Below are 144179 nucleotides of genomic sequence, written 5' to 3'. Positions count from 1 at the left end.
TTCTCAGGGAAGTTAGGAACATATATATATATGCAGTTAGGAAAGCAAAGGCTAGCTTTTTCAAACAGAAATTTGCATCCTGTAGCACAAATTCCCAAAAGTTTTGGAACACTGTAAAGTCCATGGAGAATAAGAGCACCTCCTCCTAGCTGCCCACTGCTCTGAGGCTAGGAAACACGGTCACCACCGGTAAATCTACGATAATCAAGAATAAGCATTTTTCTACGGCTGACCAAGCTTTCCACCTGGCTACCCCGGTCAACAGCTCTGCACCCCACACAGCAACTTGCCAAAGCTTCCCCCACTTCTCCTTTACTGAAATCCAGATGTTCTGACAGCTGCAAAATCTGGACCCCTACAAATCAGCTGGGCTAGACAATCTGGACCCTCTCTTTCTAAAATGATCCGCCGCAATTGTTGCAACCCCTATTACTTGCCTGTTCAACCTCTCTTTCGTATCATCCGAGATCCCCAAAGATTGGAAAGCTGCAGCGGTCATCCCCCTCTTCAAAGGGGGAGACACTCTAGACCCAAACTGTTACAGATCTATATCTATCCTACCCTGCCTCTCTGAAGTCTTCGAAAGTCAAGTTAACAAAACAGCTCACCGACCATTTAGAATCTCCGATATGCAATCTGGTTTCTGAGCTGGTCATGGGTGCACCTCAGTCACGCTCAAGGTCCTAAACGATATAACTGCCATCGATAAAAGACAGTACTGTGCAGCCTTATTCATCGACCTGGCAAAGGCTTTCGACTCTGTCAATCACCACATTCTTATCGGCAGACTCAACAGCCTTGGTTTCTCAAATGACTGCATTGCCTAGCTTCCAACTGCTTTTAAAATGCTAGTAAAATGAAATGCATGCTCTTCAACCGATCGCAGCCCGCTCCCGCCCGCCCGACTAGCATCAATACTCTGTACGGTTCCGACATACGTATTTGGAGTTGTCCACATATTCTAGGTGTCTGGTTAGACTAAAATCTTTTTCCAGACTCACATTAAGTATCTCCAATCCGAAATTAAATCTAGAATCGGATTCCTATTTCACAACAAAGCATCCTTCACTCATGCTGCTAAACATACCCTCGTAAAACTGACTATCCTACCGATCGTTGACGATGTCATTTACAAAATAGCCTCCAACACTCCACTAAGCAAATTGGATGCAGTCTATCATAGTGCCATCCGTTTTGTCACCAAAACCCCATATACTACCCACCACTGCAACCTGTATGCTCTCGTTGGCTGGCCCTCGCTACATATTCGTTGCCAAACCCACTGGCTCCAGGTCATCTATAAGTCTTTGCTAGGTAAAGCCTCACCTTATCTCAGCTCACAGGTCACCATAGCAACACCCACCAGTAGCACCCGCTCCAGCAGGTATATTTCACTGGTCATCCCCAAAGCAAACTCCTCCTTTCCTTCCAGTTCTCTGCTGCCAATGACTGGAACGAATTACAACACAAAAAAAAAAAAAAAAAAAAAAAAAAAAAAAATCACTGAAGTTGGTGTCTTATAGCTCACTCACTAACTTTAAGCATCAGCTGTCAGAGCAGCTTACCGATCATTGCACCTGTACACAGCCCATCTGTAAATAGCCCACCCAAGTGCCTCATCCCCATATTGTTATTTATTTTTGCTCTTTTGCACCCCAGTATCTCTACTTGCACATTATCATCTACACATCTATCACTCCAGTGTTAATGCTAAATTGTAATTATTTTGCCACTATGGCCTATTTATTTACTTACCTCCCTAATCTTACAACATTTGCACACACTGTATATTGCTTTTTCTATTGTGTTATTGACTGTACGTTTGTTTATTCCATGTTTAACTCGTGTTGTTGTTTGTGTCGCACTGCTTTGCTTCATCTTGGCCAGGTCGCATTTGTGTAAGAGTATTGATAGCTAGCATAGCATTAAGCAGGCAACATTTTCACAAAAATCAAGAAAAGCATTCAAATAAAATCATCTACCTTTGAAGAACTTTGGATGTTTTCAATGAGGAGACTCAGATAGCAAATGTTCAGTTTTTCCAAAAATATTATTTGTGTAGGAGAAATCGCTCCGTTTTGTTCATCACCGAAAATTCAGTCATTACAACGGCAAACTTTTTTTCCAAATTTACTCCATAATATCGACAGAAACATGGCAAACGTTGTTTAGAATCAATCCTCAAGGTGTTTTTCACATATCTGTTCGATGATAAATCACTCATGGCAGTTGGGTTTCTCCTCGGAAGCAAATTGAAAAATACATGCAGCTGGAGATTGCGCAATAATTGCGACGGAGGACACAGAGCGGACACCTGGTAAATGTAGTCTCTTATGGTCAATTTTCCAATGATATGCCTACAAATACGTCACAATGCTGCAGACACCTTGGGGAAACGACAGAAAGTGTAGGCTCATTCCTTGCGCATTCACACCCATATAAGGAGACATTGGAACACAGCGCATTCAAAATCTGGCTCACTTCCTGTATGAAATTTCATCTTGGTTTCGCCTGTAGCATTAGTTCTGTGGCACTCACAGACAATATCTTTGCAGTTTTGAAAACGTCAGAGTGTTTTCTTTCCAATTATATGCATAGTCGAGCATCTTTTTGTGACAAAATGTATTTTTTAAAACGGGAATGTTTTTCATCCAAAAATGAAATACTGCCCCCAGAGGTTCAAGAGGTTAACAAGTCACATAATATGAAAAAATGAAAATGACACCCCACAAATACAACAAGATATTGAAGCTGTCCTAACATAACTCCCTATTATTTTTCCTTCATCATAATTTCCTAAACCATGACTTTTTTTTATTCCATTTGGAAAGCCCTATTATATCCCCTGCGTTCATGCTCTTACTTCCCAACTATGTTCCATGTCCACATTCCTAGACAATATCCCCATCACCGGAACCCATTTACAACGTCAGCAAGGAATGCTGTTTTCCATCCATGCTTTTTCCATCAGCGGTAGTAGGCCAAGTGAAGGCAGGGGGAGTATGACGTCTGAAATGAGGTGACCAACAGCAGATGATTATAGGCTACAACATGCAGTGAACCAAACAATTGGGAAAGGTGGTAACCGATAAGCCTGGTGCCAGGTCTGTTTGCGCCATCCCTTAGTTGGGATCACAATGACCACAGGAGTTGGCAAAACAGCACATACAGAACCAGGCAAAAAAAAAAAAAAAAGATCAGACATGACCACTTCCTGAAGAGTCCTTCTATAGGTACAGTGTGGTCCTCACAAAGGCTGCTCTGACAGCCAGGTCCTCCTAATGTTACAGCTCCCTGGAGGTGACGATGCCATCATGTCTTTGCCACACTGAATTATCCTTGCCTCCACCACTTCTCAATGAGCAAGCGGCACTACCAACACTTGACCAATCCAGCTAGATGTCCCCTGCGGTACTACATTGGAGAATGTGTGCGATGGCACTGCAGACAGCCCTCCATTCTGTCCATAAAAGATGCTCTTAGATAGAACTGGACAAGAGTGCCATTGCTTCTTAGTCCGGACCAACAAAGCACCTGTTCAGTTTGAAGTGGATATTCCTGGACATATAGATATAGATAGTAGCCAAAATATTAATAGGCTGAACATGACAGTGGAGGATAATAGGACGTGTAGGTGTTGCCTGATCTATTTTTCCAAGAGAAAACTAGATTTGCTGTGCTTAAGACATATGGAGATGACGAAAAAGGGAGAGATTATGAGTATGAGAGAGGGAGAGGGAAGAGGGTTAGTAGAAATAGAAAGGAATAGAGAAACACACACATGCCTGAGCGGTGAGTGCCACAGAATAGCTGCCTGTATGTTAGCCACCCGCCCTTCCTGCCTCCCCTTTACCAGTCAGTCCACAGTGAAAAACGCTCCAATGAAGTCAGTCATTGATAACAGTAGCCCCCCTGTCCCCGCCCAACCCCACCCCCCTACCCTGTCCTGCTCTGCAGTCCGCCTCTGGGACAGAGGTGGGAGGGGGAAGAGAGGGGTAAACACTAGAGGTCTTTACGGGTCCAAAAAGTTGGACCTATCCGGAATGGACCTGGGGCTTTCCCACCCGGACCCAATATGCATAAATATTTTTGTTAAATATAGGAGACCACTTCCGAACAGACCCGACGACAACTAGACTAGTTCAGTATAGACCTGGTTGGATCCAGACCCGGTCTGAGTCGATTCTAGCGAGGGAAGCAGCAGATAAGTCATTTTTTAAGCTACTTTATTAACCAGAGCTGATAAAGCGCTAGAGGGAGAGAGAGGTGCCGCTCTAGCAGGCGGGAGAGGGGCCGTACTGTGAGCGAGTGACACAAGAAGGGTGTAATTGCAGACCACAATTTGGGGCGTTTTCTGATATAGGTGTTTCTTGATATCAAGTTATACTCATTGGTCTGTAGCAGTTTCTTGTGTGTCAGGGACAACAGTTAACAACAGTGGCATTGTAGCTAACCCTAACACTTTTCCCAACCTTAACCTCAGTCTCCTAACCTGCCTCGCCAATTCACATTACCTGCCTCGCCAATTCACATTACCTGCCACGCTAGTTATCCTAACCTGCTATGTCAACAATTCATCTGTGTCGAGAAATCTTCAGCCTCATAACTTCGGATCTGACCAATGGCAGCTATTAATGGCCATTTTCTGATATCAGGGAACATCCATATCAAGAAATTGCCCCAAATTGTCATCTGCAATTACACCACATTTGAGTGACACAGGAAGCAGGCAGGGAGAGACAGCAACCAACCAATCAGACTCGCGCTACAGTAGACTAATAGCTGCCATAGCTAGGTCATTTATCATATGACTACATAGTACCCGTCTTGACTGCATCAAACCGGGAGAAGCTAGTTATGCTAGCTCGGCTAATTGAGGATGTAGTGCATGCACTTTCTCATCCTACAGCTACAAATAAAGTAACAACTCCATTCAGAATATTAAGTAGCAGCCTACCTGTTGACTCTTGGTCGTTGTATATCCTTCTCCTTTAAACATATAATTCTATAACTTTAATTCCATCTTCCATTGATTAGATAGATCTTAAATTTTGCCACACAAGGAGGCTCTACGACTGTAGCAGGTGGATCTGTGTGAAGACCTCTAGTAAACACCCCTCTTTTTCTCACCAATTTTAAGATATCCAGTTGGTAGATAAGGTCTTGTCCCGTTGCTGCAACACCTGTACGGACTCGGGAGAGGCGACGGAGAGCAGAGGTCGACCGATTAATCCGCATGGCCGATTTCAAGTTGTCATAACAAATCGGTAATCGGCATTTTTGGATGCCGATTACATTGCATTCCACAAGAAAACTGCGTGGCAGGCTGACCACCTGTTACACGAGTGCAGCATGGAGCCAAGTTAAGTTGTTGGCTAGCATTAAACGTTAAAATATCTTCAAATAAATCACTAGTTAACTACACATGGTTGATGATATTACCAGGTTAACTAGCTTGTCCTGCGCTGCATATTATCAATGCGGTGCCTGTTAATTTATCATCAAATCAAAGAGAGAAATAGTCGACGCGTCATAATTCCTATAATAACTACAACCTAAAACTTCTTAAATGGGAATATTGAACCACCAGCTATCATATGTTCTGAGCAAGGAACTTAAACGTTAGCTTTTTTACATGGCACATATTGCACTTTTACTTCAACACTGTGCAGTTTGCATTATTTAAACCAAATTGAGCAATCTTCATGATTTGAGACTAAATAGATTTTATGTATTAAGTTAAAATACAAAAAGTGTTAATTGTTCATTCAGTATTGTTGTAATTGTCAAGATTACAAATATATACAGTGCCTTGCGAAAGTATTCGGCCCCCTTGAACTTTGCGACCTTTTGCCACATTTCAGGCTTCAAACATAAAGATATAAAACTGTATTTTTTTGTGAAGAATCAACAACAAGTGGGACACAATCATGAAGTGGAACGACATTTATTGGATATTTCAAACTTTTTTAACAAATCAAAAACTGAAAAATTGGGCGTGCAAAATTATTCAGCCCCTTTACTTTCAGTGTTCAGTGAGGATCTCTGAATGATCCAATGTTGACCTAAATGACTAATGATGATAAATGCAATCCACCTGTGTGTAATCAAGTCTCCGTATAAATATATAAAAAGTGACAAAATAAATTGGCTGATTAATCGGTATCGGCTTTTTTTTGGGTCCTCCAATAAATCGGTATCGGCATTGAAAAATCATAAATCGGTCGACCTTCGTCTTCAGAAACACGACCTGCCAAGCCGCACTGCTTCTTGACACAATGCCATCTTAACCCGGAAGCTAGGCGCACCAATGTGTTGGAGGAAACACCGTACAACTGGTGACCGTGTCAGCATGCATGCGCCCAGCCCGTCACAGAAGTCGCTAGAGTGCGATGGGACAAGGCCTTCCAGGCCGGCCAAACCCTCCCATAACCCGGATGACGCTGGGCCAAATTGTACTTCACCTCATTGGTCTCCCGGTCACGGCCGGCTGCAACACAGCCCGGGATCAAACCCGGATCTGTAGTGAAACCTCAAGCACTGCAGTGCCTTAGACCGCTGCCCCACTCGGACAGCCTAAACACCCCTGTTTAGACAGGACAATGCTCAGCCACTTCAAACTTGAACTTTGTCGCCCCCAGGTGGTGAGGGTAGGCAACAACATCTCCACCCCGCTGATCCTCAACACTGGGGCCCCACAAGGGTGCGTTCTGAGCCCTCTCCTGTACTCCCTGTTCACCCACGACTGCGTGGCCACGCACGCCTCCAACTCAATCATCAAGTTTGCGGACGACACAACAGTGGTAGGCTTGATTACCAACAACGACGAGACGGCCTACAGGGAGGAGGTGAGGGCCCTCGGAGTGTGGTGTCAGGAAAATAACCTCACACTCAACGTCAACTAAACTAAGGAGATGATTGTGGACTTCAGGAAACAGCAGAGGGAACACCCCCCTATCCACATCGATGTAACAGTAGTGGAGAGGGTAGTAAGTTTTAAGTTCCTCGGCATACACATCACAGACAAACTGAATTGGTCCACTCACACAGACAGCATCGTGAAGAAGGCGCAGCAGCGCCTCTTCAACCTCAGGAGGCTGAAGAAATTAGGCTTGACACCAAAAGCACTCACAAACTTCTACAGATGCACAATCGAGAGCATCCTGGCGGGCTGTATCACCGCCTGGGTATGGCAACTGCTCCGCCCACAACCGTAAGGCTCTCCAGAGGGTAGTGAGGTCTGCACAACGCATCACCGGGGGCAAACTACCTGCCCTCCAGGACACCTACACCACCCGATGTCACAGGAAGGCCATAAAGATCATCAAGTACAACAACCACCCGAGCCACTGCCTGTTCACCCCGCTATCATCCAGAAGGCGAGGTCAGTACAGGTGCATCAAAGCTGGGACCGAGAGACTGAAAAACAGCTTCTATCTCAAGGCCATCAGACTGTTAAACAGCCACCACTAACATTGAGTGGCTGCTGCCAACACACTGACTCAACTCCAGCCACTTTAATAATGGGAATTGATGGGAAATGTAAAATATATCACTAGCCACTTTAAACAATGCTACCTAATAGAATGTTACATACCCTACATTATTAATCTCATATGCATACGTATATACTGTACTCTATATCATCGACTGCATCTTTATGTAATGCATGTATGACTAGCCACTTTAACTATGCCACTTTGTTTACATACTCATCTCATATGTATATACTGTACTCGATACCATCTACTGTATCTTGCCTATGCTGCTCTGTACCATCACTCATTCATATATCTTTATGTACATATTCTTTATCCCCTTACACTGTGTATAAGACAGTAGTTTTGGAATTGTTAGTTAGATTACTTGTTGGTTATTACTACATTGTCGGAACTAGAAGCACAAGCATTTCGCTACACTCGCATTAACATCTGCTAACCATGTGTATGTGACAAATTTGATTTGATTTGATTGCCCCTCCCAGGTTTGGCCTAAAGATTTATTTTATATCGGGGAGATGTTCCATACCCCAAACAGCCATGTTTGAAAGAAAGAAATACTAGATTTAGGTTAAATGACTTGCACTGACCTTCAACTTTCAGATTCGACCAGCACAGCAGTAGGTCTGATAATGCTCTTATGTAGAAACCCAATGAGATACATATATACACATACATACACTAACGTTTAAAAAAGTTTGTAGTCTCTTCGAAATGTCCATGTTTTAAAAAAAATAAAAGTACATTTAAAATAACATAAAATTGATTAGAAATACAGAGTAGACATTATTAATGTTGTAAATGACTATTGTAGCTGAAAACTGCAGACTTATTATGGAATATCTTCATAGATCTACAGAGGCCCATTATCAGCAACCATCACTCCTGTGTTCCAATGGCATGTTGTGTTAGTTCATCTACGTTTATAATTTTAAAAGGCTAATTGATCAATAGAAAACTTTTTGGTAATTATGTTAGCACAGCTGAAAACTGTTGTCCTGATTAAAGAAGCAATAAAACTGTCCTTCTTTAGACCAGTTGAGTATCTGGTGCATCAGCATTTGTGGGTTCGATTACAGGCTCAAAATGGCCAGAAACAAAGACCTTTCTTCTGAAACTTGCAAGTCTATTCTTGTTCTGAGAAATTAAGGCTATTCCATGAGAGAAATTGAAGATCTCGTACAACGCTGTGTTCTACTCCCTTCACAGAATATCGCAAACCGGCTCTAACCAGAATAGAAAGAGGAGTGGGAGGCCCCGGTCCACAACTGAGCAAGAGGAAAGGTACATTACAGTGTCTAGTTTGAGAAACAGACGCCTCACAAGTCCTCAACTGCCAGCTTCATTAAATAGTACCTTCAAAAACACCAGTCTCAACGTCAACAGTGAAGAGGCGACTCCGGGATGCTGGCCTTCTAGACAGAGTTCCTCTGTCCAGTGTCTGTTCTTTTACCCATCTTAATCTTTTATTTTTATTGGCCAGTCTAAGATAGAGTTGCAAAGAAAAATCCATATCTCAGAATAATAGATTAATATGGACAAAAGAACAGTCACTGGACAGGGGAACTCTGTTTAGAAGGCCAGCATCCCGGAGTCGCCTCTTCACTGTTGACGTTGAGACTGGTGTTTTGAAGTTACTATTTAATGAGCTGCCAGTTGAGGACTTGTGAGGCGTCTGTTTCTCAAACGAGACACTAATGTAATTGTCCTCTTGCTCAGTTGTGCACCGGGGCCTCCCACTCTTTCCATTGTGATTAGAGCCAGTTTGCGCTGTTCTGTGAAGGGAGTAGTACACAGCATTGTATGAGATATTCAGTTTATTTGCAATTTCTCGCATGGAATAGCCTTCATTTCACAGAACAAGATTATACTGACAAGTTTCAGAAGAAAGGGCTTTGTTTCTAGCCATTTTGAGCCTGTAATCAAACCCACAAATGCTGATGCTCCAGATACTCAACGAGTCTGAAGGCCAGTTTTATTGCTTCTTTAATCAGGACAACAGTTTTCAGCTGTGCTAACATAATTGCAAAAGGGTTTTCTAATGATGAATTAGCCTTTTAAAATGATGAACTTGGATTAGCTAACAACATGCCATTGGAACACAGGAGTGATGGTTGCTGATAATGGGCCTCTCTCTGTATGTAGATATTCCATTTTTAAAAATCTGCCGTTTTCAGCTAGTCATTTACAACATTAACAATGTCTACACAGTATTTCTGATCAATTTGATGTTATTTAATGGACAAAAGTGTTTTTTCTTCAAAAACAAGGACATTTCTAAGAGACCCCAAACTTTTAAACAGTAGTGTATGTGCTTATAGATATCTTTCTCTATTTTAGGTGCTCAAAATAGCAAATCAAATTACTTCAACCTAGTCAAAATCACAAATCTCTCTGCCAAATCTGAAAATGTAATATCATCGAGTGACTAAAATAAATCCCCCTCTCCCCAGTCTCTTTCTCACACATATAGTCTTGACTTGATGCGGTGACAGGCAGAAAATAAGTTGCATCACTCTGTTCAGGGGAACAAGGCAGCCTCTTCATGCAGTGAAATAAGTAGGTCACTGTGGATTCCTTTCATTAGTACAGTACTTTCCAAATAGTTGCGCCTTTCCACTCAACTTGGAGCTTCCAGCTGCAAATTAACCCTGTGAGGGACACAGGCTTCCATTTCTACCACAAAGATGGATATTTTTCCAACTTTCTCACAACAATAAAACATTGACAACAACCACAACAAGTGTTGAACTTACACATCTAAAATCTGTCTGAGCCAATAAGCTTATTAGGTTGAGATGATTTTAAAAATTGTTCCTTGCCATCCAGACTTCTGTGTCTGAAGAGATGACAATAAACATGACAATAGATACGATTCAAACAACTGGCATACACTTGATATCAGTGTAGACAGAGAGCAAAGACAGTTAGTAGACATTACATTCCAGAAAGACTATGTATAGCCACATAATTGATCCATAGACAACATTGCAGCAGCACTGAAACAATGGTCCATTGCTGGGGGCATTGCTGACTGTCACTCTCAGCTTGTTGAGCAAACGGAAGCAGGGTCGACCGCAGGCTGACACAGGTGAGACTGACAGGCGTGGCAATACCCAGACAAATGGCTAAGTAGCTATAAACGGTGTTCCTATAGTCTTAGGTTGCATTTTTATTTGCTCATACATTCTCCTACAGGACTGCTAATCTGAATGGTTTTAATACAGTGGGTGAAAACGGCAATGAGAAAATATACCCAGTCCATTTACACATCAATTTTCATGACGTAAGAGAAACAAGGAAGGCAGATGTTTGGAGGTACTGGGATGTACCCATTGAGCTGCCGATTTGCTACACTTCGTAGCATCAAGATCCATACAGTCACATTCATGTCCAGTTCACCACCACTGTACAAGTACTAGCCTGGTCCCAGATCTGTTCAGCATGACAATGACCATAAGAGTTGGCCAAACAGATATGGGACCAACCTACTATTAAAACAAGCTCGTTAAAGCAGTATGATCCCAAATGGAGCTAAACTATTCCTATAAACCCACGAGTTGATGATTTGAACCCATCCTCGCTGAGTCTTCTCTGCCTCCTCTGATCTCTGACAGTGAACACCCGACTAGGGCTTGGGAGTGGGATTTTGCCAAAGAAGCCCTTTACCCATTTCCCCAGTATCAGATGTATCTAGTGGATACCATTTTTATGTCTCTATGTGCAGTTTGAAGAAACTACTAATTACTTACTCGCGTTAGCGCAATGCTGGAAGTCTATGGCAACACAAGGTGTTGGTGAGGCTAAGAGAGGCAGCCACTGCCCACTATGAACTCCGATGGGAATCCCATGTTGCTGTGTGTGTGTGTGTGTGTGTGTGTGTGCATGCTGTGCATTTATGTGTGTGTGTGTGTGTAGGGGGAAATGATAACGTATCCATCTTAACAGACGGTTTCTCATCGATGTGTATTAAGGCAGTGCAGACAGACGGTGGTGGTACCAGCTATACAGCTGTAGACATCAGATCAGTACACACACACACAGACAGTGTTTTTTCTCATCATCACAGCACACCAGCCAGAGCTCACTCTATTTTTCATGAGTCAGTTTGGTTACCAGGGTGTTTCCATAGCCACGTACCAGCCTGATGCAACAAACCAGCCCCCCCAACTGATTTATCCCCACAGCAGAGCACTGGAGTAGTGTATGATCTGGTGTCCAATTCAAAGATGGTGCGAGGCCAGCTAGTGCAATGACCTCATCGTTGCCATGCCACAATACACTGACTGGGCAATGGGCACGGTTAACCCTTCTCTGTCTGTGGAAGTGCGTAAGGCTGTTATAGGGAATGACATGCCTTCAAATTTGTGTGTGTGTGTTTGTGAAGTGGCATCGGTACCAGAAGCACCAACCCTTCCCAAACGTCAACAGAGCAGAGCCGTTGATAATCATCAACTTCAATGGACAGTCAAGATGGAGATAATGTGTGTCGGTGTGCCTACCTGGGTTATTGGCCTCCCCCTCCAACACGTGGAGCTCGGTGCATTCTGCCAGGCTGTGCTCCAGACACAGCTGCAGGAAACGGGCCTGGGTCCGCGACACCCGCTTCAGCAGCGACAGCAGAGCCACCGTCTGCTCACACTCATTCCATCCCTTAAACCAGCTTCCCAGGACACCCACCTGGTCGCGAAACATCATGGTCTGGGGGACAGGCACTAAGCAGAATGGGGAAACCAGTTAGAGTGACCCCCCCTGGTGTCACAAGAGAATTAGGTTAACGGAGGTCTTGGTGCCGTGTTGGTTCAACTTTGGTCAAAGCTTGTGTTGTGTTCCTCTCGCTTTCTCGGGTTGGTTGTGCTCTTCCCTTTGCCTGTTTCTGTTGTTGATGTTGAGTAGACAGCAGTAGGTGTGCTCAGTTCAAGTGGCATATCATCATCCGGGCTTTTAGCATTGCAAGTGTAGCTTCAGCTTGAGGGGAGCAAGGTGGTCTCCTAGGTGCATCTGCCAAAGGGCGGGGGTTAACAGACGGGAGTCAGCTTTCTTCCTGCACTGTCACACCAGTGTTACCCTTGTTGCCATTTTCCACAGGGATCCCCCTTAGATCTGAAATTATGGAAATAAATGGTTGAGAGACATGGTCACACACGCTCACACACACAGCGTCCCAAAACCCATCCAGCAGTCTTTACTGACCGTGAATACCAAACACTGAGGAAATGTGACAGTGCCCGTTGCTTCAGCAAACATTGCTCTCCGCAGACTTGAAATAGACGATTATTTAAAGAAACTGTTCTCAATTGAAAACCACAATATTAGTGACACTGATTCCTTACTGCAACAAAGCCTGTATGTATCATACTTTTCATCTAAAAGTAGTTGCGCTCTACCTTACAGCATTCACCACCGGGACAAAAAAAATATGATTCTCAGTAATTGGAGCAACATCCCGAATGGTATTTCTAAAGAGACGGGCGCTGGTCCCTGATGTTTTAATGTTACAGACTGCTATGTTCAAAGTAGCTATCGAAAACCCTTCTCCATAGGCTTTTCAGTGGTTCGCGTCGCCCATGGTTGGCTGAATGTGAACTACAATTCCGACACTGTGTTTAAATGTTTAGAAATAACCATTGTTTGCGAAACATATGAAAGATAAAGGGCATATCAGCAAAAAATAATCTTTCCAATAAAAAAAAGCATCTGTAGCAGTTTTGCACAGAGACATACACTGTGTGTGCCCCCAAGTTGACGAACTACACTTCCTCCCCAGTTACGCTAAAGCCTGTCACATGCTTCCCAGTCAAAGCAGTTAGTGCATATATTAGGACACATTTTTGTGACGTTTTTGTTAGTTTCGGTGTTCGGAAGGTTTTTCCTTCGGGCTGTTCGAGCACATATTTTTCTTGAGGCAAGTCAAAGTTCATTAGCCGAAGTCTACTCCCCTTCATCAGTGATTGATCAACAGTACTTCTTCTAGTAGGTGTGGGAACATTAAGTGTTTATCATCACATAGCTAGATGTAAAATTGCACAATTAAGGGTGTTTTCACCCTTGGTCCCATTCAGACAATTGTTATGAACTCTGTGCGGTTCGCTTAATTTTTGGTGAATGGTTAACATTCCAAAAGGAACTCAGACCCCACAAAAGAGCTCCCGAAGCAAACAGAACTGAGAATCTCGAGAGGTGGTCTGAGTTCCATTCGCTTGAATTCCATGGACCAGTTCTTTTTTTTAGGGCAATAAGAACACAAAGCTCCCCAGGATTCGCTTGTAATTACACACACCTTTGCCCCTGCCATAACCTCTCACATTGGTGCCACAAGAGAGAACATTTTGATGTGCAGTTTTGCGGGAAAAACGCGTGCCATTTTTGGATATTGACTAGCGATTGTCAAAGACGCACAGAAATGACAAAATATGTGTCCAGTTTTTAGTTCCAATTATTTGTTTGCAATATCTGATCTATAAGAGAGCTTCGTAAGCTGTTTATTCGATTGTGGGGTTTGAATGTTGTGAGAAGACAACATATTTGGTAAGAATCACAAAATACTGTAGCATACAAAATCAATTCTAGCTTTTAAGAGAGGTAGTAGCCTACATTGGCTGTACAATTTTCAATTACAGCATTATTTATTCTGCTATTTATTCTGTTACCAATAATATTTACATGTGTTCTGTATCTGCTGATTACAATTATTACATCTCATCATTCAACAAATTGCAATCTGTCAGCTTCCAAAATGTAAGGAGGCATATCTAGCTGTCCAAAACACACATTTTAATTAAATGGCTTGTCCCAGAGTACATTGAGAGAATGTTGGAAAACGATCTTGGTTCATTTCAAACATAGCAGTATGAATGCAAAGAGGACTCGGACCACAACGGGTGCGGCAGGTAGCCTAGTGGTTAGAGCGTTGGGCCAGTAAAGGTTACTAGATCGAATCCCAGAGCTGACAAGGTAAAAATATGTTGCTCTGCCCCTGAACATGGCAGTCAATGCTGTCAATGTAAATAAGAATTTGTTCTTAACGGACTTGCCTAAAAAAACAAAATGTGTTACGTGAACTGGTAGAAGAGTTGAGTCCTCATCCAAAGCCAGTAATATTTCGCTTTTTATTTTTTTTTACCCCAGAGGACTAAGATCGGTTCCTTTAAAACGGACTGTGTGAAAATACCCCAAGACCTCATTGGCAAAAACCTCAAAAGTAATGACAGATTTCTTGATTTATCTTAGCTCATTCAAACTATTTTGAGGAAGTGTTTCTGGCTCAAGGGGGACAAACGGTTTTCTAATTTGTCAAGCGAAAGTATTTTGGGAGTAGCCTAGGACCAAACTGAACCCATGTATGTGGACACCGTCACACACAGGTGTCAGGAGCAAGCTTTAGGTAGCGGTCTTCCAGAAACAAGCGCTGTCACATGGAGATATGGCCGTGTGGGAACACTAACCCTATAAAAAAAAGGTGTGTAGTCATGTCACCATTTGAATTGAGAATTATTTCTCACCGATATGAAATGTATGTCCCTTTTTCCCAAAAAACTTTACCGCAAGTAATGTGTTTTAACGTTCAGAACAGTAGATCGAAGCCTATCAGCAAAAAGGCGCTAAAGGTAGTTAGCGTCTATGGATGAGTTATGTTCAAAGCATCGGTGTGCTGTACTATATGATGAAGCATAAATGACTCAATTCCACCACACATGGTTTCGAAAATAGCCTGTGGACTGTATAATCTGTGGACTGCCAACGTCGACGCAAATAACCTCGAATGAAAAGACCGCATTCGTATTCAATGTCGTACCTTAAAATAAAGTCCCAGTGTCAGCACTAACGGGTCTCAAAAACTGCCACTTTGCATCATCAGCATTGGGGCAATCATAGCCCTACATAAGCACCGAGGATTAGGCTAGATCATGTGTAAAATGTGGAGGTGATGCGATTCGGAGCGAGGAAAATGAATACTTGGCTCTACATTAAATAGTTGAGTTCAAATGCGGAGTCTAGAACATTCCCAAAATATGGCCGATGCATAGCTATACTACATTGTATTTCTACATATATTCATACTAGTTTCCATAAACTCCTGAGATCAACAACTGCGCGTTAACCATTCCGACGCTTATTTAAACGCGTAAATATCAACCGTCAATGTCTACAAAATACATGTCCAGCTGGATACATTTGTATTCTCCGAGAGAAATGTTTTTATTGTATCACGTTTTTTTTAAAAGGTTGGTGCTTAGTAGCACATTTTCTATATTGCAGGTGTCCTACTGGACAGCCAGCAAGAGAGCAGCTCAAACAAGAGTCTCCGAAAATTCTCCAGAAGCTTGTTAAAAAGTTGCAAAGAAAATAGTTAAAACGTTAGGCTACTCACTTCTAGGCACAGTTGTATAGGTTGTGTTGGTCGCGGGACGGGGAGCGGTGCCCCTTCACTCCGGATCTGTGTGTTTTGCCATCTTGACTAACTATTCTCCCTACAGTTAGGCTCCTCTTATTTTACCAGAGGCGAGTCTCGGCATTGCTTTCCACATGCGAATAATTAACACGAAGCATTACGTCAGGGGCTTGGCAGCACAAGGAAGCACACAAATAGAGAATGGAGTTAGGGACAGATCACGTAGCTTAACAGCAACCGAGACAACTGACAGGGACTAGCACATTTTTAGAAAAAACAAGGTTTCCATAGCAAAGTGGACAACATCTAAACAAAAGTGACGATGTGTACGAATGTAAAACAGGGCGGGAGTTGCCTCAATTTGGCCCTTTCACTTATCTGTACAATACCTTCAACTACATTTGTACACATTAAATAATATCGGGTCCAAAAAAAGCCCAATACACGGTGATATTTTTTGTCGGGGTTGATCATTAAGCAGTAGTTACTACACATACAGTATGAAGAGAGGTGATATCAATTAAAGAGGAGTGCCTCCCTATTCATGAAGTTCTTCATTGTAAATGTTTAGCTCTGATGTGTGCATTCCATCCAGCAGAGGGCCTCACCCTCCACCCTACCGTTTGGTTTAATTGAAAGCCCAAAAATATATTTCATACATTGTTTCAATGATAGTATCGAGTTACAGCAATGCAACAGCTGATACAATGTGTCGAGTTACAGTAGCAGTGAGCAAAATAAAGACATTAAATGCTCTGGTCATACATTATATTTATCGGTCTCCTGAAATATCATTTATTTTTGTGTGTGTGTAAAACCTTGATGTTTTTAACCAGTTCCAGTTCCATACTGCCAGTTCTTTGATGGTTTGACTACATCCATTTATTCCTCATTCATTCATTTATTGATTTTACATGAACACATGTTACATTTGAACAAAGGTACAGGAGTACTATTGCCTTATGGTGAGGATAGCTGTGCTGCAAGCCCAGCTTCAGATGCAATCGTTATGCAAGGGCAATTTTAAGTGTAGAAAAGGATGAAACCGTGTCTGTGCCACCAGTAAGTACAGATAGTAGTATAAATCCCCCGCACCCGGACAATTTTCTCAAGGCTTCTGGAAAGAAATTATGTCGGCATGCTCAACCAGTATCGCTCATTCAGCCGACAGAAACTTTCAACCGGATCTCCCCATTAAGCAACGAGTCAGAGGCCGAGCCTTATCAGGTTACGGGGTCTGAGCCACCGAAGACTCCCACCATTAGCTCTGACAAATTGAAAACCCTAGTCAACAGCGACTCCATTACCTGCAATAGACTTAAAATAATCATCCAACGATCATACACTGTTTACCAGGGGGCAGGGCCACCGACGTAAAGGTTCATCTGAAGATGATACTGTCTAAGGCTAAAACTGGCGAGTTTAGAGAGTATAGGGATATTGTTATTCACGTCGGCACCAACAATGTTAGGATGAAACAGTCAGAGGTCACCAAGTGCAACATAGCTTCAGCGTGTAAATCAGCTAGAAAGATGTCGGCATTGAGTATTTGTCTCTGGCCCCCTGCCAGTAAGGGGGAGTGATGAGCTCTACAGCAGTCTCACAACTCAATCACTGGTTCTGCCACCCACCACCCGCCAACCCCTCTTTTACGCTACTGCTACTCTCTGTTCATCATATATGCATAGTCACTTTAACCATATCTACATGTACGTACTACCTCAATCAGCCTGACATGTAGCCTCGCTACTGCATATAGCCTGTCTTTTTACAGTTGTTATATTTCTTTACTTATCTATTGTTCACCTAACACCTGTTTTGGTTAGAGCCTGTAAGTAAGCATTTTACTGTAAGGTCTACACCTGTTGTATTCGGCACACATGACAAATAAACTGGGCCTACATAAAGCTGTCCCAACAGCAGAGCTTTCTATTCAGCACCATGGAGTGAATCCTTACATTTACATTTACATTTAAGTCATTTAGCAGACGCTCTTATCCAGAGCGACTTACACTACACTTGGCTATCTGCATTTTGGAGCTGCCTTACTCAACTAAAGAGACCATGTTTGTATGTGGCTTTATTAACTCAATGATATATATATTTTTAGTTGTTTACAAACTGATGTGACTGTTTTTTTGGCAAAAAATGTTGGGCTCAAAACAGGTTGCCTGAATTTCGGGTCACCACTGACTGATCATAATCTTGATGTGATTGGCCTGACTGAAACATGGCCCAAGCCTGATGAATGTTAAATTAGGCCTATCCTCCTGGTTACACTATTGACCGTATCCCGCAAAGGCGGAGGTGTTGCTAACATTTACGACAGCAAATTTCGATAAAAAAATTAAAATGTGTCTTCAATTTCTCTTCCAGAAAATTGGAACGGAAATGGCACTCCACCAAACTGGAAGTCTTCCGACTAGCTTGGAAAGACGGTACAGTGCAATATCGAAGAGCCCTCACTACTGCTTGATCATCCTATTTTTCTCCAACCTAATTTGAGGAGAATAGGAACAATCCAAAATGTATTTGATACTGTCGCAAAGCTAACTAAAAAGCAGCATTCAACGAGAGGATAGCTTTCACTTCAGCAGTGATAAATTAATGAACTTCTTCGATGAAAAGATCATGATCATTAGAAAGCGAATTAGACTCCTCTTTGAATCTGCACATTTCTCCAAAGTTCAGTTGTCCTGAGTCTGCACAGAATTGCCAGGACCTAGGATCAATTGAGACACTCAAGTTTTTTAATCCTGTATCTCCTGACAAATTCATGAAAATAATTTAAACCGTCAAGCTGCATATTGGACCCAATTCCAACTAAACTACTGAAAGAGCTACTTCCTGTGCTTGGCCCTCCTATGTTGAACATAATAAATGGCTCCCTATCCACCGGATGTGTACCAAACTCACTAAAAGTGGCAGTAATAAAGCCTCTCTTGAAAAAGCCAAACCTTGACCCAGAAAATGTTTTTTTTTAAACAATTGGCTGTATCAAATCTCCCATTCCTCTCAATTTTTTTGAAAAAGCTGTTGCGCAGCAACTCACTGCCTCCTCAAAGACATAATGTATATAAAATGCTTCAGTCTGGTTTTAGACCTCATAGCACTTGAGACTGCACTCGAAGGTTAGAAATGACCTTTTAATGGTGTCAGACCAAGGCTCTGCATCTGTCCTCGTGCTCCTAGACCTAAGTGCTGCTTTTGACGCCATCGATCACCACATTCTTTAAGAGATTAGAAACCCTAATTGGTCTACACGGACAAAGTCTTGCCTGGTTTAGATCTTATTTTTCTGAAAGATATCAGTTTGTCTCTGTGGATGGTTTGTCCTCTGACAGATCAATTGTAAGTTAATGTTTCTCAAGGTTCCGTTTTAGGATCATTATTGTTTTCACTATATATTCTACCTCTTGGTGATGTCATTCAGAAACACATTGTCAACTTTCACTGCTATGCGGACAACACACAGGTGTACATTTCGATGAAACATGGCGAAGCCCCAAAATTGCCTACCCTGGAAGCCTGTGTTTCAGACATAAGGAAGTGGATGGCGGCAAATGTTTTACTTTTAAACTCGGATAAAACAGATGCTAGTTTTAGGTCCCAAGAAACAAAGATCTTCTGTTGAATATGACAATTAATCTTGATGGTTGTACAGTCGTCTCAAATAAAACTGAAGGACCTCAGCGTTACTCTGGACCCTGATCTCTTGACGAGCATAAAGAAAATTAAGGACAGATTTTTTTCATTTTATGAACATTGAAAAAATCTAAAAAGTTTTGTCCAAAAAGCTGCAGAAAAGCTAATCCATGCTTTTGTCACTTCTAGATTAGACTACTGCAATGCTCTACTCTCCGGCTACCTGGATAAAGCACTAAATAAACTTCAGTTAGTGATAAACACTAGAATCCTGACTAGAACCAACAAATGTGATCATATTACTCCTGTCTACACTGGCTTCCTGTTAAGGCTAGGGCTGATGTCAAGGTTTTACTGCTAACCTACAAAGCATTACATGGACTTGCTCCTACCTATATCTCCGATTTGGTCCTGCCGTACATACCTACGAGGACCAAACGGTCACAAAATGCAGGCCTCCTTATTGTCCCTAGAATTTCCAAGCAAACAGCTGGAGGCAGGGCTTTCTCCTATAGAGCTCAATTTTTATGGAATGATCTGCCAATCCATGTGAGAGACGCAGACTCTCGCAGTCTCGAGCTTTAAGACTTTATTGAAGACTCATCTCTTCAGTAGGTCCTATGATTTATTGTAGTCTGGCCCAGGGGGTGCGAATGTGAATGGAAATGCTCTGGAGCAACGAACCGCCCTTGCTGTCTCTGCCTGGCCGGCTCCCCTCCACTGGGATTCTCTGCCTCTGCCTCTATTACGGGGGCTGAGTCACTAGCTTACTAGTGGTCTTCCATGCCGTCTCTAGAAGGGGTGTATCATTTCAGTGGGTTGAGTCATAGACGTGATCTTCCTGTCTGATTTTGCGCCCCCTCGGGCTCCTGCGGTGGAGATCTTCCGGAGCAATACTCAGCCTTGTCTCAGGGTAGTAAATTGGTGGTCTGTATCTCTCTAAGAGTCGTGGGGGCTGTGCTTTGGCAAAGTGGGTGGGGTTATATCCTGCCAGGTTGGCCCTGTCTGGAGGTATCGTCGGCCAGTTTCCCCCGATCCACCCGTCTCCAATATCTATCCTGCAATAGTCTGTGCCGGGGGGGCTAGGGTCAGTCTTATCTCTGGTGTAATTTTCCTGTCTTATCTGGTGTCCTGTGTGAATGTATGTATGCTCCCTCTCTCTCTCCCCCCCAGAGGACCTGAGCCCTAGGATCATGACTCAGGACTTTCTGGCTTTGACTCCTAGCTATCCCAGTCCACCTGGTCGTGCTGCTGCTCCAGTTTCTACTGTTCTGCCTACAGCTAGGGAACCCTGACCTGTTCACTGGACCTGCTGTTTTTTGACCTTCTCCTCCTCTCTACCACACTTGCTGTCTCGACATCTGAATGCTTGGCTATGAAAAGCCAACAGACATTTACTCCTGAGGTACTGACCTGTTGCACCCTCTACAATGGCTGTGATTATTATTTGAACCTGCTGGTCATCTATGAATGTTTGAACATCTTGAATAACAATCTGGCCTTAATGGCCATGTTCTGTTATATATCTCCACCCGGTACAGCCAGACGAGGATTGGCCACCCCTCAGAGCCTGGTTGCTCTCTTGGTTTCTTCCTTAGGTTCCTTCCTCTCTAGGGAGTTTTTCTTAGCCACCGTGCTTCTAAATCTGCATTGCTTGCTGTTTGGGGTTTTAGACTGGGTTTCTGTACAGCACTTTGTGACATCAGCTGATGTAAAAATGGCTTTATAAATACATTTGATTGATTGAGATTCATTTGAATTGAATACATCTAGGATCATGGAATGCATTTGTTCAGATTTATAATAAAAAGGTATTTGTTGCAGGTTGCAGAATTTATATATTTTTCATTTAATGCAACGATATTGGTTGCTGAAAAGTATGTTTTGAATGATTAAAACGACTATTTACTCAAGTAAGCCTATGCAATCCTCAGGCCTGGACCTACGCCTGTTCTGTTTTTCTTTTCCCCAGTGCAGTTCATTTTGGAAGATATTTTTGGTGCCCAGTCCTTCAAAAAAGCATGCGAATAATATCCAGTAAAATTGTACTTCTTACTTGAAATAATGATAGTAGTATTGCAATAGTATGTGGTGGAAACAGGCTGTTTTCCTCAATGGATGAACTCCAGCAGGCCTGAGGTTTGGACGCCACCTTGTGGGTATTAAGGCGTCCGCATGCTTCCCATCCAAAACAGTTTATGGCGTGCATAGATTGATTACATTTTGTCACTGTTTTGGTGTTATGCAAGCATTTTTTCGGGTGCTCGTGCACACAAGATTTTTTCCTGAGGCAAGCCAAACCTCGGTAGCCAAAGTCTTACACCCCTTTGTCAGTGTTTGGTCAGCAGTAGGGATTCTTCAATGAAGTGTTGGTTGTCATTGAACTAGAGACAATGACACATTGCAACATTGTTGCAAAGGAGGTGCGATGACGCAAAAGCGTAAGAATGGCGTTAAGTTCAGACCGTCGACTCCAGAGTGTATACTGTACCTTCGTCTCCTAAATACACACCAAGTAATTTTACTTTAGGTCTTCTTGCTCTCTTGAGAATCTGGAAATGGAGTCGGTTGGCAGTGGTGAGCTCTCTGAGTTTGAGCCAAACCAGGATGAAGTGGGCCTACCTGCAGCGACCGGTGTGGTAAAGACTTCCAATGTTTGCCCTGTGAATCCTACCGGAGAAGATTTTGGAATGGTGGGAGTGAGATTTTTGGAAAGAGTGGATTGCTACTTTCTGGCCGACCCATACGTTGTGTCAAGCTGGGTAAAGGGAAAACTGGGAATGGATACATACGTGAAAGTTTCGAGAAGTGGATTTGTTTATTTTTTGTGCATCCTCCACCCAGAGGAAACCTGTGGCGTACTTTGCTCTCCAGAATGAACAGAGCGCCGCTCAAAGGGGTGCTCAGTGGGGTAGCGTTGAGTGTAGAGGTGGATCAAATGAAAAAATAATGTTCCTGGTGTTTGTGACACAGGCCGTTTAGTGAGACGTGGACCCGGTGGCAATGGCAAGTCTGAGAATACCCTGTCTGTCTTATTGAGCTTTGACACAGAGTGTCTACCTGATTACTTTATATTTTCTATTCTGTCAGGGCATATGTTCCAAACCCGCTACTGTGCTTTACGTGGCAAGGATTCAGACCTGTTGCAGCAGTGTGTAGAAATGTGCAGGAGGGCATAGAGAATGCACTGTGTGTCAACTGTGGGGGTGCCCATGTAGCTGGGGCCGAAGTGCCCTGTGAGAGAAAGACAGGCTGAGATTGCCAGAGTTTGAGTGGGAATGAAAGTTTACTATGCTGAGGTAGTGAAGAGAGTAGAGGATAGCCCAAGGGTGGGTGATTCAACTGGAAGCCCCCCAGTGAGAAGGCCTGAGAGAGATCTAGAGAGGGTGAGTTTTAGTAAGGTTGGATTTCTTTTGTTTATAGCCATGGTGATCAACTGCACTGCGGAGCAGAAATCACAGAGGATACTGTATGTGGTAGTTGCAGCAACAGATAAATATTTTTGGGTGAGATTTTAGTGCAGAAAATCTTCAAGAAGTTTTGAGAGAATGGGGTTACATCCTCCCATGCCGTCGGCCTGGTGTAGGATCGTGGGTTTTTTTTTTGGGGGGGGGGGGGGGGGGGGTAGTGTATTAGTGCAGGGTTAGATGGTGCAATTTAAGATTTTTTGTATGTGACCCAAATGTGACCTCAAAATGTAAATTAGATTTGAGTTAGATGAATTCAGACTATTTTGATTAAGTACACACTTGCTACGGCAACTCGAGGGACAAACTGTATTATTGCCGCTTTTTTTCACTCACCGCTTTCCTAACCTTAACCTCAGTCTCCTAACCTGCTATGAAAGTCACTTCTAGTAGCTGTATCGAAGTGGCATGAAGTGTGTTTCTCACTTCTCTTCGTCCTGGCAATTGAAACAGAAGTTTACTCTGTATTTTTTTAATGTAACCTTTATTTAACTAGGCAAGTCGGTTAAGAACAAATTGTTATTTACAATGGCTAAGTGGTATTTTGCATTGGTTACCCATTGAAGATGTAATATTTAATGCATGCAATGGAAAGGGCTGTACATATCGTCAACAACCTCAGGATATCTGACATTGTTTAAACTCTTGTAGACCAAATTTATGAGACGTTATACGTGCCGTATCGTCAATTGGACTAGGAAACCGAATGTCAATTGGACATTCGGTTTCCTAGTTTCCCAGGCCCAGAACAGAAGTTATTTCGACGACAAACAGCCACCTCAATCTGCAAAATGTAAACCTATCAATGGCATGAAGGCTACTCTAGAGATAAATTATAACCGGATGACCCACATTGAAAAGTAAAATGAGGATCATGGCGAAACACTAATACAACAAGACCAGGCTATTAACTACTTAATTGGCCAGGTAGAGGTATTGCAAAAGAAGGGAGAATTGTTGGAAAACCTTTTGCGTCATAATAATATATTCACATTTTGGGAGTCTCAACCAATGCAGAAAGAGGGCAGAAAATGTCTACATTTGTGGACCAGATGTTGAGGGAGTTCTTGGAAATCGATGCTGCTACACCTTTGGTCATGGAGACAGCCCACAGAACGGCAAAAAAAATATGCCAACTAACACCGTATCCAAACCGGCTGCGCGCCTATGTGCGCAAATTGATTTTGTTCCCCACACCAAACGCGATCACGACACGCTGGTTGAAATATCAAAACAAACTCTGAACCAATTATATTAATTTGGGGACAGGTCGAAAAGCATTAAACACTTATGGCAATTTAGCTAGCTAGCTAATTTGTCCTATATAGCTAGCTTGCTGTTGCTAGCTAATTTGTCCTGGGATATAACATTGAGTTGTTATTTTACATGAAATGCACAAGGTCCTTTACTCCGACAATTAATCCACACAAATGGTCAACCGAATAATTTCTAGTCATCTCCCCTCCTTCCAGGCTTTTTCTTCTTTGGACTATATGGTATCTAACTTTCATTGTTACCACGATGACGGATCAAACTCAGTTCATCTTTCAATCACCCATGTGGGTATAACCAATGAGGAGATGGGAGAGGCAGGACTTGCACAACGTTCAGCGTCACAAATAGAACTGACTTCTATTTTAGGGCTTGGCAACGCAGACACTCGTTGGTGCAATAATTAAATAACATGTTTCAATTTATCTTACAGCTCACTCGACGCAAGCAGTATGGTAAACATGTAAGTGGCAAATTGTTGGGCCCAGGAGTGAGAGCGAAGGAATCAAGGCCCAAGAAGTAACAGTAGCCTAAATCTACTGCGAAACATTGTCCAATCCACATTGACTACTGAAGCAACCCCTTCTTAAGAACTTGAAACTACCTGGATATATGGTCATTATTGGGGCCCATTTGCACGTGAGCTAGCTAATTGCTCACAATGAGTGAATCTTATTTGGACAAATTTACCTACTTGAGCAGTAAGCCTAGGTTTACATGTACAGTTATGTACACAGCCTACACATAGTATATACAATAATGAAATCACCTGGTCCAAACATCCATGGCAAGTCAAGAAAAGCCATTGTAACTTGTCCACACTGCAAACGGTAATTTAAAAACTTCCAAACACATTTATGAAGAAAGCATACACATTGTTTTGAAACCGTGTCGAAGGAAAGATTTTTGGTATGCGAGTGCATTGATGTGAGAAATGGTGTGTTTGCAGTCAAATACATTTTCTGGTCGAGCAACACCCATACATGTTGTGAAAGAAACTTTGGCTAATTCAGTTCCAACTGTGTTCAAAACTGTTATGCATGCTGAGGTATAAAAAGCTGTTAATGTACTTTTTCTTTACTTTCACATACACTGTGTTCAGAAACATTGCTCAGATCTTGTCCCCTGGAACTTGGAGGACTTTGTGTGGATGATCAGGTTAGATATTCCTTCAAATTATTCCACTGAACTGTACCATTTGTCATTCCTTTATTGAAAATGGTACCTTGTTCACACCACAGGGCCTACCAAAGCCAGGTTTCTCAAACAACTGTGGGGTGTTTCTTTTAATGGTAAGATGCTGGCTATTCACTATATTATAAGTCCTATTTTCTGTTATAACATCTGAAAAGTTATTTTCTGTGCTTGCAGCATGCAAAGCACACTTATTGCTCATACTTTCTTGTTTATTATTCTTGACATTTTTTGGGACCTATTTCCTAGTTTTTACACTACATACACAATTCATACATCAAACTCCTGCAGAGCTGGATGCTGTGACATGCTGTGTCTTCTACATCCTGAAATATATTCCTGGAGGGGAGTTATTATTATTAGTTATAATAACTAACATAACTATCAAACTTAATTTACATTATGCCCTGTACATTTCTATGGAAGCACAGTGTGATTTCACTGAGGTATGTATAAATTATGAAATTCTCATCACTAGTGGATATGTTTTTTTGGATAGTCATCCGATTGTGTGATTTTCTTTTAAAAGGAAAACATGCAGCAAATTAGGCGACGGTGGTGCCTAGTTTTCCTGCAGAACTTTCCCATGCCGTCAGTCTTGAACATTAAACTTAATTTGCATTCTTAATCATTTTCACTGTGTCCAAGCTGACCTGAGTATATGTTCATAGTGAATGTGTGCCATTCACTCACTAAGGTCTGAAGAAGAGCGGTTGAATGATCGAAAAAGGCGGTGAAATCAAAACGCACTACAGGTAGGTGTCATGATGAGTGGTATAGTCTTAAACCAATGTTTAGACTTAACCCCCCTTCTTCAATATATTTCAGGATGATGTAGATGTCCCCCCAAGAAGTCACATCAGCATCCAGCTCTGCAGGACCAGGTACTGTATAGGCTATTAGCTAAAGTAAGGTGCATTCCTGTACACACATCCCTAGAGGTTCCCTTACATTACTTAATGACCACAATCTGTTTTCTTTCGAGACGATACTGAAAATAAAATGCACTGTGAACTGGGTAAGTAGTCTGTGTGTAATACTGAAGGCTTGTAGCATGGTGAACTGTGAGCTGTGAACTGGGTAAGAAGTCTGTGTAATACTGAATAATTGATGCATGGCAAGATATAATAGTTGCGATGACTTGTTGAATAGTTATAGATATCACTGAAAACCCCTTTAGTAATAGTGGCTTTGTTTACATGGTGGTATTGTGAAAGTGGGGTGTAATATGTCTTGATCACCCAATGAGGCACTACTCTTAATATTTATTCTTCCTTTTTCTTCAAGGAAGCAGATGTTCTTCTAAGGGACACTTTAGAGGCAGCAAGGTGGTGCGAACGACAAACATTTAAAGGCAGTTTCCCTCAGTGTAATTGGGATGGACGTGGAAGACCTCATTATAACCCTTAAAGAACTACGGTTGTATGATGGCCTGGATGAAGAGGAACATATTCTCCAAGGAACCATTAATGTTACAGAAAGATTGAGATGTTCTATGTGGAGGCAGTTGACAAGAAAATGACTCTTTTCCTCTTCTGAGAAGCAGGAGTAAAGACATTTTTGAGTAGTGGCCAAACCTTGTTTTTGTCTGCTGTGTAAATTGTGTTATGTTGTTTAGTAAAGATGTAGAAGTCACCCGAGTCTCTGATCTCTTTACTAGAGCTGGTATAACTTAGTGTACAAAGCACATTCAGCTTGTCGGTATAGTCTGTCTCCATTCTCATGAGGAAAGTAAATAGCATTATAAATCAGGATAGGTAGTAACTGTATATGAACAATGGAATATAATATAAATTGTTGATAAATGTTAACAGTACATGACATACTTAAGTCTGTTCACAACAACATCAGTAGCTTGTCTCATAGCATGAAGCAAAACGTGTTAACACATCTGCTGGTACCACTTTATAATATTTCTTACGCTCTTCAAATATTAAATAAGCTTGAATTCAACGTGTGCAACTGTCATATCAGATGGACAAAAAGGTGGGCGGGGTCAAACATTTGACTCAGTCCACATTGCAGCCAGGGATACTTGCATATTTTGGTGTGAAGTTCTCCATGTGTTATTCAACCAGACCCATGCCATCTCCTTCTAGGTATTGTTCCTGTAGATACACTCCATTTAAATTGATAGATTCTTTAAGCAGCAGCAATGAAATGTGGAACAAAATGCTGGAAAAATTAACATGCACCCTCAAAAGACGTGGTTAGGTCTATGCAGGGAACTTGCTGACATGGAGAGAATTACATCAATCTTGCAACAATCACACACCATCCAGAAGGCAAGGTCAGTACAGGTGCATCAAAGCTGGGACAGAGAGATTGAAAAAGAGCTATCTCAAGACAATCACTGTTAAACAGCCATCACTAACACAGGGGCTGCTGCCTACATACATGACATAATTGGCCACTTATGTTCACATATCTCAACTGTATTTTATACAATTTATTGCATCTTACCTACACCGCTCAGTCATTGCTCATCCATATATTCCATTACTTAGATGTGTGTATTAGGTAGTTGTGGAATTGTTAGATATTACTGCACTGTCAGAACTAGAAGCATTTCGCTACACTCGCAATAACATCTGCTAACAATGTGTATGTGACCAATAACATTTGATTTGAAGGTGTCTGGTCAGAGTTCTTGATATATCGTACTGGTCTTATTCTGTAATTTGTTGTTTTTCTGTGGCTCTATCCAAATTGTATTCTTATTAAGACTCTTGAAATATTTGCTCTATACAGCAAAAATGTACCCTTAACATGTGAATGTAATTACACAGCAAAGATGTGTATATGGTATATGCTCTTGAATAAAAATGTGGTAGAAAATAATTTACAGCTGTTTAAGTGGCTGATGTATTGTTCCATGAACAGACACTTATATGGGTTGTATATTTAACACATCTGCACCAAAACAAATTACAAATGGTAACTGGTCTTACATATAAACAAGTAATGACTTTATTGAAATAAGTTTAGGGGAATACACTGTCATTCAAACCTGAAAACAAAGTGCAAGTTACATTGCCGTAAGGAAAATGTAACATTATACAACATTCATCTCAGGGATATTGTAATCAAAATGGATTTGGAAAGACATGATAAGAGTAAGGCATTTAATAATAATTGACATTTACATGGCTGTTCATCCATTCCATTAGGCCTCAGAACAGAAAGAATTTAAAAGCCAAACATTATTTTAGTATTTACATTTCCAAGGCCATGAATCAACATGCAGGAATGTATGGAATAAAGGGAACACCCCTTATATACATAGAATCACTTGTCACTTGAATAATGTTTACATACTGCTTTACTCATCTCATGTATATACTGTATTCTATTCTAATGAATTTTAGTCGATGCCACGCCGACATTTCTCGATCTAATATTTATATATTTCTTAATGCCATTCTTCTATTTTTAGATTGTGCATCGTTGTGAATCATTTTTAGATCCTAGCTCCAACAGTGCAGTAGTAACACAAGCATTTTGCAACAAAATCTGCTAGATATGTGTATGTGACCGATACAATTTCATTACATTAATATACACTGTGCAGTTAGAAATGATTCAGACCCCTTACCCACATTGTTATGGTACAGCCTTGTTCTAAAATGGATTAAATTGAGAGAAAATAATCCACACAAACACTACCCCATAATGACAAAGCAAAAACAGGATCAGAATTTTTTTCAAATGTATAAAAAAATTAAACAGATTAAGTATTTATATAAGTATTCAGACCCTTTTTTATGATCCTCAATTTAGCTATTCCATTGATCATCCACGAGATGTTTCTACAACCTGATGGGAGTCCACCTGTGGTAAATGTAATTGACTGGACATTATTTGGAAAGGCACACACCTGTCTATATAAGGTCCCACAGTTGACAGTGCATGTCAGAGCAAAAACCAAGCAATCAGGTCGAAGGAGTTGTCTGTAGAGCTCAGAGACGGGATTGTGTCGAGGAACAGATCTGGGGAAGGGTACCAAAAAAATGTCTGCAGCATTGAAGATCCCCAAGAACACAGTGGCCTCCAGCATTCTTAAATGGAAGATGTTTTAAACCACCAATACTATTACTAGAGCTGTCCACCCGGGCCAAACTGCGGAATCGGGGGGAGGGGCCTTGGTCAGGGAGGTGACCAAGAACCCGATGGTCACTGGCAGAGCTTCAGAGTCCCTCTGCGGAGATGGGAGAGCATTACTGAAGGACAAACATCTCTGCAGCACTCCACTAATCAGGCCTTTATGGTAGAGTGGCCAGGCGAAAGTCACTCCTCAGTAAGAACCACATGACAGCCCACTTGGGGTTTGCCAAAAGGCATCTAAAGGACTCAGACAATGAGAAACAAGCTTGTTGATGAAAACCTGCTCCAGAGCACTCATGACCTCCCAACTGGGGCGAAGGTTCACCTTCCAACAGAACAACGACCTATGCACACAGCCAAGACAACGCAGGAGTGGCTTCGGGACAAGTCTCAATGTCCTTGAGTGGACCAGCCAGAGCCTGGACTTGAACCTAATCAAACATCTCCGAGAGACCTGAAAATAGATGTGCAGCAACACTTCCCATCCAACCAGACAGCTTGTGAGGATCTGCAGAGAAGGATGCAAGAAACTGCCCAAATACAGGTGTGCCAAGCTTGTAGCGTTATACACAAGAAAGATCGAGGCTGTAATCGCTGACAAAGGTGATTCAACAAAATACTGAGTAAAGGGTCTGTATACTTATGTAAACACAATTTTTTGCACAAATTTATAAAAAATAGTTTTTGCTTTGTCATTGTGTAGATTGATGAGGGAAAAAACTATTTAATCAATATTCGAACAAGGCTGTAACAACGAAATGTGGAAAAAGTCAAGGGGTGTGAATACGAATCTCCTGTATTTGTGCCAGATAGCCAATTACCATGGTAACAAGGCATGACAATTATACAGTAGTACTTGGCAAAACAGCATAATAGCAAAATGAGCCATTTTAATCTGAAGCACACTTTCTGGAAGAAAGGGTTCTTTGAAAGGCAAAAAGGGTTCTACATAGAACCATATCACCAGCATGCTCTATTGCAAGGTGACTTTCAGAATGGTTTGTTTTAATCTATTCTTACATGTACACTGATTAGTTGATACATCTTATGCTACACAAAGAACACACTTTTCTAAACTAATCCAATCTGTTAGTAGTTGGATTTATTGCACTTGTTACATGTAAATATTGTCAAAGAAATAAAATGTTAAAGGATAATAAGGCTGGTGGAAACGTTCAGAGATGGTTCTAGGAAGAACACTCCAAAGATCAAATGGTTCTCAGTAAAACCCTTCATAGAACCATATACAGAGGCTTATATGAAGAACCCTACATACAGGGTTCTAGGTAGAACCATTTTCAAAGCCTAGCACCAAAAAGGGTTCCGCCCACTTTTTCCCCCTCCCTTAAGATATTCACCTTCCTGTCCTGTTACCCTGGCCTATTGTAGTGCTCACCTTGGCTGTGAGTGTTTGTCCTGTGAGGTCTGGTTGTCCCTCAGACCTGTCTGCAGCCTCAGCAGGATGTTCTCCAGCCCGTGTCACCACAGGGACAGCTGCTATTGACTATCTGGTGCACAGGTGACATGTCTACAGTGTCATCACAACGAGAGAGAGATAGGAAAGTATTTCAAGAAGTATAGTGTATATACAGTGCCTTTGGAAAGTATTCAGACTAGAGGTCGACAGATTAATCGGAATGGGCGATTAATTAGGGCCGATTTCAAGTTTTCATAACAATGGGACATAGGTATTTTTGGGCGCCGATTTGCAGATGTATATATATTTTTTTCATACCATTATTTAACTAGGCAAGTCAGTTAAGAACACATTCTTATTTTCATTGACGGCCTAGAAACGGTGGGTTAACTGCCTTGTTCAAGGGCAGATTTTCACCTTGTCAGCTCGGGGGATTCAATCTTGCAACCTTAGTTGCAAACTAGTCCAATGCAATAACGACCTGCCTCTCTCTCATTGCACTCCACAAGGAGACTGCCTGTTACGCAAATGCAGTAAGCCAAGGTAAGTTGCTAGCTAGCATTAAACTTATCTTATAAAAAACAATCAATCATAATCACTAGTTAACTATACATGGTTGATGATTACTAGATATTATCTAGCGTGTCCTGCGTTGCATATAATCTGACTGAGCAAACAAGCATCTAAGTATCTGACTGAGCAGTGGTAGGCAGAAGCAGGCACATAAATTCATTCAAACAGCACTTTTGTGCGTTTTGCCAGCAGCTCTTCGTTGCGTGTCAAGCATTGCGCTGTTTATGACTTCAAGCCTATCAACTCCCGAGATGAGGCTGGTGTAACCGAAGTGAAATGGCTAGCTAGTTAGCGCGCGCTAACTAGAGGGACGGAAGCTATACTGTTACACTGGCAATTCTAAAGTGCCTATAAGAAAATCAATAGTCAAAGGTTAATTAAATACAAATGGTATAGATGGAAATAGTCCTATAATAACAACAACCTAAAACATCTTACCTGGGAATATTGAAGACTCATGTTAAACGGAAACACCAGCTTTCAAGCTAACGTTTCAGTCCCTTACTCAGAACATGTTCTCATGTTCTGAGCAAAGAACTGAAACGTTAGCTTTCTTACATAGCACATATTGCACTTGTACGTTCTTCTCCAACACTGTTTTTGCATTATTTAAACCAAATTGAACATGTTTCATTATTTACTTGAGGCTAAATTGATTTTATTGATGTATTATATTAAGTTAAAATAAGTGTTCATTCAGTATGGTTGTAATTGTCATTATTATAAATAAATCTGCCGATTAAATCGGTATCGGCTTTTTTGGTCCTCCAATAATCGGTATTGGCGTTATAAAATCATAATCAAACCCATGGACTTTTTACACATTTTGTGACGTTAGGCTTTCTCTAAAATGGATTACATTTGATTTTTTCCTCAATCTAAAACAATACCCCATAATCTCAAAGCAAAAAACAGGTTTAGAATTGTTTGCTCATTTATAAAAATAAAAAAAATAAACATTTAAAATCACATTTACACATGTATACAGACCCTTTACTCTGTAGTTTGTTTTAGCACCTTTGGCAGCGTTGACAGCCTTGAGCCATCTTAGGTATGACGCGACAAGCTTGGTACGCCTGTATCTGGGGATTTTATCCCATTCTTCTCTGTCTTGGCTGTGACTTAGGGTCGTTGTCCTGTTAGAAGGAGCACCTTCACCCCAGTCTGAGGTCCTGAGCAGGTTTTCCTCAATTATGTCTGTACTTCGTACCATTAAATCTTTCCCTCGACCCCGACTAGTCTCCCAGTCCCTGCCGCTGAAAAACATCCCCACAGCAAGATGTTGCCTCCACCATGCTTTACCGTAGGGATGGTGCCAGGTTTCCTCCAGACATGACACTTGGCATTCAGGCAAAAATAGTTCAATATTGGTTTCTTCAGACCAGAGAATCTTGTCTCTCGTGGTCTGAGTCTTTAGTTGCCTTTTGGCAGCCTTCAAGCCAGCGGTCATGTGCCTTTTAATGAGGAGTGGCTTCCCGTCTGGCCACTCTACCATTAAGACCTGATTGGTGAGACCTGATTGGTGGAGTGCTTTACAGATGGTTGTCCTTCAGTAAGGCTCTCCCATCTCCACAGAGGAACTCTGTAGTTCTGTCAGAGTGACCATCGGGTTCTTGGTCACCTCCCTGACCAAGGCCCTTCTCCCACGATTACTCAGTTTGGACGGGCAGCTAGCTCTAGGAAGAGTCTTGGTGGTTCCAAACTTCTTAAATTTAAGAATGACGGAGGCCACTGTTCTTGGGGACCTTCAATGCTGAAGACATGTTTTGGTACCCTTCCCCTGACCTGTGCCTCAACACAATCCTGTCTCTGAGCTCTACAGACAATTCCTTTGACCTCATGGCTTGGTTTTTGCTCTGACATGCACTGTCAACTTGTGGGACCTTATATAGACAGACAGGTGTGCGCCTTTCAAATTCATCTCTAATCAATTGAATTTACCACAGGTGGACTCCATGTTGTAGAAACATATCGTGGATGATCAATGGAAACAGGACGCATCTGGGCTCAATGGAAACAAGACGCACCTGGGCTCGAGTCTCAAAGCACCTGGGCTCGAGTCTCAAAGCAAATGGTCTGAATATTTTTAGCAAAAATGTCAACTATTTTCGCTTTGTAATTATGCGGTAATGTGTGTAGATTGTTTAGGATTTTTGTTTTTTAATCCATTTTAGAATAAGGCTGTAACGTAACAATGTAGGAAAAGTTGTTATTGAGCCCCTTGTTTGCGATAACTGGTTAGCTACCTAGTTTAGCTACAAACACGAAGTGGCCTGGTCAGTATTTAAAACAGCTAACTAGCCAAGCTAACTAAACATGATTTACGATAGACTTGAGTTGAGATTGCCTAGCTAGATGGTGAGAGCGAGCTAGCCACAATACAGTCGAATTTAATGTAGATAGCTAGTTTACTTCGCTGCTATTGGCATACAGTTAGCTTGCTACCTAGCAATACCAACGAATTAAAATGCTGAGCCAACCAAAACAATTAAGCAATTTTAGCATGTTATCACAACATCCGACCTTTTCCATTCTGTCCCCGAGACTACACTAGCTAGACATTCGACCACATACGTACCCACTCAACCTTCCATAGCAGTTAGCCTGTAACTCACATTATGTTTTTCAAAGACGCTTGCGCATATATTTCTACGTACAGTCGCCCACTCTCCTCCCCTGGCTTTCGGTTCTCGCTACATGAGCGGTTTGATTATTCTAATAATCACACTATTGCTGTCAGTTGAATAGTACGTCACAATTGACAATACGGAACATATAACGCCTATACAAATGGTCACGTAATTCACGTAGTCGAGTGAGGCAAGCACGCTTCCGGTTGCCTCACTCGACTACGTGAATTACGTGACCATTTCGTCCACGATAGTTTAAACAATGTCAGATAAACTGAAGTTGCTGAATATATGTTAAGGTGAGCCTTTTCCATTGCATGGAGTGAATATTCAAACTTCCACGGATAACCAATGCTAAAAGCGTCTACCAAACACAGTCAATTGCTCATAACAGAGCGGAAGAGGCGAAGTGTGAGATTTAATTCTAGCCAACATCTGTCCAAAATCAACCCAATGCGTTTCTAATGGGTTTATTTTGGAACTTAACTTGTAGTGTGCCTTTCAGCCTTTGGGACAATGACTCCCATTGTTAGGGCGGAGACATGAGCGTCTCGTCATTATATAAAACATATCTGATTATGAGCGTGGGATAAATCTCTTGATGAATCATACATACCCTTACCTCGGTGTGACTGGAGCATTTTCCTCCGAATTAACGGCAACGTTTGGCTTCAATCTCTTAACTTTTAAAAGTGTTGAATTACAACTATTTGCAACGAAATGAAGCGGTATGTTTTTCTGGGTGTTCTTTCGATGTATTACCTCCAGGTGTCAAGCTCGAGCTCTGCCGCGCACGGGTGTTTCTGCCAGGTAATCAATGCTCTTCGGCTACTAATATTTTGCTGCTGTCTACTAGACATTTCTATTGGTTTGATATTTGTTGCACTATGACGAATGCCTCGGAAACTTTTAGAACACATTCTGGGATATTTTCCAAATCTAGCCTACCCATTGATTTTTGAGGAATATAACTTATCAATGAGCTGGTACAACTACTGTCTTACTATATAATAACCTAAAATAGGTTCTATGCCTCCATTAGGTTTTGTTGCTCAGAGTCGCTGTAAACAATGTTTAACTTAAAAATATGTGACTCACCTGGATTCGGTCTTATGTAGCAACATTTGAAATTGGTTTGTTTACATTGGATAAAAGTAGAGACTCAGAGCTACAAAATGTGTCATACAAAGCATTTTTTTTTAGAAACAATGGGAACGTAATTGTGCTTTGTACGTTGATACACCTATAAACTCACTTTTGAGAAAATGGCCTTAGAATTTTTGGTACCTACTGGAGAGCTCTCCTTTGTCTACACCCATTCAGCATTGTTCACACCCTCTTAAGCCAGCCCCACCCATCTCTTTAAGGATTCACATGAGGTCATGTGCTACACATTGTGTAGTGTAGGTAAGACTAAAAGTGGTAGTAGCCTACAATAAGAAAATATTCCAGGTAAACAGTGTCCAGATAAAAATATTTTATAAATATTAGATGACACTTACCCAGACACTCTTGTCTAAATTGATGGGTCATGTGAAAGAAATGCTATAAACCCCAGCCACATCCAGTGGTAGACAAAGTACTAAATTGTCATACTTGAGTAAATGTATAAATCATTTGAAATTCCTTATTGAATCAGACTGCACAATCTTCTTTTTTTATAAATTATTGACGGATATTCAGGGGCACACTCCAGCACTCAGACATAATTTACAAACGAAGCGTTTGTGTATGAGATTGCCAGATCAGATGCAGTAGGGATGTTCTCTTGATAAGTGTGTGAATTAGACAATTTTCCTGTCAAAAGAGTACTTTTGGGTGTCAGGGAAAATGTATGGTGTAAATAGTACATTATTATTATTATTTATTTTATTTATTTAACCATTATGTAACTAGGCAAGTCAGTTAAGAACAAATTCTTATTTACAATGACGGCCTACCAAAAAGCCTCCTGCGGGGACCTTAGCGTGAGATTAAAATAAATAAATGCAATATAAATATAGGACAAAACACACATCCCAACAAGAGACAACACAACATAAAGAGAGACCTATAAGACAACAACATAGCAAGGCAGCAACATAACAACAACATGGTAATAACACATGGTAGCAGCACAAAACATGGTACAAACATTGGGCACAGTCAACAGCACAAAGATCGAGAGACAACAATACATCAAACAAAGCAGCCACAACTGTCAGTAAGAGTGTCCATGACTGAGTCTTTGAATTTTTTTATTTTATTTTTTATTTCACCTTTATTTAACCAGGTAGGCTAGTTGAGAACAAGTTCTCATTTGCAACTGCGACCTGGCCAAGATAAAGCATAGCAATTCGACACATACAACACAGAGTTACACATGGATTAAACAAAACATAGTCAATAATACAGTAGAACAAAAGAAAACAAAAAGTATATTTACAGTGAGTGCAAATGAGGTAAGATAAGGGAGTTAAGGCAATAAATAGGCCATGGTGGCGAAGTAATTACAATATAGCAATTAAACACTAGAATGGTAGATGTGCAGAAGATGAATGTGCAGTATGGGGATGAGGTAGGTAGATAGATGGGCTGTTTACAGATGGGCTATGTACAGGTGCAGTGATCTGTGAGCTGCTCTGACAGCTAGCGCTTAAAGCTAGTGAGGGAGATATGAGTCTCCAGCTTCATAGATTTTTGCAGTTCGTTCCAGGCGTTGGCAGCAGAGAACTGAGAGGAAAGAGAACCAAAGGAGGAATTGGCTTTGGGGGTGACCAGTGAGATATACCTGCTGGAGTGGGTGCTGCTATTGTGACCAGTGAGCTGAAATAAGGCAGGGCTTTACCTAGCAAAGACTTGTAGATAACCTGGAGCCAGTGGGTTTGGCGACGAGTATGAAGCGAGGGCCAACCAACGAGAGCGTACAGGGCACAATGGTGGGTAGTGTATGGGGCTTTGGTGACAGAACGGATGGCACTGTGATAGACTGCATCCAGTTTGTTGAGTAGAGTCTTGGAGGCAATTTTATAGATGACATCACCGAAGTCGAGGATCGGTAGGATGGTCAGTTTTACAAGGGTATGTTTGGCAGCATGAGTGAAGGATGCTTTGTTGCGATATAGGAAGCCGATTCTAGATTGAATTTTGGATTGGAGATGCTTAATGTGACTCTGGAAGGAGAGTTTACAGTCTAATCAGACACCTAGCTATTTGTAGTTGTCCACGTATTCTAAGTCAGAGCCGTCCAGAGTAGTGATGCTGGATGGGCGAGTAGGTGCGGGCAGTGATCGGATGAATAAACATGCAATAACATTCTCCTCATTTGCTCACGTTGTATACAGACTTGTTTATACTGTATTATTGACTGTATGTTTGTTTTACTCCATGTGTAACTCTGTGTCGTTGTATCTGTCGAACTGCTTTGCTTTATCTTGGCCAGGTCGCAATTGTAAATGAGAACTTTTTCTCAACTTGCCTACCTGGTTAAATAAAGGTGAAAAAAAAATGCATTTAGTTTTACTTGCATTTAAGAGCATTTGGAGGCCAAGGAAGGAGAGTTGTATGGCATTGAAGGTTGGCGTGATCCTTGGCGTGATCCTGGACAACACCCTGTCGTTCTCAAATAACATCAAGGCGGTGGCCCGTTCCTGTAGGTTCATGCTCTACAACATCCGCAGAGTACGACCCTGCCTCACACAGGAAGCGGCGCAGGTCCTAATCCAGGCACTTGTCATCTCCCGTCTGGATTACTGCAACTCGCTGTTGGCTGGGCTCCCTGCCTGTGCCATTAAACCCCTACAACTCATCCAGAACGCCGCAGCCCGTCTGGTGTTCAACCTTCCCAAGTTCTCTCACATCACCCCGCTCCTCCGCTCTCTCCACTGGCTTCCAGTTGAAGCTCGCATCCGCTACAAGACCATGGTGCTTGCCTACGGAGCTGTGAGGGGAACGGCACCTCAGTACCTCCAGGCTCTGATCAGGCCCTACACCCAAACAAGGGCACTGCGTTCATCCACCTCTGGCCTGCTCGCCTCCCTACCACTGAGGAAGTACAGTTCCCGCTCAGCCCAGTCAAAACTGTTCGCTGCTCTGGCCCCCCAATGGTGGAACAAACTCCCTCACGACGCCAGGACAGCGGAGTCAATCACCACCTTCCGGAGACACCTGAAACCCCACCTCTTTAAGGAATACCTAGGATAGGATAAAGTAATCCTTCTCACTCCCCCCTAAAAGACCTAGATGCACTATTGTAAAGTGGCTGTTCCACTGGATGTCATAAGGTGAAAGCACCAATTTGTAAGTCGCTCTGGATAAGAGCGTCTGCTAAATGACTTAAATGTAAATGTAAAGGTTGTCTGGAGGTTAGTTAACCTGTTGCTCCTACCCTCTACTTTTTTGAACATTTTGTTAAAAATCGCGCAACATTTCAGCGCCCTGCTACTCATGCCAGGAATATAGTACGTTCATATGGTTAGAATGTGTGGATAGGAAACCCTCGGACGTTTTTAAAACTGGTTAAATCACGACTGTGGCTATTACATAACGTGCGTTACATCGGAAAGCGCAGGAAAACCTGATCACAGAAAATGGAAATAAATATCCTTGCGCCACTTCAAGCAATTGTTAACAGTGAGCCGAATTAGATAAGACCGAGCATTCAACTCCCACAGCATCCCCATGTTGTCTAGAGTCTTGTGAATTGAATCCTCTTTGATTCTTGGTTGAACCGAAAGAGGGGCACGACTTACCTCCGGTCTCCGCCCAGATCATTCCGGAAGAGCTCTCTCCTGAAATTTTTTCCAAGACGACAGCTAATGATATTTACATCGCCTACGAATGATTTTTATCGCTTATTAACGTTTACTAATACCTAAAGTAGCATTACAAACGTATTTCAAGTGTTTTGTGAAAGTTTATCGTCTACTTTTTAATTTAAAAATGACGTTACGTTGTGAAATCGCTGTTTTTTTCGTTTATCACACAGTCTACATATAACGATATCTTGGCTTTATATGGCCCGATTTAATCGAAATAAAGACCCAATAGTGTTTATGGGACATCTAGGAGTGCCAACAAAGAAGATGGTGAAAGGTAATGACTGTTTTCTATTTTATTGTGCGGTTTGTGTAACGCCGAAATGCTAATTATTTTGTTTACGTCCCCTGCTGTGCTTTTCTGTTGTAGTGTATTGGTGCATGCTATCAGATAATAGCTTCTCATGCTGTCGCCGAAAAGCATTTTAAAAATCTGACTTGTTGCCTGGATTCACAACTAGTGTAGCTTTAATTTGATACCCTGCATGTGTATTTTAATGAACTTTTGAGTTTTAACTAATACTATTAGCATTTAGCATAGCACATTTGCATTTCCAGAGCTCTAGTTGGGACGCAAGCGTCCCAACTAGAGGCAAGAGGTTTTAACACAGTGTCCAAAGAGGGGCCAGAAGTATACATAATGGTGTCATCTGCGTAGAGGAATATCAGAGAATCACCAGCAGCAAGAGCAACATCATTGATGTATACAGAGAAGAGAGTCGGCCCGAGGATTGAATCCTGTGGCACCCCCATAGAAACTGCCAGAGGCCTGGACACTGAACTCTGTCTGAGAAGTAGTTGGTAAACCAGGCGAGACAACCATTTGAGAAACCAAGGCTGTCGAGTCTGCCAATAAGAATGTGGTGATTGACAGAGTCGAAAGCCTTGGCCAGGTCGATGAATACGGCTGCACAGTAGTGTCTCTTATCGATGGCGGTTATGATGTCGTTTAGAACCTTGAGTGTGGCTGAGATGCACCCATGACCAGCTCTGAAACCAGATTGCATAGCGGAGAAGGTACGGTCGGATTCGAAATGGTCGGTAATCTGTTTGTTGACTTGGCTTTCGAAGACCTTAGAAAGACAGAGTAGGATAGATTTAGGTCTGTAGCAGTTTGGGTCTAGAGTGTCACCCCCTTTGAAGAGGGGGATGACCGCGGCAGCTTTCCAATCTTTGGGAATCTCAGACAATACGAAAAAGAGGTTGAACAGGCTAGTAATAGGGGTTGCAACAATTTCGGCAGATTATTTTAGAAAGAGAGGGTCCAGATTGTCTAGCCCGGCTGATTTGTAGAGGTCCAGATTTTGCAGCTCTTTCAGAACATCAGCTATCTGGATTTGGGTGAAGGAGAAATGGTGGGGCTTTGGCGGGTTGCTGTGGAGGATGCCGGGCAGTTGACTGGGGTAGCCAGGTGGAAAGCATGGCCAGCTGTAGAGAAATGCTTTTTAAAATTCTCAGTTATAGTGGATTTATCGGTGGTGACCGTGTTTCCTAGCCTCAGAGCAGTGGGCAGCTGGGAGGAGGTGCTCTTATTCTCCATGGACTTTACAGTGTCCCAAAACTTTTTTGAATTTAGTATTACAGGATGCAAAATTCTGTTTGATAAAGCTAGCCTTAGCTTTCCTAACTGCCTGGGGCTATTCGACGCTAATGCAGAACGCCACAGGATGTTTTTGTTCTGGTCAAGGGCTGACAGGTCTGGAGTGAACCAAGAACTATTCCTAGCTCTAAGATTTTTGACTGTGGCACGCTTATTTAAGATGGTGAGGAAGGCACTTTTAAAGAATAGCCAGGCATCATCTACTGACGGGATGAGGTCAATGTCATTCCATGATACCCCGGCCAGGTCGATTAGAAAGGCCTGCTCGCAGAAGTGTTTTAGGGAGCGTTTGACAGTTATGAGGGATGGTCGTTTGGTCGCAGACCCATTACGGATGCAGGCAATGATGCAGTTATCTTGATTGAAAACAGCAGAGGTGTATTTGGAGGGCGAGTTAGTTAGCATGACATGTATGAGGGTGCCCGTGTTTCCGGATTTGGAGTTGTACCTGGTAGGTTCATTGATCATTTGTGTGAGATCGAGGGCATCAAGCTTAGATTGTAGGATGGCCGGGGTGTTAAGCATGTCCCAGTTTAGATCACCTAGTAGCACGAGCTCTGAAGATAGATGGGGGGCAATCAATTCACATATGGTATCGAGGGCACAGCTGGGGGCAGAGGGAGGTCTATAGCAAGTGGCAACAGTGAGAGACTTGTTTCTGGAAAGGTGAATTGTTAGAAGTAGAAGCTCGAATTGTTTGTACAGACTTGGATAGTAATACAGAACTCTGCAGGCTATCTTTGCAGTAGATTGCAACACCGCCCCCTTTGGCAGTTCTATCTTGGTGGAAAATGTTATAGTTAGCCATGGATATTTCAGGGTTTTTGGTGGTTTTCCTAAGCCAGGATTCAGACACCGCTAAGACATCCGGGTTGGCAGAGTGTGCTAAAGCAGTGAGTAAAACAAACTTAGCTGATTCTATACCAATTTACAGAGGCCAGTTCATGAAGGAAGGCTTGCTCATTAAAGTTTTTTATTAAGCGTCTATGACAAATCAGGACAGGTCGTTTCACTGAACAGCCATTACGAACACAGGCTGTAAAATAGTGATCACTAAGGTTATTACAGAAAATACCAGATTGATACCTATCAGGATTATTTGTGAGGATAACATAGAGGAGAGTAGCCTTTTCTGGTTGTTGGGAGTCATACCTTGTGGGATTGGTGATAATCTGAGAAAGATTTAGGGAGTCACATTGCTTTAGGACTTGGTCAGGAGGTTTAAGCATATCCCAGTTTAGGTCACCTAGCAGGACAAATTCAGACTTAGTGTAAGAGGCCAAGAGAGAGCTTAGGGTACAGGCCGATGCTGATGGAGAACGATAGCACCTAGCAACAGTCAACAAAGAGCTATTTTGAAAGTATAATGCTTAAAACCAGCAAATCAAATTGTTTGGGGACAGACTTGGTGGAGACAACCGAGCACTAAAGATTGCCACTCCCCCACCTTTGGAAGAGCTGTCTTGCCGAATAAAGGTTATAACCAGAAAGGTTAACATCAGTATTCAAAACACGCTTCCTTAACCACATCTCAGTAATGACCAACACATCTGGATTGGAGCTGTGAACCCACACTTTCAATCGATCCATTTTTAGGTAATAAGCTTCTAGTGTTATTGTGCAAAAATAACAGGCTTTTTCGAGAGCAGAAATTAGTGGAGCAGATATCAGAGCACAAGTCAGAATTGGGGCTAGCAACAGTAGATGGGCCAGAGTGTATATGCACATTTCCAGATATCATCAACAGTAATACAATCAAGGCATGGCATAGTACAGGTATAGCTCTGCAGTGTTGATTTATGACATCTGAATGTGCATCAGATGGCATCAAGATCATATAGTACAGCAATTTCATCAGGTAACATGAATACAAAGCCGGCGAGAGGTGGTTAGAATAGGATGGGAGGCCAACAGTCTTTGTAACCAATAGAGAGTCAGAATCCCGAGTGTGGGAACAAACAGACTGTGAAGTAAAAGTTTCCAAAAATAGAAATAGTAAAGTAATGTACAGATACCCCCCCCAAAAATACTGAAGTAAAAATACTGTAAAGTACTATTTAAGTACCTTTGACCACTGCCCAAATGCCTTCACACCAGTACATTAGCATACTTTATATACTGATACACACACACACTTAGTATTTCATACATGCTGAAAGTTAAGGCCATGCTACCTGAATTTAAAACTGAGCGAGGTGCACATGTACAGTACATAAACAGATGGATGTGCCATATATTTATGTGGTGAATACTTGATACAGTCACATACTGTTGTGGTATGTCACAAAATCATGTTACGACCACACATCAATTATATTGCTAAGTGGATGGATCTCTACAGAAGGTGTAAACGGTACAGCCAAATGTTTACTTGCATAGTAGCAAAATCAGAAATAGATACTGTATATTATTTTAACACTATGTACAAGAACAATATTGTCACGCCCTGGTCGAAGTATGTATGTTTGTCTTCATTTATTTGGTCAGGCCAGGGTGTGACATGGGTTATTGTGGTGCGTTTTTGTCATGGGGTTTTATTGGGGTGTCTAGCATAGTATATGGCTGCCTGAGGCGGTTCTCAATCAGTCAGGTGATTATCGTTGTCTCTGATTGGGAACCATATTTAGGCAGCCATATTCTTTGAGTATGTCGTGGGTGATTGTTCCTGTCTCAGTGTGTTTGTATTCACCAGATAGGCTGTATAGGTTTTCACGTTCTGTTTCTTGTTTTTTGTATTTATCGTGTTTATTCTTTCATTAAACATGTATCGAACTAACCACGCTGCATTTTGGTCTGACTCTCCTTCGACGGAAGAAAGCCTTTACAAATATCAATAACGATATCAGTGATAGACAATGTAAACTCAGCAAAAAAAGAAACTTCCTCTCACTGTCAACTGCGTTTATTTTCAGCAAACTTAACGTAAATATTTGAATGAACATAAGATTCGATAACTGAGACATAAACTGAACAAGTTCAACAGATGGTGACTAACAGAAATTGAATATTGTGTCCCTGAACAAAGGGGGAGTCAAAATCAAAACTAACAGTCAGTATCTGGTGTGGCCACCAGCTGCATTGAGTACTGCAGTGCATCTACTCCTCGTGGACTGCACCAGATTTGCCAGTTCCTGCTGTGAGATGTTACCACACTCTTCCACCAAGGCACCTGCAAGTTCCCAGACATTTCTGGGGGGAATGGCCCTAGCCCTCACTCTCCGATCCAACAGGTCCTAGACGTGCTCAATGGGATTGAGATCCGGGCTGTTCGCTGGCCATGGCAGAACACTAACATTCCTGTCTTGCAGGAAATCATGCACAGAACGAGCAGTATGGCTGGTGGCATTGTCATGCTGGAGGGTCATGTCAGGATGAGCCTGCAGGAAGGGTACCACATGCGGGAGAAGGATGATTTCCCTGTATCGCACAGCGTTGAGATTGCCTACAATAAGAACAAGCTCAGTCCGATGATGCTGTGACACACCGCCCCAGACCATGAAGGATCCTCCACCTCCAAATCGATCCCGCTCCAGAGTACAGGCCTCGGTGTAATGCTCATTCCTTCGACGATAAACGCAAATCCGACAATCACCCCTGGTGAGACAAAACCGCGAGTCATCAGTGAAGAGCACTTTTTGCCAGTCCTGTCTGGTCCAGCGACGGTGGGTTTGTGCCCATAGGCATTGTTGCCGGTGATGTCTGGTGAGGACATGCCTTACAACAGGCCTACAAGCCCTCAGTCCAACCCCTCTCAGCCTATTGCGTACAGTCTGAGCACTGATGGAGGGATAATGCATTCCTGGTGTAACTCAGGCAGTTGTTGTTGCCATCCTGTACTTGTCCCGCATGTGTGATGTTTGGATGTACCGATCCTGTGCAGATGTTGTTACACGTGGTCTGCCACTGCGAGGATGATCAGCTGTCTGTCCTGTCTCCCTGTAGCGCTGTCTTAGGCATCTCACAGTATGAACATTGCAATTTATTGCCCTGGCCACATCTGCAGTACTCATGCCTCCTTGCAGCATCACTAAGGCACGTTCACGCAGATGAGCAGGGACCCTGGGCATCTTTCTTTTGGTGTTTTTCAGAGTCAGAAGAAAGGCTTCTTTAGTGTCCTAAGTTTTCATAACTGTGACATGAATTGCCTACCGTCTGTAAGTTGTTAGTGTCTTAACCGTTCCACAGGTGCATGTTCATTAATTGTTTATGGTTCATTGAACAAGCATGGGAAACAGTGTTTTAAACAGTTTACAATGAAGATCTGTGAAGTTATTTGGGGTGTAATTTTTTTTGTGCTGAGTTTAGTTATATGCATACAATCAGGGGTAAAATGAGCAGCAGGATAATAAATAAATATAAATAGTAGCAGCAACGTATGGCGTGTGTGTGTTAGGAGAGAGTCATTTGAAACAGATTCACTGCAGATAGTGCAGATGGTTGATCCGTCTGAACCACGCATGAACAAGGGAATCTATATTCGGAGAGCCTGTTTCTGTCCTGCCCTTGACTTTGGTGCAGGGTATTGTGATGTCCATAGCCTCTTCGTCGCAAAACTCCCTCATCTTCTCATAAAGATAAGTTTGTCTAGCTGTGTCCAGTCCAGGTGGTGCTTGTACAGGTATACCATCTATGTGAGGAAGGATATCAGCATTGTGCAGCAGCTGAAACCTGGTCCTGACAGTTCCGAACGCTTCTTGGCGACAACACCAGACTCCAGAGCATCGAAGCTGTAAAACGGAATAATAACAAACAAAAAAATCTGAAAACATTACAACCCTGCACAACATCAATTCACCTCCCATGTTTAAATTAGAAGAATAACCTCGTACAATGCCATGAAAATTATTTTGACCTGAATTGCTGGTACAGCTTGATCTGTGGCAGCGGCCTGAAGTACGGAGTCAGATGTTATACCGTCTGTAAGACCACGTGTAACAAATCATAGCTTTCCACCAGCACCGTAGCATCCTCCAGTCCAGCCAGCTGTGGGATGTTGACCCCTGTCACAGTGCTGTTCTTCACAACACCAGCAATCTCAGACAAAGTGTTCACTTTTGTCTTTCAGAAGCGCTGCTTGATGAGGCTGAAGCACCAGTCGGGGGCAAACTTGGTATGGCCTGTGATCTAGAAGTCAAGGTCCAGACTGGTGGAGTTTGTGCATGGTCCGCCAGGCTCAATATCCGAGCACAAACCTGTTCTTGTTTTGGCCACTGCAGTTATCACAATTCAGGACCAGACTTGTTTCCCCAACTCAATAGTTGGTGAAGAAATGGTGCATGTAGTTGATGACTGCGCTGCTGCCTTTGCTTGCTTGGGCCAGCTCTCTTTATGATGGGAGGCATTAGACCATTCTCCTTGTATGACTGGTGGAGGAGAGTTCTACTGATGTTGAAAGACAAATTCCAGATACAAATATTTTTGCATTATTATACAATAGATGCGAAATGGCATTCTGAGATAACCTCACTAATGTTACACACTCTTCATACACGTAAATGAATGTTAGCTAGCAAGCCAGCCATCTAACGTTAGCTAGCTCACAGTAAGCTTTAACTTGGGATCTTTTGTTTAGACATGTAACATATGCTAGCTAAAAAATAATAATCCCAACCCATAAAGTAACGTTACTAGCAATACAAACCGATTGTCATAGCTAGAGTTAACCAAATAAATTAGGTTAAATGTTAACGTTAGCTAGCTGACATTAGGCTATAACTAGTAATGTGAAATGGCATTCTGAGAAAACATAACTAACAGCAAGCTTTAACTTGGTCTTTTGTTTCGACATGTCATGTCAGCAAGCTAAAAAATGTACTATAATCCCAATCCATAGAGTAACGTTACTAGCAATACAAACCGATTGTCATAGCTAGAGTTAACCAAATAAATTAGGTTCAATGTTAACATTAGCTAGCAAGCCAGCTATTGAACTCCAGCTGGCTAGCTAACAGCAACTTTCTGACAAAAGTAGAAACGTATACTATCTGAAACTGTAGCTAGATTCTTACCCGTATACATGGATGAAAGCTTCACAGCACACTGCAACCACTTTCATTAAATAAGACGTCCTGTGTCATTTTCATTTAGTTTGCACTGCTTGTTTGGCCCGTTGTGTTCCACTGATTTCAAAACTCGGTCAACTTCTTCCGTGATACAACAACACTGTTGATCGCCGTTTCGTCCCCATCACCGTCATCAGAAGACTCTACAATGTCTTCTTCAATGAAAATGTTTTGACCGAAATCAGGGATTTCCTCATCGTCTGATTCAGAGAGGCACGATCGTCCTCCAAAAAGTAGTCCATCACAACTTTATCCAACTGACATTTGTCGTTAGCGCCTGAAATTCAGGGCCTCAATGTAATTGAGAGCAGTAGCAATATATTTGCAGTTCTCCATGGCTAACATTATATCTTTAGAAAAAAATGGAGTAGAAAATATTATCTACACTAAACGAGCAGCTCCTTTTATAGACACAAGTTGCTACAATCTGAACAATCTGAAACTCATCTCTCTGCATTTCCAGCCCACTCATTATCTCAGCCAATCATGGCTAACAGGAAGGTTCCTGGCTTTTTCTTTGGCTAAACCAACAAGGCTCGTAATTTTAAACAACTTTATTCGTATTTACAGATGGCATAAATGTTTGTTATTAAGGAACATGAAAGTTCACATGTTCAAGAAGGCATTTCTGCCAAAAAACATTTTGATAAAACAATATTTTTTACTTTCAAATGGCTCTCCTGTGAAGTCGTGACTTGTGACATACGCCTAGTTTCCTGAATCGGGTCACATTTGTTTATGACTGGGATGGGCAACTGATCAATCAAGAGTTAAAGGAAAAAACTCCACCCGAAAAACTATTTTGCATCATATGATGTTGCATTTTGCAAAATACATAAGGGGATGATTTCTGTATTTTGAAACTTAAATATCTTGAAAACTTTATTGCTGATAAGCTAAACATTTCGGGACTATGTCAATAATGGACTAATGAAACACATGCCAAAATATCATTTTGGGGTAGAATTTTCCTTTGAAATAGTAGAATACACAAGGTGCAATTTTTAAAAATGTGGTTGTGCATCAGCAGTTTTTCCTCTTGTTAGGTCAGTCACTGACAGTCAGGCAAAATGTTTTTAGATTGGTCTAGCCAGCTATCTAAACTTGTAGTAATCATGATCGAATTACTGACTAGGAGGGCCCCCATTGCTTTTGTTAGTCACTCTCGAATGGATACATAAAAATGCAAACATTTCTCTCCACCCTATGGCAAACTGTTTTCAGATCAAAGTTTGAATTATGAATTATAGGCCCTACAGTTGAAGTAGGCTTACAGTTCATGAAGTACACTTTCTTTTGTTATCACAGGTGACCGGTAGCTTGGATGACTGCGCTTGTGATGTGGAGACAATTGATGCCTTCAACAATGAGCGACTCTTCCCCAAACTTCAGAAGCTGCTTGAGTCCGACTATTTCAGGTTTTATAAGGCAAGTCAGACTTCTCACACCTGTCACTTCATGTGTCCCAACTACAGTATATCATGATAAAATGTCTATCTCTAAATCTCTACGCCGTTCTTTAGGTGAACCTGAATAAGCCATGTCCATTCTGGACAGACGATGGCCTCTGTGGGCAAAAGAACTGTGCCGTGATCCCATGTCCACCAGTGAGTATCTTTCTAACGTTGGCCTACCTCTGTCACTGATCAAATAAGGATTCATATAAGTTGAGTGCATAGCAATAGAACGGATCTACTGCTTATTAGACTTGCTTTCAATGAGAATGACGGCTCTATAACTCACACACACATATATATATATATATATATATTATATATATATATATATATATATATGGTCGGGTCGCCCATAAAGCTACATAGGTGACCTTTTAAGATTGTACTCATGTTCCACAGAATGAGGTTCCAGAGGGAATCAAAACAAATGGCCATCACAATAAGGTAATATGATTAAGAACTTTATGAAGGGGAATTATTTGAAATGAGGGTCATATCACATAGCTACTGTAGTGCACTTAGGCCATTTACAGTTGAAGTCGGAAGTTTACATACACTTAGTTTAGAGTCATTAAAACTCATTTTTCAAACACTCCACAAATGTCTTGTTAACAAACTATAGTTTTGGCAAGTCGGTCAGGACATCTACTTTTTCCATCAATTGTTTACAGACAAATTATTTCACTGTATCACAATTCCTGTGCGTCAGAAGTTTACATACACTAAGTTGACTGTGCCTTTTAAACAGCTTGGAAAATTCCAGAAAATTATGTCATGGCTTTAGAAGCTTTTGATAGGCTAATTGACATCATTTGAGTCAATTGGAGGTGTACCTGTGGATGTATTTCAAGACCAACATTCAAACTCAGTGCCTCTTTGCTTGACATCATGGGTAAATCAAAAGAAATCAGCCAAGACCTCAGAAATAAAAAATTGTAGACCTCCACAAGTCTGGTTCATCCTTGGGAGCAATTTCCAAACGCCTGAAGGTACCACGTTCATCTGTACATACAATAGTACACAAGTATAAACACCATGGGACCACGCAGCCGTCACTCTGCTCAGGAAGGAGACGCGTTCTGTCTTTCTAGAGATGAACGTACTTTGGTGCGAAAAGTGCAAATCAATCCCAGAACAACAGCAAAGGACCTTGTGAAGATGCTGGAGGAAACCGGTACAAAGTATCTACAGTATATCCACAGTAAAACGAGTCCTATATCGACATAACCTGAAAGGTCGCTCAGCAAGGAAGAGGCCACTGCTCCAAAACCACCATTAAAAAAGCCAGACTACGGTTTTCAACTGCACATGGGGACAAAGATCGTACTTTTTGGAGAAATGTCATCTGGTCTGATGAAACAAAAATATAACTGTTTAGAGGAAAAAGGGGGAGGCTTGCAAACTGAAGAACACAATCCCAACCGTAAAGAATAGGGGTGGCAGCATCATGTTGTGGGGGTGATTTGCTGCAGGAGGGACTGATGCACTTCACAAAATAGATGGCATCATGAGGAATGAAAATGATGTGGATATATTGATGCATTATCACAAGACATCAGTTAAAGTTAAAGCTTGGTTGCAAATGGGTTTTCCAAATGGACAATGACCCCAAGCATACTTCCAAAGTTGTGGCAAAATGGCTTAAGGACAACAAAGTCAAGGTATTGGAGTGGCCATCACAAAGCCCTGACCTCAATCCTATAGAAGATTTGTGGGCAGAACTGAAAAAGCGTGTGCGAGCAAGGAGTCCTACAAAGCGGACTCAGTTACACCAGCTCTGTCAGGTGAATGGGCCAAAATTCACCCAACTTATTGTGGGAAGCTTGTGGAAGGCTACCCAAAACATTTGACCCAAGTTAAACAATTTGAAGGCAATGCTACCAAATTCTAATTGAGTGTATGTAAACTTTTGACCCACTGGGAATATGATGAAATAAATAAATGCTAAAATAAGTAATTCTCTCTACTATTATTCTGACATTTCACTTTCTTAAAATAAAGTGGTGATCCTAACTGACCTAAGACAGGGAATTTTTACTAGGATTAAATGTCAGGAATTGTGAAAAACTGAGTTTAAATGTATGTTAACTTTGGACTTCAACTGTAAATGTGCTAAAACAGTTGAACTATGTTTGTGTGTGTATGCGTGTAGTACTCGGCTGAAGCAAACAACCAGGAGTGTGAGAAGGCTGAGACGCTTGGAGCAGTGGACAGCTCCCTCAGGTAAGGTACGAGTTCTATGCCAAGTCTGATGTAGCATTAGGCAGGAATAGGCGGCCGCCCATGGCGGCAGATTGACGAGGGTGGCATTTTCTGAGCACAACTGACCAAGACGCACCTCCAACAACAAATAAAACCTCACATAATTCTTCCCAAAAACAATGACAATTTCTCTCAAAAAGCATATGGGCTTTCAAGGTGAGCACTGATGACGCTCTGTGATAAACAGTGCCAACTTTGTCAAAGGCAGGGGCGCAAAATATTTTGCTTGTCCATTCCCAGCGTGCCACTCCAGGGTGCTGTTGGACAGACTAATCGCTGCGGCACTCTACCAACGTTTCATCAAAAACATAATCGAACATAAAACATGTAGCAGATATAATCTGTCCTATGTGGTCTTTTCTGTAGCCTACAGACTGGAGATAAAATGTATGATAATGTGAATAAACGGACACTTTTTACATCATGCATCAGGTTTCTCGTTCAAATAGCCTAACCTAAATGGCGCTCATCAAATAAAAAATGCGCTGGGCCTTACGAGTGGTGCAGCGGTCTAAGGCACTGAGACATCAATACAGACCTGGGTTCGATACCAGGATGTGTCACAACCGTCCGTGACCGGAAGTCCCTTAGGGCAGCACACAATTGGCTCAGAGTTGTCTAGGTTGGGGGAGGGTTTGGCCAGGGGGTTTTACTTGCCTTATCGCGCTCTAGCAGCTCCTTGTGGCGGGCCGGGCGCCTGCAGGCTGACCTCCGGTCATCAGTTGAACGGTGTTTCCTCCGGCACATTGGTGCAGCTGGCTTCCTGGTTAAGCCGGCGGGTGTTAAGAAGCGCTGTTTGGCGGTCATGTTTCGGAGGACGCATGACTCGAACTTCGTCTCTCCCGAGACCATTAGGGAGTTGCAGCTATGAGACAAGATCGTAATTGGATTGCAATTGGATATTACAAAATTGGGGTGAAAAGTGGGTCAAATACAACCAAAAAAATAATATCAACATCAACATATTTTAAAACCAGGTCAAAGTAAAATTGACAATATGGAATGGACAATCAGGCTACTTACAACTGCTGTCCAGGAGTTTCATCCTGTGGGCAAATTGTCATGACCAGTGGGTTTCAAGTTTGTATCTGCACATTTTTGATGAGTGAAAAATAATCAACTTCTGCATTTCCCGCTGTGTAAACACATTGATTCTCAATGCAAATACGCTCAGGATAACTCCTGATAAAGTTGGGTAGCTGATATTCAGAGCTTAAATAGTTATTGTGATTAGTCACAGTAATCAGGACTAATTAAGTCAATGCAACTGCCTGTTACAAATGGTAGTCCTACCACATGGATGGGCATTCATACAATTATATTGCGGGCCAACGCTGTAGGCTACACCCCCGTAAGCACAGACCGACATCGTTTTAACATAGATTCTGGACCAAATCTGACCCAATCATCTTTTCAACTTTCATTCAGAACCAAAACGGAACCTGATTTCAACATCTGGAAAATACGTATTTTGCTTGTTGGGACTATTGTAGTTTTGCGGAAAGCAGCTATTTGTTTTGTCTCTTCTAGGGCGGCAGAACGGCCAGGACCGGGCCTGATACTACTTCATCTCTTGTGTTGGATCAATAACTTGACATCCCTGTGGTTGTTTCTCTGTGCAGTAAGGAGACCAGACAGGCCCTTCTGGAATGGAATAAGCATGATGACGAGGCAGAGCGATTCTGTGTGATTGATGGTTAGTAAGCCAACCATGTTCTCTTCTCAGTGAAGGATTTTGTCGAATTATTTAAATATTTTGAATGTTAAACTCGTCCAAATATCTGTGAAGGACAGCTAGACTTAACATTATTTGTGCCTGAGGCAACAGCCTTTCATTCAAGAGGGATGTTAAATCTTCCATCCTCTTAGCATCCTCTTGTGCTGTAGGCTACTGTATCCTGTAGTAGGCTGCAGTAGGGTAGAATAGATGCAACAGACTCATCCTCTTTATGAAGGTTCATTCATACGCTGTTTATTCTAAGATGAGGAGTCTCCTGATTCCCAGTATGTGGATCTACTGCTAAATCCAGAGCGCTTCACTGGATACAAGGGGCCCGAGGCCTGGCAAATCTGGAACAGCATCTATGAGGAGAACTGCTTCAAGTAAGACTTGGTTACACTTTATAATAACTTTCATGAATAAGTCATTATAAATGCTTTATGCATGTCATACATGCTTATTAGTTGTAATGCTTATAAATGTTCATAAATGCTTCCCTTGGATGTGAATCAGTTGCCACTTAAACAATGAAATGGCATTGCAATTTAGATTTTGGATGTTAACAGTAGGCTACAATATAATTTTCCTCAGACCATACACTGTGAAGCGACCTCTAAATCCTATGGCATCTTACAGTGGTAAGTCCACCTGATTTACCCACTGTAGTAATTCCATAATCTTCAAATGCAATAATTAGCTATAAAGAATAAATTCAAATTGATCTAAGTGTCAAGAATATACAGTATATATTTTGTATTGCAAGTTGCAACCAAAGATTTTCATTGATCTTTTATTGTTTCTTTCCACCCACAGGAACTGATGGTAAGGATCATGTTTACAATTATAGTTATTTTGGACCATGGAACGTTTGTTCGTTGAGCTCAATGAGTATCCCATAAAATTAATAATCTCATGTCTTTGCAGGGAAGACATTTTACAGTTGGCTGGATGGTAAGCAGTAAAACACTTGTAAGATTGACCAGGTAGCCTAGCAGTTAGAGAGGTTCAAATCCCAGAGCCGACAAGGTAAAAAATCTGCCAATGTGCCCCTGATCAAGGCACTTAACGCTAATTACTCTGGATAAGAGCGTCTGCTAAATTACTAAAATGTAAATCAATGACGTCCACTCATTGTCCTATGAATATCTTGAAGCACAATTTCTGATACATATTTACCCCTTTCACACATATTGTTCTGTGCCGAGCTGTCTTGGTTACCGTGCTAGAAAAGGACAATGAGAAAATAAAATATTGGAGCCAGCACAGGTTGCTAGGTTGACTGACCAATGAGCCTCAGTTGTCTATCATCCCCGATATCCTCCCAGGCCAGTGTGTGGAAAAGAGGGCTTTCTTTAGGCTCGTCTCTGGGCTCCACTCTAGCATCAACATACACCTGAGTGCCCGGTACCTCCTAGATGGTGAGTCTCTCTCTCTCTCTCTCTCTCTCTCTCTCTCACTCACTCACTCACTCACTCACTCACTCACTCACTCACTCACTCACTCACTCACTCACTCACTCACTCACTCACTCACTCACTCACACACACAGAGGAAGCTGGTTGGTACACTACATGACAAAAAGTATGTGGACACCTGCTTGTTGAGAATCTCATTACAAAATCATGGGCATTAATATGGAGTTGGCCCCCCATTTGCTGCTATAACAGCCTCTACTATTCTTGGAAGACTTTCCACTAGATGTTGGAACATTGCTGCTGGGACTTGCTTCCACAGCCACAAGAGCATTAGTGAGGTTGGGCGATTAAGCCTGGCTCGCAGTCGGTGTTCCAATTCATCCCAAAGATGTTCGATGGAGTTGCATGTTGCCCAGATTAACTGTTATGCCTATACCATATTTACTTTTCACCTCTTTATATCTGCAATGGGAATATGTATTACAATATGTCCATTGATGAGGGGTGTATCAAAGAACCTGCACAGAAACATCTGCTAGCCCCAACCCCCTCCCCCTAGACAGATAGATCTGAGAGGATTGGACAAGATGTAAGCAAGCCTATCAGAGGGCAAGGTGGCAATATACTCATTAAATCAAATCCTCTCAGATCTCTACAAGTGTCCAGGGGGTATGGGCCAGTGGTTGTTTCTGGACAGGGCCAAAGTCTCACCTCTTTCCTCCTCCCTCTCAGACAACTGGTTCCAGAAGAAGTGGGGTCACAATGTCTCTGAGTTCCAACAACGTTTCGATGCCCAGCTGACCAACGGCGAGGGCCCAAAGAGGCTGCGCAACCTCTACTTCCTCTACCTGATCGAGCTGCGTGCCCTGGCCAAAGTCCTGCCTCTTCTCCAGCGCCCCTCCTTCCAGCTCTACACTGGCCAACCCACCCAGGACCGACAACACAAACGCGTGCTCCTAGAGCTCCTCCAGGTGGCCAAGTGAGTGTACTGCAGGCAAAGAATTACTGGGTCAATCCAATTATGTTAAACACTAAGCAGAATGTATAAATATGTATTTGGTCACGGTCCAGATGAATTAACAGTATATTGATACACCATGTTAAACAAACAAAGTCATACTATAGCAGGGTTCACCATCTGGTGGACCGAATTTTGCCTACGGGTGGTTTTATTTGGCCCCCCAAGTTTTCTGAGGAAAAATTAACATTTTTGTTGGACATAAGACTGTAAATACAACAGGAAATCAGTTTCAAGTGATTTTCATTCAAGAAATCTGTTCCCAAGTGTTCTCACGCATAATCGAGACACATGATCATATACAAATGTAAGCAAGGTTTGAAATTATTGTTTTAGTCAAACATTATATCGGTTTGGCTTCTTGCGGTCAATTTGCAATCTAGAAATTATTTTCCGGCCCCCCGAACATATGCTCAAGAAAGAATCGTCCCGCAGCTGAATCTAGTTGATGATAAATGTACTATATTCATGCAGTCTTCATAAGCACTCCATATATGCTTCATAAATAATGTATATGCATATTACATCAAATCAAATGTATTTATATAACTCTTCTTACATCAGCTGATATTTCAAAGTGCTGCATAAAAGCTGATGTACTCTAAAAGGTACCCGCTTGTGTTGTATCATCGCAGTGAAAAACTCTTTAACAACCCTCAGGTCTTTCCCTTTGCACTTTGACGAGACGTCTCTGTTTGCTGGGAATAAGGAGGAAGCTGCCAATCTCAAGGTAAGTATGCTATAGGCCTACAGTATAGTACTCTTAGAACACATTGAACTCTATGGACGTTATGTAGTCATGTCTGTTGAACTACTAAACCACTATCTGTGCTTCTCTTTCTGTTGTAATTTCTCTTTCTTTTCATTGACATCAGGAGGATTTCAGGCTGACCTTCCGCAACATCTCCAGGATCATGGACTGTGTGGGCTGCTTTAAGTGCAGGCTCTGGGGCAAACTACAGGCGAGTGAACAGGAGAGTCCTCTTAACGCTTTGTGTGTGTGACATTTGACTGCTCAGACATTTTATTTTGGTGATACAAAGATCTACTTTAGTTAGTGAGGTAATATTGTATTGTAGACACCTTGACCAATGTAGAGGGATTGAGGTGACTTAGGTTGTTATGAATGCTATAAGTATACACTCTCACTCCATGCAGACTCAGGGGTTAGGCACAGCCCTGAAGATCTTGTTTTCCGAGCGACAGATCGAGGCTCTGCCCAAATCCAGCAGCGCCCGGCTCACTTTCCAGCTCAGTCGCCAAGAGATAGTGTCTCTCCTCAATGCCTTTGGAAGGTACACTAGTTCCTGGCATAGAATTAGATATACTAGAAAAGACATGCCAGTTCAAATCAACATGAAATCTATATGACCCCCACTTCTTTTAACTTTCAACCACTCTTAACTCTACTCAAACCCATTTCATACAGGAACTTCATTGTGTAAATAAAAGGTTTACATTTTGTTTTTCAGGATTTCAACCAGCATCAGAGAGTTGGAGAACTTCCGATCACTGCTGTCTATGGTCCGGTAGCCTGAACCCACACGTCCCTACAGAGAGCCACATACCCACAAAAGAATAACCAGGCTGATTAGAAATGATTCAAAATACAACAGCATGTAGCTGGGGTATTTGGGGCTGCTGAAAGACACAAGTGAAAGTCCTGACAAGTGACTTACAAGGGATCTAACTAAACAAACAAAGGAACATGGGCCGTAGCCAATCCCCTTTGAGCTACTTGCCAATAAGGGTGTTTTCACACAGTTTTGATCTACAGTTCGAATCAGAGTTTGAGTATTTGTTACATCAAATAACACAGTTTAATTGCAGAATGTTCTGTTGGACCACAACTTCTGGTATTCTTCAGTTCACGAAAAGAAATAGCTAGCCAGCTACTAAACCCTGTTGCCCAAAGCTAACACTATAAGCAGCCAGCTAGCTTCATGATGCTCGACCAGACCGGGTTGTGTTGTGAAGCTAGCCACAATAACGATTAGGCACAATAGTGGAATTTGCGGTTTGCCTTTTTGAAAGTGATACAGAAGGTTACAATTGGTGGAATCCTGCCTTATTTAGACTAGATAATGTCAAACAAGGTTGGAATGTGAAGCAATGAAATGGGATACCAGTCTACTTGGTGACACCCACAGAACACAACTGTGAAGAGTTTACACAAATATTAGCGTTGTAGCTCTTATCGCGGGACTGTGACTGAAATCACCTCCCCAGTCAGCCTATTGTGTGTATTGACATTCATATTGCACTGTACAGCTTTACCTAAGGAGTGGGGATCAATGAAATGGGGTATCAGTCTACTCAATTACCCAAGATATTTTTTCCCAATGTCCTCCTCAAGAGTTATCAGACTTGTTTTTCCTCTGGAATAGTGTTCAATACACACAGGTTGACAATAAATGTGGCTCAATTCACAGTTCTTTCAGAGTCCCACAATAAGAGCAACGACAGTAATGTTCTCTGGGTGTCACTGAGTAGACTGATACTCCATGTCATTGATCCACAGTCCATAGGTAAGCCTAGTGGTTACAGTGTTGGGCCAGTAACCGATTCCCTAAGCTACAAAGGTTAAAAAAAATCTGTCGTTCTGCCCCTGAACAAGGCAGTTAACCCACTGTTCCTAGGCCATCCTGACTTGCCTAGTTAAATAAAGGTTATATGTATATATTTTTTTAATGCTGTACAGTGAAATAAGTATGCCCCTAATGCAATTCTAAATTGCAATTCTATTCTAAATCCAGTGTGAATTAAACAGATTATTGTCTTTTGTTGATTTTATATAACATTTCAACCTCGTTAAACATGATCTATTAAATTATGTCATAATTCTACTATTTGTATTAATTTGCATCACTGTCAATTACACTTATTTTGAAGGCTAACCGCAAGGTCCACTATTGTGGCTAGCTTCACATAGATGGGTCTGACCACCGTTAATCAAATAAGAACAGTCTTATAAATTAGGGTTATTTTAGATGACTCCAAGCTAGCTAGCTAACTCTAGCTACTGAAACAGATTGTCGTTTTGCTATGTTTTTGGGGAAGAACATTGTTTGCATCCATGAGCTAGCTAGCTTTTTTATGACCAGCACTGTAGGTGCGCGAGACAACTTTACCAGCATCATAGCATACGTATCGATGAATCATTGTGACATATGAGTGATAGTGTAATAACTACGTACACAAATTATGAACGCGTTAAATGTATGTGACGTGCAGTCATATTCAGGTCCTGATTGGTCAACAAGCTTATTTGACACGTCAAATAGTATTATTTGACGTGTATCTTTTTTTGACACGCAAAGACCCAAACGGTGTTCCATAGTATAGCCCTCTCCACTAATCTGCATCGGATGCGCTCATATTTGCGCTGCTACTCAGAGAATGTTTCAGAAATACAAAGTTATGATGCTGCGTGGATTTCATCAAATGGTCGCAGTCAAACAACCATTAATACTGCGCGACTCTGGTTATTTTCCTGTGTTTGGTCTGGACTGCGTTCTCGCCTGCAGCGAACCGCACCACGGTACAAATTGAATCGGGAAAAACCGCTCCAAAACAATTGGGTGTGAAAGCCCCCTTAGATACTGCACCGTTTTGCTTCCAGTACTTTTTCACAATGGGTTTATTGGCGAGTGGTTGACTACGTTATCCTCAAACATTTTTGCACACTACATATGTAAAACGCGTTGACAATTGATATGTGTACACTCCTCAGGGCTTTTCTATGTAAGGCAACTGAATGTAAATGGGATATTTTCTATGAGTGAAAAAGTAAACATTGGCATGTCCTACATCATCTACATAAAGAGTGCCCACCCTTTGTGAGGGAAAATATAATGCACACATGAAAGTGGCACACATCTCTTATTGCTGTAAGAGTAAGTAGCTTTGTCTGAGTCAGAAAGGCCCCTATCTCCTGTAGCAGCTTGATGAACAAGTACACCCACTGGTCCAGACACTAGTCTATTACGGGCTTTATGCTGAGTACCAAGTAGAGAGCCATCAGGTCCTATTTCTTGAGACTCTGGGATGCTGGCCTTCTTGGCAGAGTTGCAAGGAAAAAGCCATATCTCAGACTGGCCAATAAAAAGAAAAGATTAAGATGGGCAAAAGAACACAGACACTGGACAGGGAAACTCTGTTTAGAAGGCCAGCATCCTGGAGTTGCCTCTTCACTGTTGACGTTGAGACTGGTGTTTTGCAGGTACTATTTAATGAAGCTGCCAGTTGAGGACTTGTGAGGTGTCTGTTTCTCAAATTAGATACTCTAATGTACTTGCCCTCTTGCTCAGTTGTGCACCTTGGCCTCCCACTCCTTTTTCTATTCTGGTTAGGTCCAGTTTACACTGTTCTTTTAAGGGAGTAGTACACAGCGTTATATGAGCTCTTCGGTTTCTTGGCAATTTCTCGCATGGAATAGCCTTCATTTCTCAAACCAAGAATAGGCTGATGAGTTTCAGAAGAAAGGTCTTGTTTCTGGCCATTTTGAGCCTGTAATCGAACCCACAAATGCTGATGCTCCAGATACTCAACTAGTCTAAAGAAGCCCAGTTTTATTGCTTCTTTAATCAGGACAACAGTTTTCAGCTGTGCTAACATAATTGCAAAAGGGTTTTCTAATGATCAATTAGCCTTTTAAAATGATAAACTTGGATTAGCTCACACAACATGCCATTGGATCACAGGAGTGATGGTTGCTGATAATGGGCCTCTGTACACCTATGTAGATATTCCATTTTAAAAATCTGCCGTTTCCAGCTACAACAGTCATTTACAACATTAACAATGTCTACACTGTATTTCTGATAAATTTGATGTTATTTTAAATGGACTAAAAAATGTGCTTTTCTTTAAAAAAAAACAAGGACATTTCTAAGTGACCCCAAACTTTTGAATGGGTGTGTGTGTGTTCCAAAATTATTGGGATAGTGACACATTTGTTGTCGTTTTGACTGTACTCCAGCACTTTGGATATGAAGTCATACAATAACTGAGGATAAAGTGCAGACTTTCAGCTTTCATTTGAGGGTGTTTTGAAATTACAGTACTTTTTGTACATAGTTCCCCCATGTTAGGTGACACAAGTATTGGGAGAAATTGTGTATTAATTGTGCATTTTTCTTCTTCCCCAAGATTGCATAGCAGTCAGACGTCCTTTGTCCTCATCTTGTCGTGTCCCGTGTATATGCACTGCTCCAAAAAATAAAGGGAACACTAAAATAACACATCCTAGATCTGAATGAATGAAATATTCTTATTAAATACTTTTTTCTTTACATAGTTGAATGTGCTGACAACAAAATCACACAAAAATGATTAATGGAAATCAAATGTATCAACCCATGGAGATCTGGATTTGGAGTCACACTCAAAATTAAAGTGGAAAACCACACTACAGGCTGATCCAACTTTGATGTAATGTCCTTAAAACAAGTCAAAATGAGGCTCTGTAGTGTGTGTGGCCTCCACGTGCCTGTATGACCTCCCTACGACGCCTGGGCATGCTCCTGATGAGGTGGCGGATGGTCTCCTGAGGGATCTCCTCCCAGACCTGGACTAAAGCATTCGCCAACTCCTGGACAGTCTGTGGTGCAACGGTTGGTGGATGGAGCGAGACATGATGTCCCAGATGTGCTCAATTGGATTCAGGTCTGGGGAACGGGCGGGCCAGTCCATAGCATCAATGCCTTCCTCTTGCAGGAACTGCTGACACAATCCAGCCACATGAGGTCTAGCATTGTTTTGCATTAGGAGGAACCCAGGGCCAACCGCACCAGCATATGGTCTCACATGGGGTCTGAGGATCTCATCTCGGTACCTAATGGCAGTCAGGCTACCTCTGGCGAGCACATGGAGGGCTGTGCGGCCCCCCAAAGAAATGCCACCCCACACCATGACTGACCCACCGCCAAACCGGTCATGCTGGAGGATGTTGCAGGCAGCAGAACGTTCTCCACGGCGTCTCCAGACTGTCACGTCTGTCACACGTGCTCAGTGTGAACCTGCTTTCATCTGTGAAGAGCACAGGGCGCCAGTGGTGAATTTGCCACTCTTGGTGTTCTCTGGCAAATGAAAAACGTCCTGGACGCTGTTGGGCTGTAAGCACAACCCCCACCTGTGGACGTCGGGCCCTCATGGAGTCTGTTTCTGACCGTTTGAGCAGACACATGCACATTTGTGGCCTGCTGGAGGTCATTTTGCAGGGCTCTGGCAGTGCTCCTCCTTGGACAAAGGCGGAGGTAGCGGTCCTGCTGCTGGGTTGTTGCCCTCCTACGGCCTCCTCCACGTCTCCTGATGTACTGGCCTGTCTCCTGATAGCGCCTCCATGCTCTGGATACTACGCTGACAGACACAGCAAACCTTTTTGCCATAGCTCGCATTGATGCGCCATCCTGGATGAGCTGCACTACCTGAGCCACTTGTGTGGGTTGTAGACTCCGTCTCATGCTACCACTAGAGTGAAAGCACTGCCAGCATTCAAAAGTGACCAAAACATCAGCCAGGAAGCATAGGAACTGAGAAGTGGTCTGTGGTCACCACCTGCAGAACCACTCCTTTATTGGGAGTGTCTTGCTAATTGCCTATAATTTCCACCTGTTGTCTTTTCCATTTGCACAACAGCATGTGAAATGTATTGTCAATCAGTGTTGCTTCCTAAGTGGACAGTTTGATTTCACAGAAGTGTGATTGACTTGGAGTTACATTGTGTTGTTTAAGTGTTCCCTTTATTTTGAGCAGTGTATATATATTTACATATTTTCTTCGCATATCTTCTTATATATTTTTTTCTAAAAATCTCAACTTCAAAACATTTTCCTGCAACCCGCCTCACCAATTAAAAAAAAAGTATTATTCACCTCAAATCTGATATCCCCAATAGAAGCTAGCCAGAAGCTAGCCAGTTTACTGGCTAACGTTAGTATCCAGCGAACCACGGTTGGTGGTCATCAGCTATCCTTTAGCTCTAAATGCTTTCGCCAGTTTTGTACAACACAACTCAGACCAGAGCATACTGGACCTATTTTCTCACCATATCCCCGGATTTCTACCGCAAGCTCTGGACATTTACACCTGTATCTTGCAGCCTGCTAGCTGCTATCCAAGTGACTATTGGCTTACGTCGGTCCCAGAGCAAACATAAATTATTCCGGCACTAGCCAGCTGAAGAGTTCCATCAGCCACTCCTGGGCCACAATCATATATCCGGACCCGTTTTACTGCCGATGCGGAGCCCCTTCACGACTGGACTACCGACGTTATCTGCCCGAGGGAGTTATCGAACTGGCCCCTCCATCGCGACGTTACCTGAACGCCCATCTGTGGCCCGCTAATCGTTAGCTGTCTTACCGGCTGCTATCTGAATAGGTCTATCAGACAATTTTCTTGGGTCACTATAACTATATCTATTTTGACAATTGGATTGGTCCCCTCTACCACACGGAACCCCACTAATTTACCGGCGGAAATGCACGAGGTGGCTAAAAACAGACCTCCATCCTCTGCCAGTTTGCTACCGATGGCCCGGTCAGCTGTCTGAATAGCCGTGACCCCAACCAAACTCACTACTCACTGGACCCTTACGATCACTCGGCTAAGCATGCCTCTCCTTAATGTCAATATGCCTTGTCCATTGCTGTTCTGGTTAGTGTTTATTGGCTTATTTCACTGTAGAGCCTCTAGCCCTGCTCATTATACCTTATCCAACCCTTCAGTTCCACCACCCACACATGCGATGACATCACCTGGTTTCAATGATTTTTCGAGTGACAATATATTTTTCATCATCACTCAATGCCTAGGTTTACCTCCCCTGTATTCACATCCTACCATACCTTTGTCTGTACATTATACCTTGAAGCTATTTTATCGCCCCCAGAAACCTCCTTTTACTCTCTGTTCCGGACGTCCTAGACTACCAATTCTCATAGCTTTTAGCCGTACCGTTATCCTACTCCTCCTCTGGTGATGTAGAGGCGAATCCAGGCCCTGCAGTGCCTAGCTCCACTCCTATTCCCCAGGCGCTCTCTTTTGATGACTTCTGTAACCATAATAGCCTTGGTTTCATGCATGTTAACATTAGAAGCCTCCTCCCTAAGTTTGTTTTATTCACTGGTTTAGCACACTCTGCCAACCCGGATGTCCTAGCCGTGTCTGAATCCTGGCTTAGGAAGACCACCAAAAACTGAAATCTCCATCCCTAACTACAACATTTTCAGACAAGATAGAATGGCCAACGAGGGCAGTGTTGCACTCTACTGCAGAGATAGCCTGCAGAGTTCTGTCCTACTGTCCAGGTCTGTACCCAAACAATTTGAACTTTTAAAAATCCAACTCTCTAAAAACAAGTCTCTCACCATTGCCACCTACTATAGACCACCCTCTGCCCCCAGCTGTGCTCTGGACACCATATGTGAACTGATTACCCCCCATCTATCTTCAGAGCTCGTGCTGCTAGGTGACCTAAACTGGAACATGCTTAACACCCCAGCCATCCTACAATCTAAGCTTGATGCCCTCAATCTCACACAAATTATCAATGAACCTACCAGGTACCACCCCAAAGCCGAAAACATGGGCACCCTCATAGATATCATCCTAACCAACTTGCCCTCTAAATACACCTCTGATGTTTTCAACCAAGATCTCAGGGATCTCTGCCTCATTGCCTGCATCCGTAATGGGTCCGCGGTGAAGCGACCTCCACTCATCACTGTCAAATGCTCCCTGAAACACTAATCGACCTGGCCCGGGTATCCTGGAAGGATATTGACCTCATCCCGTCAGTAGAGGATGCCTGGTTATTCTTTTTTAAATGCCTTCCTCACCATCTTAAATAAGCATGCCCCATTCAAGAGATTTAGAACCAGGAACTGATATAGCCCTTGGTTCTCTCCAGACCTGACTGCCCTTAACCGTTCTGCATTAGCATCGAACAGCCCCCGTGATATGCAACTTTTCAGGGAAGTTAGAAACCAATATACACAGGCAGTTGAAAAGCCAAGGCTAGCTTTTTCAAACAGAAATTTGCTTCCTGCAACACAAACTCAAAAAAGTTCTGGGACACTGTAAAGTCCATGGAGAATAAGACCACCTCCTCCCAGCTGCCCACTGCACTGAGGATAGGAAACTCTGTCAACACCGATAAATCCATTATAATTGAGAATTTCAATAAGCAATTTTCTACGGCTGGCCATGCTTTCCACCTGGCTACCCCTACCCTGGTCAACAGCACTGTACCCCAAGTCTTCCCCATTTCTCCTTTTCCCAAATCCAGTTTGCTGATGTTCTGAAAGAGCTGCAAAATCTGGACCCCTACAAATCAGCCGGGCTAGACAATCTGGACCCTTTCTTTCTAAAATGATCTGCCGAAATTGTTGCAACCCCTATTACCAGCCTGTTCAAACTCTTTCGTGTCGTCTGAGATTCCCAAAGATTGGAAAGCAGCTGCGGTCATCCCCCTCTTCAAAGGGGGGGGACACTCTTGACCCAAACTGCTACAGACCTATATCTATCCTACCCTGCCTCTCTAAGGTCTTTGAAAGCCAAGTCGACAAAAAGATTACCGACCATTTCGAATCCTACCGCATCTTCTCCTCTATGCAATCTGGTTTCAGAGCTGGTCATGGGTGCACCTCAGCCACGCTCAAGGTCCTAAACGATATCTTAACCGCCATCGATAAGAAACAATACTGTTCAGCCGTATTCATTGACCTTGCCAAGGCTTTCAACTCTGTCAATCACCACATCCTCATCGGAAGACTCGATAGCCTTTGTTTCTCAAATGATTGCCTCGCCTGGTTCACCAACTACTTCTCTGATAGAGTTCAGTGTGTCAAATTGGAGGGCCTGTTGTCCAGACCTGGCAGTCTCTATGGGGGTGCCACAGGGTTCAATTCTTGGGCTGACTCTCTTCTCTGTATACATCAATGATGTCGCTCTTGCTGCTGGTGAGTCTCTGATCCACCTCTACACAGACAACACCATTCTGTATACTTCTGGCCCTTCTTTGGACACTGTGTTAACAACCCTCCAGACGAGCTTCAATGCCATACAACTCTCCTTCCGTGGCCTCCAACTGCTCTTAATACAAGTAAAACTAAATGCATGCTCTTCAACCGATCGCTGCCTGCACCTGCCTGCCCGTCCAGCATCACTACTCTGGACGGTTCTGACTTAGAATATGTGTACAAATACCTAGGTGTCTGGTTAGACTGTAAACTCTCCTTCCAGACTCGCATCAAACATCTCCAATCCAAAGTTAAATCTAGAATTGGCTTCCTATTTCCTATTTAAAACTAAATGCATGCTCTTCAACTGATCGCTGCCTGCACCTGCCTGCCCGTCCAGCATCACTACTCTGGACGGTTCTGACTTAGAATATGTGTACAAATACCTAGGTGTCTGGTTAGACTGTAAACTCTCCTTCCAGACTCGCATCAAACATCTCAATCCAAAGTTAAATCTAGAATTGGCTTCCTATTTCGCAACAAAGCATCCTTCACTCATGCTGCCAAACATACCCTTGTAAAACTGACCATCCTACCGATCATCGGCGATGTCATTTACAAAATAGCCTCCTCCAATACCCTTCTCAATAAATTGGATGCAGTCTATCACAGTGCCATCTGTTTTGTCACCAAAGCCACATATACTACCCACCACTGCGACCTGTACACTCTTGTTGGCTGGCCCTCGCTTCATACTCGTCGCCAAACCCACTGGCTCTAGGTCATCTACAAGACCCAGCTAGGTAAAGTCCCCCCTTATCTCAGTTCGCTGGTCACCATAGCAGCACCCACCTGTAGCACGCGCTCCAGCAGGTATATCTCTCTGGTCACTACCAAAACCAAAATCTTCCTTTGGCCACCTCTCCTTCCAGTTCTCTGCTGCCAATGACTGGATCAAACTACAAAAATCTCAAACTGGAAACACTTATGTCCATCACTAGCTTTAATCACCAGCTGTCAGAGCAGCTCAGAGATTACTGCACCTGTACATAGCCAATCTATAATTTAGCCCAAACAACTACCTCTTCCCCTTACTGCATTTATTTATTTTTGCTCCTTTGCACCCCATTATTTTTATTTCTACTTTGCACATTCTTCCACTGCAAATCTACCATTCCATTGTTTTACTTGCTGTATTGTATTTACTTCGCCACCATGGCCTTTTTTTGCCTTTACCTCCCTTATCTCTCCTCATTTGCTCACATCGTATATAGACTTATTTTGCTACTGTATTATTGACTGTATGTTCGTTTTACTCCATGTGTAACTCTGTGTTGTTGTATGTGTCGAACTGCTTTACTTTATCTTGGCCAGGTCTCAATTGTAAATGAGAACTTGTTCTCAACTTGCCTACCTGGTTAAATAAATAAAAAATTCAAGTGGTAAAAGGTTAAGTATTTGGTCCCATATTCCTAGCACGCAATGATTACATTAAGCTTGTGACACTACAAACTTGTTGGATGCATTTGCAGTTTGTTTTGATTATTTTGTGCCCAATAAATAGAAATGACTGGTTAATAATATACTGTGTCAGTTTGGAGTCACTTGTATTGAAAATAAGAGAAGGTTTCTAAAAAGTTCTACATTTAGTGTGGATGCTACCATGATTACGGATAACCCTGAATGAATCGTGAATAATGATAGGTGAGAAAGTTAGACACACAAGTGACACCATACTGTACATTAGTTACCATTCATTTATATTGGGCACAAAATAATCTGAAACACAAACAGCAAATGCATCCAACACATATATAGTCAAAAGCTTGATGTGGTCAATGGAATATGTGACCAAATACTTCACCTTTTACTACTTTAAAACATGTGAATTTGTCCCAATGCACTTTAACCTCCCATAGTCATTGTATAATGTCAAGTCCAAGGTGCTGGAGTACAAAGGCAAAACTGAAAATGTGTCACTGTCCCAATACTTTTGGAGCTCACTGTACTTTACTAGCGCATTCACCAGTACAAACATTTGTTTTTCAGTACACAAACACTTTTTTTTATAATGCATTCCACTGCTAATCTGCTGTGGGTTTCGTCTGTTCCAAGTGACGCAAATGCTGGCTTTGATAACCCCTCACACTGACACACTTAGGAATCCTTGTGAATATTGGTAAAGGCAGAAGGTTGTTGATTATGGATAAACTGTGAATCAACCTCAGCTGAATAACAAGTAACTCTGTGAAGTCAACTTGATCCCAAGTGTTACTGGATCAGAGAGGAATGGGAATACAACGGTGGATTGAAAGGCAGTCTTCTCTGTCAAAACACACGGGAGCTCGAGCCCTTATTCAATCAGTCAAGGAGAGTTCAGCCAAGACACAAAACCCTGATTTAGACATCCAGTCGTCCACAGAGGAGAGAACTATGTGAGCGGTTAACGTTGGTCAGTACTTAGGAATGCAAACTGTTAACACCACACCGGTTATGGTTGGCACCATCAGAGAAAGTGGTCGATTTTATATTTATGGTTGATTTATCAGTCGCAGTGACAACCAGAGGCTTCTTGAGCCTTGAGAACTGGGTAGTCTTCATTAGGCACAGAAGAATGCACACCGAAACGGGATGAAACTACCTCGGCATCCAATAAGAAATGCTAATTTTCGTTTTTTCCTTTGCAAAACAATTTAAAACATCCATTACATGTCCTAATTAACACAACCCTGCTTTGCTCTTTTTCTACGTATTGTGCCCTTGAATGCAGGCTCTCATTCTGTAGGGGACACCTGTTTTATACTGTTTTCAAATAAGGTCAGAAACGGGTGACCTCTGATAGATACCACAGCCATACAGTGGGGCAAAAAGGTATTTAGTCAGCCACCAATTGTGCAAGTTCTCCCACTTAAGATGAGAGAGGCCTGTAATGTTCATCATAGGTACACTTCAATTATGACAGACAAAATGAGAAAAAAAATTCCTGAAAATCACATTGTAGGATTTTTAATGAATTTATTTGCAAATTATGGTGGAAAATAAGTATTTGGTCAATAACAAAAGTTTCTCAATACTTTGTTATATACCCTTTGTTGGCAATGACAGAGGTCAAACGTTTTCTGTAAGTCTTCACAAGGTTTTCACACACTGTTGCTGGTATTTTGGCCCATTCCTCCTTGCAGATCTCCTCTAGAGCAGTGATGTTTTGGGGCTGTTGCTGGGCAACACAGACTTTCAACACTCTCCAAAGATTTTCTATGGGGTTGAGATCTGGAGACTGGCTAGGCCACTCCAGGACCTTAAAAATGCTTCTTACGAAGCCACTCCTTCGTTGCCCGGGCGGTGTGTTTGGGATCATTGTCATGCTGAAAGACCCAGTCACGTTTCATCTTCAAAGCCCTTGCTGATGGAAGGAGGTTTTCACTCAAAATCTCACAATACATGGCCCCATTCATTCTTTCCTTTACATGGATCAGTCGTCCTGGTCCCTTTGCAGAAAAACAGCCCCAAAGCATGATGTTTCCACCCCCATGCTTCACAGTAGGTATGGTGTTCTTTGGATGCAACTCAGCATTCTTTGTCCTCCAAACACAACGAGTTGAGTTTTTACCAAAAAGTTATATTTTAGTTTCATCTGACCATATGACATTCTCCCAATCTTCTTCTGGATCATCCAAATGCTCTCTAACAAACTTCAGACGGGCCTGGACATGTACTGGCTTAAGCAGGGGGACACGCCCACCCAAGACCAATAGGCAAAGTAATTTATTGAAGAAATTGCCAAGAGTCTTTCCAGTCTCAAAGCAGTTTGGCCAACTAAAACCTGGTGGTAAAAAGTATTTGTGGAGAGAATCATGACATTTGCTGCTGCAGGGCTTTTTAAATGTCAAAAACATATCTTAGATATATGTGAAGACAGCTCTCATTACACTGAATGCTATTTCACTCAGATCCTCAATACATTGACCAATAACCGAGAAGGCAAGGATCAAGTACTATGACCCCTTCTCCTCTATCAAATCCTTTAACTGTTTGATTGGGGGTGGATTAACCAAGGTTGACTTTCACCTCTATCAAATCCTTTAACTGTTTGATTGGGGGTGGATTAACCAAGGTTGACCTTCACCTCTATCAAATCCTTTAACTGTTCGATTGGGGATGGATTAATCAAGGTTGACCTGAACATACACATACACACAGTTATTGTTTTTAAACAGTGCAGTAAAACTTTATTTTAACATGGTAGTGCTTGCATATACATCTTTAGTGATCTGTGAAAGATGGGTAAACGAGTTATATTCATTGGCCACCAACAAAGAATAAGAGACAAATTATAATTATTATAAAAGGCAAAACATGCTCTTTGCGAGACAACTGAGACAGCAATAGATTTCACGAACAAAATAAGATCAATAAAAATACAATACCTTCATACTCCAACATTTGAATGCTGTATCTCCCCAATTGTTGCTATTGAAGGATCATTTGCATTCATGCTGGATAGAATGCTTTATGCTCTTGGATATGAGGGTGAAAATATAAACGTTTTCAGAGAATCTCTGTCAGTATTTTCCCATTGATTATAGCTGCCTGCTATCCTCTGCTTACTAACAGATTTGCTGCAACAATCACACACGTATGCTACACATAAGATAACAGCAACAATAAAATAACTTAGTTTGAGACTCCAAAGCAGGTTAAGGGAAATATTATTTATACCATGACCTTAAGGAATCTTTTTTTTTTTTTTTTAAAGAGCCTACTGGAATTGGCTTGTGGCCCTAGGAGAGTGAGAGAAAGCTCAACCGGAGGTTACACTTTCTCACTTTCAGTCCCACTGAACACTTCCTGTATGAACTCCACAGCACCAAAGGTCAAAGGTGACAGCCCCAAACACAGATGGGTGGGAAAATAAAATAGAATGTACTGATATGATTGCATTCGCCCACTGATTGTGTTTGTCAGCTGATATTCATGGAAGGTAAGAAATCAAGAAAATAAAAGGCAAAACAAATATAAAAATCACATTTTTAGACTGCAATTCCTCTTTCCCTCTCTGAACAAGTTCTTGCAAACAACACAAAACTCTGTTCAACAGTGAAAAACAACCAAGAGATGTCTTACCTCCTACCTATACCATTAATGTGCATATAAGCAAGTTTAGCAAACACATACTCACAGAGACGAACACACAAACTTGCCCTGTACACCTGGGCAGTACTAGTAACCATGGAGTATAACAAAAACAAACATGGAATGCAGTTAAAATGGAAATAAGTAGGACATAAAGCTTAATCACTTTCGTTATATACAGCATTTTGTGCTAGATGTTTTCCACAAGGAAAAAAATGAACAGTAACATTTAATGGCACGTTTTCATGTGTCCCTGTATGATAGTGTAGCATGGTCATAGATCTGTCTGTGCTGTCTCACTTATGGCCAATGGCTTGAATATGACCAGAGGATTTGGCAAGACAGCACAAACAGATCAGGGACTAATGATGGTGAGCTTGATGCCGTAAACTAGCACATGGATACAGCTACTGTATACTATTATAGTCAGGATAGAGAAGGTATATTTAAGCCTGTTTGTGCTGTCTGGTGACAATGACAATGGCAAGACAGCACAACAGATCTGGACTCTGGCTTCACAAGGAGTACTGTACTATAAAACATCCCTCCGCCGATCCACACTTGGTCCATACATTCATTTTACTGGGTCCAGAGCAGAACATTCATTAAGAAACATATTGTTCCCCCAAAGTCTATGCTCCATCAGGGGCCCATCGCCAAAATGGAGGCCCCCAGGAGCAGGTGTACCATCCTGGGATTGTCCCGCTAGGCAAGCTGGAGGCTCGAGACTCGTTTTTAGTCCCAGCTCTCAATCTGTGCTCGCTTTGACACTGTCTTTGACAGCAGTGAAATATTAAAATGCAGTGTTAACACTTCCCATGGTGTCCCAGTGCATGTTAGGTTTGAATACCGAGGGCATTGCACATGATTATAGCCTCAGTGTTGGTTTGGAAGGGCATCGTCATGGATGGCTCATTGCAGAGGTATCAACTAGTGTTCTACAGGGAAGTGAGACAGGGTCTAGGGAACACACAGGAACACCCTGATAGTCAGATTTGATTAGGAGCCGAGTCTACATTCAAGCCAGGATCTTGTCCTCAGAATGTGAAATTAGGGGATTTTTTAAAGTGCAAATGTCACCTCCCGACTCATGGAGGGGAGTCTATGTGCAAAGGTGTGGCGGGGAGAACTGCCCACTGGACTGAACCAAAATAGGCAAGGGATGAGGGGGACATACGTGCTGGTCCACGCACTTGTCTGGTCCCTGACAGTGATAGAGGACTTACTAGTCTGATGTCCGACAAACATACAGTATGTGTGTGTGGAAAAGCTGAGATGCACAATCCTTTCCCATACAGACACTTCCTTATTTTCCTCTACAGACTCTCCCCAGTTTTCAGGAATAGTAGAATGGTCCAGGACTATTGAACTAGAAACATTGGAAAACTTTTTAAATAATTGGAATATCACTGAGCTGACTACTTCCTAACCACCGCTGACCTCAAATGACCTCCCCTCATCTGGTCCCGTCTGACCCCGGAAAACCCAACAAGCTGTGCAGGCAAGTAGCGCTGGTGGGGGAGGGGACAGGTCGATAGCTGGAATGAGGAAGTCACGCAGTGTCAGTCACAGGGTCACATCCTGTATGAACTCCACAGCACCAAAGGTCAAAAGTGAGCCCCAAACACAGATAGGTGGGAAAATAAAATAGAATGTACTTCAAATATGATTGCATTCGCCCACTGATTGTGTTTGTCAGCTGATATTCATGAGGGGTAAGAAATCAAGAAAATAAAAGCTTTCCCAGGGTCATAGCCATGTAGCTGAAGGTCAGGAACGGCCCTTTCCTGAGTTAAATATTGTTTTCAGGGGTATCTACTGGGGCCGGTGGGGTTGGTTAGATCTGAGGAGTGCAGTAGTGATTTTGGGGTGTGAAATAGTAGTTATGGGGGGTGGCATTGTAGTTCTGGGGGAGTAGTAGTTATGGTGCTGATCGGGCTGGATGTTTCCATAGGCTAAGAGGAGGGGGGCAGTGGAGATTTGGGGGCCGTTGGGGAGTTGGGGGAACCCCGTCAGGCTGCCGTTCCTCTGGGTGGAGCCGTACCAGCTGGGGCCCAACTGGGGTGTCGTGGACAAGACACTACTGTAGGATGGAAGAGACAAGGTTAACTCAGCATTGTATCACATCTGTATGGGAGATGTAGGATGTAACAGGTGTCTGTTTTAATTTTTTAAAATTTTACCTTTATTTAACTAGGCAAGTCAGTTAAGAACAAATTCTTATTTTCAATGACGGCCTAGGAACAGTGGGTTAACTGCCTGTTCAGGGGCAGAACGACAGATTTGTACCTTGTCAGCTCGGGGATTCGAACTTGCAACCTTTCGGTTACTAGTCCAACGCTCTAACCACTAGGCTATCCTGCCGCCCCGGGGGATATACTGCTGGAATGTAGAATGTTATGTTTGTGTATGTGGGATATAGGATGTTAGGTGACTGTATGGGGATATAGGATGTTACAGGTTACTGTACAGGTGATATAGAATGGTTTTAGGTGACTGTATGCAGACACTATAGGATGCAATATAAATGACTGCGTACAGGGGATATATACTTAACACAAATATGAACGCAAAATCAAGTTTGCAGACAACACAACAGTAGTAGAAATCTCGCGTCTTGTGACGGCCGGCCGCCCAACAACCTGCCCGCTTGACCCTATTCCCTCCTCTCTTCTCCAGACCATTTCCGGAGACCTTCTCCCTTACCTCACCTCGCTCATCAACTCATCCCTGACCGCTGGCTACGTCCCTTCTGTCTTCAAGAGAGCGAGAGTTGCACCCCGTCTGAAAAAACCTACACTCGATCCCTCCGATGTCAACAACTACAGACCAGTATCCCTTCTTTCTTTTCTCTCCAAAACTCTTGAACGTGCCGTCCTTGGCCAGCTCTCCCGCTATCTCTCTCAGAATGACCTTCTTGATCCAAATCAGTCAGGTTTCAAGACTAGTCATTCAACTGAGACTGCTCTTCTCTGTATCACGGAGGCCCTCCGCACTGCTAAAGCTAACTCTCTCTCCTCTGCTCTCATCCTTCTAGACCTATCGGCTGCCTTCGATACTGTGAACCATCAGATCCTCCTCTCCACCCTCTCCGAGTTGGGCATCTCCGGCACGGCCCACGCTTGGATTGCGTCCTACCTGACAGGTCGCTCCTACCAGGTGGCGTGGCGAGAATCTGTCTCCTCACCACGCGCTCTCACCACTGGCGTCCCCAGGGCTCTGTTCTAGGCCCTCTCCTATTCTCGCTATACACCAAGTCACTTGGCTCTGTCATAACCTCACATGGTCTCTCCTATCATTGCTATGCAGACGACACACAATTAATCTTCTCCTTTCCCCCTTCTGATGACCAGGTGGCGAATCGCATCTCTGCATGTCTGGCAGACATATCAGTGTGGATGACGGATCACCACCTCAAGCTGAACCTCGGCAAGATGGAGCTGCTCTTCCTCCCGGGGAAGGACTGCCCGTTCCATGATCTCGCCATCACGGTTGACAACTCCATTGTGTCCTCCTCCCAGAGCGCTAAGAACCTTGGCGTGATCCTGGACAACACCCTGTCGTTCTCAACTAACATCAAGGCGGTGGCCCGTTCTTGTAGGTTCATGCTCTACAACATCCGCAGAGTACGACCCTGCCTCACACAGGAAGCAGCGCAGGTCCTAATCCAGGCACTTGTCATCTCCCGTCTGGATTACTGCAACTCGCTGTTGGCTGGGCTCCCTGCCTGTGCCATTAAACCCCTACAACTCATCCAGAACGCCGCAGCCCGTCTGGTGTTCAACCTTCCCAAGTTCTCTCACGTCACCCCGCTCCTCCGCTCTCTCCACTGGCTTCCAGTTGAAGCTCGCATCCGCTACAAGACCATGGTGCTTGCCTACGGAGCTGTGAGGGGAACGGCACCTCAGTACCTCCAGGCTCTGATCAGGCCCTACACCCAAACAAGGGCACTGCGTTCATCCACCTCTGGCCTGCTCGCCTCCCTACCACTGAGGAAGTACAGTTCCCGCGCAGCCCAGTCAAAACTGTTCGCTGCTCTGGCCCCCCAATGGTGGAACAAACTCCCTCACGACGCCAGGACAGCGGAGTCAATCACCACCTTCCGGAGACACCTGAAACCCCACCTCTTTCAGGAATACCTAGGATAGGATAAAGTAATCCTTCTCACCCCCCTTAAAAGATTTAGATGCACTATTGTAAAGTGGCTGTTCCACTGGATGTCTTAAGGTGAACGCACCAATTTGTAAGTCGCTCTGGATAAGAGCGTCTGCTAAATGACTTAAATGTAAATGTAAATGTAGTAGGACTGATTACCAACAATGACGAGACAGCCTACAAGGAGGTGGTGAGGACCCTGGCTGAGTTGTGCCAGGAAAATAACCTCTCCCTCAATGTCAACAAAACGAAGGAGCTGATCGTGGACTTCAGGAGACAGCAGACGGAGCCCGTCCCCCACCATCCACATCGATGGGCCGCAGTGGAGAAGGTGAAAAGCTTCAAGTTCCTCGGCGTACACATCACTGACAATCTGAAATGGTCCACTCACACGGACAATGTGGTGAAGAAAGCGCAACAGCGCCTCTTCAACCTCAGGGGGCCGAATAAATTTGTCTTGGCCCCTAAGAACCTCCAAAACTTTTACAGATGCACAATTGGGCACACGACCTGCCCTCCAGGACACCTACAGCACCCGATGTCACAGGAAGGCCAAAAAGATCACAGAGACATGGCCTGGTTACCCTGCTATCATCCAGAAGGGTGAGGTCAGTACAGGTGCATCAAAGCTGTGACGAGAGACTGAAAAACTGCTTCTATCTCAAAGCCATCAAACTGTTAAATCGCCATCACTAGCCGGCTTCCACCCGGTTACTCAACACTGCACCTTAGAGGCTACTGTCCTATGTACATAGACATGGAACAGTAGTCAATTTAATACGGTTTTACTAATTTCATTTATATATATATATAATTTAAATCAATTTAATACCGTTTTACTCATTTCATATATATATATATATATATAATTTTGTTCAGTATAAGATGTTATAGGTGACTGAATTGAATGTTTACCCACCTCGGTCGATCTGCTCTGGGGTTGATGCTCCTGGACAGGTCGTCATCGCTGTCGTACCTCCGGGGGTTGTCAAAGAAATAGGCCCTGGAACTGAAGCTGTGGCTGTTGATCATTCCTCCTGGTGCCTGGGGAAAAGGACACTCACAGTTTAATAAGTACTTTCGGACAAGAAAAACATGCCTTTATATGTACTTACACCATAGTAATAACACTGGAAATCATATATGGGCCCAAATCGTTTCCTACTTCCACCGGTGATAAAATAATGTTTTCAAACTAGATGAGATAAGCTGATAACAACTTTAAAATAAAGGCCCCTTAAAAGCTCATGCTGTTTTAAGCTACCCTGTACCGAGGTAGGCAAACATTTGACTAATGTGCATTCAAACGCATATATGATTCATGTGAGCTCCTTGATTGGCTGGTTTACACAAAGTCAATGGCCCTACTTTTACAACATAAACGCCGCGTTGCACTCTGGGATCAGTAGGGATGTAAATTTGAAACGTCTGCACCCGAGGTAAACCCAGGTGAAACGCGGGGTCCTGAACCGACACAACAGTATGTCCAAAGTAAACTGCTGTGTACCATACTGCAGGTGTTGTGCCGATTTCGGCAGGCAAGAACCCCCCCCCCCCTTCTAATTTCCTTAATTTTGTGGCTAGAGTCAAATACTTTCTGTGGCACACATCAGAGTCAAATAATTTCTATAGAACAAAAATTAATAATTCATGTATGTGTGTTATATTAAACAGGAGGGAGGGAGAGTAAAATGTAGGCAAGCAATAAACATTTCAGAACAACTACTAGTCGAATAAGACATGGGAGAGATGACACATTTTGGCAAAGATATTTATTTATAGACTAATACACTGCAGACATTACTAGTGCATCCCCCACGATCAAACCGGCATAAAAAATAAAATGAAAGTCAGCCTAACGTGAGGGGGGGTGGTTTCAGGGAGAATTGTGTCAGGGGGAGCTTTTCAGCACAACACCTGCTAAACCCGACACAACGTTACATTTCACAGACTACCGACTGATCCAAAACAACAAGTAATCTGGAACACTTTAATTCGGAATGACAGACAAAAAAGTAGTAACTTTAAGTGGACATCTGTAGCCTGTATTTTTAGCAGGGTGCCAGGTCCTACGACCAGAATACCCCAACAATATTTCCCTGGTCCAAAGAATGGCCTGACATAATAGAAACACCCAACCTGACCTATCCCAATGCACAAATGTTCCTGACTGAACACCAACTTGACCCATCGACTGTAAAAGAACTTCAGAAGAAAGCAGACAAAGAGGCCGATCTGAGGTAGTTTAACTGCTTGCTAGCTAAGCTAGCTTGATGCATGTTGCTGTTATGTTAACTAGCTAGTTAACATATCTTGGGTTCCTAACCAGTTTGCTTAAGATGCTCCTTTTGCAGACAACAATATTATTATAACACGTACCATGAAGCGGGTGTTTTTGCTTTATCCAACCCAGTACCTGAATGTGGATTGTGCCTGGCTTTATGATTGTGCTCTCTTACAACACACAGCTTAGCTAGATACAAATCAAACCAAAAAATGAAGAAAGCAGACACTGTTAAAAACCATATTTTCTTTATTTTTTCCACAAATGTTGAGTATTGACCAAGAACCGCGAGAGAATGATTAGGTAACTAAGCTACTCTGAAAATAACAGGCTTACATTATGAATAACTAGGCTATTCTAGTTCATACGTTACAATATGGTGACTTACCCCACTTTAGAGTAGTTCATAAGCGAAGAGAGGCTGTCATAATAGTGCCGTAAAGAAAAACGGTTTAGGGCAGGGATGTGCAGCCCCCATTTTGAAGGCCCTCAGATCAGTCTAGGTCTCAACTTACTGTTGCAAGTAAGAAGAGTGCATTAGCAGTTTCTCTTGTTATATCAGTCATTGATAGTCAGTCAATTAACCCATGTCAGCTAACATGTTTTACATTGTTAAGTTAGCTGTCCGCTAAACTATCTAAATTTGTTATCATGGTTGAATTACTATCTGGGTGGCCCCCATTGACTTTGTTAGTCAGATATTATATTAAAAACTGCAAACATTTCTCTCCAGCCTATGGCCAAATTTGTAGAATTGCATGAAATGATCTGTAAAACAGCAAATATTCCTCTCCGCCCCAAGGCAAAATAAGAAGAACTGCGAAGACTTGACTTTAAAACTTTTTAAAAAATGTCTCTCCGCTGTCAAGCGGGGGGCCACTTAAATGTTTTTCTACGCATTCATGAAGTCATGCTATCACATTTTTTTTAAAACAGACTGGACAATGTGATGTACAGGTCTCAGGTTTGATTCCAGTTTGGAGCAAGGATGAGATTGTCTATTTCACATGCATTCATTCTTACCAAAGTCGTTAAAAAGGGAAATAGGAAAAGCACCAAGCCTCGTAGGCCTAATAACTTACCTCTATAATAACACATTGTGGTGTAGGTCATTTGTGTGCACATGCATCTGCGTATATTATATTAATGACCTAGTGTTATTGAGTCTGAAGAAGCAAGAATAATATATCTCTATCTCTTTCAGGCTCCTCCTGTGTCTGTGCAGACTGCGAGGGAGGCGCTGGCAAAGCAGAACATTTGCCTTGTGACACCTAATTTTCTGCACCCCAGTGGGAAAAATGGGCATACCAAAGTTGGTACAGTCGGTTGCCATTGCAAGGGTACGCAATCATGTCAACAGGTTATTGGCGCAGGGTTAAGCTGTGGCATATACTTGGAAGGAAAGTTCCACTCACTTACTGGAAGCACATCAATAACATATTTCAACTGTGTGCTCTGCTAATACTATTCTGGCCTCCTCTTGTAGACTGAAGGTGTGGTGTGCATGATTTTACATCAATCAGTACTACGGTGTGTGGCATGTCTGGATATACCACTACCCAAGGTAGCTATAACCAAACACAATGATTTCACATCTCTACGGTCTCCCATACATAAAACAGAATCTTGTTTAACAATATTTTGCTGCAAACAGTTTAATTCATCATTGTTGTTGGAGAGACAGTAACCTGGTGGTGGATGAGGAGATCAAAACCTTCCTTAACAACCCGCAGGATCTCCCCGGCTTTCATAGGGCAGGTCACAAAAAATTCTGCTCAGAGATCTTTTTAATGGGTTAACTGTTTTTAATCTGTACTGTGATATTTCTTGTGGAGATGTAACATTTGGATATTGACTGAAACATTTGTTACACTATATACATTTATAAATATATGAATTGTTATAGATAATATAATAAATATAAAATACATAAACTATTTACAATACTTGTCTGGTTCTCATTTCATTTTGGACCAAGAGTGGACTTCCTAAGTATTTGGACAGTAAACTAATTCTAATCATCACTGCTGAATGCATTCAGGTTGGCATTTTGCCTAAAATTGTGCTCACTGTGGAAGTTTAACAGTTTCACTTCAAACTCACACCGCCTTCTCTGGGTTACTGCTATCTGCATCTGTACTTGATAGTAGAAGGATGTGTAGAGTGGTTTTGTTTCATGCAAACAATGGTATCGACTTCATGCAGAGGAAATGACTGCTTACTGCCATTGACCTGTACTGCCTGCACTGGGGACCAGTGATGCCAATTTAGCAATTTTGTTGCTAGATTTAGCAACTTTTTTTTTCAAACAGCACCTAGCAACAAATTTAGCTACTTTTAAAAATGTATTTCGAACTTTTAGCAACTTTTGAAAAGTGACTCAAAAGCTAAAATGCACGCATTTTCCCCTCTAAATGACACAAAACGTTTCTCTGTCAAACACTGAGTCACAAAACACGTGCCTGGCTGCAAAAGTGCATAGTGAGTGACGTCAGCAGCAGGCGCTCAGCTCGTGCACAGGCAGCAGCAGGCCAGCAGCAATTTCAGCAAATTGCAAATGATTGTTGGCTGACTGCAGCAGTAGTACGGATTCGACGAGCCAAACCCAATGAATATAGTTGGTCACGAACATTTGATCTTGAACAGAACTTACAACATCAATCAACATGTCTCAATCACAATTGTACAGCCAGAAGTACAGAAAAGAGTGAGTCTGTTCCTGAACAAAAGTCAAATCATATTTTTTTCCGAGATTTGAGTTCGAGCCAGTCAATGAGTTATTGTACGTTATTGTGTATTCTACACAGTTTTACGTTACCACGCAATGACATCACAACGGAATTTAGCAACTTTTAGCAACAAATCAACCTGCCTCTAGCAACTTACCCAGAAAATTAGTTGGCCACACTGCTGGGGACTCTGCAGGATTGGCTGCTAGATCAACAAACAAGCCGCATTCATAGTACACCCTTATTGCAGCTCCTTCCTCTTGTTTCTGTCTAACATACTTCTCTACCGTCTCATGCTCCACTCCATACTTGATTGCTGGCACACTCTTTAACCGGGATGTTCTGATGTAAATGATGCTCCTGATTAACCCTTCTTAACTCTTCTCCTTTCCTGCACATCTCTTGGCTAAGCTTGTTGATATACTTCCTTTCTTGTTCTGAAACCAAAGCCTGTTTCTTGCCTGGACAATGATGTCGTTTTGAATCTGCTCCTTTCGAACCCCATTTTTCTTTTTTTTAAGGACACCACATGTCCATGGTACATAAAGGTGTGGCTTGCATGATCTACTACACAGCTCTACTGTGTCCCTAGCTAAATTCCCAACCTGCCCCAATTTCAAATCATGGCCACCTAATTATCCCTCACATCCCTAAATTGGCAAATCTCTCTCCTCATCTCTCCACCTGATAGTTGATGTGTGGTGAGCATTCTGGCCCAAAATGGTTGCCGTGCATTGCCCAGGTGGGTGGCACACATTGGTAGTGTCCCGTGAGAGCTCCTGATCGACATGTGTACATATGGTGCATCGAGTTGGTTGGTAATAAACAATGATTCATTTAAGATTTCCACGACAATCCCTTTAAATAAATTACATCTTAAACTTCACCAGGAAGCAATTTGATGGGACAGGGTGAGATAGTAGTAGTAGTCTTAGTCTTACATAGAGTAGTCCGGTGTCATGGAGTTTTGTCTTAAAGATCCTCAAGGCCTCTGCTGTTTTGGTCATGTTAGGCCTTGATCATTTACAGGCTTTGTACTGGCTGTACCCCTCCAATGCCCTTTTCATGATCAATGTCTTTATCCTAAAATAATGGAAATTAAAAGAGGACATTCTGACAATATTTTTGTATGATTAGCCTATATGTAGGATTTGAGTCGGCCCAATCAATAAAACCATATTTATTGTATAGGAAAATCACTGACACAGGTCAGGAGACTTACATATTCTTACAGGTCTATGGCAGCAATTGCAGCTTGGGGGTGCTGTGTTGATGTCAGTGCTAATTGTATCCAGAAGACCAAACAGAAGTCTAGCCACATGATTGCATTTCTCACCTGGCCCAGCCACACAGGTACAGGGGGCCCTTGCCACTGGTCCTGTATTATGGATGACCAGTCCAGTTTGGTAGGTTTTTTTTCTTTAAACGAGGCAAGGACTTTGCCCTGACATGAGTAGCATCCTGCACCTTGTTGAGTTCCACATCACTCACATGGCCTGAGCTAAATACATTTTACCCTTCTTGAGAGGCTTCTCCACCACAGGTAAAAACATTAACTCCTTCCCTCCCTGATTCCTATTGTTCTCTTTGTGAGGAAGTCCACTATTGAGCTGTAGGAGAATTCGTCTGGGATGTTCAACGTATTATCCCCCCCCCCCAATTCTCTGCCTTTGGAGGGGGTATACTGTCCTCACTCGGAAATACCAGATACAGAATACTTAGCTAGGTTATTTGCTATGGCTTGTGCTTAAGTGTATAACATTGGACCTGGGTATAACACAGAATTACATAATGTTCAATTTGCTAAATTGTGTTGGACAAATGGTAGGTAGAATGAGAAGATAACCGTTCATTGGTAATGTTAGCTGGCAACAGTGAACTCAGCTAGATAATGTTAGCTAGCTACGCTACCAGCATAATCAACTAGCTAACCTTGTTACTAAACGTTTATTAGACTTGCTTTTCGACAACAAAATCCCACTACATTGCAACGTATGAGACACTTGTCATCATTATCTTCTATAACTGCTGTTGAAAGCGTGGCTCCCTTCAAACTATCCGCCGCCATTGTCGCAACCCCTATTACCAGCCTGTTCAACCTCTCTTTCATATCGTCTGAGATACCCAAGAATTGGAAAGCTGCCGCAGTCATCCCCCTCTTCAAAGGGGGAGACACCCTGGACCCAAACTGTTATAGACCTATATCCATCCTGCCCTGCCTATCTAAGGTCGAAAGCCAAGTCAACAAACAGGTCACTGACCATCTCGAATCCCACCGTACCTTCTCCGCTGTGCAATCTGGTTTCCGAGCTGGTCACGGGTGCACAGCCACGCTCAAGGTACTAAACGATATCATAACTGCCATCGATAAAAGACAGTACTGTGCAGCAGTCTTCATCGACCTTGCCAATGCCTTCGACTCTATCAATCACCATATTCTTATCGGCAGACTCAGTAGCCACGGTTTTTCGGATGACTGCCTTGCCTGGTTCACCAATTACTTTGCAGACAGAGTTCAGTGTGTCAAATTGGAGGGCATGCTGTCCGGTCCTCTGGCAGTCTCTATGGGGGTGCCACAGGGTTTAATTCTCGGGCCGACTCTTTTCTCTGTATATATCAATGATGTTGCTCTTGCTGCGGGCGATTCCCTGATCCACCTCTACGCAGACGACACCATTCTATATACTTCCGGCCCGTCCTTGGACACTGTGCTATCTAACCTCCAAACGAGCTTCAATGCCATACAACACTCCTTCCGTGGCCTCCAACTGCTCTTAAACGCTAGTAAAAGCAAATGCATGCTTTTCAACCGTTCGCTGCCTGCACCCGCACGCCTGACCAGCATCACCACCCTGGATGGTTCCGACCTTGAATATGTGGACATCTATAAGTACCTAGGTGTCTGGCTAGACTGTAAACTCTCCTTCCAGACTCATATCAAACATCTCCAATCGAAAATCAAATCTAGAGTCGGCTTTCTATTCCGCAACAAAGCCTCCTTCACTCACGCCGCCAAACTTACCCTAGTAAAACTGACTATCCTACCGATCCTCGACTTCATGATGTCATCTACAAAATTGCTTCCAACACTCTACTCAGCAAACTGGATGCAGTTTATCACAGTGCCATCCGTTTTGTCACTAAAGCACCTTATACCACCCACCACTGCGACTTGTATGCTCTAGTCGGCTGGCCCTCGCTACATATTCGTCGCCAGACCCACTGGCTCCAGGTCATCTACAAGTCCATGCTAGGTAAAGCTCCGCCTTATCTCAGTTCACTGGTCACGATGGCAACACCCATCCGTAGCACGCGCTCCAGCAGGTGTATCTCACCGATCATCCCTAAAGCCAACACCTCATTTGGCCACCTTTCGTTCCAGTTCTCTGCTGCCTGTGACTGGAACGAATTGCAAAAATCGCTGAAGTTGGAGACTTTTATCTCCCTCACCAACTTCAAACATCTGCTATCTGAGCAGCTAACCAATCGCTGCAGCTGTACATAGTCTATCAGTAAATAGCCCACCCATTTTTACCTACTTCATCCCCATACTGTTTTTATTTATTTACTTTTCTGCTCTTTTGCACACCAATATCTCTACCTGTACATGACCATCTGATCATTTATCACTCCAGTGTTAATCTGCAAAATTGTAATTATTCGCCTACCTCCTCATGCCTTTTGCACACAATGTATATAGACTCCCCTTTTTTTTCTACTGTGTTATTGACTTGTTAATTGTTTACTCCATGTGTAACTCTGTGTTGTCTGTTCACACTGCTATGCTTTATCTTGGCCAGGTCTCAGTTGCAAATGAGAACTTGTTCTCAACTAGCCTACCTGGTTAAATAAAGGTTAAATAAAAAAAATAAAAAAATATTTCTCTCAAAGTCAACGCAGACATGTCAGCTACCTATTGAATTGCACTGTTCACCTTTTGAATTTGACGGAATTTACTCCCCTATCAATCCTAGAGTGCAATGCGCTGTTTACATTATGATGTAAAAGTGAAATAAAGCTATTGTCTTACTAGGTTCAGATTGGGCCTCTGTACCCTGAAGAAGACCACAACCAGACTGGTGGGCAGCAGCTCCCAGAAAAAGAGGATGATCCCAAAGATGATGTAGGCCTCTCCCCTGATCTTCTCGACGTCTGCCTGGAAGCACAACACACATCGATCAAGCATTCAGAGAAATGAAACAGACAAACACACACACCAGAAAGATTAAAGACACACAGGCAACACAACCCGAAAGAGGCAGATGTTGGGGGACAACAAGACAACGACAGAGATTGACAGCATGTGTACAGAGGGATTTCCATGATGACAGGAGATTTACACAGACACAATGGCTAATTAGAGCATGGATAAAGACATGCAGACAAGTATGTCGACTGAGAACCAAATATACCTTAAGATTATCCCTCAGATAATCACAAATACACACATTTACGCAATGTTGTATACTACAGCCTACTACTTGTAATTATATGAGAAATTCAATCGAACCAAGATGGATAGATTAGACAGGAGACAGAGAAGCAGAAACAAAGACACAAGAGTGTGTGTGTGCTTATATGTGTCCGACAGACACATTTAAACTACATTTAAAGCAATAAACCAAGACACACAGACGCGCACACGCACGCACACACGCACCAGATGGCCTATGGGAAAAAGGGAAACCTCCAGTACAGGGCCGTCTATTTCAGGGGTTGAGCTCAGATCTAGGTCACTAGCACCAGGCAGCCCTTGGCTGTGCTCCCCCTCCTTGCCTGACTGAGTTATTTATAGACAAACAAAGACCTTTCCCCCATATCCTCCCAAATCCCCTCAAATGGATTGTTGCTGCAGCAGCCACAGAGCTCTCAGCCACTCAGCAAACAAAACTGAATAGGATGGCTCTGTCATCAAAGCATCCTGGACTGAGTGAAATCAAGCCAAGTGTCAACTTATAAGGGAGACTGGAGAACAGTTGTAAAAATGGGATATATATATATATATATATATATATATATATACACACACAGATTCACAGAGGGACCCATATACATACAGTGCCTTCAGAAAGTCTTCACACCTGGACTTGTTCCAAACGTTGTTGTGTTACAGCCTGAATTTAGAATGGATTCAATTGAGATTGTGTCACTGCCTACACACAATACCGCATAATGTCCAAAAGTGGAATTATGTTTTTAGAAATGTTTACAAATTTATTAAAAATGAAAAGCTGAAATGTCTTGAGTCTAAGTATTCAACCCCGTTGTTATGGCAAACCTATTAAAAAAAAGTTCAGGAGTAAAAATGTGCTTAACAAGTCACATAATAAAAATGTGCTTAACAAGTCACATAATAAGTTGCATGGACTCACTCTGTGTGCAATAATAGTGATTGATTTTTGAATTACTACCTCATCTCTGTAGCGCACACATACAGAGTCGGTCCCTCAGTCGAGCAGGGAATTTCAAAAACAGATTCAACCACAAAGACCAGAGAGGTTTTCCAATGCCTCGCAAAAAAGGGCACCTATTGATAGATGAGTAAATGAAAGCTGAAAATAAATATCCCTTTTAGCATGGTAAAGTTATTAATTACACTTCGGTTATTGCATCAATACACCAAGTCACTACAAAGATACAGGTGTCCTTCCTAATTCAGTTGCCGGAGACAAAGGAAACCACTCAGGGATTTCACCATGAGGCCAACGGTGACATTAAAATAGTTATAGTTTAATGGCTGTGATAGGAGAAAACTGAGGATGGATCAACAACATGGTAGTTACTCCACAATACTAACCTAAATGACAGATTGAAAAGAAGGAAGCCTGTACAGAGTACAAATATTCCAAAACATGCATCCTGTTTGCAATAAGGCACTAAAGTAAAACTGCAAAACATTTGGCAAAGAAATTAACTTTATGTTCTGAATACAAAGCGTTATGTTTGGTGCAAATCCAACACATCACTGAGTGCCACTCTTCATTTAATCAAGCATGGTGGTGGCTGCATCATGTTATGTGTATGCTTGTCATCGGCAAGGACTATTTTAGGATAAAAAGAAATGGAATAGAGCCAAGCACAACAGCACATCAAAATCCTAGAAAAACGCTGGTTCAGTCTGCTTTCCAACAGACACTGAGCAGCAAATTCACCCTTCAGCAGGACAGGCCAAATGACACCGAATGAAGTGGCTTTAGTTACAGTTTTGACTTAAATCAGCTTGAAGATCTATGGCAAGACTTGAAAATGGCTGTCTAGTCATGATCCACAACCAACTTGACAGAGCTTGACAAATTTAAAAAATAATGTGCAAATATAGTACAATCCAGGTGTTCAAAATTCTTAGACACTTACCCAGAAAGAGTCACTGCTAAAGGTGCAAAGGTGTGAATACATATTTAATTTTCAATAAATTGTGCAAAAATTTATAAAAAACATGTTGTTTTCACTGTCATTATGGGGTATTCTGTGTAGATGGGTGAGAAATCTATTGATTACAATTTGAATTCAGGCTTAAACCAAATGTGGAGAGGTATAAATACTTTTTGAGTCATAAGAGCTTACAGTGTTCACAGACAAAACACACACAGAGCCATGTAAAGCCAGACACATTATATAAGCATGAACACACACAGACGAGGACACATATGCACATTGCACACACATGGACTCTTAAATTGGGCATACACGTGTGCACAATTGAGAAACTGCATGTGTGTTGACACATGGAGATGTATGTAAAAAGAAAAATCAACCATGCAACTAATGAAGAATTGATGTGACTGCCAGTTAGTTACATACATAGCCTAATCACACACACAGGGTGTTTGCAGACTAATTAGCAATATTATAGATGATTAATTATGTCAGACAGCAGTTGTATGTGTGTCTGTATGCGTGTGTTTGGCTGGCAGCACAGCACTGTGGGCTTTGGATATCTAGGACAACAAGGTTCACTGACAGTTAAACAGTCCTGACACACACACACACACACACACACACACACACACACACACACACACACGTCCCTAGTCCTGTCACAGTGACTTAACTGGAACTATCTTCATCATCACCATTTTATGTGTATGTGTGTCTGCGTGCATGCTTGTGAGGGTGCGTGGGTTATCCTACCTGGTCAGAGACGTTGTACCAGCTGTAGTTGAAGGGGCTGGGCCGGTCCTCTGGAGAAAGAGCCACCACCACCAGGTTGTAGCAGGCCCTGGACATGTAGAGCAGGATGACTGCAGCCCCGATGGCTGTAGCCTGGCACACTGATGTACCCTACAGGGAGAGGTAGAAAGGAGGGAGAGGGGAGAAAGAGAGATAAGTATAGTGAGTATTGTTCATGTACTGTATGTACAGTTCCTTCAGAAAGTATTCCTACCCCTTGACTTATATACTTATATAATACAAGACTTAGACTTATACAAATATTGTTGTGTTACAGTTGCAATTCAAAATGGATAACTTTTTTTTTTATACCAATCTACATACAATAACCCATAATAACAAAGTGGAAAAAATGTTTTAGGAAATGTTTGCAAGTTTTTTTAAAAATTAAATACAGAAATATCTCATTTACATAAATATTTACACCAGAGTCAGTACATTACAGCTGTGAGTCTTTCTGGGTGTCTAAGATCTTTGCACACCTGGATTGTACAATATTTGCATATTATGCTTGAAAAAATTATTCAAGCTCTGTCAAGTTGGTTGTGGATCATTGCTAGACAGCCATTAAGTTTTGCCATAGAATTTCAAGCTGAATTAAGTCAAAACTATAACTAGGCCACTCAGGAACAATCCATGTTGTCTTGGTAAGCAACTCCAGTGTATATTCGGCTTTGTGTTTCAGGTTATTATCTAGCTGAAAGGTGAATGTCTACCAGGGTCTGTTGGAAAGCAATTCTGAACTAAGTTTTCCTCTAGGATTTTGCCTTTGCTTAGCTCTATTCCGTTTCTTTTTATCAAAACAACTCCCTAGTCCTTGCCGATGACAAGCATACCCATAACATGATGCAGCCACCACCATGCTTGAACATATGAAGAGTGCTACTCAGTGATGTGTTGTGTTTGCCCCAAACATAATGCGTTGTATTGAAGACAAAGTTGATTTCTTTGCCACATTTTTTGAAGTTTTACTTTATTGCCTTAATGCAAACAGGATGCATATTTTGGAATATTTTGATTCTGTACAGGCTTCCTTCTTTTCACTCTGTCATATAGGTTAGTATTGAGGTGTAACTACAATGTTGTTGATCCATCCTCAGTTTTCTCCTATCACAGCCATCAACTCCTTTCGGACTGGGGGGCAGTATTGAGTAGCCTGGATAATAAGGTGCCCAGAGTGAACTGCCTGCTACTCAGGCCCAAAAGCTAGAATATGCATATCATTAGTATATTTGGATAGAAAACACTCTGAAGTTTCTAAAACTGTTTGAATGATGTCTGTGAGTATAACAGAACTCATGTGGCAGACAAAGACCTGAGAAAAAATCCAACCAGGAAGTGGGAAATCTGAGGTTTGTAGTTTTTCAAGTCATTGCCTATCGAATATACAGTGTCTATGGGGTCATATTACGCTTCCACTAGATGTCAACAGTCTTTAGAACCTGTCTCAGGCTTCTATTGTGAAGGGGGAGAGAATTACAGCTGTTTGAGTCAGGTGTCTGGCAGAATGCCATGAGCTTAGTCTCGCGCGAGCCCGTGAGAGTTAGCTGCATTCATTTTCCTTTCTAAAGACAAAGGAATTGTCCGGTTAAAACATTATTGAAGATTTATGATAACAACATCCTAAAGATTGATTCTACACATCGTTTTACATGTTTCTACGAACTGTAATATAATTTTTGGGACTTTTCGTCTGAACTTTTGCCTGGACTTGCCCGCGCCTCGTGAGTTTGGATTTGTGAACTAAACACGTGAACAAAAAGGAGGTATTTGGACATAAATTATGGACTTTATCGAACAAAACAAACATTTATTGTGGAACTGGGATTCCTGGGAGTGCATTCTGATTAAGATCATCAAAAGGTAAGTGGATATTTATAATGCTATTTCTGACTTTTGTGACACCTCTCCTTCTTTGGAAAATGGCTGTATGTTTTTCTGTGACTTGGCGCTGACCAAACATAATCGCAAGGTTTGCTTTCGCCGTAAAGTCTTTTTTAAATCTGACACAGCGGTTGCATTAAACTCCGTAACGGTTTTAAAGTCACCATTCACCACATGGTGAAATCTGGTGGTTTCCTTCCTCTCCGGCAACTGAGTTAGGAAGAACACCTGTATCTTTGTAGTGTCTCAGTGTATTGATAAACTATCCAAAGTGTAATTAATAACTTTACCATGATCAAAGGGATATTCAATGTCTGCTTTTAATTACCCTTCTACCAATATGTGCCCTTTGTGAGGCATTGGAAAACCTCCATGGGCTTTGGGATTGAATCTGTGTTTGAAATGGACTGCTTGACTGAGATACCTTACAGATAATTGTATGTGTGGGGTACAGAGATGAGGTAGTCATTCAAAAATCATGTTAAACACTATTATTGCACACAGTGTGAGTCCATGCAACTTATTATTTGACCTGTTAAGCAAATGTTTACTCCTGAATTTATTTAGGCTTGCCATAACAAAGGGGTTGAATACTTAGACTCAAGACATTTCAGCTTTTCATTTTTAATACATTTCTAAACATTTCTAAAAACACAATAGCACTTTGACATTACGGGGTATTGTGTGTAGACCAGTGACACAATCTCAATCTAATCCCTTTTAAAATCAGGTTGTAACACAAACAAAATGTGGAAATAGTCAAGGGGTGTGAATACTTTCTGGGGAGAATGACTGTCCCCTTTACTTGAAGCATGGATAGGGTTCAAGGTTGATCGCGGTAATGCAGGCATTGTTAGCAGAAAATAGGATCCCCCATTATAGTGAATGGAAAAATGTAAAGCTTCATGTTTAATCTTTGTGTAAAAAATGTATATACACTACTGTTCAAAAGTTTGAGGTCACTTAGAAATATCCTTGTTTTCCATGAAAACATACATGAAATTAGTTGAAAAATGAATAGGAAATAGTCAAGATGTTGACAAGGTTATAAATAATGATTTTTAATTTAAATAATTAATGTCCTTCAAAATTGCTTTCGTTAAAGAATCCTCCATTTGCAGCAATTACAGCCTCGCAGACCTTTGGCAATCAAGTTGTCAATTTGTTGAGGAAATCTGAAGAAATTTCACCCCATTCTTCCTGAAGCACCTCCCACAAGTTGGATTGGCTTGATGGGCACTTCTTACATACCATACGGTCAAGCTGGTCCCACAACAGCTCAACAGGGTTGAGATCCGGTGACTGTGCTGGCCACGCCATTATAGACAGAATACCAGCTGACTACTTATTCCCTAAATACTTATTGCATAGTTTGGAGCTGTGCTTTGGGTCATTGTCCTGTTGTAGGAGGAAATTGGCTCCAATTAAGCACTGTCCACAGGTTATGGCATGGCGTTGCAAAATGGAGTGACAGCCATCCTTCTTCAAGATCACTTTTAACCTGTACAAATCTCCCACTTTACCACCACCAAAGCACCATCACATTGCCTCCACCATATTTTCATTTTTTCTGTCTCGCGAATGTTGTTCTTTGTGATCCAAACACCCCAAACTTAGATTCGTCTGTCCATATCACTTTTTTCCAATCTTCCTCTGTCCAGTGTCTGTGTTCTTTTGCCCATCTTAATCTATTATTTTTATTGGCCAGTCTGAGATATGGCCTTTTCTTTACAACTCTGACTAGAAGGCCAGCATCCCGGAGTCGCCTCTTCACTGTCGACGTTGAGACTGGTGTTTTGTGGGTACTAAACTCAGCAAAAAAAGAAACATCCCTTATTCAGGACCCTGTCTTTCAAAAATAATTTGTAAAAATCCAAATAACTTCACAGATCTTCATTGTAAAGGGTTTAAACACTGTTTTCCATGCTTGTTCAATGAACCATACACAATTAATGAACATGCACCTGTGGAACGGTAGTTAATACACTAACAGCTTAAAGACGCTAAGCAATTAAGGTCACAGTTATGAAAACTTAGGACACTAAAGAGACCTTTCTACTGACTCTGAAAAATACCAAAAGAAAGAATCACAGGGTGCCTGCTCATCTGCGTGAACGTGTCTGAGGAATGCTGCAAGGAGGCATGAGGACTGCAGATGTGGCCAGTCCGTACTGTGAGACGCCTAAGACAGCGCTACAGGGAGACAGGACAGACAGCTGATCGTCCTCACAGGGGCAGACATGTGACAACACCTGCACAGGATCGGTACATCTGAACAGCACACCTGCGGGACAGGTACAGGATGGCAACAACAACTGCCCGAGCTACATTAGGAACGCACAATCCCTCCATCAGTGCTCAGACTGTCCGCAATAGGCTGAGAGAGGCTGGACTGAGAGCTTGTAGGCCTGTTGTAAAGGCATGTCCTCACCAGACATCACCGGCAACAACGTCGTCTATGGGCACAAACTCACCGTCGCTGGACCAGACAGGACTGGCAAAAAGTGCTCTTCACTGACGAGTCAAGGTTTTGTCTCACCAGGGGTGATGGTCGGATTGGCGTTTATCGTCGAAGGAATGAGCGTTACACAGAGACCTGTACTCTTGAGCGGGATCGATTTGGAGGTGGAGGGGCCGTCATGGTCTGGGGCAGTGTGTCACAGCATCATCGGACTGAGCTTGTTGTCATTGCAGGCAATGTCAACGCTGTGCGTTACAAGGAGTGTGGTACCCTTCCTGCAGGCTCATCCTGACATGACACTCCAGCATGACAATGCCACCAGCCATACTGCTTGTTCTGTGTGTGACTTCCTGCAAGTGTGTGATTTCCTGCAAGACAAGAATGTCAGTGTTCTGCCATGGCCAGCGAAGAGGCCGGATCTCAATCCCATTGAGCACGTCTGGGACCTGTTGGATCGGAGGGTGAGGGCTAGAGCCATTTCCCCCAGAAATGTCTGGGAACTTCCACGTGCCTTGGTGGAAAAGTGGGGTAACATCTCACAGCAAGAACTGTCAAATCTGATGCAGTCCATGAGGAGGAGATGAACAGCAGTACTTAGTTCAGCGAGTGGCCACACCAGATACGGACTGTTATTTTTTATTTGGGACCCCCTCCCCCCCTTTTGTTCAGGGACAAAATATTAAATTTCTGTTAGTCACATGTCTGTGGAACTTGTTCAGTTTATGACTCAGTTGATGAATCTTGTTGTGTTCATACAAATATTTACACATGTTAAGTTTGCTGAAAATAAACACAGTTGACAGTGAGAGGACGTTTCTTTTTTTGCTGAGTTTATTTCGCTGCCAGTTGAGGACTTATGAGGTGACTGTTTCTCAAACTAGACACTCTAATGTACTTGCCCTCTTGCTCAGTTGTGCATCGGGGCCTTCCACTCCACTTTCTGTTCTGGTTAGAGCCCGTTTGCGCTGTTCTGTGAAGGGAGTAGTACACAGCATTGTACAAGATCTTCAGTTTCTTGGCAATTTGAAATACCCTTAATTTCTCAGAACAAGAATAGACTGACGAGTTTCAAAAGAAAGGTGTTTGTTTCTGGCCATGTTGAGCCTGTAATCAAACCCACAAATGCTGATGCTCCAGATACTCAACTAGTCTAAAGAAGGCCAGTTTTATCTTTAATCGGAACAACAGTTTTCAGCTGTGCTAACATAATTATAAAAGGGTTTTCTAATAATTTGCCTTTTAAAATTATAAACTTAGATAAGCTATTTATGTTTTAAATTCACCTTTATTTAACCAGGTAGGCCAGTTGAGAACAAATTCTCATTTACAACTGCGAACTGGCCAAGATAAAGCAAAGCAGTTCGACAAAAACAGCACAGAGTTACACATGGGATAAACAAACGTACAGTCAATAACACAATAGAAAAATCTGTATACAGTGTGTGCAAATGAAATAAGGAGGTAAGGCAATAAATAGACCAATATCGGCGAAGTTATTATAATTTAGCAATTTACACTAGAGTGATATGTGCAGATGAGGATGTGCAAGCAGAAATACTGGTGTGCAAAAGAGTAGGAAAAACAAAAACAAATATGGGAATGAGGTAGGTAGTTGGTTGGATGGGCTATTTACAGATGGCTGTGTACAGCTGCAGCAATCAGTAAGCTGCTCTGACAGGTGACGCTTGAAGTTAGTGAGGGAGATATGAGTCTCCAACTTCAGTGATTTTTGCAATTCATTCCAGTCATTGGCAGCAGACAACTGGAAGGAAAGGCGGCCCAAGGGGGTGTTGGCTTTGGGGATGACCAGTGAAATACATCTGCTGGAGCGCGTGCTACTGGTGGGTGTTGCTATGGTGACCAGTGAGCTGAGATAAGGTGGAGCTTTACCTAGCAAAGACTTATAGATGACCTGGAGCCAGTGGGTTTGGCGACGAATATGTAGCGAGGACCAGCCTAACGAGAAAATACAGGTCGCAGTGGTGGGTAGTATATGGGGCTTTGGTGACAAAACGGATGGCACTGTGATAGACTGCATCCAATTTGCTTGTGTTGGAGGATATTTCGTAAATGACATCGCCAAAGTCAAGGATCGGTAGGATAGTCAGTTTTACGAGGGTATGTTTGGCAGCATGAGTGAAGGAGGCTTTGTTGTGAAATAGGAAGCCGATTCTAGATTTAATTTGGGATTGGATATGCTTAATGTGAGTCTGGAAGGGAAGTTTTCAGTCTCTTTTACCAGACACATAGGTGTTTGTAGTTGTCCACATATTCTAAGTCAGAACCGTCCAGAGTAGTGATGCTAGACGGGTGGGCGGGTGCGAGCAGTGATCTGTTGAAGAACATGCATTTAGTTTTACTTGCATTTAAGAGCAGTCGGAGGCTAAGGAATGAGTGTTGAATGGCATTGAAGCTCGTCTGGAGGTAAGTTAACAGAGTGTCCAAGGCAAAGTCTAGCTTTTTCAAACAGACATTTGCATCCTGTAGCAAACTCCAAGAAGTTCTGGGACACTGTAAAGTCCATGGAGAATAAGAGCACCTCCTCCCAGCTGCCCACTGCACTGAGACTAGGAAACACTGTCACCACCGATAAATATACGATAATCAAGAATTTCAATAAGCATTTTTCTACGGCTGGCCATGCAGGATGCAAATTTCTGTTTGAAAAAGCTAGACTTTGCTTTCCTAACTGCCTGTGTATATTGGTTTCTTAACTTCACTGAAAAGTTGCATATCGCGGGGGAAATTCGATGCTAATGTAGTATGCCACAGGATGTTTTTGTGCTGGTCAAGGGCAGTCAAGTCTGGAGTGAACCAAGGGCTATATCTGTTCTTAGTGCAACATTTTTTGAATGGGGCGTGCTTATTTAAGACGGTGAGGAAACCACTTTTAAAGAATAACCAGGCATCCTCTACTGACGGAATGAGGTCAATATCCTTCCAGGATAGCCGGGCCAGGTCGATTAGAAAGGCCTGCTCGCCTAAGTGTTTTAGGGAACGTTTGACAGTGATGAGGGGTGGTCGTTTGACCGCGGACCCATTACGGACGCAGGCAATGAGGCAGTGACCGCTAAGATCCTGGTTGAAGACAACAGAGGTGTATTTAGAGGGCATGTTGGTCAGGATGATTTCTATCAGGGTGCTCGCGTTCACGGATTTAGGGTTGTACCTGGTAGGTTCCTTGATAGTTTGTGTGAGATTGAGGGCATCTAGCTTAGATTGTAGGATGGCCGGGGTGTTAAGCATATCCCAGTTTAGGTCACCTAACAGGGACTAGTCTCTCAGTCCCTGCCACTGAAACAAATCCCCACAGCATGATCCAGCCAACACCCTGCTTCACCATAGGGACAGTGCCAGGTTTCCTCCAGATGTGACGCTTGGCATTCAGGCCAAAGAGTCACATCTAGGTTTCATCAGACCAGAGAATCTTGTTTCTCATAGTCAGAGTCCTTTAGGTGCCTTTTGGCAAACTCCAAGCAGGCGGTCATGTGCTTTTTACTAAATCAATTTTAGAATAAGGCTGTAACGTAACAAATGTAGAAAAAGTGAAGGGGTCTGAATACTTTCTGAATGCACTGTATATATGGTCATTTTTAGATATACAGGGTAAAGTTGATCATTTTATAATGAAGACAGCAATCACTTTTGTGAGGCACACTGCTAGGACTAGGACTCTTGGAAGATTAGTCCAAATGGGTACTAAAAGAGATCCAAATCAAACACTGCATGGCCAAAGTGAGAGGAAAAGATAAGATCATTACGTAAAAACTTCAACACCATTTGATTTTGAGATGGAGGTGAAATCCAAAGTTGTGCTATACACACATAGGCTAAGTCATAGCTAATTTGTAAACGGCAAGTATTGATACATTACTAGCTAAAACACAGAATCAAAGTCAGAAAACAAAAAACATTGGCTACATTATCCCCCCTCTAATCTGAGAGTGGTGAGTTACCCACCCACACACGCTCAGACAGATCCAGCTCAGAGGCGCAGCTTGAGCTCCATCAGCAGCAGTTTTTCATTTAGTATGGAAAATTGTGTTTATGCAACAAATGTTAGAGCATCAATTCATTCTTTAATCAAACTGAATCACTCAGAATAATTTCAAACTAAAAAGTATCATTCCTGAGGTTTGATTTGAATAGGGCAATCTATAAGCACAGACAAATGATTTCGAGGATCTGAAAGGATTAGGTATGGAGGAATGGTCTAAGATCCCTACCAATGTGTTCTCCAACTCATAAAACATTTTCGAAAAAAGCTCAGGGTTTCAAAACTTTTGACCACTATCTTTTTTAAATGTTTGTTTTATATTACTTGTTAAACAAAATATATTTCTCTGAGCAATTGTATTAGTATAACCCCATGTGTTTTGCATATAATATAGCGCATTATTTGAATTATTTATTTTATACAGTCATTTTTGCTCATCTTTATCAATGGTGTCAATAATTTCAGACCCCACTGCCTTCAGAAAGTATTCACACCCCTGGACTTTTTTCCATATTTTGTTGTGTTACAGCCTGAATTTAATATTTTTTTAAATTAAATAGATTTTGTGTCACTGGCCTACACACCCCATAACATCAAAGTGTAATTATGTTTTTCAACATTTTTACTAATTAATAGAAACATTTAAGCTGAAATGTCTTAAGTCAATAAGTATTCAACCCCTTTGTTATGGCAAGCCTAAATAAGTTCAGAAGTAAATTATCGCTTAACAAATCACATAAGTTGCATCACTCATTCCGTGTTCAATAATAGTGGTTAACATGATTTTTTAATAACTACCCCATCTCTGTACCCCACACACAATTACCTGTAAGGTCCCACAATCGAGTAGTGAATTTCAGATCCTGAATATCCCTTTGGGCATGGCAAAGTTATTAATTAGGCTTTGGATACACCCAGTCACTATAAATATACAGGCATCCTTATTATGTTACTGACTTGTTAATTGTTTACTCCATGTGTAACTCTGTGTTGTCTGCTCACACTGCTATGCTTTATCTTTGCCAGGTCGCAGTTGCAAATGAGAACTTGTTCTCAACTAGCCTACCTGGTTAAATAAAGGTGAAAAAAAATAAAATAATAATAATTAACTCAGTTGCCAGAGAGAATAAATTGGCAAACACATCACTGAGTACCCCTCTTCAAGTATGGTGGTGGCTGCATCATGTTATGGGTTTGCTTGTCATCGGCTAAGACAAAAATGTTTTTAATAAATGGAATACAAACAGGCAAAATCATAGAGGAAAACCTGATTCAGTCTGCTTTCCAACATACACCGGAGACAAATTCACATTTCAACAGAACAATAACCTAAAACACAAGGCCAAATATACACTGGAGTTGCTTACTAAGATGACATTGAATGTTCCTGAGAGGCCTAGTTACAGTTTTGAATGAAATCAGCTTGAAAATCTATGGCAAGTCTTGAAATTGGCTGACTAGCAATGATCAAGAAGCAACTTGACAGGGCTTGAATAATTTTTAAAACAATATTGGCCAAATATTGTACACTCTAGGTGTGCAAAACTCTTAAAATACTTGCCCAAAAGGACTCACAGCTGTAATCACCGCCAAAGGTGCTTCTGCAAAGTACTAACTTAGAAATGCATTTCATTATCCCAAAATTTGCTAAGATTTCTAAAAACATGTTTTCACTTCGTCATAATGGGGTATTGTGTGAAGAAGGGTGATAAAAATATATGTTTAATCCATTTTGAATTCAGGCTGTAACACAACAAAATGTGGAATAAGTCAAGGGGTTTGAATACTTTCTGAAGACACTATGTAAATGTGTTATTACTGTATGTCATTTTCAATAAATTAGGAAACATTTCTAAAAATATTTTCACTTTGTCATTATGGGATATTGTGTGTAGATGGGTAAGAAAGACATCTATTTAATCCATTTTGAATTGAGGCTGTAACACAATACAATGCGGAATAAATCCAGGGGAATTAATACTTTCTGAAAGCACTGTATGCGTGTATGGGGTAACGGCAGGAACAAACAGGACACAGACAATAAGTATCTGATTGGTATTGAACCATCTACCTAGCTACAAAATCAACAACTTTTACAGTTGCTAGTATTTAATCCCTGCTTGCAAACCCAATTTGATAAAGATTAAACGTTTAATAATTAATTGATTGGTTAAGTGATTGATTTGTTAGTTGGTTGATTGGTTAAGTGGCTGATTGGTTGACTGATTAAATTATGTATTAGTTAATTTGTTGATGAGACTAAATGACTGATTGAGGACGGTCCAGTACCTTGGACTCGAGGTAGACGTTGGCAGAGGACATCTTGGCGATCTTGAAAATGCACACGGCCAGCGAGACGGCGCAGAGTACGAAGAGACTGTCATTGACCAGCACCCGGGCCAGCACCACCTGCCTCACCTCTGCCTCGCCCACGTCGCCCCCAATGCCACCCTGCACCAGCATGGCGCATGTTAGGTTCACCACGAGGAAGAAAAGGCTGGAAAAGATGAACGCCAAGCGAATGGGCACCCTGTGCAAAAAAACACACAATTATAGGTGGTACAAATTATTTAATTGTTTTACTGGTAAGACTTCCCTGTAGCATTGTTTCCTGATCGTAGATTCGTTAGTGTCACACCAAAGAGTTCAAAATATCTGACCCATATTACCGGGGAAATAGTTTTTTTTTTTTTCATCCTGTCGTGGGTCATAAAACTACATGCAGGGCGCATTTGTTTTACAACTTGTTTAGCATGTTTGGTTTCCAGATTAGCTAGCTTGCTAACAACCTGGTAACTTCATCAGTATATCCAAACACTTGGAGGCACAGAAATAAAGGAAGGGATAACTTCTTCAGGGGAGATGTATTTTTTACTTTATTATTTACTTATTTATTTTACCTTTATTTAATGAGGTAAGTCAGTTAAGAACAAATTCTTATTTTCAACAATGGCCTAGGAACGGTGGGTTAACTGCCTTCTTCAATCTTGCATGTCGTCATCACAAACATGGCGCTCTTATAGACAGTGTACATTTTTCAATGTAACACACCTCAATATAAAAATAGTGCTTTTAGATAATGTAGAAACCTAATTTTCCACAAATTACTTTTTAATTTCAATGACAGGTATTTATTTGTACCAACATTTTAGCTTTTTATAATAAGCTAATGTATTGACAAGGTTACACATATGAGTTTCTAGGGCACAGCATGTGCTTTAGAAGTAGCTACAATTAATACAGGCTGTATTTCAATCGATTTTGGGAGCACCAGCGCTATCAATGAATGTTTTTTATTTAGAGCCCTTTACACACAACATTACAATAATTCTACACAACAATAAATTGACCATAAGCTTGAAATACCCCAAACCCATCCTACTGCACTGGCTCACTCAATCTTCACAGTTCCCCCTCTCTCTTTATCTCCTAACTCTTCTCCACTCTTCCTTTAGACCCTCCCCCCTTGCAGGATGTGTGCGTGTATTTGTGTATTAGTGTGTGTGTATTAGTGTGGGTGTGTGTGCCGTCGTGTGTGTGAGTGAGTGAGTGAGGCGGGGGATTGCAGAGTACCGGGATGGAAAGGGGGGGAGGAGTTTGTGTGGTGGATTTGGGGATTTGAGCTCACAGCTTTTCACTCCGCATCAGACATTAAATCGGCTGATCAAAGTGCTTATTAGTCCAGAAATTTGGACCCCACCTTCCCCGTCCACATCAAAAAGCCCAGGGTGGAGACAGCTTAGACGAAGCTCAGGGGGCATAATTAGATTTCATCAAGGTTATCGGGCACTCTGTTCCAATGTATCTACAATAATACCCTTCAGTCATACAGTAGAAGCCAGAGTCATAGATACTGTACACACAGAGCTTGGCCAACTTGGTTTTGTATCTAGGGCTTGGAGTATCTGAACGAGAGCCATGTTGGCACCAAAGGTTTGAAAGATCCCATTCTAGTAAGAATGTATTAGAATGTTATGTTAGTCCCATAGTGATTTGCAATTGGCAGAAACGGTAGCAACTGCAATGCATCTACCTTTTTTCAATTTTAGTAACATATTTTGGGAGGTTGAGGGGGTTTGACAAGGTCCCACATAAGACTTAACTGTTGTGTGTCGCTTCAAACAACCATTGCATTTCTACTCTAATTTATTTTTCACCAAAAAACATCCCTTCTATTACACCAGCTTTGATTTGGGTTATTGGAGATTTGATGCCCTCCTGCCCTACATCCCCTCCCCTTCTTTGTCCCTCGACCCACCCCACCCATCAAAAACACAGTTAGACTAACCCAGATACTGACTCAGCAGAATTCCACTTACCTGTATTTGTTAAGCTCCGGAGAATATTTCGCATTGGCTTTAAACATTATCTGGGGAGACAGAATGGGAGGGGGGAGGGACACATTGTTATTGACTGGCCGATATGTGGTGGAAGCAGTCTGACTCAAAATGGCCACCAATGTGAATCACAAAGATGGATGCCGGGCTGGTGGGCTCAATGACTCTGTATATATGAATGGACAAAGCCAGCGATCACGTGACACCATTTGTTCCTATGTGAAAACCCAATAGTGCATTTGAAGGCCAGGAAGTTTCTTAAGATGGCCTGGGAGATTTATGTAGACATAACATGCTCAGTTTGAGCTAGCTCAGTGCTGCCCCCTTTCATTGAGTATCTCAAGATGAAGGCCAAATGGGTACTGCAGGCTGCCATTAGCAACTAAATTACCCCAATAACTTTTTCTGTGTGCAATTTTTAAATATGTTCAAGGACATACAACTGGTATAATATAAGTCATTATTGGTACCATGATTGTCTTCCAAATTTGAGGGATCCTGGTTTCTGCAAACAATCCCTGCAGTACTGCGGTCGGCCTTGAACTTCGTGGCTTCAATGAGAAGGGGCAGTCATTGTCCCCTAAGTGGGGTGCACACTTTGGTTGTGTACGAAAGGGGGTAAAATATTAAGCGGTGTATACATGCAATCTGTATCAGGTCTTCAAAGGACTTTTCACACTACTGAGTCGAACAGAGCTGAGTCCAACCAAGCTGTACTGAGCCGGCCTGATTACGCATTCATCGTGGTTGCTGGTTGCTGACAATGTGAAAAGAAAATATCCGAACCATTTCAGTTTGGGATGGCACAATAGTGTGAAAAGGGTCTAATTCTGTGGACAAAGGAGACCAACTGTTCGGCAACATCTGCGGACCAATTGTCTGGATGTCGGGGGACGCTGCCGATGGGGTTAAGGTCTCTGCTGACAATGCCTTGGTGGTCTGCCACAGAGGCTTGATGAAAAAGTACCAGTCAGCGTCTATAAGCAAGGTTGTGCCCAGATAGACCTCAAATCTGGGCTAAATCTTTGGGGCTGGCTGGAAGCCAGATGAAGAGTGGGGGATCAGCGGGGGATACAGATTCTCCTCTTCCCCCCACCCCTGAACCGCTGTGTCCCTTCCCTTCTTTCTAATCCTTATTGATGAAGCAGTCCCTGAGAAAAAGGAGTGGGAGCACAGACAGAGCCATCATAGGGCCTACACACATCATTATACACAGCAGTTTCCACACCATGAGGATAAATTGTCATCAGTAACACTAATAGCGAGAGAGAGAGACGCAGAGAGACAGAGAGAGAGAGAGACGCAGAGAGAGAGAGAGAAAGAGACGCAGAGAGAGAGAGAGAGAGAGAGAAAAAGACGCAGAGAGAGAGAGAGAGAGAGAGAGACGCAGAGAGAGAGAGAGAGAGAGAGAGAAAGAGACGCAGAGAGAGAGAGAGAGAGAGAGAGAAAGACGCAGAGAGAGAGAGAGAGAAAGATGCAGAGAGAGAGAGAAAGAGAGAGAGAGAAAGAGATTCCGAGAGAGAGAGAAGAGACAGACATGCAGAGAGAGAAAGAGAGATGCAGAGAGAGAGAGAGAAGAGACACAGAGAGAGAGAAGAGAAGCGACACAGAGAGAGAGAGAAAGAGAAGAGAGAGAGAGAGAGAGAGAGAGAGAAAGAGAAGCAGAGAGAGAGAAGGAGAGAGAGAGAGGAGAGAGAGAGAGAAGGAGAGAGAGAGAGAGGAGAGAGAGAGAGAGAAGGAGAGAGAGAGAGAGAGAGAGAGAGAGAGAGAGACGCAGAGAGAGAGAGAAAGAGAGAGAAAGAGAGATGCAGAGAGAGAGAGAGAGAGAGAGAAGAGACACACAGAGAGAGAGAGAGAGACGCAGAGAGAGAGACGCAGAGAGAGAGAGACAGTTCCGGAGTTCCAAATTGAGCAGCTGCTGAAAAATGAGCTCCTGTATATATTGAGATTTAAGTGGTTTTTTAGAGTGAAGTACGTCGAAAAAATCAAGAGAAAACTGCAAGACTCAATAGAAGACAAAACAAGGAACAAACCAAAAAGACAGGCTTTTGAAAAAGTAACTATTTTTCATAAAATTGTACAGTTATCTTAGCTAGCTGAATTGCTAGCTGAATTGTTTACTTGTTGCTAAGCAGTTGCTAGGGACTCTCCTGGAAGAAGCTAGCTAGCTTACAAAGAATAACAACTAAAAATATCTAGTTAACAGAAGAAAGGAAGACAAAATAAGGACAGAAGAAAAAGGAAAAGAAAAAGGACAACAAAGTGAAACCTCTAAAGCAGGGGTGTCAAAGTCAAATGGACGGAGGGCCAAATAAAAAAATCAGCTACAAGACGAGGGCCGGACTGTTCGAATGTTCATTGAAAATTTTTAAATGACGCATATAGTCTAGTGAACCTAATTGAACCTACTGAAAACCTAACAAATATATTACAATATGATCAGATAAATAAAGCAATATTTTCTTATGGCTCTGTCAGTAATCTTTAATTTTCAACAGACACAAAAGACAAATTTCCTTTATATAAATATCCCCATAACATGAACATTAAATGAAAGAAACCGGTATTCAAGGCACCATCAGTAGACTATATTTTCTATTTTAGCAAAAGTGGGCTAAATTTACTTCAAAGAAAAAACAATAATAGCAATTTTCTATCATCCACTCAACTGAAATATTTTTAAAATATAATTGGATTGAAATACAAAAAAATAAAGTGCAAAAATCTATTAATCAAAAACAACACTTTGTTTAAGGAGAAGTAACATGCAGTGAAAACAAATATTAAATTTTAACTTTTAAACTTGAACTGAGTAAAAACTCTAAATATGTGATTGCACAGTAATGTTCACTTGTTTGAGGTTGAGGGTGATACTTGGTGGTGTCCCATCTTTTCCACAAGTTCATCAATGTTCGGGGTAAGGCTCTGAGCTGAAGAAATCCTCAGAATTGAGTGGAGGTGTTCAGCAGTAAGTCGACTTCTGTGTGATGTTTTGTTCAGGTTCATCAAAGAAAACAGTTGTTCACACAGGTATGTGCTGCCAAACATAGACAACGTTTGAGCAGCCTGGATGCGCAGCTGGGGCATTGTGCCGGGAGGAAACGGGCGAACTCCGCAGCACCCACTGCCGCATATTTTGCCCTCAGTGCATCATTGCATTGGAGGTCAATCAACTCCATTTGGAGGTTTGGTGGTGAGCTTTCCACGTCAACAGCAAATGGGTTACCGAGCAGTTCCAACCTGCTTTTTTGTGCTTCAAAGTCAGCAAATCGGCGTCGAAAGTCAGCGGCAAGCATACCTATTTTATCAGCCAACTGTGTGCTCGGGAACGCACTGGTAGAGAGCTTCTCTTTCATGGTCTGGCAGCTGGGAAAGTGGCTCAAATTTTCTTTCCGCATCTGCGTCTCCCACAGAGTCAGTTTGGTTTTAAATGCCTTCACTGTACTGTACATATCAGAGATGACACGATCCCGACCCTGCAGCTGCAAGTTTATTGCATTCAGATGACTCGTAATGTCACACAGAAAAGCCATTTCACACAGAAACATTTCGTCTCGGAGTTGTGTTGTGTCTTTCCCTTTGCTGTCCAAGAACAGACAAATCTCCTCCCACGGCTCGAAACATCTTTGAAGCACCTTTCCCTGGCTTAGCCATCGCACCTCTGTGTGATAAGGCAAATCACCATGCTCCGTTTCTAACTCCGTCAGAAATGCCTTGAACTGGCGGTGATTCAAACCTTTGGCTCTGATAAAGTTAACTGTGCGCGTGATGATGCTCATTACATGCTCCATTTTCAAGGCTTTACCGCACAACGCTTCCTGGTGTATGATACAATGATAAGCTGTCAGCTCACCTGTCGCGTTTTCCTCTTGCATCTTTTCCCGTATCTTCGCCACCAGTCCGCTCCTGTGTCCACACATCGCAGGTGCTCCGTCGGTTGTCAAACCCACGAGTTTTTCCCAAGGCAGCTCCATCTCATTTACACATCTTGACACCTCTTCATACAAATCATGCCCCGTAGTTGTGCCATGCATAGGACGTAAAGCCAAAAACTCCTCTGTCACGCTTAGGTTGGAGTCCACTCCGCGGATGAAAATTGACAACTGGGCAATGTCAGAAATGTCGGTGCTCTCATCCACAGCCAAGGAATATGCAATAAAATCTTTTCCCTTTTTCACAAGCTGCTCTTTTAGATTGATGGACAACTGGTCTACTCTCTCGGCAATGGTGTTTCTGCTCAGACTCACATTTAAAAAGAGTTGCCTTTTTTTCTGGGCAAACTTCGTCACAAACTTTAATCATGCAGTTTTTGATGAAATCCCCCTCCGTAAATGGCCGGGCTGATTTAGCGATCTCTTCTGCCAAAATAAAACTGGCCTTGACAGCAGCCTGGCCTTGTGATTTGGCTTTTTTGAACAGAGCCTGTCGAGATTTGAGGCCTCGTTTAATTCCTCTGCCTTTTGTAGCCTTTGTTCCATGTCCATATTCTTGTTTTTGTCCGCGTGTTTCGTTTCATAATGTCGTCTCAGATTATACTCTTTCAGTACCGCCACACTTTCTCCACACAGAAGACACACAGGTTTTCCAGCTACCTTCGTGAACATATACTCCGACTCCCACCTTGTTTGAAACCCCCGGTTCTCAGTATCCACCTTCCGTTTTGCCATTTTTGATGGGTATCTGAAAGTTAATTTTACTGTGATGCTGACGACTGCTGTGCCAATAAATATTGAAATGAAGCAGCCTACTGCTCGGTGCGTCACCTTTGCATTGTGGGAAATGTAGTATTGGGTGCGTGTAAAAGATCTGCGGGCTGCCGGCTTGCTGCGGGCCGGTTCTAATAATAAATCAAGATCATCCCAGGGGCCGTAAAAAACCTTCTTGCGGGCCGGATGTGGCCCGCGGGCCTTGACTCTGACATATGTGCTCTAAAGAAACAAGAGACCATAATACAAGAAACAGCACTATAGAGAGATAGAAGAAATACACAACATTACTTTATAAGGACTGAATTCTAACATAATTCTGCCAAGCTTGATACAGCTTCAACTAGCACCGACGTGTCAAGTGAGAGGTGTCAAAGCCCATTAGCCCAACAATGGCAGGAGAGTCACACAGTCTACCCCAACCAAATGGAGAGGCCTTAGAAGCTCCCTCCTGCTGTTCAGAGGTAATTAAAATACAGTACCCTGTGCATGTAAAGAATAATAAGGCAAGAAAAGATTACAAAATGAAGCTCCTTATGGAAAATCAAGAGACACTTTTTGCTGACTATTACAAAAATGGGAACATCAGCAACCTTATCTTCCACACAAACCATCCCCTGGCATGGCACAGTGCTATATTAGCACACTACCCCCTTGTTACGAGAGCGGGGATTAACGGGGTGGAAACTCAGAATACTTGATAACGAGGACTCTGAGTCAAGTAATATAAATATCTATAAGTCCGGAACAGTAATGGCACAGGGTAATCACAAACAGTTTCAGCTGGACTTTCACCTAATCAAAGAATTAGCCCAGCAGGAGAAGCTCTCCCTTGATAAAGATACCCCCACACCGAGCGGGTCAGACCAGACCTCTTCATTATGTAACCCCACAGACGAGCAACCCCCAGCAGAGAGTCAACCTCCCAGCACAGATTACCACTCCCTCATTGAAATGAAGGACAAATTCACCCAGCTGGAGATAAGGCAGGTGGAGCTGGAACAGCAGGTGATTACACTTCAGTCAGCACAGACCCAGACAACAGTCCAGCACAACAACAGCCCCTTAACCAGACCCGGAGAGCTGGAGGTGGACAGAGACATATCTGCACTTTGGACAGTGGTGAGACAAATACAACAGGAGAAAGAGGAGCAGAACAGAGCACTAGAGGAGAGTGTCAGACTGCTGGTGGAGGAGAGGTTGAGGGGGATGGAGGAGAGGTTGAGGGGGATGGAGGAGAGGGTGAGGGGGATGGAGGAGAGGTGAGGGGGACGGCGTGCGACAGAGAACAACCCACTAGAGAGGTGGCTACCCCCAGAGAGGCCAGCAGAACAGCCCACCTCAGCACCCAACAAAAGTCTCGACACCACAGCAGAACAGTCCACACCAGACCCTGACCATAGAGTCGACATCACAGCAGAACAGACAAATGAAGAACCCCAAGCCCAGCGGCTCTCACCCCCTCTGAGCACCCCCTGTCAGCCTGCCTGATAGCCCTTCTGACAACCCCCCCACACCCACTGAGGACAAACACAAGACACAGATTGTACTACTTATGGACTCAAATGGGAAATATATAGAAGAAAAAAAAATTTTTCCCAAACACAGTGTGTCTAAACTCTGGTGTCCAAACACCCAGCGCGCCCTAGACCTTCTGTCTGAGGCCAAACTAGGGTCACCCAGCCACATAATAATACACACAGGCACAAACGACCTGAGAGCACAGCAAGAAAGAGTGGCCACAGCACTGAAGGGAGTGATTGAAAAGGCTTCTTCTACTTTCCCCAACGCACAAGTGGTTATCTCCACCCTGCTACCACGAAAAGACTTCCACCCTGCCACAATACAGCGGGTAAATGCAAGTATTTCCCGTGACTGTGCCTCAAAACCAAATGTTTTCCTGGCCCACCACTCCACCCTGGACTTGAACAGCCTCTATGACCAGGTCCACCTCTACAAGGCAGCAGTGCCCACCTTTGCCCGAACTCTAAAGGACATCGCTCTCAAACGTATCCCCAACACTTCACACAGGAGCAACAGATCAATAGACACCCCACCCAGACCGGCGAGACACCCTCCCAGACCTGCAGGACCCCCCCCTGGACCTACACATAGAGGACCCACGCCAAGAGGAATTACATCCAGACCACCGCACACCCAGACACATCCACACCCCCACCCCAACCAATCAACACCCCCCACGTCAACCATGCCCACACCCCATTTAGGCCCCCTCAGATCAGACCTATGCCACTCCTGCCCACCCCATGCACCCCACCCCCGCAAAGAGGGCCTCAACATGGAAGCCACACATACGCCCAGGTAGTGAGCGGGCAAACAGTCCCAACCCCCACTCTCACACTCGCCCAAGCCAATGGCATGTACCAGATGCTCAGCAGGCTCTGCTCACACTTACTGGCCTGAGGCCAAACCACGACCAACAACATTGGACACTCTATGGAACAAAAAGCATTCACTATATCATCCTGGAATATCCAAGGCCTGAGGTCATCTGCCTTTGGCCTGAAGAGCAGAAACCCGGACTTCACCAAAGAAATCGGTAACACAGACATTGTCATCCTGCAAGAAACCTGGTATAGAGGAGACAGACCCACTGGTTGCCCTCTAGGTTACAGAGAGCTGGTAGTCCCATCCACCAAACTACCAGGTGTGAAACAGGGAAGGGACTCAGGGGGTATGCTAATTTGGTATAGAGCAGACCTAACTCACTCCATTAAATTAATCAAAACAGGAACATTCTACATTTGGCTAGAAATTCAAAAGGAAATTATCCTAACAGAGAAAAATGTCCTCCTGTGTGCTACCTATATCCCCCCACTAGAATCCCCATATTTTAATGAAGACAGCTTCTCCATCCTGGAGGGCGAAATCAATCATTTCCAGGCCCAGGGACATGTACTAGTCTGTGGCGACCTAAATGCCAGAACCGGACAAGAACCTGACACCCTCAGCACACAGGGGGACAAACATCTGCCTGGAGGTGACAGCATCCCCTCCCACATATGCCCCCTAGGCACAACTATGACAACATAACCAACAAAAACGGGTCACAACTCCTGCAGCTCTGTCGCACGCTGGGTATGTACATAGTCAACGGTAGGCTTCGAGGGGACTCCTATGGTAGGTACACCTATAGCTCATCTCTTGGCAGTAGTACTGTAGACTACTTTATCACTGACCTCAACCCAGAATCTCTCAGAGCGTTCACAGTCAGCCCACTGACACCCCTATCAGACCACAGCAAAATCACAGTCTACTTAAACAGAGCAATACTCAATCATGAGGCATCAAAGCCAAAGGAACTGAGTAACATTAAGAAATGCTATAGATGGAAGGAATGCAGTTTGGAAACCTACCAAAAAACAATTAGGCAACAACAAATTCAATCCCTTTTAGACAATTTCCTGGGTAAAACGTTCCACTGTAATAGTGAAGGTGTAAACCTGGCAGTAGAAAATCTTAACAGTATATTTGACCTCTCAGCTTCCCTATCAAATCTAAAAATCTCAAATAGAAAACCGAAGAAAATTAACAATAATGACAAATGGTTTGATGAAGAATGCAAAAATCTAAGAAAGAAATTGAGAAACCTGTCCAACCAAAAACATAGAGACCCGGAAAACCTGAGTCTACGCCTTCACTATGGTGAATCACTAAAACAATACAGAAATACACTACGGAAAAAGAAGGAACAGCATGTCAGAAATCAGCTCAATGCAATTGAAGAATCCATAGACTCTAACCACTTCTGGGAAAATTGGAAAACACTAAACAAACAACAACACGAAGAATTATCTATCCAAAATGGAGATGTATGGGTAAACCACTTCTCCAATCTTTTTGGTTCTATAACAAAGAACAAAGAGCAAAAACATATACATGATCAAATACAGATCTTAGAATCAACTATTAAAGACTACCAGAACCCACTGGATTCTCCAATTACATTGAATGAGTTACAGGACAAAATAAAAACCCTTCAACCCAAAAAGGCCTGTGGTGTCGATGGTATCCTCAATGAAATGATCAAATATACAGACAACAAATTCCAATTGGCTATACTAAAACTCTTTAACATCATACTTAGCTCTGGCATCTTCCCCAATATTTGGAACCAAGGACTGATCACCCCAATCCACAAAAGTGGAGACAAATTTGACCCCAATAACTACCGTGGAATATGTGTCAACAGTAACCTTGGGAAAATCCTCTGCATTATTATTAACAGCAGACTCGTACATTTCCTCAATGAAAACAATGTACTGAGCAAATGTCAAATTGGCTTTTTACCAAATTACCGTACAACAGACCATGTATTCACCCTGCACACCCTAATTGACAACCAAACAAACCAAAACAAAGGCAAAGTCTTCTCATGCTTTGTTGATTTCAAAAAAGCCTTCGACTCAATCTGGCATGAGGGTCTGCTATACAAACTGATGGAAAGTGGTGTTGGGGGTAAAACATACGACATTATAAAATCCATGTACACAAACAACAAGTGTGCGGTTAAAATTGGCAAAAAACACACACATTTCTTCACACAGGGTCGTGGGGTTAGACAGGGATGCAGCTTAAGCCCCACCCTCTTCAACATATATATCAACGAATTGGCGCGGGCACTAGAAAAGTCTGCAGCACCCGGCCTCCCCCTGCTAGAATCCGAAGTCAAATGTCTGCTGTTTGCTGATGATCTGGTGCTTCTGTCACCAACCAAGGAGGGCCTACAGCAGCACCTAGATCTTATGCACAGATTCTGTCAGACCTGGGCCCTGACAGTAAATCTCAGTAAGACCAAAATAATGGTGTTCCAAAAAAGGTCCAGTCACCAGGACCACAAATACAAATTCCATCTAGACACTGTTGCCCTAGAGCACACAAAAAACTATACATACCTTGGCCTAAACATCAGCGCCACAGGTAACTTCCACAAAGCTGTGAACGATCTGAGAGACAAGGCAAGAAGGGCATTCTATGCCATCAAAAGAAACATAAATTTCAACATACCAATTAGGATTTGGCTAAAAATACTTGAATCAGTCATAGAGCCCATTGCCCTTTATGGTTGTGAGGTCTGGGGTCCGCTCACCAACCAAGACTTCACAAAATGGGACAAACACCAAATTGAGACTCTGCACGCAGAATTCTGCAAAAATATCCTCCGTGTACAACGTAAAACACCAAATAATGCATGCAGAGCAGAATTAGGCCGATACCCACTAATTATCAAAATCCAGAAAAGAGCCGTTAAATTCTACAACCACCTAAAAGGAAGCGATTCACAAACCTTCCATAACAAAGCCATCACCTACAGAGAGATGAACCTGGAGAAGAGTCCCTAAGCAAGCTGGTCCTGGGGCTCTGTTCACAAACACAAACACACCCTACAGAGCCCCAGGACAACAGCACAATTAGACCCAACCAAATCATGAGAAAACAAAAAGATAATTACTTAACACATTGGAAAGAATTAACAAAAAAACAGAGCAAACTAGAATGCTATTTGGCCCTACACAGAGAGTACACAGCGGCAGAATACCTGACCACTGTGACTGACCCAAAATTAAGGAAAGCTTTGACTATGTACAGACTCAGTGAGCATAGCCTTGCTATTGAGAAAGGCCGCCGTAGGCAAACATGGCTCTCAAGAGAAGACAGGCTATGTGCTCACTGCCCACAAAATGAGGTGGAAACTGAGCTGCACTTCCTAACCTCCTGCCCAATGTATGACCATATTAGAGAGACATATTTCCCCCAGATTACACAGATCCACAAAGAATTCGAAAACAAATCCAATTTTGAAAAACTCCCATATCTTTTGGGTGAAATTCCACAGTGTGCCATCACAGCAGCAATATTTGTGACCTGTTGCCACGAGAAAAGGGCAACCAGTGAAGAACAAACACCATTGTAAATACAACCCATATTTATGCTTATTCATTTTATCTTGTGTCCTTTAACTATTTGTACATTGTATATATATATATAATATGACATTTGTAATGTCTTTACTGTTTTGAAACTTCTGTATGTGTAATGTTTACTGTTCATTTTTGTTGTTTTCACTTTATATATTCACTTTGTATGTTGTCTACCTCACTTGCTTTGGCAATGTTAACACATGTTTCCCATGCCAATAAAGCCCTTGAATTGAATTGAATTGAATTGAGAGAGAGAGAGAGAGAGAGAGAGAGACGCAGAGAGAGAGACTTGCATGACAAGTAATTTTTCCAACAATTGTTTACAGACAGATTATTTAACTAATAATTCACTGCATCACAATTCCAGTGGGTCAGAAGTTTACATACACTAAATTCACTGTGCCTTTAAACAGCTTGGAAAATTCCAGAAAATAAAACCATGGCTTTAGAAGCTTCTGATAGACTAATTGACATCATTTGAGTCAATTGGAGGTCTACCTGTGGATGTATTTCAAGGCCTACCTTCAAACTCAATGCCTCTTTGCTTGATCATGGGAAAATCAAAAGATCGCACTTTTTGGTCTGGTCTGATGAAACAAAAATACAACTGTTTGGCCATAATGACCAAATCAAATAAAAGTGTATTTGTCATGTACGCTGAATACAACAGGTGTAGACCTTACAGTGAAATGCTTACTTACAGGCTCTAACAAATAGTGCAAAAAAGGTATAAGGTGAACAATAGGTAGGTAAAAAAAATTAAACAGTAAAAAGACAGGCTATATACAGTAGTGAGGCTACATACAGACACCGGTTAGTCAGGCTGATTGAGGTAGTATGTACATTTGGTTAAAGTGACTATGCATACATGATGAACAGAGAGGGGGGGCACACAATGCAAATAGTTTGGGTAGCCATTTGATTACCATCCCAACCGTGAAGCACAGGGGTGGCAGCATCATGTTGTGGGGCTGCTTTGCTGCAAGAGAGACTGGTGCACTTCACAAAATAGATGGCATCATGAGGTAGGAAAATTATGTGGATATATTGAAGCAACATCTCAAGACATCAGTCAGGAAGTTAAGCTTGGTTGCAAATGGGTCTTCCAAATGAACAATGACCCCAAGCATACTTCCAAAGTTGTGGCAATATGGCTTAAGGACAACAAAGTCAACGTATTGGAGTGGCCATCACAAAGCCCTGACCTCAATTCTATAGAAAATGAGTGGGAAGAACTGAAAATGCGTGTGCGAGCATGGAGGCCTTACAAACCTGACTCAGTTACACCAGCTCAGTCAGGAGGAATAGGCCAAAATTCACCAAACTTATTATGAGAAGCTTGTGGAAGGCTACCTGACACATTTTGACCCAAGTTAAACAATTTGAAGGCAATGCTACTAAATACTAATTGAGTGTATGTAAACTTCTGACCCACTGGGAATGTAATGAAATAAATAAAAGCTGAAATAAATCACTCTCTACTATTATTCTGACATTTCACATTCTTAAAATGAAGTGGTGATCCTAACAGACCTAAGGACAGGGAATTTTACTAGGATTAAATTTAATTTTTTTATTTAACCTTTATTTAACTAGGTAGGCTAGTTGAGAACATGTTCTCATTTGCAACTGCGACCTGGCCAAGATAAAGCATAGCAGTGTGAACAGACAACACAGAGTTACACATGGAGTAAACAATTAACAAGTCAATAACACAGAAGAAAAAGAGAGTCTATTATACATTGTGTGCAAAAGGCATGAGGAGGTAGGCGAATAATTACAATTTTGCAGATTAACACTGGAGTGATAAATGATCAGATGGTCATGTACAGGTAGAGATATTGGTGTGCAAAAGAGCAGAAAAGTAAATAAATATAAACAGTATGGGGATGAGGTAGGTAAAATTGGGTGGGCTATTTACCGATAGACTATGTACAGCTGCAGCGATCGTTAGCTGCTCAGATAGCAGATGTTTGAAGTTGGTGAGGGAGATAAAAGTCTCCAACTTCAGCGATTTTTGCAATTCGTCAAATGTCAGGAATTGTGAAAAACTGAGTTTAAATGTATTTGGCTAAGGTGTATGTAAACTTCCGACTTCAACTGTATGTGTCTGAGATGGTTAGTAATGATGTGGGGGCTGTGAATTGGCAAAGCGGGTGGGGTTATATCCTGCCTGGTTGGCCCTGTCCGGGGGTATCGTCGGACGGGGCACAGTGTCTGCCAACCCCTGCTGTCTCAGCCTCCAATATTTATGCTGCAACAGTTTGTGTGTCGGGGGCTAGGATCAGTCTGTTATATCTGGAGTATTTCTCCTGTCTTATCCGGTGTCCTATGTGAATTTAAGTATGCTCCCTCTAACGCTCTCTCTTTCTCTCTTCTCTCGGAGGACCTGAGCCCTAGGACCATGCCTCAGAACTACCTGACCCGATGACTCCTTGCTGTCCCCAGTCCACCTGGTTGTGCTGCTGCTCCAGTTTCTACTGTTCTGCCTGTGGCTATGGAACCCTGACCTGTTCACCGGACGTGCTACCTTGTCCCGGACCTGCTGTTTTCGACTCGCTCTACCACACTTGCTTCTACATCTGCATTGCTTGCCGTTTGGATTTTTAGGCTGGGTTTCTGTATAGCACTTTGTGACATCGGCTGATGTAAAAAGGGCTTTATAAATCAATTTGATTGATTGATAGATAACATGTGCCATGTGGGTCGTCCTTGTCATTGAGGCTGTGGACAGCTGAGTGAATGCCTTAATAGATGTTTGACACATTGTGCTGGTCCCTTGAGTGAATCAACAGCCATCTCTCATCTAGAATCATAGCAGGCCACACACACAGGGCTTCAATATTCACACAAACACACCACACAAATATATCCACACACACCACCTGCTCTGTGTGAGCTTCTGTATCCACCACACTGGAAGTGTAAAACAAACAAAAGGCACATGCAGGCTCTCCCTTAACAACACTCCATTTGCATCTGATTGCTATTGCTATTCCCCGCACTACTTGTTGACAGCTTCACAAGCACTCAGCTCTTGTCATTGTGTTTTTGTTTGTGTTTCTCTTGATAGTCATCTCCATGCAAGGGACAATGATTTGAATTAGAATCTACAAATTGACTCTTAAAATGTGGGTTGGACACACATTTATACACTGCTCAAAAAAATAAAGGGAACACTTAAACAACACAATGTAACTCCAAGTCAATCACACTTCTGTGAAATCAAACTGTCCACTTAGGAAGCAACACTGATTGACAATAAATTTCACATGCTGTTGTGTAAATGGAATAGACAACAGGTGGAAATTATAGGCAATTAGCAAGACACCCCCAATAAAGGAGTGGTTCTGCAGGTGGTGACCACAGACCACTTCTCAGTTCCTATGCTTCCTGGTTGATGTTTTGGTCACTTTTGAATGCTGGCGGTGCATTCACTCTAGTGGTAGCATGAGACGGAGTCTACAACCCACACAAGTGGCTCAGGTAGTGCAGCTCATCCAGGATGGCGCATCAATGCAAGCTGTGGCAAAAAGGTTTGCTGTGTCTGTCAGCGTAGTATCCAGAGCATGGAGGCGCTATCAGGAGACAGGCCAGTACATCAGGAGACGTGGAGGAGGCCGTAGGAGGGAAACAACCCAGCAGCAGGACCACTACCTCCACCTTTGTGCAAGGAGGAGCAGGAGGAGCACTGCCAGAGCCCTGCAAAATGACCTCCAGCAGGCCACAAATGTGCATGTGTCTGCTCAAACGGTCAGAAACCGACTCCATGAGGGCCCAACGTCCAGGATGCCCAGGACGTTTTTCATTTGCCAGAGAACACCATGCGTGGCATATTCACAACTGGCCGCCGTGTGCTCTTCACAGATGAAAGCAGGTTCACACTGAGCACATGTGACAGACGTGACAGTCTGGAGACGCCGTGGAGAACGTTCTGCTGCCTGCAACATCCTCCAGCATGACCGGTTTGGCGGTGGGTCAGTCATGGTGTGGGGTGGCATTTCTTTGGGGGGCCGCACAGCCCTCCATGTGCTCGCCAGAGGTAGCCTGACTGCCATTAGGTCCCGAGATGAGATCCTCAGACCCCTTGTGAGACCATATGCTGGTGCGGTTGGCCCTGGGTTCCTCCTAATGCAAGACAATGCTAGACCTCATGTGGCTGGAATGTGTCAGCAGTTCCTGCAAGAGGAAGGCATTGATGCTATGGACTGGCCCGCCCGTTCCCCAGACCTGAATCGAATTGAGCACATCTGGGACATCATGTCTCGCTCCATCCACCAACGCCACGTTGCACCACAGACTGTCCAGGAGTTGGCGGATGCTTTAGTCCAGGTCTGGGAGGAGATCCCTCAGGAGACCATCCGCCACCTCATCAGGAGCATACCCAGGCGTCATAGGGAGGTCATACAGGCACGTGGAGGCCACACACACTACGGAGCCTCATTTTGACTTGTTTTAAGGACATTACATCAAAGTTGGATCAGCCTGTAGTGTGGTTTTCCAATTTAATTTTGAGTGTGACTCCAAATCCAGACCTCCATGGGTTGATAAATTTGATTTCCATTGATCATTTTTGTGTGATTTTGTTGCCAGCACATTCAACTATGTAAAGAAAAAAGTATTTAATACGAATATTTCATTCATTCAGATCTAGGATGTGTTATTTTAGTGTTCCCTTTATTTTTTTGAGCAGTGTATTATAACACTTATAGGGGTGTCCAGTGTCCCCATTACTGTACTGATTTGTTATGGAAATGCCCAGCAACCCGAGAAGCTGAACTCCTCCAAAGGAACCTCTATACTCTTTTTACACTACTAAGTCGAGCCAAACTATACTGCACTGATTTGCACACATCCACCATAGTTGCTGGAACCATGCAGGAAATGAGAATCTGAATCAAAAACATTGTGTGTGTTTTTTCACATTATTTGTAACTTATTTTGTACATAATGTTCCTGCCACCGTGTCTTATGACCGAAAATAGCTTCTAGATATCAGGACAGCGATTACTCACCCCGTACCGGAGGAATACTTTTTCATTAACGAGTCAGACGGGAACGATTTACTTCAGACGCCCGACGAGGCCCTCATCTCCGTCATTTGCAGGAGAAAGAGACGGAGATATCGGGATTGGGGTGCCTTGTAAGGATCCGATGACGAGCTGGTAATCTGCCTTTACCATCGGTCCTATTAGCCAACGTACAAAAATTGGATAATAAAGTAGACGAGCTACGAACACGTATATCCTACCAACCGGACATTAAAAACCGTAATATGTTATTTCACCGAGTCGTTGCTGAGCGACAACAAGAACAACATACAGCTGGCGGATTTTACAGTTTTTCTCAGTCGCTTTGGTGCATTTTTCACATCATCCCTAACATGTGCAAAATAATAAGTGCATTTCTCAGAACAATTTGTACAAATTGCAATATACAATAGATATGTTTCTAAAGCTAGTCAGTCACTAAAAATCATTAGTACATCTCTCAAAAGTAAATATTCATGCCAATGATCATGTCAGTGTCATCAGAATGATAAGTCATTGAGTCATTGTTCACGAACAAGGTCGTCAAAATGTTTAGGCATGTTGTCAATGTAACTGTGTACTTTGACAGTATTACCTGATGTAAACTTAGGCTACAGTTTGGATGACAGCTACTGTATTGAAAATGCACAAGGCTGCACTTCTATGGCATATATCAATTTTAACAGTGCTATTTACTTATTACTGTATGTGGGTTATTGATTGAAAGAGACTGGACAACCCAAGAGGCACAAAGGAAAAAAAACGAAATTAGAAAGAAACACCGGAAACCACCCCTAAGGCACATCTTTGCCCGCACTGTTGTGCTGTCTCTACATATCCAGACGTTCCTGTCTGTCGGCCCACATATTCTCATCCACATCACACCGGATATTTTCCCTTCCAATGCAACGTGGAAAGAATCTTTTGGAATGCCTTATCCATCCTCTGCAGGCGTCTACTGTGATGTCCTCACATGCTGCATCCATTGCAGCCAGCAGGGTCATCTATGTGTGTGGCTAACGATCGTACACCTTCCACCTCCATGCTGAAAATAACTCCTCAATATTTGCTTAAGGAATGGTGAATAAGGTGGGAGGAATTTTATGAGCATCCTCGGGTGGGTCACAAACCATTGCCTTATGTTTGATCGATGGAAACTCACATTATCACAAACGACCACATACTTTGGCAAATCCTCTCTAAACAGACCCCTCTCATCATCAGGGATGAGAGCCCTGTAGAGAGTCTCTAAAAAGTTGAGTAGATGCTGGGTGTTGTATGGCCCTATAAGGGGGATATGGGTTAGGACACCATGCTCCGAAATAGCAGCACACATGGTGATATTTCCTCCCCGTTGGCCTGGCAAATCCACAGTAGCTCTGTGACCGATGATATTCCGACCCAGTCTTCTGCATGTGGGAGGGTTAACTTGATTCCAACTCCATTATACACTATATCCCAGAACACACAGTTGAATTTGTTTTGGTAAGGAAGAGTGACATAACATGTACATATATTGCATGTTCCTTCCACCTTCCACCAGGCTATGAGGGGTGGCCAGTCCTCTTCTGGCTGTGCCGGGTGGAGATTATAAACCTAGAGAGGAACCAGGCTATGAGGGGTGGCCAGTCCTCTTCTGGCTGTGCCAGGTGGAGCCTATATCCTCTTTTGCCTCTTCCTCTGTTTTGCCTTCCACCATGCATCCTTGCTCCTCTTCTTCCTCCTCCTCTTGGCTGTTGACCCTGTTCATTTCCTGGTCCATCCATTATTGGAAAATTGCAACTCTGTGTTTTTGGTCTGTCTATATATGCTTGCCAATTGATTCTTCATGAGATGCACCTTTGAGAAATGTAGACAACTGGTTGATTGTTGGTTGAACTAACACTTTACATTCCTTCATGAGTGAGGTCAATTTCACCTGCACGATTCATCAATTCACGTTTTTGTACAAAAGGTCTAATAGAAATGTGTAAAACTATGCTTGACAGTTTATGACAAATAGTTCAATAATTTTGCATGTAATGGCTTATGCAAGGAACTAATGCCTAGATGTTTTGAGGGGTAAGACTATTCAACAGAGAACCATCTACTACATTTCGATCAACATGACATGAGCAATTGATAATGTGGAAAAAAGCTGACACTTGTACATTATCAATTGCAATTTGCTCTAAAGGAATAAGAAATTGCTTTAATGATGTGCACAAGTGACTAGATGATTTGGAATTTGTACAAGTAGTTTCAAGAATTGCACTTTTGATCTAAGAAATGCACCAAAGCGACTGAGAAAAACTGTAATGCTTTTTCGGCAGGATAGAACAGTGGCCTCTGGTAAAGCCAAGGGGTAGGGGTCTATGTATATTTGTAAACAACAGCTGGTGTACAAAATCTAAGGAAGTCTCAAGGTTTTGCTCACCTGAGGCAGAGCATCTCATGATAAGCTGTAGACCACACTACCAGGAGAGATTTCATCTATATTCTTCGTAGCTGTCTATTTATCACCACAAACTGATGATAGCACTAAGACCGCACACAATGAGCTGTTTTCGGGGAAAAGCAAACAGGAAAACGCTCATCCAGAGGCGGCGCTCCTAGTTGCCGGGGACTTAAATGCAGGGAAACTCACCAGTTTCATGTGCACCAGTGCCTCGGTCACTAAGAAAGTGGTCAGATGAAGCAGATGCTAAGCTACAGGACTGTTTTGCTAGCACAGACTGGAATATGTTCCGAGATTCTCCCGATGGCATTGAGGAGTACACCACATCAGTAAGTGCATCGATGACATCATCCCCACAGTGACTGCACGTACAGTCAAGAACCCAAGAACACTAAGGTAACCTGCCTAAATGACTACCAACCCGTAGCACTCACGTCTGTAGCCATGAAGTGCTTTAAAAGGCTGGCCAGGGCGCACATCAACACCATTATCCTAGAAACCCTAGACCCAATCCAATTTGCATACCGCCCCAATAGATCCACAGATGATGCTCTCTCTATTGCGTTCCACACTGCCCTTTCCCACCTGGACAAAAGGAACACCTATGTGAGAATGCTGTTAATTGACTACAACTCAGCGTTCAACACCATAGTGCCCTCACTGAGCTAAGGACCCTGGGACTAAACACCTCCCTCTGCAACTGGATCCTGGACTTCCTGACGGCTGCCCCCGGTGGTAAGGGTCGGTAACAACACATCCGCCACGCTGATCCTCAACACAGGGGCCCCTCAGGGTGTGTGCTCAGTCCCCTCCTGTACTCCCTGTTCACTCATGACTGCATGGCCAGGAACGACTCCAACACCATCATCAACTTTGCTGATGACACAACATTGGTAGGCGTGATCACCGACAACGATGAGCCTATAGGGAGGTCAGAGACCTGGTCGTGTGGTGCCAGGACAACAACCTCTCCCTCAATGTGATCAAGACAAAGGAGATGATTCTGGACTACAGGAAAAGGAGGACCGAGCACACCCCCATTCTCATTGACAGGGCTGTAGTGGAACAGGTTGAGAGCTTCAAGTTCCTTGGTGTCCACATCACCAACAAAGTATCGTGGTCCAAATACACAGTCGTGAAGAGGGCACGACAAATCCTATTCCCCCTCAGGAGAATGAAAAGATTTGGCATGGGTCCTCAGATCCTCAAAAGGTTCTACAGCTGCACCATCGAGAGCATCCTGACTGGTTGCATCACTGCCTGGTATGGCAACTGCTCGGCCTCCGACCGCAAGGCACTACAGAACTCTATACCAGGCCGTGTCAGAGGAAGGCCCTAAAAATGGTAAAAGACTCCAGCCACTCTAGTCAAAGACTGTTCTCTCTGCTATCGCACAGCAAGCAGTACCAGACCGACAAGTCTAGGTCCAAAAGGCTTCTTAACAGCTTCTCACCCCCAAGCCATAAGACTCCTGAACAGCTAATCAAAGGGTTACTCAGATCCCTCTGCAGACACTTTAACTCTACTTACATATTACCTCAATTGCCTCGACTAACCGGTGACCCCGCACATTGACCAGTACCCACTGTATATAGCCTCACTATTGTTATTTTACTGCTGCTGTTGAAATATTTGTTACTTTGTTTTTATATTGTTTACTTAACATTTATTTTTTCTTAAAACGTCTTAAAGCATTGTTGGTTAAGGGCTTGTAAGTAAGCATTTCACTGTAAGGACTACACCTGTTGTATTCTGCGCATGTCAAAATGGTACCACAAAGATGGTTTAAGGTATAGACATCGGAGCGTGTTGACATGAATGGGAATATCAGCTGTTTGAAACTATAGTCAATCCTCCACAGGAAACCTATTGAAATCATATAGTGTACATAAAGATAATAGAATAGACGTGACCATTTAAGTTGACATTCAAAGTTTGGTGGACTGGCGGCCATCTTTGTGGTAGAAATCACAATTTTCAAATGAAAGTTTCAAAACCCTCACATTATGTAAAATAGGGTCTAAACTACAACATAATGCGAATAATGTTCATGCATTTTTAGATTGTCGTTCAAGGTGGGAAAAAATACAATTTGTATTAAAACATTTTTCAAGAAATGATGAAGTAGTTTGATATCAAACTAAACTGTTTATATATTTTCCTGTGATGAAGACATGGATGTCTCATGGTATGCAGGGGTATGCAAACGTGTTCAACTTGAATGTTTTGGCGTTCAGGTCCAAAAATAACTTCTACAATGGGCAAATATGTAGGGAATGTTTCGTTCAAATCAAAAGGGGTGCTGACAAAAAGTGATTGAATTCAAATGGATTTACCCGGCACTGAAATCTAAACATCACCTGATGCTGACAGTTGTTTACTGGAGGGCATAGTTAGATGTTTATGCGACTGAGTCTAAATGTGGTCTGATAGACATACTTTGGAAACGACCAGGTTCAGAGTTTAATGAGCATGCAGTGTGCGTGTGTGTGTGTGTGTTTCTGCAACGTTGAACGGTTCAGAGAATATGTACCAGTTTATGTGTGTCTATGCGTGCATCTGAACGTTCCTCTTAGTGTGTGTATGTCAGTTAGTGTCAATGTGTTGAGGGGGTTGGGGGAAGGATTAACACCCGTGTAGTGGAATGAATGTCAGAAAATCTCTTGGTTTCCCAGCCTCTCCAGCCAGCCAGAGCCAACCATGCAGAAAGCCTAGTTGCTAATCTGATTGTAGACTAAGACTGGACTGTGCCAGACAGAGAGAGGGCTAAAGTAGAGGAGGCAGGCCAGGCGACAGAGCTGAGACAGGAGGAATAATAATTATTGCTTTTCTCATGTTTATATAAGCCTGGATGCCAGCTAGCTCGGAATCCTCACTGAAAATGGTTCATTATTCAATTTTGAGAGTGAAACAATTGCAAAAACAGAGCAATAATTTGTTTGTATTTCAGGGAAGAGTCTGAGACTGATACTAAATTCTAAGACTCCTAGGCTAGGACTACTCATCTACACAACTGGGTATTGGTTTGTTGCAGTAGACATTGTCTGTCTAACACTACATTCATTGAGGTGTCAATACATTCAGCAGTAACCTGATTTCTAGCATAGGTGGTCGGCTTTTTTACAATCAGAACTGAAACATGCTGCAAATAGATCATCGCTAAGCTACTAGAATGGTAGTGAGAAATATATCTTAAATGGGGTCATAAAAGGACTGGGTGGGCATTGCGGTCAGGATTAGCAATCCCATCACGAGCTCACTCTTGAAAAATATATGTTTTATCTCAACTGGGCTAACTCAGATAAACAGAGAAAAAACGATATTAAGGTATTGAGATATTGAGGTCAGGGAGAGAGACGTTAGAGAGATGTCAGGATTCAGGAATGTGTTCTAGTGCTAGAGGACCAGTGGACTGCCCACCTCACTGGATCAAGGTTGACATGTTTATGAACTTCCCTGGACGCTAGACTATGGGGACTGACAGTCTAAAAAGAGATAGTGGAAGATACTGTGTGTGTGTGTGTGTGTGTGTGTGTGTGTGTGTGTGTGTGTGTGTCATGCTGCAACCAGATAACACTGCTACTCCTACTGCTCTCTCTTCGTCCGCCCACGTGTTCTCGCACACCCCGAGAGCTTCTGGTCAGCGGGGTGGTGGCACCGGGATCCTCATCTCTCCCAAGTGGTCATTCTCTCTTTCTCCCCTTACCCATCTGTCTATCGCCTCCTTTGAATTCCATGCTGTCACAGTTACCAGCCCTTTCAAGCTTAACATCCTTATCATTTATCGCCCTCCAGGTTCCCTCGGAGAGTTCATCAATGATCTTGATGCCTTGATAAGCTCCTTTCCTGAGGACGGCTCACCTCTCACAGTTCTGGGCGACTTTAACCTCCCCACGTCTACCTTTGACTCATTCCTCTCTGCCTCCTTCTTTCCACTCCTCTCCTCTTTTGACCTCACCCTCTCACCTTCCCCTCTACTCACAAGGCAGGCAATACGCTCGACCTCATCTTTACTAGATGCTGTTCTTCCACTAACCTCACTGCAACTCCCCTCCAAGTCTCCGACCACTACCTTGTATCCTTTTCCCTCTTGCTCTCATCCAACACTTCCCACACTGCCCCTACTCGGATGGTATCGCGCCGTCCCAATCTTCGCTCTCTCTCCCCACTACTCTCTCCTCTTCCATCCTATCATCTCTTCCCTCTGCTCAAACCTTCTCCAACCTATCTCCTGATTCTGCCTCCTCAACCCTCCTCTCCTCCCTTTCTGCATCCCTTGATTCTCTATGTCCCCTATCCTCCAGGCCGGCTCGGTCCTCCCCTCCTGCTCCGTGGCTCGACGACTCATTGCGAGCTCACAGAACAGGGCTCCGGGCAGCCGAGCGGAAATGGAGGAAAACTCGCCTCCCTGCGGACCTGGCATCCTTTCACTCCCTCCTCTCTACATTTTCCTCTTCTGTCTCTGCTGCTAAAGCCACTTTCTACCACTCTAAAGTCCAAGCATCTGCCTCTAACCCTAGGAAGCTCTTTGCCACCTTCTCCTCCCTCCTGAATCCTCCTCCCCCTCCTCCCTCTCTGCAGATGACTTCGTCAACCATTTTGAAAAGAAGGTCGACGACATCCGATCCTCGTTTGCTAAGTCAAATGACACCGCTGGTTCTGCTCACACTGCCCTACCCTGTGCTCTGACCTCTTTCTCCCCTCTCTCTCCAGATGAAATCTCGCGTCTTGTGACGGCCGGCCGCCCAACAACCTGCCCGCTTGACCCTATTCCCTCCTCTCTTCTCCAGACCATTTCCGGAGACCTTCTCCCTTACCTCACCTCGCTCATCAACTCATCCCTGACCGCTGGCTACGTCCCTTCTGTCTTCAAGAGAGCGAGAGTTGCACCCCTTCTGAAAAAACCTACACTCGATCCCTCCGATGTCAACAACTACAGACCAGTATCCCTTCTTTCTTTTCTCTCCAAAACTCTTGAACGTGCCGTCCTTGGCCAGCTCTCCCGCTATCTCTCTCAGAATGACCTTCTTGATCCAAATCAGTCAGGTTTCAAGACTAGTCATTCAACTGAGACTGCTCTTCTCTGTATCACGGAGGCCCTCCGCACTGCTAAAGCTAACTCTCTCTCCTCTGCTCTCATCCTTCTAGACCTATCGGCTGCCTTCGATACTGTGAACCATCAGATCCTCCTCTCCACCCTCTCCGAGTTGGGCATCTCCGGCGCGGCCCACGCTTGGATTGCGTCCTACCTGACAGGTCGCTCCTACCAGGTGGCGTGGCGAGAATCTGTCTCCTCACCACGCGCTCTCACCACTGGCGTCCCCAGGGCTCTGTTCTAGGCCCTCTCCTATTCTCGCTATACACCAAGTCACTTGGCTCTGTCATAACCTCACATGGTCTCTCCTATCATTGCTATGCAGACGACACACAATTAATCTTCTCCTTTCCCCCTTCTGATGACCAGGTGGCGAATCGCATCTCTGCATGTCTGGCAGACATATCAGTGTGGATGACGGATCACCACCTCAAGCTGAACCTCGGCAAGACGGAGCTGCTCTTCCTCCCGGGAAGGACTGCCCGTTCCATGATCTCGCCATCACGGTTGACAACTCCATTGTGTCCTCCTCCCAGAGCGCTAAGAACCTTGGCGTGATCCTGGACAACACCCTGTCGTTCTCAACTAACATCAAGGCGGTGGCCCGTTCTTGTAGGTTCATGCTCTACAACATCCGCAGAGTACGACCCTGCCTCACACAGGAAGCAGCGCAGGTCCTAATCCAGGCACTTGTCATCTCCCGTCTGGATTACTGCAACTCGCTGTTGGCTGGGCTCCCTGCCTGTGCCATTAAACCCCTACAACTCATCCAGAACGCCGCAGCCCGTCTGGTGTTCAACCTTCCCAAGTTCTCTCACGTCACCCCGCTCCTCCACTCTCTCCACTGGCTTCCAGTTGAAGCTCGCATCCGCTACAAGACCATGGTGCTTGCCTACGGAGCTGTGAGGGGAACGGCACCTCAGTACCTCCAGGCTCTGATCAGGCCCTACACCCAAACAAGGGCACTGCGTTCATCCACCTCTGGCCTGCTCGCCTCCCTACCACTGAGGAAGTACAGTTCCCGCGCAGCCCAGTCAAAACTGTTCGCTGCTCTGGCCCCCCATGGTGGAACAAACTCCCTCACGACGCCAGGACAGCGGAGTCAATCACCACCTTCCGGAGACACCTGAAACCCCACCTCTTTCAGGAATACCTAGGATAGGATAAAGTAATCCTTCTCACCCCCTCCCCCTTAAAAGATTTAGATGCACTATTGTAAAGTGGCTGTTCCACTGGATGTCTTAAGGTGAACGCACCAATTTGTAAGTCGCTCTGGATAAGAGCGTCTGCTAAATGACTTAAATGTAAATGTAAATGTAAATGTAACCATAGAGATCTTTTTCAATAATTCTAATTCCTAATTCTATGCCTGCAACTAAGCAGTACCCGAACAACAACAGTTCAGTAGAGAGCCCAGTTATCTAGGTCTAGCTGTTGATATCACTCTGACTGGATCCAATCTGACAGCAGTGAAACACACAGCCCCTCTCCTGGGAAATTAAGTATTAATGTGGAGGAAGACAGACCACAATAAACAGTGAAACTGAGCTCTTGTTTGGCTGGAGGGTGGGTGTGTGAGCATGTGTGTGTGCGTGCGTGCGAGTGTAACAATATATTGAAAAACAATCTGAAGATGTGTACCAGTTTGTGCATTTGTGTGTGTACATGTATATGTGTTCCATGCTGCCCCTGCCTCCAGCTATCTATCCCCTGTGCAGGACACACTGAGAACTCAAAGCGGACTACTCAACCTACCCCCACTATCCTGTAGCCTAAACACCCCTATGGAAACAGGACAGATTTCTCTTACATCTCAATTCTGAACTTGACTCTCCCATGTAAAATCAGACAGGTCATTGACCCATGAGCATGGAGAGTCTCACACACACACTGCTTTTGTGCTAGTACCGAGAGAATAGAGAGCGTGGCCAAAAGCATTAACCTGTTACCTACATTTGAAGAGAGAAAATAAACAGGCTGCAGCCTGTTTGTGTGTGTGTGTGTGTGTGTGTAATATATATATATATATATATATATATATATATATATATATATATATATATATCTGGGGAGTGTCAGACAGACAGGAGTGTGTTTGTGCACACAAAATGTAAACACATGACTCCCATAAGCAGGTCAGTGAAACACACAACACTGTGTGTGTGTGCGTGATTGAGAGAGAGCGAGACAGACAATATACAGTTGAAGTCAAAAGTTTAGAGAGAGAGAGAGGCAGGGGGAGGAGGGTGTGTGTGTTTGTTGTTTACTAGATCTGAATGTCAGCAGTGAATATAATGAAGCTTAAGCAATGTCCATACAGACATTTTCACTGTTAGGTGTCAAGCAAAGCACTTGAGAACTCACCACAAGCGTACCAACGTTTTGGATGCCCCTCTATCCTCATATCTTTTTCTCTTAAGTTATTCTTAAAAAGGGAAAATTCCCCACCATACACTATTTGGGGTGTTTTTTCCAGACTTTGATTATGCACTATAGCATTTTTTATTTGTATGATATCAACGGTTGAATGAGCCTGCTGTCTGAAATATAAATTAATGGAGTCGTGTTTTGTTGTAATTATTGTGGTCTTTGTGTTTCGCTGACTGCATGATGACGCTAGCAGAGATTAGATATGGTTGTCTTTGTTCAACTGAGCCATTCAATCTGCCAGGATATTGCAGGATATCTAGGTTGACTCATTTTCAATGGCTTTGTGAAGACTACAGCCTTACAGGAGCCCTACTTCCTTGTCCAATTGTCTTCCCACCCCCTAAGGCGGGGGTTTCAAAACAGGGGCTGTACTAGTTTCTACAGGTTGACAGGAGCTGTTACTGTACAATGATTACCTAAGATTGCTCAATAATTACAATGGTCGCTTCTGATGATTACTTTTTCCAAGAAAAGCTGGAAAGAGGAATCTTTTACATAGACATACACTCACAGGACAGTTCATAAGGTACACCTATCTAGTACCAGACAGGACCCCCATTTGCCTCCTGAAAAGCCTGAATTCTTCAGGACATTCTACAAGGTGTCAGACACGTTCATTGCTCAATTGGTATCAATAGCCCGCCTGTCTGCTTACACAATTATTGCCAATCTCCTTCGACCTCTCTAATCAATGAGCTGTTTTCGCCCACAGGACTGCCGCTGACTGGATGTTTTTTTGTTTGTCACACCATTCTCAGTGAACACTAGACACTGTCACGTGTGAAAAGCCCAGGTCAGGCCTCCTGAGTGGCGCAGTGGTCTAAGGCACTGGATCGCAGTGTTGCGGCGTCACTAAGCCTAGGGTTCGATCCCAAGCTGTGTTACAACTGTCTGTGACTGGTAGTCCCATTGGGCGACTTACAATTGGCCCAGCATCGTCCAGGTTAGGGGAGGGTTTGGCCAGGGGGCTTTACTTGGCTCATTGCAATCTAGCAACTTTTTGTGGTGGGCTGGGTGCCTGCAGGCTAGACTTCGGGTTGTCAGTTGAACAGTGTTTCCTCCGACACATTGGTGCAAGCGAGGATTGGCGGTCATGTTTCGGAGGACGCATGACTTCACCTGTGCCTCTCCCGAGCTCGTTGGGGAGTTGCAGTGATGAGACAAGATCGCAATTGGATATCACAAAATTGGGGAGAAAAAGGGGGTAAAATCACAATACAAAATAATTAAAAAGCCCAGGAGGGCGACCGATTCTGAGATACTGGACGATCATACCACGCTCAAAGTCGCTTAGGTCAATCATATTGCCCAATTCTAAATTTCAATAGAACAGTGTCTGCCTGCTTTATATAGCAAGCCACGGCCACGTGATTCACTGTCTGTAGGAGCGATCCATTTTCGTGAAGGAGGTGGTGTACCAAATGAATTGGCCGGTGAGTGTGGTGTGGTTTTCATACAAGCCCTTGCACACCGTTTTTAGTTTTTATCTGTATTGTTGTCTATCACTTGTTTTATTTGGTGCAAATAAATCTAATTACACTGAAGAGGAATTGAGACAGTGAGAACAAGAATTGCGAGACCAGCAAGCAGCGGCTCCTGATCCTGGAGAGCCACAGTCAGACACTGACTGGTGGTGTCTATGCGGGTGCTGTCTAGCCATGACAACAGAAGAGGAATGTCTGTGCTGCAACACATTTGATCGGGGACAGTTCTTACCGAGGGTCACTGCAGACCCCATGGATGTGTGACAGACCATCAAAGTTCAGATGCACATATGGATAGAGGGGTACAGGAGACTTCTTCAGAACCTCCAAGATCAACTGGCTGCAGCAGCCTAGAACCAGCTGGAGCAGGACGACAAATGACAAACGAGTCCGTTTTTTTTTGCTGTCGGTAGACATCTAGCAATATAAGTACTATTTTTACATGAGGCAGTGTTGTTCAGTACAGTACAATTCCATGATCGATCCAGCCATAACGGGGCTTGCTAGTACAACTACAAGCCAAGCTAGCCAGCTTTGTTTGCTATACATAAAATGTATTGTAGCCTAATGTCATGGCTAGCTAGCCTCAGTGCATCTCATTAGGAGCAAAACTGGATACATTTTTGAAGGTGATGACAAATAGTGAAGGAATGACTTTGGCTTCATGACTCATATTAGCCTGAGTAACTATACCTGTGTGTTGTAGCCAGCTAGCTAACGTATGTCTGTGAGACGTCTCATTCTGCATCGTGCTGCTACAATAGGAATTCAGACAGCACACAATGATTGCCCATGAAAGTCTAATTGCATTTTTTTCATTCTCTCAAACATTCTCCACTTGGTGGCCTACAGATTCTTCTTGGGAGTTTGTTCTACGTGGGGAAAAGCTAGGCAGAGGACACCAAATCTCATTGCCTGCATTGTTGGGGCCATTTGAGCAATGAAAGGTTCCATAACAAATCGCCACTTGTATAAAAGTGATTCCAAACACCTCACTAGACCCCCCAAACACACCATATGCAAATTTGCTTTGTATAACTGTCATATTTATTATAGGCGTTAGCAGTATATTTTTTTCTACTATATACAGTGCCTTCAGAAAGAATTTATACCCCTTGACTTATTCCACATTTTGTTATGTTACAGCACAGGTGTCAAACTCACGAAGGGCCGACTGTCCGTGGGGTTTTCTCTTCTTCTTGTACTCCAATGTGTTACAGCCTGAATTCAAAATTGATTCAACATTTTTTTTCTTACCCATCTCCTTCCTGAGCAGTATGATGGCTGCGTGGTCACATGGTGTTTATACTTGCGTACTATTGTTTGTACAGATGAATGTGGTACCTTTAAGCGTTTGGAAATGGCTCCCAAGGATGAACCAGACTTGGAGGAGGTCTACAATTTTTTTCCTGAGGTCTTGGCTGATTTCTTTAGATTTTTTGTGACACGGTGAATAAGTGAAATAGTCTATCTGTAAACAATTATTGGAAAAATTACTTGTGTCATGCACAAAGTAGATGTCCTAACCGACTTGCCAAAACTATAGTTTGTTCACAAGAAATTTGTGGAGTGGTTGAGAATGCTGTTCATGGACTACAGCTCAGCGTTCAAAACCCTAGTACTCTCCAAGCTCATCCCTAAGATAAGGACCCTGGGACTGAAAACCTCCCTATGCAACTGGATCCAGAACTTTCAGGCGGGCCGCCCACAGGTGATGAAGGTAGGCAACAACACATCCGCCACACTGATCCTTAACACGGAGGCCTCCTCAGGGGTGCGTGTTTAGTCATCTCCTGAACTCCCTGTTCACCATGATTGCGTGGCCGGATGACTCCCAACACCAGGTTTGCAGATGACACAATGATGGTATGCCTGAATACCAATGACAATGAGACAGCATATAGGGAGGTCAGAGACCTGGCAGTGTGGTGCCAGGAGAACAACCTCTCCCTCAACGTAAGCAAGACAAAGGAGCTGATCATTGACTACAGGAAACAAAGGGCCGAGCACGCCTCCATTCACATCAACAAGGCTGTAGGAGAGCAAGTCAAGAGTTTCAAATTCCTCAATCATGGTCCACACACACCAACACAGTCGTGAAGAGGGCACGACAATGCCTCTTCTCACTCAGGAGACCGAGGAGATTTGGCCCTCAGATCCTCCAGAGGTTTTACAGCTGCACTATTGAGAGCGTCGTGATTGGCTGCATTACCACTTGGTATGGCACCTGCTTGGCATTCAACCTCAAGGCGTTACAGAGTATAGTGCATACGGCCCAGTACATCACTGGGGCCGAGCTCCCTGCCACCCAGAACATCCAAACCAGGCGGTGTCAGAGGAAGACCCTAAATAAAAGTGTCAAAGACTCCAGCCATTCAAGTCATGGACTGTTCTCTCTGGTACCGCACGGCAAGCGGTACCGATGCACCAAGTCTGGAATCAAAAGTCATAAGAATGTCTTAATGTTAATATAACTACCCAGACTATCTGTGTTGACCCTTTTTGCACTAACTTTGACTCAACACTGCTACTGTTTATTATCTGTCACTTTTTTTTTCTTTCTTATTCCTAGGTACAGTATATGTACAGTGCATTCGGAGTATTTAGACACCTTGACCTTTTCCACATTTTGTTATGTTACAGCCTTATTCTAAAATGTATTGTGTTTTTTTTCTGCATCAATCTACACACAATACCCCATAATGAAAAAGCAAAAACTGGTTTTTAAACATTTTTGCAAATGTATAAAAAAAAATAAAAAATGAAATATCACATTCAAATAAGTATTCAGAACATTTACTCAGTAGACTTGTTGAAGCACCTTTGGCAGTGATTACTGCCTCGAGTCTTCTTGCGTGTGACAATACAAGCTTGGCACATCTGTATTTGGAGAGTTTCTCCCATTCTTCTCTGCAGATCCTCTCAAGCTCTGTACAGAGTATCTCTCTGTACTTTGCTCCGTTCATCTTTTCCTCAATCCTGAATAGTCTCCCAGTCCCTGCTGCTGAAAAACATACCCACAGCATGATGCTGCCACCACCATGTTTCACCGTAGGGATGGTGCCAGAGTTGTCAAGATTGTTTCTCAAGGTCAGAGTCCTTCAGGTGACTTTTGGCAAACTCCAAGCGGGCTGTCATGTGCCTTTTACTGAGGAGAGTCATCTGTCTGGCCACTCTACCATAAAGGCTTGATTGGTGGTGTGCTGCAGAGATTGTTGTCCTTCTGGAAGGTTATTCCATCTCCACAGAGGATCTCTGGAGCTCTATCAGAGTGACCATAGGGTTCTAGGTCACCTCCCTGACCAAGGCCCTTCTGCCCCGATTGCTCAGTTTGGCAGGCAGGCCAGCTCTAGGAAGAGTCTTGGTGGTTGTAAACTTCTTCCATTTAAGAATGATTAATGCCACTGAGTTCTTGGGGACCTTCAATGCTGCAGAAATTGTTGATACTTTTCCCCAGATCCGTGCCTCGACACAATCCTGTCTCAGAGCTCTACAGACAATTCCTTCGACCTAATGGCTTGGTTTTTGCTCTGACATGCACTGTCAACTGTGAGACCTTATATAGACAGGTGTGTGCCTTTCCAAGTCAAGTTCAGCCAATTGAATTTACCACAGGTGGACTCCAATCAAGTTGTAGAAACGTATCAAGGATGATGAATGGAAACAGGATGCACCTGTGCTCAATTTCGAGTCTCATAGCAAAGGGTCTGAATACTTATGTAAATAAGGTATTTCTGTTTTTTTATTTAATATCAATTTGCGAAAATCTCTAAAACCCTGTTTTCGCTCTGTCATTAGGGGTATTGTGTGTAGATTGAGGATTTTTTAAAAATTAAATCCATTTTAAAATAAGGCTGTAACATAAAAATGTGGAAAAAGGGAAGGGGTCTGAATACTTTCCGAATGCACTGTACATATCAACCTCAATTACCTCGTACCCCTACACATTATTATTACATGTTTTACTTTATTATTTCTCTATTTTTTTTCTCTCTGCATTGTTGGGAAGGGCTCGTAAGTAGCATTTCACCTGTTGTTTACAAAGCATGTGACATAACATTTCATTGATGACCACATCCAGCAATTCCAGGAGGAGAAACAAACAACATTCTTGAATCCTTGTGTTCCGAATGAAACAAACAATATCGGTGTATCAGAGCTCTGTTGGACTGGCCTGGCTACCCACTTCCACTGTGTATGTAGAGTGAAGTTGCCCCAAGACACTCATCTTAGGTCAGTTTTGTGTTTTCCCCAGTTAAGGTTAAGGTTGGGGAAGCTGATCATTGATCCTAGACCTAGGGGAACCTTCACCCCAGAGCATATCCCACAGCCACGTCTGTAGAAGTCAGAGGGCTATGGCTGCCAATACTGTGCCATGGTGCCAACTCTGGCCTAGTTGGTTACACATTATTTCACAAAACCACAACACCGATCCAGAGTAAACAACGGTGGTGAAACAGAATCTTCATGACACCACTGGTTTGTTTTGGAGTTTGGGTATTCTCCTTGAATCTTGAAGTTCTTAAATCTTCTGCTCTCAGATCATCAATATGGTCAGGACTTGCATGCCGAATCTGCCTGAGCAGACGGAGTCAACATATTACATCTCAGTCTTTCCTGAAATCCCAAAATATCAGATCTTGGATATCCACAGTCGGAACTCATTATCTTGCAAGGAGACATCAGCTAACTTGTTGACACTTGTTTATTCTCAGGTGTTTGAAGAAGAGTGAATCCCCTGAGAGTTGTAAGGCTGCTTTTTAGCATCTGAATCAATATTTCTCCGTTCGGATTGAGAATGACATGCATTTTGATTTTGAACGAGTCTGTCGTCAAGCAGGTACCATTTAGCTCTCTCTCTCCCCCCTCTTTCTTCCTCTATCTGCCCTTTTATAACATTGAAAGAGAGTGAGAGAGATAAGTTTAGCTTTCTCTCCCTCTTTCTCCATGCTCCTCTTCACCGTTTCGTAAGCCACATGTCAGCTGAACTGTAATAGCACAGAGCAGCCAACAGGGCTCCGGGAAAGCATGCATCAGGCCTGACGACAACTTGCACAGATCACATGCATTGTGGAATGGCTGTTAAATGCAAACAGTTGGTATTTAACCTGTAGTGACACCCCATCCCGTGAACGGGACCGTTATCATCTGACACTAATTAGCATAACGCAACGGACATAAATCTTCCTAGAAAATATTCCTATTCATAAATCACAAGTGAAATATATTGGAACACAGCTTAGCCTTTTGTTAATCACCCTGTCATCTCAGATTTTCAAAATATGCTTTACAGCCAACGCTAGACAAGCATCTGTGTAAGTTTATCATAGCCTAGCATAGCATTATGCCTTGCTAGCAGCAGGCAACCTTGTGACGGAAATCAGAAAAGCAATCAAATTAAATCGTTTACCTTTGATGGATTTCGGATGTTTTCACTCACGAGACTCCCAGGTAGACAGCCAAAGTTCATTTTTTCTAAAAATATTATTTTTGTAGGCGAAATAGCTCCGTTTGTTCTTCACATTTAGCTGAGAAATCGCCCGGAAATTGAGGTCACCACAACGCAGAAAAATATTCCAAATTAGCGCCATAATATCGACAGAAACATGGCAAACGTTGTTTAGAATCCATCCTCGAGGTGTTTTTCTAATATCTTTTCGATAATATAGCCGTCGGGACAATTCGTTTTTCACCAGGACCGATTGGAGTAATGGCTACCTCTGTATTTTACGCGAGAATCTCCCTCGGAGCCACCATGTGACCACTTACGCAATGTGGCCTCCTACGGCTATTCTTCAACAGAAATGTGTAAAACTACGTCAAAATGCTGTAGACACCTTGGGGAATACGTAGAAAGCGTAAGCTCGTTGATGGTACATTCACAGCTAAATAGGGAGTCATTGGCACGCAGCGCTTTCAAAACCTGGGGCACTTCCGGATTGGATTTTTCTCAGGCTTTCGCCTGCAACATCAGTTCTGTTATACTCACAGAGAATATCTTTACAGTTTTGGAAACGTTAGAGTATTTTTTATCCAAAGCTGTCAATTATATGCATATTCTAGCATCTTTTCCTGACAAAATATCCCGTTTAAAACGGGAACGTTTTTTTTTTTCAAAAATGAAAATACTGCCTCCTAACACCAAGAGGTTTTAAGGCACAGTGAGCGATAATGCATTTCCGCCACACAGCCATGAAAAATATATTGGTCATCACTTTGCCCCCTATCTCCTGGGATTAGGTAGGGGTGGAGGAGGAGAGAGGGAGGTAGAGACTTTTACAAGGGGAACATAAAAGCACATGACACCTCATGCATGGCTGTGTTGTTAGAAAAGTGGACAGGTAGGCCTTGACACCTGAAATTCTGTGGAAGTGTGGGGGCTGTGCAATGTACGAGTATGAACGCAATCACACACACACACACACACCTTATGGAAGGGACTCCAGCCCTAGTTTGCCATTGATGGAATGTAATGTTATAAAAAATAACAGAAATTAGCCAATCATCAACTGGGCTGGATTACCACAATTATTATGTATATTATCATGTTACAAATATTTCAATTAGAAGAACTGTCATCATATGGACAAACACAAATCATTGACTAAGTTGGGCATGTGTGACCTGCAAAGTGCAACAACAGGTACCAACTCACAATGAACATCCTTTGAACAGATCATGAATAATTGGCACATCCCTCTATGAGGTCATTGCCAATTGCAACGCAAAGCTTCCAGGTGAGAACTAACGCCTCCCTCACACAACAACCACCCAATCCACTATGAACATCCTTATCCATCTTTACAAGAAAGGCTCTGTATTTTGCCAATACATTTGAGAAACTTCAGATGATTTACGCTATATATGTGAGGCAGAGGGCGAGAGCGCTTTACTTCTCTCTTATACTGCAATCCCCTTTGGTTGTGCCTGGAATAGGCCTAGTAAAGGACTGAGAAAGGGTAATGTAATGCTCCTGCAGCTCCGTCTGATTGGCTACCGCGTTTAAATGTCACCTCGGCACAGCCCTGGCAGTATCAGTGTGCAAGTTCCACTTCGCTTTGCTGAGACTCACACACCTCTCTCTTTGCTCCTCTCCAAAACAAATAAACACTGACAAAGTCAGCTCGGACAGGACAGCTGCAATGGATTTTGGCCTATGCCCCACAGAGGCTGCCAGTACTGCCAGCTCTGGGACACAGTAGGGATTGTCCTAATGTTTTGAGGGATGCTGTTGTTGCTGTGCGCAGTGAGCTAGTGCACAGTGGAACAAAGACGAGTGAGAGGGAGTGTGAGAGGGACTGCTGTGGCCTACATTGAGAAGAAAATTTAATGGGAACCGAGCATCAAAGTATTTTCAGTTGTGAGAGTCGCTTTAGACAACCTAGGTTTTGGCTGTGGGAACCAGGGGAATAGTCTCGTGATTGTGAGGAGATTTTTGTGATTGCAGAATCTAAAGCCAACCCTGCAATCTACTATTTTCAATGGGATTTGCCTATACATAATTATAGAATATACACTGAGTATACAAAACATTAAGAACACCTACTCTTGCCACGACGTAGACTGACCAGGGGAATCCAGGTCCTTATTGAGGTCACTAGTTAAATCCACTTCAATCATTGTAGATGAAGGGGAGGAGACTGGTTAAAGAATAAATGTTAAGCCTTGAGACAATTGAGACATGTGTTGTGTATGTGTGTCATTCAGAGGGTGAATAGACAAGACAAAGATTTAAGTGCCTTTGAACGGGCTATGGTAGTATGTGCCAGGCGCACCGGTTTGTGTCAAGAACTGCAACGCTGCTGGGTTTTTCCACGCTCAACATTTTCCCGTGTGTATCAAGAATGGTCCACCACCCAATGGACATCCAGCCAACTTTTCAACTGTGGGAAGCATTGGGGTCAACATGGGCCAGTATCCTTGTGGAAAGCTTTCGACACCCTGAGTCCACGCCCCAAATTTATTGAGGCTGTTCTGAGGGCAAAAGAGGTGGTGCAACTGAATATTAGGATTGTGTTCTTAATGCTTTGTCCACTCAGTGTACATGACATGATTTTAGCTTCTCTACACTGGCTACCAGTCACCTTTAGAATAGATTGTATATTTATATTAATCATGTTTAAGGCTAGGCTCAGTTTAGCCTCTTCCTATATCTCAGATCTTTTTAAAAAGGACGCAGCCTGCGATCCTTTGGCAGGGCACTGATGACCAGAGGAGAGCAGGCTTGCAGATTCAGTCCCTCTTTTTATATCCTTGTTGAAGACAGACTTTTATATTACGATGCTGTAAAGGCACATTTTTAATGTTTAATTTAATATTTTAAAAAATTATATTGTTTTTTTCTACCAGGGTTTTTTCTAATGAAAAAAAGGGCTTAGGTGGTGGGTGTGGCTGGGGGAGTGGCAATAAGCACTGACGGTGAGCCAAATTGGAGGCGGAGTAAAGAAATGTTAGCATTTTTAAGCCAATTTCATACAATTCTAAAAAGCTGAGAGCCATTTTTGGCCATTTTAAAGCAAATGTGACCCGTTTCAGGAAACTAGGCGTATGTTGAGGGTCGCTACTTCACAGGAGAGCCATTTGAAAGTAAACTCTTTTTTTCATCAAAATGTGTTTTTTGGCAGAAACGCCTTTTCGAACATGGCCATGTGCCTTAATAACAAACTTGTATGCCATCTGTAAATTGTTAAATTACGAGCCTAGTTGGTTTAGCCACAGAAAAAGTCAGCAACCTTCCTTAAAGTGTACTGTTAGCTAGCTAACATTAGCTGGATGGCTCGCTAGCTAACGTTATGTGTATGCTCTCCACTTCCTGGAGGACCGAGTTTTGAAATCAGTGGAATTCGAGTATGATAGCTAAGGAGATGGAGAAAACACCTGGTCTCCGGATAACATCTTTAAGCTAAGGGCAACCATGGATCCGACAGGAGGCGCGTCCATCCATGATGTATACGGGTAAGATAGTTTAGCTAGACTTTCAGATATTAGACATTTCTAATTTTAACAGAAAGTGGTTTTATTTCAAATATAAAGTTAGCTAACTGACTCGCTAACGTTACGTGTATGATCGTATTATTCATTTCTCAGAGCCATTTGCTTGACTAGTTATAGCCTAATGTTAGCTAGCTAACATTTAACCTGGTTGGTTAGCTACCTGCAGATTCATGCAGGGTAGTAACGTGATGAGTTGGGATTATGGTTCATTGTTAAGCTAGCCACATGTCTTAACAAAAGACTCCACTATGCAAGTATCCATTTCAATAGAATGTCACTGCAACAACTGTTGATAGACGTACTAGCTGGTAAATTCACTCTGGCTATCTACTTCGATTTCAGACCATGGGTAAGATAGTCTAGCTAGATACATTTTCAGACATTACACGTTTCTAATGTTGACATCGTCTTTTCATTTTCATTTAAAGTGTACTGTTAGCTAGCTAGCTAGCTACCGGTCTTAACAAAAGACACTCGTCTGAGTGTGCCAGAGCGCAGAATAACTGATTAATTTATGAATGCTCAACACACAATACTTATGTGTCTGGAAGTAGCTTGCAAGCTAGCCATAGTTAGCCAGTTAGCTTGGGTGCTTGACTGCAGTTCAGTTGTGAGGTCAGAACGTTCGGATCAACCCTACTCCTCGGCCAGAGCATCCAGTGTGCTCTCTGAACGCTCTGAAAGTGAAATGCTCTGAATTTACGAACAGCACAGTTGCAGTCACCAAAGCTCTGGATAACATAACAGCTTAACCAGCTCTGCTAGGGTGAGTAATGTTCAGTGAGCTGTTCTCTCAATTGTGTCTGGAAGTAGCTAGAAAGTTAGCTTGGGTGCTTGACTGTATATTTTTTATTTTTTATTATTATTAACCTGTTGCTTCTACTCGGGACGCTTGCGTCCCAACTAGAGCTCTGGAAATGCAAATGCGCTACGCTAAATGCTAATAGTATTAGTTAAAACTCAAAAGTTCATTAAAATACACATGCAGGGTATCGAATTAAAGCTACACTCGTTGTGAATCCAGGCAACAAGTCAGATTTTTAAAATGCTTTTCGGCGAAAGCATGAGAAGCTATTATCTGATAGCATGCAACACCCCAAAAGACCCACAGGGGACGTAAACAAAATAATTAGCATTTCGGCGTTACACAAACCGCACAATAAAATAGAAAACATTCATTACCTTTCACCATCTTCTTTGTTGGCACTCCTAGATGTCCCATAAACACTATTTGGGTCTTTATTTCGATTAAATCGGTCCATATAAAGCCTAGATATCGTTATATGTAGACTGTGTGATAAACGAAAAAAACATCGTTTCAAAACGTAACGTAATTTTTTTAAATTCAAAAAGTCGACGATAAACTTTCACAAAACACTTCGAAATACGTTTGTAATGCAACTTTAGGTATTAGTAAACGTTAATAAGCGATAAAATTCATCAGGAGGCGATGTAAAGATCATTAGCTGTCCGTCTGGAAAAATGTCCGGCTAGAAACTCAACGAATATATCCGGTCCTAGACCGGATTAGATACGGTGTCCTGTATGTGTTTGACCAAGAAAAAACTCGAAGGGAAATGACAAGACTCTAGACACCCTGTGGAAGCTGTAGGTACTGCAACCTCAGTCAATTAATTGTGGTTCACGTTTATCAATGGGTTCAAGTAGCGCATGGATATATTTTCCCCATTTTCAGTGATCAGTTTTTCCTGTGCTTTTCGATGTAAATGCCGTTCTGGTAAAGCCACAGCAGTGATTTAACCAGTTTTTTAAACGTCTGAGTGTTTTCTATCCACACAGACTAAGCAAATGCATACACTATATTCCTGGCATGAGTAGCAGGGCGCTGAAATGTTGCGCGATTTTTAACAGAATGTTCAAAAAAGTAGAGGGTCGACTGAAGAGGTTAACAAAAATAAAAAATAAACGGAAATATACAAACAAGAGTACATAAACCTAACAGTGGGCGTATTTCATATAGTATAACTTTTTGACAAATTGAAAAAGTATGGAAAGCATTGTTTTTTTGTTTTTACACTTACTGATAGAATTGAAATATGATTTTGAAATGACCCTAAACAATGTGAATAGGAGTTTGTTCTCCGCCCACTTCATTTTATGGATAAAGAATCTGCCATGAAAAATAAACAAATTAACAATGAAAGTTAAATCAGTGTCCATAAAATTTGGATCAAAACAGAATATCTGTCATTCAAATTAACATTAATTGTAGTTTATTTTAAAATACATCTTCTAATTCACTTGAAAATCTTCTGACATAAGAACAGTCCCAAAATAAATGGTCAAGAGTCTCTGGGTCACAACCACAAAAGACACATATGTTATCTATAGCTATTTTGAATCTGTGTATAATAAAAGGTCTTTACAGGGGTGCTTGACTGCTTTTAGTACAGAACGCTCGGATCAACCATTAAAGAGATGGGTGGGGCTAAAGCTTAAGAGTGTGTTAACGATACTGAATGGGTGTATAGGGGCTCTCCAGTAGTAGTACCAAAACATTCAAAGCGCATTTTCTCTTACATGTTTATCAACTTTCAAAGCAAAATTACTTTCCCATTGTTCCTCAACTGCAGAGTATGATATACCATTGTGGCTCTACTTTAATCCAATGTAAAAAAAAAAAAAAAAAAATTAAAAATCAAATTTTTCTACATAAGACCGATTTGAGCCGCTTGGTCACAAATTTTGTAAAATTCAAGAACATTTTGCCATATTTAAAGTTAGTTTCTACAATTCTGTGCATTTTACCGTAGCTAATGCTATGTTTTTTGCAAAAACATCAAATGAATACTGCTAAATTCATTGTTTTCAATTCTCCAGTTCTAGCTTTAATTTTGGTGATTGTTAGTCCTCAAAAGAGTATTACACATTTTTATTCATTATCGTTTCTACATACTTTATATTGTGTTTTAGTCATTTAAGTTAACACAAAGCATTTTAGCAGCCCCAAAAATGTATTGACAAAAATAAATAATATTTTACACTGATTGGACAGTAGTACTTTTATTTTATGATGTGAAGAACTTTGTTACTTGTATTGAAAAGTACTATTCAATTATTTATTTTTTATTATTATGATTAGAGTGCAACACCCTGGCCGTGCCGGAATATCCATATTTTCGTTCTAAATAGTAGGCCGTTTGAGAATGGAAAAAATAAAAGTTTATTAGTTTGCGACATTTAGAAAATTGGGTATCCTTTAGATGCCATACTAATTTCAGCTTTGACAGCAGCTGGTCAATTAGATATGGGGATGCGCTACCGAAATCAATGAATAGCGGGAAACAACGCAATTGCGCATGAAGCATTCTCAGCATGTGTAAATAGAATGTTTAATAGTATGCAATATTTCAGAAATCTAGTATGGTTTAAATGGCAGGATGTTATACTTATTTTGGCTCTTGATCTAGTAGAATTCGATGCACACTTTTACACAATGCATTGGAAGAGGTGGGCTGCGAGTGATAGGCCCTAGTTCTCCTCAAGTAGCCAACAACAGAACTAGGCTACTTAATTGGGAAGATGCCCGAAGCTTCTGCGGTGGTGTTCTATTGTAGGCTAAGTAGTTTTTGTTCTCCTTAAAAACATTCACAAGTATTGCATCATAGACTACATCTTTGAAAAAATAAGTAAAATGCTGTATTTATTTTTACCCAAAGTGGATTTCTGTTTTCTCACTGAAAAGTGTTTATTTTTCTCTTGGTCTTCGTCAGAGCTTTAAAACAAAATACTAAACCACCTTTTGATTTCTGAATGTGTCGCACCAGGGACTCCAGATGTGGCTGGGTTACTGATGTCATGTTAATCAGTCCTTTTAATTTGAACATATGGATTGTTTTAGTTTTGTAGGCTAGACTACCTACTTAATTATTGAACTTATGGATCAAGCCTTAGCATTCTGATCTTGTTCACAATGATCAGTGCTTTATTTTATTATGTTGCTGTCCAGCGGTTCTAAATTTGCGATTACTGAAGAAAACGCGCAAACAAAACTGAGGTTTTCGGATATAAAGAGAGACTTTATCGAACAAAAGGAACATTTATTGAACGTCTTCTGAGTGCAAACATATGAAGATCAAAGGTAAGTGATTAATGTGATCTCTATTTCTGACTTGTGTAACTCTTCTACTTGGCTGGTTACTGTTTGTAATGATTTGTCTGCTGGGCTATGTTCTCAAATAATCGTAAGGTATGCTTTCGCGGTAAAGCATTTTTTAAATCTGACACCGTGTTTGGATTCACAAGAAGTTAATCTTTAAACCTATGTAAATTAGTTGCATCTTTTCTGAATTTTTATAATGAGTATTTCTGTATTTGAATTTGGCGCCCTGCAATCTCACTAAATGTTGTCCAGGTAGTGTCCCACATACCCTAGAGGTTAAAGGCAGCCTGAGTCGGCCTACAACTCTATTCCTATTCTATTCAGTTTAGAGAAATTCATCATATTGGAAATGAGCTATTATCAGGCTGGTTAATGCGATGCATGTCTGTTGAATTTCGAAAAGTCCACCCGCACTCGGCCCCGCCCCACATACTCAGCTACTGCGTTGCGACCGTGGCATACCTTTTACGAAACAGTACCTTCTAATCAGTATGCGACGATGAGTAACTAGTATGTAGTTTAAGTATGTAGTATGCATACTACATACTCAGTCCGGCTTTAAACTTACTCTTTAAAGTTCTAATAGTAGAATGCACAAGTGCAATTTTGAAATTGGGAAGTACATCATCAGTTGCTCTTGTGATGTTAGTCATTGCATACCTTAGAGAGCTATTGAAAACTTTTCAGAAATGTCCAGATCAACTAGCCCATGTCAGCTAACGTTTTTTTATTTCGGTTTATTAGCCCATAGATATTGTTTCAATTTTTTTGTCACTCAAATATCACATGAATATACACTAGACATTGCAAAATGTATAGCACCACAAGAAAGTTTGCTTTAAAACTGCTACATTTTCTTTGCACCCATGAAAAAAATTATAGAATTGCTGGAAATAAGCATTAAACCTGCAAAATTACAGTTAACAGCAAAAAGTTTGCTTCATGAACAGTGCTTGTGCTCATAGAAATAGACGTGGTGTAAGCTCGCAAAGGGGGGCCCCGAATGAAAACGTTTGGGAAAACCCTGGGCTAGCCTACCTGGTCCAGATTTGAAATCTGATGAAGACTTCATTTGGATAAAGCAAACATCTACCAGATTAACACACAGTTTTCACTTAAGACTCACGTGACATTGTGAAATCTCTGTAAATTATTACATGGGGGCCATACTATGTATGAAATCTGGTGTTTGTATTACCAAATGCACAATTCCTTCCAAATCTGCCTCACTATATAAAATGCGTTTCTGATTCTGACAAGTGTCCCAGAGAAGGTGAAGAAGTGTGAGGCAATAATGTACCTAATGGGGTCTCAGGAGAGCTAATCAGGTTGTGAGAGGCTGAGAGCACAGTGGGTCTTGGGGGTGCTAGTGACTGTCACCCCCAGCTGTGAGCTTCTGTTCTTGCCCCAGAAACATACATGACCGTCTCAAGAGAAGATCAGATACTGGGCATTTGCTGTTGTCAACAACAGCACTGACTGGGCTGGAAGATATTGTTGTTCACTTTTGCAGAAATATAAGAAAACAGCCAGGACGGGATTTGTGATAAAGTGACATTATCAGGACAATAGAAGGAGTTGTTTGTCAAAGCTATTAATCTGAGCATTTCTATATCACTGAAACAAATATGTCAATATAGGTCTCTTTAAGAGTTAAGGCACAACAAGACATGTCTGCACCATCCAAGGCTAATGGATTAATTGCCATTATATGCATACTGTCAACAGACATCATCTTCACTTCAAATAAAGCATGAAACGACATGTCCAAAAAAAATGATAATCACGTTTAGTTGATTTACTTTTGACATTGTGTCATTGTGTCATTGTGTGACAGGCAACATGAAAATCATGTCTTCGCAACATCTGAAATCACACGTATCAATATAGAACATGCACTTACTTACCTGTGCAAAATAAAGATTGAGCAGACACAGAGTGAAAAATTGGAGGCATACTGGAAAACAGTACAAAAGCCAGTAAGGGAAATGCTGCAACTGGTTCGCTTGGACAACGTTCTTGAAGTAGAATGAAAATAATGTAGTCCTTAGCGCTGACCACAGCAAACAGAGAAAAAGAAAGACACTCTGGTAGCTGAAGCGCTTGTGTCCATAACGCAAAATGAGCCAAAGTTGCAAGTAAACAAACACAAAAAGCAGGGAATATAGGATGGTATACACAATGGTGAGTCCGAGCTCCACAGACGGAGGAACCGCAGCTCGAATCGGTTCATCACTTGAGTCAGTTACAGACGTGAAATCACTGAGGCTGACCTGGTTATCTGTCAAAAACATAGCGAACGGATAAATCTAACATCGACGACTTAAATAAGCATATCTAATGTTTAATTCTAAAATAATAAAAAGGTCAAACTTTTGATGTAAAAAAAAAAACATAAACGTCCACTGAAAAACAATAGCTCGAGCGCATCAAATCAACTGCCCTATAAACTAAAACGAATGGTTAGCGATAGCATGTGTGTGACTTTCTACCATGGATGACTTTACAGCTAGGTATAAAACTGAAGACAAACAAGAAAACACTCCAGGGGACACCCCCAATCCCCGCACAGCAGCTCCCCCGTGCAAAAAAAAAACTAACTAAGAGGGGAAAAGGGGGCGTGATGCAGGGAGCGAGCAGCTGAGAGTAGCGGTTGTCACTAGTTACCCCACCCACAAATTCAATATTGGCAATATCGTCAAAATTCATGAAAACAAAAATGAGAAAGGTTAGGTTTAGGTATAGTGTTAGCAATGTCGTTAAGGTTATGTTTAAGGTCAGGTTTAAATTAAATTTGAGGAAGATAAATTGTATAAATGGGCGGGGTTTAATACTTGGTTGCTGTGGTAACTAGTGACGACCAAGCGACGTTGCAGTTTAGGGGCCGCCTCTTGACCAATAACCGTGCACTGGCTCCCTTCCAACGCCATCTTGGCTCCCTTTTGATCACATTCTGCGTTGAAATGCTTCTACCCAGAACCAAAATGGTGTCCAATTTCAGCCGAAAACCCCTTCTATAATTCTCTCTCCACCCACTACTTCATCATTGGTCAGTGTGGTGCCCAGCCTCCAGAATCTTTATTTTTTTAATTGGTTTGCAATGATGTCAGTTCTAAAGGTCTGATTGAATAGTTCATTGGGACTCATGAAGAAAACAGCAACATAAAAATTGCATCCCTCTCTCATGTGGGTAGTTTAACTACATAATCACCAAAAGCAATTAAAAATACAGCTTGTTACCAGGTAGTGTAAGTTGTCGAATAGCTAGTTATATTTCATCTTTCTGCAATTTACTAGAGTGCCCTTATCAAGGCATTGCATTTAAATGTCCCTTGCCTGGTTAGTTAGCAATGTTAGCAATAACAAATTACTTTGAATTATGTCAAAAATATTCAAGTTATTGCTACTAGATTGTGTCAGTTGCTTGAGCTATATGTTAGGCTCGGGCCTTCATCCACGGGACCGTGGCTGCGTGTCAAACAATTAGCCAAGCAAGGGAAGTTGGCAACGCAATACCCTGACTGCAAAATAAATTTAGAAATCTATGTTATTCAATTATTGCGCACGCCTGCGTTGTCAAAGGATGAAATGGAAGTCCTTTCTATTTCTGAAGCAGATCGTGCTGCATGTCCTGCCTCTCCCATCTCCTCATTGGTTTATTGAAGCAGGTACCCACGTGCCATCTCCTCATTGATTGAAAAACGGACTGTGTTGCTGGTCATTGTGTTAATACTATGGAAGTGTAGATGCCAATCACCATATAAGTTCAAAGATCAAAAAGCTTGAAAAGATGAGAGATGACTAGAAACAATTCGGTTGACAGTTTTATGTGTGGATTAATTGTCGGAGTAGAGGACCTTGTGCATTTCAAGGTAAAATAACACCTCACTGTTTATATCCCAGGACAAAGTAGCTAGCAACTGCAAGCTATAGGACAAATTAGCTATTTTATGCTTTTCAACCTGTCCCCAAATTAATGTCATTGGTTCAGAGTTTGTTTTGATATTTTAACCTGCATGGCGGGACTGCGTTTGGTGTAGGGGGACAAAATAAATGTATGCACGATGGCGCATGCACGCAGCCGATTTGGGTTCTGTGTAAGCCCCTCAGGCCTAATTATTTTATCAATTCTCATTTTGTGTACAATTCTGTTCACTCCGGGGCCTGAAACATCCCATAATTCAATACACTTGCAGAGAAAAGTCAGTGAAAACTTAAAACCAACATCAATATACCGACGTCAACATGTAGGTGGGGTGGCAGGGTAGCCTAGTGTTTAGAGCGTTGGGCTAGTAACCGAAAGGTTGCAAGTTTGAATTCCCGAGCTGACAAGGTACAAATCTGTCGTTCTGCCCCTGAACAAGGCAGTTAACCCACTGTTCCTAGGCTGTCATTGAAAATAAGAATTTGTTCTTAACTGACTTGCCTAGTTAAATAAAGAAAAGTGTAAGTAAAGACTAATGTCAATCATTTAGAAATTGTGCTACTAATGCACATGATGGCACAAACATGTAACGTAAAAGTAATGATGTTTTTGTTTGGTTAGCTTTTGGAAGCGTTAGCTAACATATACAACTTTCCACTTACACATTGTAATTTTCTATTTACACTGTGATATCGTCGGATGGCTAGTATTCGATGTCTGCCCATGTGTTGTCTTCTAGCCAAGATGTGAAATGCATTCATAATTGACTCTAGTGCATTTAATGCACACACAACAACTACCGGTGGTTCCATGATGACTGGAAACACAACCATAGGATGAACGAGTGATGAATTTCCCGGCAAGGTCAGTCCATTTAAAATGTATTCATTCTTCCCTCGCCCCTTGCCCTGCAAGTGTCAATTCATCATATGTCATCAAAAGTGTCCACTTAATTTGAGGGCCGGGGGGGAGTGTTTGTTTTACGTGTTTGGAATGCAGCTTATGTCTGTTTCCTCAACCCTATGTTGCCTTGGCCCTATGCTGCCTGGGACCTATATTCCCTCAACCTATGTTCCCTCAGCTCTATGTTCCCTTCGTTTTTGAAATACGTATTTCAATTACTTTAGAGTATTTTGTCATTTGTATTTCACTGACCTGAACTACCATGCAATGTATTTTGTAATAAGTTACACATTTTCAAAATACTTGTCTATACCATTTTTTTTAAATAGCAGCTCACAATTTTGTGGCATCCTATCAGGGTTGGGTAGGTTACTTTCTAAACATAATCCATTGCAGTTACTAGTTACCTGTAATCAGTAACGTAACTTTTGGATTACCCAAACTCAGTAACGTCATCTGATTACTTTCAGTT

At 42.5% G+C, this 144179-nt stretch overlaps 2 protein-coding genes, 1 long non-coding RNA gene and 1 pseudogene across 4 annotated transcripts in view; 1 reads left to right on the top strand and 3 right to left on the bottom strand.

The window, feature by feature from the left end:
* LOC115139092 (protein Smaug homolog 1-like) overlaps positions 1–15994 on the bottom strand; it is a 119444-nt gene extending 103450 nt beyond the window's left edge. The window contains exons 1-2 of the mRNA XM_065025606.1: positions 15871–15994; positions 12002–12602 (exon numbers count right to left, since the gene is read on the bottom strand). Coding sequence (XP_064881678.1) covers positions 12002–12197 — 196 coding nt within the window. The 5' untranslated portion in view covers positions 12198–12602; positions 15871–15994. The remainder of the gene's footprint in view (positions 1–12001; positions 12603–15870) is intronic.
* Positions 15995–27101: 11107 nt separating this feature from the next.
* LOC135574330 (uncharacterized) lies at positions 27102–34339 on the bottom strand. 2 transcript variants are annotated; one of them, XR_010465355.1, is made up of 2 exons: positions 34142–34339; positions 27102–31101 (listed from the first exon to the last, which is right to left on the bottom strand). It is a non-coding gene; the product is annotated as an uncharacterized LOC135574330 (long non-coding RNA). The 2 variants fall into 2 exon arrangements; XR_010465356.1 differs by having other exon boundaries at positions 34179–34339.
* A 392-nt stretch (positions 34340–34731) lies between these two features.
* On the top strand, positions 34732–57369 carry ero1a (endoplasmic reticulum oxidoreductase 1 alpha). The gene is made up of 16 exons (XM_029674917.2): positions 34732–35003; positions 47960–48079; positions 48175–48258; positions 48508–48552; positions 50261–50331; positions 51993–52066; positions 52353–52473; positions 52682–52728; positions 52904–52912; positions 53015–53041; positions 53416–53508; positions 54238–54484; positions 55184–55253; positions 55399–55485; positions 55682–55818; positions 55996–57369. The coding sequence occupies exons 1-16, from the start codon at positions 34914–34916 to the stop codon at positions 56054–56056; spliced, it is 1383 nt and encodes a 460-aa protein (XP_029530777.1). The 5' UTR covers positions 34732–34913; the 3' UTR covers positions 56057–57369.
* A 13325-nt stretch (positions 57370–70694) lies between these two features.
* On the bottom strand, positions 70695–141456 carry LOC115138247 (G protein-coupled receptor 137Ba-like; annotated as a pseudogene).
* Between the last annotated feature and the right edge of the window lie 2723 nt (positions 141457–144179).

Source organism: Oncorhynchus nerka, linkage group LG12 (assembly GCF_034236695.1).
Source record: "Oncorhynchus nerka isolate Pitt River linkage group LG12, Oner_Uvic_2.0, whole genome shotgun sequence".
In the NCBI taxonomy this organism is placed as follows: Eukaryota; Metazoa; Chordata; class Actinopteri; order Salmoniformes; family Salmonidae; genus Oncorhynchus; species Oncorhynchus nerka.
Note: the sequence above shows the minus strand (reverse complement) of the source record. Positions and strands in the feature narration are given on the sequence as shown.

Excerpts from the sequence above, each read along its gene's own strand:
- ero1a (XM_029674917.2), top strand. The coding sequence starts at position 34,914 with ATGAAGCGGTATGTTTTTCTGGGTGTTCTTTCGATGTATTACCTCCAG. Across the intron at positions 52,474-52,681 it reads TATGAGGAGAACTGCTTCAA|ACCATACACTGTGAAGCGAC; the intron begins GTAAGACTTGGT and ends AATTTTCCTCAG. Across the intron at positions 54,485-55,183 it reads GAGCTCCTCCAGGTGGCCAA|GTCTTTCCCTTTGCACTTTG; the intron begins GTGAGTGTACTG and ends AACAACCCTCAG.